At 45.1% G+C, this 143,836-nt stretch overlaps 3 protein-coding genes, 1 non-coding gene and 1 pseudogene across 16 annotated transcripts in view; 2 read left to right on the top strand and 3 right to left on the bottom strand.

Annotated features, from left to right (window-relative positions):
• Positions 1-22,447, bottom strand: part of Med15 (mediator complex subunit 15) — a 59,796-nt gene extending 37,349 nt beyond the window's left edge. For 3 of the 12 annotated variants that reach the window (XM_051191081.1, XM_051191082.1, XM_051191084.1), the window contains exons 1-2: positions 22,311-22,421; positions 1,083-1,170 (exon numbers count right to left, since the gene is read on the bottom strand). In XM_051191081.1, the coding sequence (XP_051047038.1) occupies positions 1,083-1,170; positions 22,311-22,378 (156 nt within the window). In that variant the 5' untranslated portion in view covers positions 22,379-22,421. Of the gene's footprint in view, positions 1-1,082; positions 1,171-5,868; positions 5,907-9,953; positions 10,075-18,145; positions 18,165-18,582; positions 18,650-21,911; positions 22,011-22,310 lie in introns of those variants that run through there. The other 9 variants (XM_051191074.1, XM_051191075.1, XM_051191079.1 and 6 more) reach the window with 8 other exon arrangements.
• A 14,045-nt stretch (positions 22,448-36,492) lies between these two features.
• Positions 36,493-37,565, bottom strand: LOC127227069 (histone H3.3C-like; annotated as a pseudogene).
• Positions 37,566-46,425: 8,860 nt separating this feature from the next.
• Positions 46,426-83,103, top strand: Klhl22 (kelch like family member 22). The gene is made up of 7 exons (XM_051191086.1): positions 46,426-46,511; positions 50,307-50,569; positions 60,249-60,414; positions 67,175-67,893; positions 75,941-76,133; positions 78,575-78,808; positions 82,161-83,103. Exons 2-7 carry the CDS (start codon positions 50,343-50,345, stop codon positions 82,524-82,526), a joined length of 1,905 nt encoding a protein of 634 aa, XP_051047043.1. The 5' UTR covers positions 46,426-46,511; positions 50,307-50,342; the 3' UTR covers positions 82,527-83,103.
• Positions 83,104-86,971: 3,868 nt separating this feature from the next.
• Scarf2 (scavenger receptor class F member 2) lies at positions 86,972-97,634 on the top strand. Of its 2 annotated transcripts, none has more exons than XM_051191071.1 (11): positions 86,972-87,317; positions 91,610-91,668; positions 91,760-91,861; positions 92,031-92,550; positions 92,632-92,850; positions 92,995-93,123; positions 93,586-93,689; positions 93,766-93,883; positions 94,079-94,209; positions 95,600-95,752; positions 96,257-97,634. In XM_051191071.1, the coding sequence occupies exons 1-11, from the start codon at positions 87,166-87,168 to the stop codon at positions 97,108-97,110; spliced, it is 2,541 nt and encodes an 846-aa protein (XP_051047028.1). In that variant the 5' UTR covers positions 86,972-87,165; the 3' UTR covers positions 97,111-97,634. The 2 variants fall into 2 exon arrangements, with proteins under 2 accessions (XP_051047028.1, XP_051047029.1); XM_051191072.1 differs by having other exon boundaries at positions 86,973-87,317; positions 94,094-94,209.
• Positions 97,635-101,397: 3,763 nt separating this feature from the next.
• LOC127227290 (small nucleolar RNA SNORA3/SNORA45 family) lies at positions 101,398-101,525 on the bottom strand. The gene has a single exon (XR_007834975.1). It is a non-coding gene; the product is annotated as a small nucleolar RNA SNORA3/SNORA45 family (small nucleolar RNA).
• Positions 101,526-143,836: the final 42,311 nt, after the last annotated feature.

The following is a 143,836-nucleotide window of genomic DNA, read 5'->3' as shown; positions in this document are numbered from 1 at the left end:
AATTTCACTTCATTTTTTAAGATTTTACTTATTTATCATGTATACTGTGTTCTGCCTGCATGCACACTTGCAGGCCAGAAGAGGGTGCTGGGAATTGAACTCAGGACCTCTGGAAGAGCAGCCAATGCTCTTAACCTCTGAGCCATCTCTCTGGCACTTGCATCACTTCTTAAAAATGGATTATTCACTTTATTTACTTATTATTCATTTCTTTGGTTGCTTACTCATTTATTTATTTGTTTGTTTGTAGATGGTCTCACTTGTAGCTCTGGCCAGTCTAACTTGATATGTTGACCAGGCTGGCCTCAAATCCACCTGCCTCTGCCTCCTAAGTGCTAAGATTAAAATCATGCATCGCCACGCCCAGCTTTAAATTGAAACTGTGTGGTGGTAGGGGTGGTGAGGGAGAAGGGCAGGATGGGTAAGTGATGTGCATGAAAGTGCAGGTGCCTGTGGAAGACAGAAGATCCCATGGAGCTGGAGTTATAGGCTGTTGTGAACCACCCTACATGGGTACTGGGAACTAAACAAGTCCTCGTCAAGAACAGCATAGTCCTTTAATTACTGAGTCATCTTTTCAGCCCCTTGTTTGACTTTTAACCTCCACTTCTGGGAACTAATACATTAGAAGAAGGTCACCTAAAGGCCAGGGTGCTGCACCAGCCTAAAAATTTTTCTTCCAATTCTACCTGGGAGGTTCCAATCTCAACTTTACCAAACATTGCCCACCTCTCTGAACTGAAGAATCAAAGAGGAATGGACCCTTGCGCATCAGGAATGTGTAAGCTCTGGGGGCATGAACACCAGCCTCTCCTTCATAGGAACAGTAGGACCCAAGGAGCCAACTACATACATATGACAGGGTCAATAATAAGATCAGGGTCAGACGCAGGGCCTATAGCCTCAGTGCCCATCTAGGAGTCTTGCCTATTCCACAGACATGGAGGTTCCAGACTGCTGTGTATCTGAGATCAGCATGCAAGCACTCCCCCTCTCCAGGATCCAAGGAGAATGGTCTCAGTTTCAGCAACACTCCCCTCTTGGAACTGCTCTGCTGGGGACTTTGGCCAGCAGGGTCTTACCCGGGTCTTGGCCTTCAGGAACACATGACTCTCCATATCCTTGCTAGATTTACTGTGGGCCACACCAGCTTTCCTCATGGCATCCTCACTGAAATACAAAAGAAGAGATATTTACATACACTAGCAGGTTTCCCCTGGTAGACAGGTGCTGTCTCCAGGAAGCCAACCTGGCTGAGTCCTGAAGAGGAATGAAGAGAGGGCATCCAGCAGGGCAATGGCCAAAGCAACCAGAGTAAGAACAGAGTCACAAGAAGGGGGAACAGGTAAGACAATGGAAATGTCCCAAAAGACTGCTCACAATCATCACTGAGATTGCTAATTAGGCTAGTGGATGTTCAACCAGCCCATTTCTAGGCCTCTGAATGACCTAAGCCCCTACCCAACTTTACATTTGAGTACAGTGGACTGCAGTTCTAGATTCCTCCTGTGTAAAATGAACAGTCCACACATGTCATAGCCCATTCCTCCTAAAGCAAGAGTCTGTATGGAACAATTCATGTTTTCCTAACAGAGCCAAAGAGACCAACTCAGAGTTCTAACTACTGAGAACAACAGGAAATAGTTCACACTAATATAAAACAATAACAAAACATCTAAAATACATTTTATACACAGATATAAAGGACTATCCTAGTAAATGTTCTACTTCACACTATGGGGGAAAGAGCTATGGACATGAATCAAACAAAGCTCTGAGAGCACATACTGCCTCCCTCTACCTGTACACACATAGAAAAAACAGGTATGGGGGGGGGGCTGGAGAGATAGCTCAGCGGTTAAGAGCACTTGCTGCTCTTTCAGAGGACCTGAGTTTGATTCTCAGCACCCACATGTGGCTCATCAACACCTCTAAGTCCTATTCCAGGAAATATAAGATTTTCTCTGGCCTCTGAAGGCACTGCATGCATATGCATACATACACACAAGCAACACACTCATACACATAAAAGAAAGTAAGAAGGGCTGGAGAGATGGCTCAGACAGGTACTGAGTTCAATTCCCAGTAACCTTATGGTGGCTCACAATCATCTATATTGGGATCTGGTGCCCTCTTCTGGCCTACAGGCACACATGCAGGCAGAACACTGTAAAATCTTTAAAAGAAAAGCACAGGAAGGGAGGGAGGGAGGGAGGGAGGGAGGAAGGAAGGAAGGCCAGGTATAAAAAGAAAAAAGGACATTAAGCTGGGGGTCAGGGGCCAGGGGCCAGGGGCCAGGGGCCTGGCTACTTGGGTCTGCTGGAAGCCTATCTTCTCTTCAACACTGGGCTTGCTGGTAAACAAATCAGTATGTTGGGGGCTCTGAGGTTTAACTCAGTGTGGGATAAAAGCCCAGTCCAGTTGGTACTCAAAAGCTTGCTGACCTCCCAAACACAAACCAACAGTCTACTTACTGGAAAGAGCAGAGGTGGGACTATCAATGGTGAAATGAACCCAACACAGCAAGCGCTGCACAAGCCTGCTGACCTGAGTTTGACTCCTAGGACCCATAATAGAAAGTAGGAGGAAAGAACTGGCACCATAAAGTTGTCCTCTCATCCCCCCAACATGTCATATAGCACATGTACACCCTCTCCACCCACAATAATTAATAAATTAAATTAAATATAAAGCATCACATTGTTAAATCCTTCATTAACAGGCACTCTGAAGTACTGGCCTCCCATATCTACTTCTGAAGCTCTGGCTCTGACAAGATGGCAGTAGCAGGTGCCTGCCTGCAAGGCATCCTGGTGAGGAGCAAATATATGAAGAGAAAGCCACAGGAGACACAATAGTAATGAAGTACTAAGAACCAGTCCACAGGAAGTGTGGGAACAGACACATGAAGGAGTAGGGCCAATGGAGACCTAGTGCAAAAGGCTAAGGCTGGAAGGCCTGCACATTGGAAATGGAAACATCACCTGGTAGGTAATAAAATCACTAAGATGAAGCCGACCTGTGTTCAGAAGATGTGTTATACCCTAAAGAACCTGTAAGACCCTCCAGCCCAAGGAGCAGGTAACTTCATTGAGTCCTGGGAGTTGTAGTTCTTGAAAAATAACAACAAAGCTTCATGGGAAGGTAAGGTGGCCTAGGGGTTTTGTCTATAAAAGCTGCAACAATGGGCTAAAGAGATGGTTCAGTGGTTAAGTGCCCTGACTGGGCTTCCAGAGAATCCATGTTCAATTCCAAGCCCCCACATGGCAGCTCACAACTGTCTGTAACTCCAGTTCCAGGGGATCAATACCTTCCCAACAATGCATATAAAATAAAAATTAAAAAAAAAATGCTGCAATAACCCAAATCTTGGGGCCACTAAGCTGGAAGTTCCTGATCAATTTCCATCTTGGTCAGTACTTATTACTTTAATAAAAGCTTGCTTTAACCTGACCCAAAAATTGTGGAGCTGGTTTTTCTCCAGAGAATCTCAGGATTAACACATGCCTCACCTGTGTGCCCAAAGCCCTACCTCTTCCTCTGTCTTCTGGTAAGTATGAAAAAGGAACTGAGAGGTAAACAGCCACTTAGTAAGAATTTAAAAGTATAGAACAATCTACCAACACCAAGGTCCCAAGGGAGGGCAGCAAGTCATAAACTTGCAGACGAGTAGCACAGACAGACATTCACGTGGTCCCAGAATGAGGGGATCAGGCACAGGAGCCTGAGATGATAGAGTTGGAAGCAGCTGTCACCTAAGGTCAAGCCAGACTCTTAAGATGGCTCTCCCAAGCTGCTACCAGTTACTTTCATCACATTGTACAGCCTATGTTCAGTAAGAACACCTGGCAGCCTCCTGCAGAGAACAGATTCAGAACATAGCAGACTGTGACAGCTTTGAAACAGTAGGACAACAAACCACCATCAGTGACCAGACAAAGAAATGTGCTTGGTGAGCAATAGGCAAAATGAACCAGTGACATTGAGTTAATGTGCCTTCTCAGTGAGAAATAACTTGGACTACTCAAAGTTAATAAAGGCAAAAAGAAAAGGCTTTCTTTAATAAAAGCACGTGACTGGGTCTGCCTAATGCACAAAAGGGAAAAAGAAACTTTACCTGCTTATACAGGCCTTGGACTTACACATTCCACATGTGCTGTCAACCCTAAATCTCCCTCAGAGAGAGCAGAATGCAAGTCTGGCCACTTGGGCAGATGGAGCAGTACACAGCAAATGACACTGGCAGACTCTTTCCTAAGTACATCAGTGCTGTTCTTTTCATAGTTGTCACCCAGGGTCAGAATCATAGCAGAAAACCTGTCAAATTAGGCCCCTCCTGAAAAAGAGCACAGAGATTTACTTAATTCGCTGAGACCCTTTGCTGTCCTTCAGCTGCCCTTTGAAGGTCTAAGGACCTATTGTAAATCAGGGCTGTCTCCTTTTGTTATGGGAATAGAACCTAATCCAGGTCAATCTTGACAAACAGCAGCCCTAACTTCATTTTCTTTCCTACAGTTTCTAACAAGCCTGGCCAAGGTCAGGTACCACTCAGCTTCCAGTAATATCAGAGACAAAGATCCTCAGCATCAGTTTTATTACTTTTAAGTTTCTTCTGCATCACCAGATGTCAAGGGACTTTGCTAAAGGGTGAGCTCTACCCTCCATCAAAGTCATGTCACATGATATATATGTTAGAGACCCAGAATTCAAGGTGCATCAACCTAGCTAGCTAGAGGCCAAAGAACCTAGCTAGAGGCCAAAGAAAATCCTATTCTGACATGCTTGAATATGGGGGGAGTAAGTGGTGATGACCACCACAGCACACCATACTACATGGACAGGGTACCAGCTCAACTGGAAGAAGCTAGATCTGCTGTGAGCTGTGCAAAACAGTATCGCGCTCTGTCATTCATGATGCCATTCACAATGTGTGCACAGCTTCTCTTCATATTTAATAAAGCCAGGTGCCCTGACCGCAAACTGTATTCTGAAATGTTTTTGCTTATTCCTAGTCAAGTAGAGTGAAAAGCAGCCAAGAATTCAGCCTTCCTCTACACTGCACTTTGTTCCAGACAAGCACCTTACCCTTGCAGGTCTTAGGTTTGGCCTGACTCAGGCTCTTACTAAGGTTCAGGTCCTCCCTTACTGTAAGACCACAGGCATTGTAAGAGGCTGTGATCAGGTCTAGTACTCCCTGGAATAAACCTAGCTGCTATCCAGCTCCTTCTGACCATCCTGAATAAGGCTTTGCCATCTTCCCACCTATCCATAGAACACTTTCCAAGCAGCCTCTTGTCTCCCTTGGGGCCTGGAGACTGATCAATCATTACAGGCCTAGATCTCCCTTCTCAAGGAGGACTGGAAGGTGCCCTAGTTTCCACAGCTGCCCTTGAAGCATGGTGTATCTGAAAGACACTGTCTAAGCAGCAATGAGTAAAACATTGAGAAACCCTGCTAGGACTGGGCATCTAGAGCACAACCCTTTAATCCAGTGGTTCTCAACCTGTGGGTCATGATCCCTTCAGGGGTCAAATGACCCTTTCACAGAGGTCACCTAAGACCATCCTGTATATCATATATATTTACATTATGAATCATAACAGTAGCAAATTTACAGTTATGAAGTAGCAATAAAATAATTTTGTGGCTGGGGTCACCACAACATGAGGAAATGTATTAAAGGGTCACAGCATTAGGAAGGTTGAGAGCCACTGCTTTAATCCCAGCACTTGGGAGGCAGTGGCAAATGGATCTCTGTGAGATCCCTGTGACTTTGAGGCCAGTCAGGTCCATATAGTTTCATGATAGCCAGAGCAACGCAAAGAGACCCTGTCAAAGAAAAAAAAATAAAAGTGTGAGAGAACCTACCTGTACAGTGAGACAGCATCCATCCTCTATAATCAAGTCCAGCACATAGTAATATTATTGTCTTCCCAGAGTAGGTACCTGTGAGGCCCTGCAGCTCCTTCAGACAAAGCTGTCCCCACCTGCATTGACTTATCTGGGGTACCCTCAACAGTGGGGTGCTCTACCACTCCAGCACAAAAGCCCTCCCATGGCTGTGCTAACAAGCACAGGCCAGTCTCTCCTACCCTTCTTCCCTGAGCCTTCCTGACCCTTTCTCATGCTCTGTTCTTAGGGCCCTGGTTATCTATTACCCAAGGACCTACTCAGCTCTGCTAGAGCTCTTTGACCCCACTCTCTTCATCTCTGCCCTCCACCCCAGTGATGGGAGATGTCATTCTGTATATGTTTCATACTGGTTAATAATAAAGCACTGTTGGCCAATAGGAAAGGAAGATAGGAGGGACTAGGAGACAAGGAGGAAATAGGAAGTAGGAAGGAGGGGTCAAGATGGAGAGTCAGGAGAGAGCAGTATGCGGCAGCCGGCTCCCGGTAAGAAGAACACGTGGACACACATAGATTAACACAAATGGGTTAATAACTAAGGCAGAGCTAGCCGATAAGAAACTAGTACCTGGCCAACAGTATAATATCAAATACAGAGTCTCTGTGTGTTATTTGGGGCTGGCGCAGCAGCGGGACAATACCAGGTGGCGGGCGGAAAAACCATACCCCTTACACCCCAGACCATGCCTGCTCCTTCCTTGGCTTGCCTTCTTTAACACTCAAGGAAAAGTACACCTCTCCTCTGGTCTTCTGCAGATATCTAGCAAAGATGTCTTTCCTCTTTGGGCGTCACCAACCAGCTCCCCCATTTTTAAGGGATATGTTTTTGTATGATCTTTTTTTTTTTGGGTGGTTTTTTGAGACAGGGTCTCTCTATGTAGTTCTAACTATCATGGATTGGCCTTGAACTCAGAAATTCTCCTTCCCTCTTCTTGAGTGCTGGTATTATCTGGCCTTGGTTTTTGTTGTTGTTCATTTTGATTTTGAGACAGGGTTCAAGTAGCCCAGGCTGGCTTTGAACTCATTATGTAGTTGAAGATGATCTTGAATTTCTGATCCTGCCTCCCTTGTCAAATGCAAGGAATTTCTGTCCACACCATCTTATCTAAGTGGACTTCTGTGTATACATTCTGTTCACCTACCTGGGACAGAAGCACACAGCTTACATGTCAGAATCCTCACCATGAATATTTAAAACCTAAACCACCGGTAAAGTAATAAAGTACTAGGAGATGACTGAGGAAGGGTTATATAGTATCTGGATGACAAAGGTTTTGGTAGGCTTGTCACCAGAAAAAATAACAAAGATGTGTGCCACCTTTTTACCACCATCTGTCAAGCAGAAAAGGAAAAGCATCCTTTCTGTTCCATGCATTCAGAGGGAGGCTATACCCACCATTCCTACCTCCCTTTTAACAATGAGAAACCACTATAGAAGGCAGGTTCTAAGAAAAAACTGTAACTGACAGAGAACCCAGAAGCAAGAAGCTCAAGGTTAATTGTGCTGAGACACAAGTAAAAAGACACTGGAAGAATTAGCAATAAATATACAGAAAAGCACCTCCCCACCTGCCCAAAGGCAAAACAACTACCAACAGCAGTATGCCTCTATGCACAGTGCATTATTTGTGTAGGCATAAAATGTAAACATTCATTACTGATTTACTCAGCCAAACACTGGGAGCACAAGCTCCCACAAGAGATAATAGGACATAGGGCTACAAAGCAAGTCTGCAATTCATTCATGTAACTCACAAGGAAGCAGCATTTGCAAGCTAATATGAGCTCAGGCACATACCAGAGGACAAGAGTCAAAGATGGGTGCTACCCCTGAGAAGAGTGCATAAGTAGAGGGCTAATAACTTTTGAAATTCATATGCATTCTAAATATTAAGGGGCTGGGGAGATGTCTCAGTGGGTAAGGCACTCGCTGCACAAACATGAGGACCCCCACACAATACACCACACATACACACAAACATACACACAAACCACAAACACATACACCCCCACACACACACCACACACACATACACCATACATACACAGCCTACACACACCACACATATACACACCATCACCCCCACACACACCACACACACATACCACACATTACCCCCCCCCACACACACATACACACACATCCCACAGGCACATACCACACTCTCCCACACACCCAAAACACACATAAGAATAATAGAGACAGTATCTCACTATGTAGCCTTGGCTAGCCTGGGATTGTATTTACTATGCTGACCAGGCTGGGCTCAAAGTCCTCTAGAGATCTGCCTTCATGCCTCTGACTCCCAAGCACTGGGATTAAAGGCATGTGCCACCATGCCCAGCCTAATACATTTATTTATTACTTTTTGTTTTTCAGAGTGTATGTCTCACCATGTAGCCCTGGCTATCCTTCGAGTCACTCCTGAGTGCTAGGGCTAAAAATGTGTACCACCAAGCCCAGCCACAAAATAAATTAAAAAAAAAAAAAACTTTTAGTCATTAAAAATTTAATTGTCTGCTGTATGGTTTGAATAAAAATGGCCCCTATAGCCAGGTGGTGGTGGCCCACACCTTTAATCCCAGCACTTGGGAGGCAGAGACCAGTAGATCTCTGAGTTTGAGGCCAGCCTGGTCTACAGAGAGAGTTCCAGTACAGCCAGGGTTGTAACAGAGAATCCTCGTCTTGGGGGGGGGGGGGTCATAAAGTTATTTGTGGGGGAAAAAAAGAATAAAATAACAAAGGCTGAATATGGTGGTTCACCCTTCTAATCTCACTTCTATGACTAATGGCTGAGGCTGGCAGATTTCCAGGAGTTTGAGGCCAGTCTACCTCACAGAGTGAGTTCCAGGTCCTTCTAGAGACTGAAATAATACTGTCATTAAACAATAATCACAAATTAGTGAGGTATAAGGGCTCAGACCTGTAATATAAGGCACTTGGGCACCTAAGGCAGGAAGATTAAAGCAAGTTTGAAATCAGCCTGGGTTATAGAATGAGACATTGTCCAAAAAGCAGGGACAGGGGCATTAGGCTAGCCTGGATATGGTGGTACACTACTCTAAAAACAACATTGAGGAAGTAGAAGTTTCAGAGTTCCAGATCTGTCAGGGCTGTAATATTCAGAATTTGTCTCAGAAGGAGTTAGTGGGTGGAGAAGGACTAGACAGATGACTCTGTCATTAAGAGCACTTCCTGCTCCTATAGGGGACCCGTGTTTATTTCCCAACACCTACAGTTCGGGGGTCTGATACCCTCTTCTGACCTCCATAAGCACTACAAGTGCACGTGGTGCATATACATACACATAGGTAAAACACTCATATACATAAAATATAAATAGTGATTTTTTTTTAAGACAAAATGCTCATAACGTATCACAAACAGAAAAATCCTGGAGCTGGAGAGATGGCTCAGAGGCTAAAACTCTATACTGCTCTTCCAGAAGACCAGAGCTTGATTCCCAGCACCGATGCCCAGCTAAAATAAATCTTAGAAGAAAAAACTTAAGGTTTAAAGCTAGTTCAAAAATTTGGAAACTTGCTTGCTCAGAGTATAAATTAAAATGCCTTTCTGTTCTTAAGAAGAACTACACAGCTGGACATTGGTGGCGCATGCCTTTAATGCCAGCACTCAGGAAGCAGAGGCAGGTGATCTCTGTGAGTTGGAGACCAGCCTGGTCTACAAGAGCTAATTCCAGGACAGGTTCCAAAGCCACAGAGAAAGCATGTCTCAAAAAACCAAAACCAAAACAAAGAAGGAAGGAAGGAACGAACGAACGAACGACACAATGAACATCAGCCACTGCTGAGGAGATGTGATTTAATTTTTCTGTGGTACATGAAATGGGGTCTGGGTTGTGCATACTGGGCAAGTATCTCCCTCTTGGCTCCATTCCCAGCTTACTCACATTCCTAACCCTTTCTGTGTCAGCTAAAAGACATGAAGCTTGTCTCCTAACAACAAACCTTACATTTTTCAGACCCCAGAATAAGAAGTTGGTAGGGGTGTTAATGTGGGCAAGGTCATCATGCCCACACACCTGAAAGGTGCCTTCTAGCTGCATCTTCAATGAGGCACTCCACCCCAGAGGAAAGGCCTCTGTCCTCCCCACACAGGCTTGGCTCTCATCTAGTCTTCTGCTTACTCACTGTCTTTAGAGTGGCAGCAACCCACATCATTGCTCAGCTTAAAAAAAAAAAAAAAAAAAAAAAAAAAAAGATTTATTATGTATACAGTGTTCTGACTGAGGGCCAGAAGGGGGCAGCAGATCTCATCACAGACAGTTGTGAGCCACCATGTGGGTGCCGGAAATTGAACTCAGGTCCTCGGCAGGAACAGCCAGTGCTCTTAATCTCTGAGCCATCTCTCCAGCCCCACTGCTCACTTTCTAACGCACAGCAACAATTCACTGCCCTGTATCTAGGTGGTCTCACCTTCAAGGAAGGAAATGGTGAGACATCAATTGTTTGGCCATCAAAGCAAATACCTGGGCTCTTAGGCATCACAGGCAGCTGAGGCACATCTGCCAAACTATAGTACATCTTCCTTTTATTAGTAGACATGCAGTTAACACATCTGCAGATTCCCTGACTTTACATTCATTCATTCATGTGCATGTAGGTGCACATCTGTGCACACACAGAGGCTAGAAAGAGTGCTGAATTCTTCAGAGCTGGAGTTACAGGTATGTTTGTAAAATACTCAGCTTGCTGCATGGGTGCTGGAATTGAAACTTCCATTCTCATAATTGAACAGGAGCACTCCTAACCATTAAGGCATCTCTCCAAGACAAATAATAGTATATTTCAGAATAACTATTTGCTCATATATAGGAATAGGTATTTTGGACTTGAAGAGCACATTTTTCTCTTCTCACTTCTCTCAGCTGCTCAGCTAAACTATCATCCTGTTCCCTCCAGGAAGGCCAGAGAGCAAAATCAATGAGGGCTAGCCTAAAGAACAGCCTGCCTTTCGCCCTTTAAACTCTAAGCTGGCTCAAATGACATGAGCTTCTGGTATTTCCAATCTTAAAATAACTAAGATGATGGGAGTGGTGGCGCATGTCATTAGTCATAGCACTCAGGCCAACCTCTGTGAGCTCATGGTCTACACAGTGAATTACTGGACAGCCAGAGCTAGATAGTGAGACCCTGACTCAAACACACAAACAAGAACCAAAAGCTGGAAAGACCCTTTGACCTCTGACCTGATGCCAGCCTGGGATCCAGAACATCTCAACTGCCAGCAAGCAATGACAGCACACTGTGCTAATATGACTTTGTGGTGGTGGGACAAGGAGCCCTATCTCTAGAGATATTAGCACTCAAGCTGAAATCACATGTGTCCTAGGTGGGAGGTAAAATAGCCTGGAAGAGAAGGTGAAAGAGCACTGGCCACACACTGCTACCTCTCAAAGGATCCGGGACATTTTTTTTCCTATTAGCTCTACTCCTGGGAATATTCAAAGATCTGTGGAAGAAGTATTTCCCTCAAAAAGCATTAAATCGTATGTTTATCTTAAACAGGTGGAGGGCTATGCATAGTCTATTCCTCTTGTGAATGAAAGCTGTGGGCATACAGTGGCCAGTTAGAACCAGCCTAGACAGAGAAAACAGCCTCAGGCTGGAAAAAAACTACAACTCAAAACTGGACTCAGTCTGTGTGTGCCTACCAACATAACACACATTCAGTCATATATATGTATGCCTACCAACATGACAGACATCCAGTCGTATGTGTGTGTGTGTGTGTGTGTGTGCGTGCGTGCGTGCGTGCGTGCATGCGCACGCACACACGCCTACCAACATGATAGACATTCAGTCACACTAGAAGCACATACAGGTCTAGGGAAATGTATCCCTATGTCAATATTGGTACAACTGGGCAGAAAGATTACAGAAACACTTTCCTGTTTTTCAATTCCCTATAATGTTATCTGGTAGAGAGTGAAGTGCTACACCCAAAATTCTGGCTATACTGACCAAAACAGGAGAGAAAGGAAGGGCTGAGGAGAGAGAGTGAAAGACAGGGCTGAGAAGAGAGGCAGGGCTGAGGCTGCTGCCACAGAGCCACTTCTTTGAGGCTAAGGGTCTGAAGTCTGTATCATGCAACAGCCCTTTCTCTGGGAAGATAAGCAGCGGGAAGCAGAGGTGAGCCTCTGAGGTACTCTATGGAGTAGTGGCTGAGAGGCCATTAAGCTTTGGCTCCTACTTCCTTCCCTTCTGTTCTCTAAACTACGTTTTTGTTTTGCTTACCAAACAGAACCACCTTAAGTGATCCCTTACTCTTTTCACAACGGTCTTTTTATTTTTCAAAAATTAAAAACAAAATTTTACCGTGTGTGTGGAGAAGAGATGGAGAGAGATAGACAGACAGACAGATGTGGGGTGTGGAGGTTAGACAGTAGCTTTGCAGAACCAAGGATCACAACTCAGGTAGTACCTGAACCATTCACCCCATTTTTAACAAAGACAGGTTCTAATTGTAGAGCAGGCTCATCCTATGCCCCTTTCAGAACACTGCTTCCAGACATGCTCTCTGCACCACTGCTGTTGGAAGCACTGGCACCCACAACCCAAATCACCTTGCACCCATCCATCCATGCAGTACCAAAGCTTTCTCTGCATGGTACAGACCTGACTTGTGCCTCCCTTCTATGCTCTACAAGTTCATGTATGCAATCACACTCACACATGTGTAAGTACATACACACACTCACCATAGCCAACCTTTCCTTCCTTCAGAGGCTTTCCCCTAAAACCATCCCTTCTGTCATATTGACACTGTACCTGAGAGGGTCTCAAATTTGAATGTGCATTCAAATTCAAAAAGGTTGTTTGCTATACAGGTAGATCCTGTGAAAACACCAGGTCCAAGAAGCATCAAGCAAGTAACACTCCCTGACACTGCTGTATTTATAAACTGGCACCACTTAAGAAAACCGCTCAGCCAGGTGGTAGTGGCCCACTCCTGTAGTCCCACCACTTGGGAGGCAGACACAGGTAGATCTCTGAGTTTGAAGTCAGCCTCGTCTACTCAGCAGATTCCAGGACAGCCACAGTTACATAGAGAAACTCTGTCTCGAAAAACTGAAAAGGAAAAAGAAAACTGCTCAGGACAATGTGGTAAATAAGGGCCATTTCCCAACACAGCCTGACTTCATTCTGACACCAACAGCCCCGAAAGTAAAGTGACCACATTCACCTTGATTAGGTTCCCAATAACCACATAGAAGCTTACAACCATAGCAGCCCCAGTTCTAGGGAACCTGGTATCCTCTTCAGGCTTCCGTAAGCACATGGCGCACGTGTATATAGGCAAAACCCTCATACACATAAAATAAATGTAAAACTAAAATTTTAAGAGCAGGACAGAAGCCCAGGCATGGTGGTAGATGCCTCAAAGCCCAACAGCACTCAGCAGACTGAAGCTGGGATATTCTAAGCTCAAAGTTAGCCTGGGCTATACAGTAAGACCCTGTTTCAAAAAGAAAAAAGAGAGGAGAGAGAGAGAGAGAGAGAGAGAGAGAGAGATCTGGGGATGCAGCTTTATTGGAGCATGCTTGCCTAGCACACTAAAGGCCTTAGGTTCAGTTCCCAGCATGCCAACTTGCCAAAGTAACAAAGTAAGTGTTTTGTTTGTCAAGACAGGGTTTCTCTGTGTAACAGCCCTGCCTGTCCTGGAACTCACTCTGTAGACCAGGCTGGCCTTGAACTCACAGAGATCTGCCTGCCTCCGCCTCCCAAGTGCTGAGATTAAAGGCATGTGCCACTACTGCCCAGCCAAAGTGAGTGTCTTGAAAAATAAAATCATAAATAAATAATTTTCAAAGAAGAGAGACATGTCTATTATGGGAGGAATCCTCAAAAGCAAAGTAATTTTAAGGGGAAAAATAGAAATTAGTTGGTACCTGAAGTGAGCCTCTCACTGGGGAACAGTGAATTCAATTCCTTTGGCTCTCTAGGATCAGGTAGATGTCTGTTTGCTGATCTATGGACTCCCCTTAATTATCACCTTTTAGTGGTAAGTGTAGCCCAAACTAGCCTTTACGTCCTGGAATTGCATGCAAGTACTAGAATTACAGGCACACATTTCTGAAAAGGTGTGGTGGGACACACTCATCAATGGGAAGATCTTGACTTATAGCCCTGGACTACTCATCAGGATCCAGTTTAAAATTAAAAAAAAAAAAAAATAGAGCCAGGCAGTGGTGGTGTATGACATTAATCCCAGCACTCGGGAGGCGGAGGCAGGTGGATCTCTGAGCTGAAGGCCAGCCTGGTCTACAGAGTTCTAGGACAGCAAGGGCTATATAGAGAAATCCTATCTTGAAAAACCAAAACAACAGCAACAAAAAACAAACAAACAAACCACAATGGGCTGGAGAAATGCTACTTGCAGAAGACCCAGGTTCAGTTTCTAGCACCCACATAATGCTTACAACTATCTGTTAATTCCAATGCCAACGGATCTGTCACACTCCCTCTGCTGGCCTTTGAGGGCACCAAGTACATACTTAATGTGCTTACCTACATGCAAGCAAGCACTCATACACATAAAAAAAAAAAAAAAAAAAAGTTTTTTTTTTTTTTTTAAAGTAAGTGTTAATGAGAACAGGGGACTAGTGAAATGACTCAGAAGTTATGAGCACTGGCTGCTCTTCCAAAAGGACCTGGGCAAATTCCCAACAGACACATGGTGGCTCACAACCATTGTAACTCCAATTCCAGGGACTCTGACTTCTTACTAGTCTCCAAAGAAATAAGGAGCACCAGGCAGTGGTGCACACCTTTGATCCCACCACTCAGGAGGCAGAGGCAGGCAGATCTCTTGAGTTCAGGGCCCAGGCCAGCCTGATCTACAGAGCAAGTTCCAGAACAGCCAGAACTATACAAAGAAACCCTGTTTGGGAAAGAAAAGGGAAAAAAAAAAAAAAAAAAAAAAAACACTTTAGGAACTGGAGAGATGGCTCAGAGGTTAAGAGAGCATATTACTCTTGTAGAGGACTAAATTTGATCCCCAGCACTTATAGCTCCAGCTCCAAGGGACTCTGGCCTCCAAGGGCACCTGTACCCAAGTGCATACGCATACACACACACACACACACACACACACACACACACACACCACAAAAATAATCTTAAAAAATAAAAAAATCTCCATTCCATGATGCAATATTGAGCATCCCATCTCACCAGAGTATGAACACTCTTGGATTATGTCTTGGGAAGAAATGGCTAAGGAAATGAACACTTGAAAATTACTAGAATAGAATATTGCTATCTGGTTCATCCTCATTTATGTATCCCAAGCTCATTTAACTGATTGACCAACATCTTCATGTGTCACTTCTGTCTTTACTCAAGCTAAGTACCCAACAGTGAACTCCAGCACCACATTTCAACAGGCCCACAAAAGTGCTCATGAAACCTGTGTCAGACATACTCAAGAATCCTGTGCATTCTAACACTCATGGCCAGATAGGAGTGGATGCTAATTCCAAAAGCATGCATGTTGTTCCTTCCCCATAGAGTTAAGACTAGTAGGAAACAAGCCTTCAAATAGTCACATACAAACTGCCTTGTCTTCACTGACTTGCAGGGACAAGGGACAGAAGGCCCACTGTCCTGGAAGAAGAGCTGCCCAGCTCAACCACAGAAAGGATGGGTCTTTCAGGCAGAACAAACAAGGCACACAGCAATCAAGGAAAGGGTTTGATTCATCTGAGGATTCACAGGCAGCCTGGTTGGATAGAATGTGGAATGAGGGTAGGGCACACAGGTGTAGGCCCTGGAGGCCCTGGAGGAAGGATGGACACTCAAGAATTGAGTCTACAGAATGGGCAGCCACTGAACACATCTTGGGTATCAGAACAGCTGAGAGGAAAAGGTAGAGTATAAAAAAATAGGACATGGGGTCTCTGAACTGTCCTGCTTAGTTTTTTATTTTAATTGCCCACTTGGAAGTTTAGAAAGTTCACTAGAATTCCTTTGAAATTTTCCCTTGGGTATCTAACTAAAACTAGCATAAGGAATGCTTTAAGGCAATGGCTGTGCCCCAGTTAGTGACTGCAGCAGGCAGATAATATTGTACCCACAGTCCCCAACCTCAGAATGTCCAACACCATCTTCAAGGAGCCACAGCCTTGGTCACCATCAGGCAACAGCTGAAAGATCTCTGATCAGAAAATTGATGTAAGTATGTTAGCTCTAGTAGGTTCATGGTAGGGCTCAGTCTGTGGCAAGAGGTCAAAGATCATCAGGAAATTAGGTGTGGTGACTGTAATCCCAACACCAGCAAGGTAGATGACCTGGAATTCAGGGCCAGCCTAGGCCATGTGAAACTCTCAACTTGACTCCCTATAGGGGAAAAAAGTATTAGGGGTTCATCCTCCAGTCTCTAAGGGCCTTTGGAGAATACCTAACATAAACTGGAGACTCAGTAGCAGCAGACTCCTTTCTAAAAGCTTCCACTGCACTTGGCTGGAATTAATTTTGAGCATCCCCTTACCCAGGTCCATGAAATGGACACAACCTTGCTCTCCCAGGTATTTATAAAAGTTATTTGCCTTTAATATCATAGTTCTGTCCAATCAGCATCCACCTGTAATATGAAGAGTAACTAACTACAACAGCAGTGAGCTCTTCTCTAGGCCTGCTTCCTCACCTTACAACAGGAACAAGTGCATACAGCTTTGAGAGCATGGTGACTGGCCCATGCCTACAATATTAGCATCTCCACACAAGTTCAAATTACCTAGTCTACCCAAGTGATATCCTATCTCAAACCAAACAAATAAAGAGGTACATGTGTTAACTCAACCCAGCTGGTATGGAATGATCAGTTCAGGGCCAACTTCTTGATACATAATGAGCTAAATGCTAGCTTGGGCTACATGAAACCCTTGTCTTTTTGTTTACTAGGTTTTTCAAGACAATAGCCCTGGCTGTCCTAGAACTAGCTCTGTAGACCAAGATGGCCTTGATCTCACAGAAATCCACCTGCCTCTGCCTCCCTAGGGCTGGTAGTGCTGGGATTAAAGACATGTATGTGCTACCATGAAAAGTGAGACTTTGGGGGTAGTGGACAAACAACAAAAATCACTGGCAAATGCCTGTCTGCCCTGGCCCCACAGCATGCTCTCCTTGGCCTTCTAACACTTTACCAGGACACTAATACAGACCTGCCTTTCCCCAGCTGCAGCTACTCCTTCCTGCATCTGTTTAGAAATGGCTGGGGGGGGGGGGCTTAATCTCAGCACTTGGAGGCAGAGGCAGGTGGATCTCTGTGAGTTTGAGGCCAGCCTGGTCTACAGAGCAAGTTCCAAGACAGTCTCCAAAGCTACACAGAGAAAGTCTACCTCAAAAAAACAAAAAAAAAAAAAAAAAAAAAAAAAAGAGAGAAATGTGCTACACTAAAGAGTATCAGAGCTAAAAAGCCTCAAAAGTAAGTTTCCCTTGACATAAAGTTTATGATCATTTTGCATATATTCTAACAGTTTTTATGTTATGTTATTCAATAACAGTGCTCAGTTTATTAAGGTTCTTACCTGCAGGGGGAGAGGGGAGTTGCATAGCAGGAAAATTAAGAGCAGAAAACAGCTGCCAGTTGTTGGTGGCGCATGCCTTTAGCCCCAGCACTTGGGAGGCAGAAGCAGGCAGATCTCGGAGTTTGAAGCCAGCATGGTCTACAGAGCTAGTTCCAGGACAGGCTCCAAAGGTTTTGAGAAACCCTAAGGACCCGAGTTTGAGATCTAGCACCTATATACAAAACTGGATGTACAAACATGTAATTCCAGAGCTGGAGAGGTAGAAAGAGGAGGATCCCTGGGGCTTACTGCTAACCTGTGTAGCTAAATCAGTGAGTTCCGGACTCTGGAGAGGTACTATTTCAAAACATGTGAGAGAGAGAAGTTGCAAACAATATCAATTTGTGGCTTACACATACACATAAAAACCCTGAGAAGTAGCTGATGATGCCCTGGCATTCACTAACTGCTCATGCATTTGCTGTGGACCTACTTGATGTTAGGCATAAACATGGCAGGACAGATGGCACAGTTGCTTTCCAAGAGCCTGAAGACCAGGGACATGTAAACATAAATCAAAAATCCCTCAAGGAAGCCCTACAAAGCCCTACTCAGGAGGATGTAAGAAGGGTCTCTCTTGGAGTTCTGCAGGGAGTATGGGTGCTTGATTAAGAGTCAATGCAAACCAATCAATTGTTTCCTACCTACTTTCCTCCTTTGGGTTTCTTCAGATGTCACTGCATCAAACTACCTAGGCTTAGAGATACCATCTTCATCAAGCCAAGTCATAGTATCTCCTATCACTTCAAGGTCACTGAAAGAGTTTTGTGCTCAGTGAGTCCCAGACCCTACAAAGCTTGCACAGAAGTCTCTCCAGTGTCCCTCCAAGCATCCTTATGAGACAAACTAGACTAGTATTTTACAGATAAGGGACCTGATTAGAAAGGTCAAGCAGTGTCAAGGTCACAAAGGCAATGAGTGGAGAGGAGTAAGATTCCAGCTTCACAACACCTAATACAATGGTCACTATAACATGAGAGATTGACCAGGTGGTCCCCAGGAAAACACTGCCTCCTGTACTCTTCATCTTGCAGAAGGCTGGAGTGCCCTGAGAAACTAAAAAGGGCTGAATTAAACTTACCAGAGGGTGACCCACTTTAGATGAGGGGACAGGGACAGATCCTAAGTATCTGACACCAAAGCAGACACTGAAAGGAAGAAGAGCAAGCAGCTCATGACAATAGAGATAATCTGCAGTCACAATCTTCTGAACACCCTAAATAAATACTTAGTAACAGCTATTTAAAAAGAGACAGTAGCTAGAGGTGCAGATCAATATCAGAGTATATGCTGAGCACACCCAAGACCCTGGGCTCAATCTCCAGCAAGTAAAATTAAAGACATAAAGGAAGAACTTTGAATGCTAAAATGGAAAGATCAACCAGAGTACAGGACAGTGAACTGCCTGATGATGGCATTGTGCTACACATTACTCTTATTTGTGCATTAAAGGCCAGAAAGATAGACACAGTGGAAGGCTAAGAAGACTAGACTGCCAGTTAGAACTGTCAAACTTGCTCAGTGAGAAGTGTTTCCTCTCCACAAAAGTTTCCAGAAACTTCCAGGTAGTTCCATGCTCCCCAACAACTGACAACAGAACCCAGGGAACTCTTGGCCTCCTTCTGAGCTACTCCCTACAACCTTTGATATGCTCACCCAAATGTGGTTGGCAAATGTTGCCCCCAGGCTTTCATTATTCCTTATCTATTATAAATCACTAGAGTTTGAAGTATTTCCTAAAATGGCCAAATTTAAACAACAGTATAAACACTGGAAGAAGTAAGAACAAAAGATGTGTAGGTTTGGCAGGCAGTGGTGGCACATGACTTTAATCCCCTCCTCTGGGAGGCAAAGGCAGGTAGATTTCTTTGAGTTCAAGGCCAACCTGGTGTACAAAGCCAGTTCCAGGACAGCTAAGGCTGTTACACAGAGACACCCTTTCTCCAAAAAAAAAAAAAAAAAAAAAAAAAAAAAAGTGTAGATTAGCCCAATATAAATCCTCTTAAACTCTCTGAACACAAAAATTGGAGTCACCAGGAAGGTAAACCCTGGAGAGAAAACAAGCAAGCCGAAAAAGTGAGAACACCCAATAAGCTTGCTTAGTTGTTTGTCAACCTGACACAGGCTACCGTCATCTGAGAAGAGTGAACCTAAACTTAAAAAAATGCCCCCATCAGACTGGCCTGCGAGCCTGTGGGGAATTTTGTTGATTAATGATTGATGTGGGAGGGCCCAGCCGGCTGTGGGCCGTGTCACCCCTGGCAGGAGCTCCTGAGCTATAAAGAAAGCAGGCAAACAGCCATGGAGAAGCCAGTAGTCAGCACTCCTCAAATCTTTGCTACTCTGCACATACATATGCTTTGTTGTTTTGAGACAGGATCTCTCTACAGTCCTGGCTGTCCAGGAACTCTATAGAACAGACTGGCCTCAAACTCAGAGATCTGCCTGTCTCTGCCTCCCAAATGTTGAGATTAAAAGGTGCTTGCCACCACAGCTCTCCAACTTTTATTTACTTTTTATGTGTACAAAAGTTTTGCCTGCATGTATGGAGATATGCCAGTTTATGCCTGGTGCCTGCTCAAGTCAGAAGAGGGCTTTGGATTCCTTGCACTGGAGTTATGGATGGCCGTGAGACACAATGAAGGTGCCTGAAATTAACCCTGGGGACTTTGCAAGAGTAACAAATGGTCTTAACTACTGAGTCATCTCTCTAGCCCCTCCTGCCCTGGTTGAGTTCCTGTCTTGGCTTTCCTTGATGGTGGGGAAAACATATAACACGAAATAAATTCTTTCCTTCCCAAGTTGCTCTTGGTCATGGTGTTTTTCACAGCAATAGAAAGCAAACTAAGACACCTGCTTGCTCTTAAAAGTCATCCTTTGATATGTTCACCTGAATGTGGTAGGCAAATGCTACCCACTTCCACAAAGATGCATAGGACTTACTCCCTTGAATCTGTGACTATCCTTCACCATACCTCAAAAGGGACTTACAGATGTGGTTAAGGAGACAGACAGTAAGATCATGTTCCATTATTCTAAACTGACCTGTGAAATTCAGAGAATGTTCTACAAGCTGGATTTGGATAAAAATCAGCCAATGTTAGAATAGGCCACAAAGAAAGCATAAAGTAAAAACTCCAGAAACAAATGACCCTGGCAAGTGGCCAGGAAGGAAAGAGGATAGCTTAGTCTTACAAGTGTAAGCAGCAGAATTTGGCCAGCAACTTAAATGGGGTTGGAAGCAGGTTATGGCCCCAAAGGTTCCATCAAGAAGTGTCCATCAGTTGCGCTGTGGTGGTGCACACCTATAATCCCAGCAACTTGGAGGCAGAGGCAGGTGAATCTCTGTGGGTTCCAGGTCAGCCTGACCTACAAAGTGAGTTCCAGGACAGCCATAACTGTCCAAAGAGCCAAAACAAAATAAAAACAAAAACACTTGTTTGCAAAACCGTCCAACAGTTATTGCGTGGTGGTACCAAGCCACTGATACAGTGCCAACTCTTCGGCTGTACTGATGTTTCCTGGATTTAGCCTAGCTTCCTTCCATATTGCTTTACCCCACCCCCTCCATCCAGTAAGTCACCAATACGTCCACATATTCCCCTTTCTCTGGATCTGTCTTCCTCTTTCAATTTCCATCATCTAATGTGGGCCTTTATGTTTGCCAGCTATGTCTTTTACAAACAATTCATATGATGGACAGTGATCTAGCAGAGGGAATGTGAGTGAAAAAAGAACCCCACCAACCCCTCCAGAGCAAAAACACTCCCAAAATGCCTACCTGTTCTCTCTTGGATCCTTTAATTCATCTTCAGGAACCCAGGGACCTTCCCAACACTCACGAAGGTCCACCTCAAGGCAGACCACATGTAAAACACGGGTACAAGATGCTTGCCTAGTTCCTTGACTAGTTTCTTCCAAGACCCAGAAGTCTCCACCTACAACAGTCCTTCATGATAATTTCCCAGTCATGTGCTGGGAATAGTGGCCTGTCACCCTCCTACTTTTCTTTCTAGAGCTCAATCTGTCACCAGGCTGCTCCAGTCCTACTCAATCTAACACTTTAGCACCCACAACATGATCGAGCATTGACACAACTGTACTGTCTGTTCCTTTACCAACAGTACCAACCCTCAGGGAAAAGGCTATGCCAAAAGCAATTTTCTAAACACATCCGCAAGCTCAGTAAAAGGGCTAAGTGAAACAAGCACTCAGCAGTTCTCCATGAGCAGAGGGCACCCCAGCCCCTTCATTCCCTGATCCTCCACAGCAGCTTCCTGCCACGCACAGTTGGGCCAAGTTCACACACCTTGTGGAAGAGAACACTATTCTCTGTCCCCATTGCCCATGGCCCAAACACTTGCTAATCTTCCAATTTTACCTTCCTTCCACCCTCAGAGTCCAACTCACTGATGTAGTTTTGTTTTGTTTCTCTTTTTCTTAAACAAGCCGCGTGGCAACCGGGTAAATCTTTGACTGCCTCTTTCTCTTTATGTATTCAGTGCGAATCTAAGCAGAGAAAAATTTGCATTCAAGCACACAAATGACGAGGCAGCTCAGGACGATGACTCACACTACCCAGGGCTGCTGGATTTGCAGAGTTCGACCCCAGGAAAACTAGCCAGCACTCCCTATCGGCCCAGACAAGCCAGGGAGACTGCAGAAGGACACCCCCCCCCCCCCCGCACGTCCCCGGCGCCCAGCGGACGCCGCAGGTTCCCGGCAGGGTCAACGGTGGGTTCAGCCCGGCCTCACCCTCCCGGCGGGGAAAGTCCGACCACCCGGTCCTCGCCCCCCAGTCACACTCACATTTGGCTGACCAGCTTCTGCCGAAAGGCGGCGCTACGCCAGTCGGTCTCCTGCCCCGAAACGTCCATGCCCGTAGCTAGCGTCCCTCGCCGCCACCGCCGCCGCCGCCTCTAACACAGAGCCAGGCCCGAACGCGGAAGCGGAGAGATCCCCCTGCCGGGCCACGCCGGAAGTACAGGGAGATTGTGGGAAATGTAGTTCCCCATGTTCTTATACGCATGCGCGCTGGGCTTGCATGCACTAACTATGAAATCTTACATTTTGTTGTCAGTGTTGAGGTCGGCTAATTTTGCTGTTAAAATGATTGCTAGTGGATAATACACTTTTTTTTCTAAATACTGTTATAATATTGGAATTTTAATATCTAATTTAACATATGTACATTCTACATATCAAGATAAAACTAGTACTGTCACTGAAAAGCAATGTTAGATTTAGAATCTCTGCTCATTGAATCATTAAGCTCAATATTTAACAAGAAAGCAAAAGCCAGTTTCTGTTCAAGCTTTCTCTGTAATCCATATTCGTTACTTCTTAGTGGTTCATCCCTTAATACAAGACATTTTGAGTATTTTGACCTGTTAAGTGGTTAAGTGTTGCTGTACTTGTGTCTTGAGTTCACCTTGCAGTGTTTACATGATATAACTTTAGAATAGCAATTACAAGGTAACTAACCAATTTTGCAAGTCTTCATCTTCCCAAACTATATGGAAGTCATCATAAGTCCTCTCTTTTTCCTAGCAATCTGGAGGCAGAGGCAGGCAGATCTCTGTGGAGTTCAAGGCAGCCTGGTTTACATAGTGAGTTCCAGGACAATCAGGGCCTATGTAGAAAGATGGTGTCTCAAAGAAGCATCCATTTGTTTATTGTTACAGAAGAAAGCACTTGTGATGGGTTGTTTATTTATTATTTTGTCTTTGGAAAAGTCTTAATTATATGTGGATTATAAACTAAATGTAATGAAGCTTAAGAAGAAAATTCAAAACTGCCAAGCATGGTGGTACATGGCTTTAATCCTAGCCTTTGGGAGGCAAAAGCAGGTAGCAGGTATGTTCAAGGCTAGTCTGGACAAAGTTCTTTATTCAAATATTAATGACTAATATTAACTCTCACATTATACAGCAGAGAGTTCCAAACCATCCTGGGATATGTAGAGAGATCCTGTCTCAAGAAACAAAGATCAAGGCAAGGAAAATGTCTGTTGCTAGAGCCAGAGCCTGCTGACATATGACACTCATGCCATACTGTGGGAGACCTTCAAGTAACGCCACATTATCAAAGAGTGGAAAATGTCCTGCACCCCTCCAAGATCTTGAAGGTAATTGATGGAAGAATAACAGGCAGCTGCTGGTCTTGGACCAGCAAGTTCCTGGTACTGTACCACAGTACCGAACCACGCAAACACGATTAAGTTCATCAAGACAATTAGAAGGCAATTACAATTCAACAATAATCAAGCCTTCTTCCTCCTGGTGAATTAAAACAACGTGGTGAGCATGTACGAGCCTATCTCCAAGGTGTATGAGAGTGAGAAGGATGAAGACCGCTTCCTTGTACATAGTGTTCACTTCCCAGGAGACATTCTTATCCACATTGTTGTATAAGACTAGAACAATGCCTAATGTTTGTTAAACACTGACCACTGGAGGAAAAGAGACTGCTCAGCTCACCACTTATAGATCAGAATGTAGGCTCACACCAAGGTGTTAGCACTGCTTTTCAGCCAGAAACTGAGCTCAGTGAAAACTTGTTCAGCTTGTAAATTCATCTAAACTGGGCCAGCTTGTGTTAGAAGGCTGAGAAGAAACTACTTCCGCCCTAAATTGCATCAACAGAAGGGGACCGAATGGAGGTGAAGCTCCATGAACAAGCAGGAGTGCTCTACCTTGATGCTACACAGGCTATCACATGCACAGTCCATGCTGGGTATTGCTGTCACCACTTCATAGAGTTCAAGTGAGGGACTTGTACCCTTTTGTTGGTTTGACATGCTCAATAAATTCTTGAGTCTGGTTTCTATAATATTATTTATAACCAAGTCCATTTAAATAAAAACAAACATTTATAAACAATATTTGGGCATTTGGGCATCTTTCTTTCCAAAATGCTTCCTGCTGGGAAGGGGCGCTGTCTTGAGGATCCTAAGAAGACACAGAAATCCTGGCTGTAATAGTCTGCAAGGCTGCCTTGTCCCAGGGACAATGCTGCAAGGGGTCTTGCTTGATCAAACCATGTTAGCCTGGAAGGAATCCACAGCTTTTTATTTTCTGTGGAAACAAAAATAGAAATCCTTTTCCCCGGTAACCTGTCCTTAGACTTAAATTTTGAAGTCAAAGCATTTTTTAAATATATAAATTGAATTAATCCAGCAGCATTTCTTTTAACAATTATTTCCTCAGCAGTCAAATGATATAAAGACAATATAATACTGTACAGTATCTAGAGTCTCTCTGTCCTTTCCATCTTTACATGGCTTTTTATTACTCTATTACTTCTACTTCTATTTTTTTCACTTTTTGAGACAAGGTTTCTCTGTGTAACTTTTATCTGTCCTGGAATTAACTCTGTATATCAGGTTTACTTTGAAATCACAGAGATCTGCTTGTCTCTTTCTCCTGAGTGCTGAAATTAAAGACAAATGCCACCACACCTGGCTACTCTTTCTTTTTATTATTCTTTTTTAAACCATTGTATCCCATTTCTTTTTCTCTCCCAAGCCTACACATTTTAAAACACACTGTAAACCTTTAGAGGTTTTTCTTAATCTGAATCTGTCTTTACTGTAAATCTTTATCTTTTTGTGTAAACAACATTGCTAAAATGCAAGCCACAGCTGTATCAGCCTCGATCTATCCAAGATGTCGGCAGGTATTTTACCACCAGAACTGAGAGCTGTGCTTGCTGCCTTGGTCTACGCTGCCATCTAGCAGCATGCTGCTGGCTTGGAGATATGGTCACTGCCATTGCCAGCTGCTCATACACACCGTTCAGTTGTTAGCAGAGTTCTTTAAAAGCCTTGCAGGGTTTTTTGTTTTGTTTTGGTTTGGTTTTGGTTTTGGTTTTTTTTTGTTGTTGTTTTTGTTTTTTTTTTTTTTTCCGGCTTAGGCTGAGTCAGGAAACCTCCCTTAAAGGAGCCGCACACACTTCTGCTTGTCTCTAGCAAAACAGAGTCCAATCAAGAAAAATGCTGCTACTAAGAAGCCTTGCTTGTCTTTATTCTTTTGTTTCTAAAACCCTTTCTGAAGCTTTTGTTAAGTTTTAAGTGGAAGTTCTTAGTAGCCACATTGCCCTGCCGTTTTGTTATGTGTATTTTTTTCTGCAGCCCTACCACCTTGCCTGCCCCAATAACACACACAGAGACACTGCATTAGCTATTAAGCTGTTAGCCTGTTACTAGTATTTATTATTGTCTAGCTCTGTCTTAAATATTAACCCATTTCTATTAATCTAAGTATTTCCATGTGGTCTCATCTTACTGGAGAGAGGGGGCAGAGTCCTGCTCTCTCCATCCTTCATGTTGAATCTCCTCTCTACTTCTTCCTCTCTCCTCCTTGTCTCCTAGTCCTACCTATCTTGCTTTTCTATTGGCCGACAGTGCTTTATTCATTAACCAATACGAGAAACATATTTACAGAATGACATCTCCTATTATTTCCTCTTTTCTGTCTAAAATAAAAAGAATGGTTTTATCCTTAACATAGCAAAATAAATAACAAAACAGTTATTAAATAAGAATCACAGTTAACAATAAAAATTTTCAATGATTTTGTTATGTAAGTGTATGTATGGTTTGCTTGCATGTGTGTCTGTGTACCATGTGTGTGCCTGATGCCTATGGAGGTCAGAAGAGGGTATTAGATCCTCTGGGACTGGGGATACTGACTTCTATGAGACCCCACGTGTGGGTTGTGGGAATTGAACCTGGATCCTCTGCAAGAACAAAATGTTCCCTTAACCACTGAGCCATCTCTCCAATCACTCTCTCTCACAAATTTAGGGAAGAGTGGTAGTAATACAATAGATTCCTGTTGTTTTTTTTTTTTTTTTAATATTTTGAGACTTTTTTTGAGACAGGGTTTCTTTGTGTAAAGTTCTGGCTGTCCTGGAACTTGCTCTGTAGACCAGGTTGGCTTGGGCACACCTATGAGGGAATCATGTTGATTGGGATAGCTAGCTTCTAGGCATGCCTGTGCATGACTATTGAAGTTTGTGTTTGTGTCTCCTTGGTTTGTTTTTTGTTTTTTGTTTTTTTGAGACAGGGCTTCCCTGGGTCACATTCCTTGCTTTGAGAGTTTGTTGCCTTGCTTGACTTCCTCTTCTCAGTCTCTTCTTCCTGGGCATGGATGAAGTGTGGTCAGCCTGCTTCTGTCCTGAGGCCACAACTTCCCTGACATGAAGACTATCCCAATACAGCCATAAAGTAAAAAGGAAGCTTTTCCTTTCTTTCTCAAATTGCTGTTGGTCATGGTATTTTATCTGAGTAACAGAAAAGGAATACACCACTGTTGGTGTAACATTCTAGTGTCCCTTCCATTGCTGTGATGAGCACTATAACCAAAGACAACTTGGGGAGGAAATGATTTTTTTGGCTTACACGTCCTGATAACAGTCCATCATTGAGAGAATTCAGGGCAGGAGCAGAGATAGGAAACATGGAGGAAAGCAGCAAATTTGTCTGTTATTTATGACTTTTTCTGCTTCCTTTCCCAGGACCATTTGTCCATGGGTGGCACTGCCCACAGTGAATTGGGCCCTCCCACTTCAGTAATTAGTCAATGAAATACCCAACAGATATGCCCACAGGCTAATCTGATGTAGGCAATTCCTCAACTAAGATTCTCCCTTCCCAAGAGACTCTAGTTTATGTCAAATTGACTAAAAAAGATGTAAATGTATTTTGTACATTCATTACTTACATTTTGAAAATTTTAAATGAATTTGTTATTATTCAGTGTGCATTGCATATGGATGGGTATGCATGTGAGGTCAGAGGACAATTTTGTGCAGTTGGTTCCCTCCTTCCAACTTTATGTGTGTTGAGAATAGATTGGCCTATGGTCTATTCCCTTCTTCTCTACTGTGTAAAATAGTGGTTTTCCAGACTGTGTCTTGTCCTGAGAGTTTCCATTTTATATGCAGTCTTTTAGTCTATTTTGAGGGTGGAGAATTGTTCTCCTGGGTGGATAAGTAAATAATATCTATCATGTAATATATAAGTAAACAATACCTATCATGTAATATGTAAGTAAATAATATCTATCAATCGTGTAATATATAAGTAAATAATGTCCATCTCAAAGAGCAGACAGATAAATTACTTATTGCTGTTAGTAGAAGGAGTGAATTCTATAAATTTATCCAGATGAATTGAGACTGCAGGGGCACATGGGAATATTAAAGTCATATTATAGAAACCAGACTCAAGAATTTATTGAACATGTCAAACCAAAAAATATGATATAGAAATATTTACTTTGTTTTGGAATTTTCATTTGTTGATACAAATTTAAGGTCAATTTGTGATATGTATATTTCTTCTCTTGTTTAGGTATTGTGTTTATATAGCTTATTTAAAAATGTATAATTTAGTACAGATTATAGATAATAACCTATGATAGTCAAAACTTAGAGTTAAGTTAGTTAAGTTTTCAAGATACACAGAGATGTATTTGAGATGGATAGGCATTCTTTAAACCTTTCAAAAACCTACAGAATATGGCATTTAAAATGGTTTAGTGTTTTTCTTAACAGTGAGGCACAACTGCTCCTGGCAACACCACCTGCATCAGAAAGGAAGATAGACACTGAAGAAATGCGCTATGGAGTTTGCTTTCAATATGGCAAGATTAGCTATTTGGGCAAGATACTGCTCTTGTCTAGACAGTTTAACTTTATGCTGTATAAACTAGACATGCGGGACCCACAGAAAAATGACTGCTGAAACAAGATGGACATTGCTACAGGATTCCTGCTTCTTGGAAGTCTGCCAGACAGTCTTCAGGACACAGCGAAAAGTGACTGACAAACTGCCAATACAGGTAGATAGTTTCCTGCTTTGCCGAGGAGTCTGCCAGACACACTATGGCCTATAGGCTGAAGATGGAACATTACAGAAGAACTTCAGGTGACTGATCAGGTAGCAAGATGTCTCTGTTATTTCTAGAGTTAATATATTATCCTTCTGTGATCAGATAGTTATGGTTATAGTTTTCCTTAGTTAGGATTAAAGATAAGTTACATATAAGACTTTAGACTCACAAAGATAGGATAGCTGATAGAATATTTTCTTTAAATCTCACTAAATGTTAATGGACTGAATAAACACCCCTCCCCACCCTTCCACTCTTTCTAGCTCTTCTTCCTCCATATTTCTTGTACCTGGACAGGTAGAGTGAGGGCTGCTTTCAGTGCAGTGATACCAAGAGCTGCTGTCTGAGGTTAAATCTTGACGGTCTGGCCGGGTGTTGGTGTGGCACACGCCTTTAGTCCCAGCATTTGGGAGGCAGAGGCAGGTGGATCTCTATGAGTTCAAGGCCAGCCTGGTCTACAGAGTTAGTTCCAGGAGAGGCTCCAAAGCAATACAGAGACACCCTATCTCGAAAAACAAAAAAAAAAAACAAAACAAAAATCTTGATGGTCTGCTTGGCAGGATTTGGACCCCTGGGTTTGTCTTTAAGGATTGTGGGTAGCACCATCCCCTAGGCTGTGTCTTGGACTAACTAACAGGGAAAACAGAGCTGAGTACCAGTGTTCACCTCTGTTTACCTTCTCTGACTACCTTCTAGCTACAGGTGCAATTGTCATAAGCCTCTTTGAGCTCTTGATACCAAGCCCTCCTCCCATAGTGGACTATATTCTTAAACCATGACCCAAAACAAATTCTTTCTTCTTTAATTTGATTTTGTTTTGTATCTTGTCATAGCAACAACGATAAATGTAGCTGGTGCATTGTAGAACCTAAGAATGGACATTCCTGGAAAGATGCTGTGCCTTTGGTAAATACTGTACAAGAACTGATTGACTAATTAGAACTTCAGTGTGTATAAAGAATTGGAATGTTGCAGTTCAAGAGGCAATTTCTCTTGGGCTATCTTGGCCCCTTGAGTAGCAATTTATTCTTCACTTTTATGTGTGACTTAACATCCTGTGATAATAAGGTAAATCCTTTGGAATGAATGGACAGACTGCTAACTTCTGACAACCCAAACACTGGGAACGATGCCATCAGATAACAACTGATGTTGGCAGCAGAGGTTTCCCTTTCTGCTGTAATCTGACTAACTGCAGTAACTAATGTGACCACTGGTATACTTAAAAAGTGTTTTGATTTCTGATTTTCTTCTTCTCTCACTATAAAAATATCATGATATTGTTACCTCATTAGATGTGGGATTTGCAGTAAACTATAAGTCTATGTGCCAAGGCAAAATCTGTCCTGTATTCCTGAAAAGTCTTGGAAAATAATTATTAGAGGGCTATAAGAAGAGAGGACTTGGCTATGGACTTAATTAGTCCTGCTGCACTACACTGAGCTAGCAGAAGTAGTGGGGAGCTAGCTACAGGGCATCGAAGGAGGGGATTAATGTAAAAGAGTGTGTCTGGCCTGGGGTGAAAGGATGAAGACCCTTTTTAGACAGAGTTTCTCCACAGCATCTAAAAGGTCCTTTAAAAAAAAACCAGATATATCAAGACCAAGTAGAGGCTGTTGTAAGATGAAAACTATTTGGGAGAGCTTGTGTGGAAATTTTGTTCTGGTACAGAGTAAAGTTAAGTAAGTAAAACATTTAGAAGACAGGATAAAAAAAAATAGGTATGATGGGTGGCCTGCACTGCGACCTGGGGCCATGGTGACCTTTAGGCCTGGCTGTAGCAAGGGCTATGTCTGGGTCTATGGTCCTACTGAGGCTGGAGTCGGTGTTAATATCCATGGCCCATGCTGCCACCATAGGGATGCCTGGGTCTGGGCTGTCACCCATGGCCATATGGGTGTCTAAGGGCTCTGTTGCCACTAGGGCCATCTGGGTGTCCTGCATTGCCACCCATGGCCATGATGATGTCCAGCCTGAGCTGCTGCCAAGGGCCGTGTCTGAGTCTGTGGTCCTGCAACAGCCAGGGTCTTTATTGATATCCATGGCTTTAGCTGCCACTGAAGTCCTTGTGGATGCCCAAAGTCATGTCAGCCATCTGAGTCCATGTTGGTATCTGAGGGCCATGCTGCCACTGGAGCCATGCCAATCTGGATGGCCTGTGCTGCCACCCAGGGCCATGGTGACATCAGGACCCCAAACTGCATCTGAGGGCCATGTCTAAGTCTGTGACCTTACTGCAGCAAGGATCTGTGGCTCTTGTTACCATCAGAGGCCATACAGATGCCCAGGGTCTGGGTCATCTTCTAGGTCCATGTTGGTGTTCAGGGACCATGCAGCTGCTGGGGTCATGCCAATCTAAGTGACCTGCGTTGCCACCAGGGGCCTTGATGACATCCATACCTGGATGCTGCTGAGGACTGTGTCTGGATCTGTGTCCCTACAGCAGTCAGGGTTTGAATTGACTGACATCTGTGGCTCCTGTTACCACCAAGTACTGTGTAGATGCCTACGTTCTAGTTGACCACCTGGGACTATGTTGTCTGAGAGCCATGCTGCTGCTGGGCCATACTTGTCTGGGTGGCCTATGCTGCCACCCATAGCCATGGTGACATCCAGGCCAGAGCTGCTGAGGGCCATGTCTGGGTCCATGGTCCTGCTGCAGCTAGAGTCTGTGTTGATGTCAGTGACCATAGAAAACACAGAGGAACATAGGAACCATGCAAGATGAAATCCAAGGGCCTGCTGAGCTGGCCCTGCCCCTCATTGGACACTTTGATAAGAGAGCTGGCCCCCCTGTACTCTGGCACTGGCCCCATCCGTTAGCTCGGGTGTGGGAGAGCTGGCTGGGCCCCTCACCTGAGAGGGGCAGCTCCAGCAGCCAGGACTGACCAGCTCAGCTACCACCCAGGCCCACATCCAGAGCCTGGGGCGGCCCACTCTAACATCCACCCCATCCATGACCTGCTGGAGCATGTGAAGGGACTGGTTCTGAAAATACGCGCAGGACATCCATGACTCAGGCGGTTGTAGAATATCCAAGAGGAGTTTCAGTGAGGGTCCAGTGATGATGGTGTGACAGAAGCCAGAGGCTTTGAACCAGACAGGTGACTCATTGAAATGAACATTTTAAGTAAAGCTAATAGGACAAGGGGTATACTATGTGACTCACCTTGAGTCCCAGTGCCACTATGACTAATAAAGAGGTGTTGGAGAGGCAGGTAAGACTGAGGAGCGAAGTAGATTATTGTTTAGTTTGGTTTGGATTGGTTTGGTTTGTTCTGGTTTTAATTTTTTTAAATTTTCTTTTTTGGGAGGGCCACTGCATGGGTGAAGGGCAGATATGGAGGGACTGGGAAATGAGTGAAGCTGGGGTACATGATGTGAAATTCCCAAAGAATCAACAAAGAAATTATGTTATAAAAGCATATATAGGTATGAGGATAATAAGAAGGAAAGAGAGGTCAAGGAGAGGAACCAACGTGGGAGAAAAACAGAGGAATTTTGTCTGGTCCCTGTATCTTTAGGCTACATTATAAACCAGTTAGAATTTGTTGGTGTAGAAGCAATGTTGTTCAAAGAGGGCACAGATCCCATCCTTAACAGCAGCTGGATATGCTCCTTCTTAAGCTTGGAGTACTGCAGCAGGCACAGAGTCAGCTGACCCTGAAGGGTGCTAAGCTGATGTGAGCTGGTGAGACAGAGGGTAACAGACAGAAGGGAGGCTTTGCTTCACTGTCCATTCTGAGTCCTAACATCAGTGTCTACAGTGAGAAGGAGAGGGATGGGTTGGATGCCCGTGGCTCATTAGTCCCTTTTTAGAGATCACCCTGTTTGGAAGTTTGGGCTCATCAATCTCTCAGGAGCTACTTCAAGGCTGACAGGGGTGACAAGGACAGTGGCAGTGAGAGTGCCTCAAAGGAGGGTCCATGATAAAGCTTACCAGATGGCAGAGATCCAGAACATAAGCCAAGAGGTAGTAACTGAACAACCTCATGGGGAACGTCAAGAGACAAGGCTAAGGAGGAAAACTTTCACATCAAGATTAACATGAGTCAAAAAAAAAAAAAAAAAAAAAAAAAAAAAGGAAAAGAAAAAAAGAAAAAAATTTAAATTGGGACTATTACCTATTACTTTAAATGGACATATCTAGTATTTGAAAACATGACAATACTTATTTTTGTTAACATCATATTGTTATACCTATATTTGAAGAGTATATAATGATTATAATCTAATTTATATTGTCAGACTACATAAAGAGACAATTTAATTCTAACTTGTATTCCTCCGAAAGAAATGATTTTTAATTTCTTGCCTTGTCAAGGAGAAAATGATTTACTTTACAATGTTTTCTAAAAATTAACCTTATTAGCAAAATCCTTTAAAAATTCTCTACAGCCCTTTCATTCCAGATGAAAGATGAAAGCAATCAGTCATGTCAAATCTATACCAAATAATTTACAGTTAACATGGACTGAACTAACAATGAGGGCTAAAGCCACCATGTGCTGACAGCAATAAACGTGTTTCTAACATCAAACATTAGAGGCATAATTTACACAGCAATATAAGCAAATTAAAGGAGCTTTTGCCTTTGGGGTTTCTCAGAAAATATCCACAAGCAGCCGTGCCCAAGCCTGCATACTCCTGTGGGCTTCAAGGCAAGAGTACTGCCAATGCCAGCCCCAGAGCTCTGTGTCTGGGTAGGGGGCTAGACTATATTCTCAGAGCACCACAGGTGAATCCAGGTTGGAGAGAACCTCCTTTATCTAAGTCAGTGGTTCACCTTCCAAATGCTGAAACCCTTTAATACAGTTCCTCATGTTGTGGTGACCCCAACCATAAAATCATTTTTGTTGCTACTGCATAACTGTAATTTTGTTTTTGTAAGAATCATAATGTAAAGATCTGATATGTAGGCTATCTGATAAAAGATCCCTGTGAAAGAGTCATTCAACCCTAAAGGGTTGTGACCCACAGGTTGAGAACTGCTGGTCTAAGTCATCTACTGAGGAATCTAAAGGCTTGGGATAAAATTTAACAGAATCATTTGTTGACAATACATATATAAAACAAACTTCCAAAGATACAGCTTGGATATTCTGAATAACTTTACAAAGCTGTAAGTTTGATAACAGAGTGTCTGACATACTCCTTTAATCAGGGGACATGGGTGGTTGGGGTGTGAACCCTGCAATTAGCTTTCTCTAAGAAGAATTGAATGTCAGGGCAAAGGGCATGACCAATTGAACTAGCATGCAGGTCCTCTAATAGTCTAGTGGTAGGCTTAGGTTTAAGGTTCCCTGTTCAGCATCCTCATATGTCAGTTATGGAGACATTAAGGGCAGAGTCATTGTTATTTGCCTCTCTATTGTTTGAGATATTTAGGATGTGGGCACAGACTCTGAGATTCCACTGGGCAAGATAATCCATGCCCCTGTGTGATGGCTATTCTTGGTTTTCAACTTGAATATAACTGGAATGAACTACAAACCAGAAATGGAGGGCACGATTGTAATGTGGATCTTGAAGCAAGACAACATGCCTTTGATCTGGATTTTGAGGCTGGAAGGCGCACCTTTAATGTAGGCCAAATCTTCTACTGGAAGCTCATATAAGGACAATGGAAGAAGGAAGGGTTTCTTCTTCACCTGCTTGCCCTTGCCTTGCCAGCACATCCATCCTTCACTAGTATTGTAGTCTACTTCTTCAGGATTCCAGCACATGCAGAAGACTAGCTGAGACACCCAGCCTCATGGGGCTGGACAACTACTAGATTCTTGGGCTTTTTATTCACAGCTAGGCATTGTTTGACTGCATCCTGTAAATCGTTCCAATAAATTTCCTTTCTTTCTGTCTGTGCTATAAAATATATATATATAGACGTTCATTCCATAAGTTCTGTGACTCTAGAGGAGCCTGACTAATATACCCTATCATATGAGACACGAAAAGTAATTTAACTTTTCTGTAGATAACAAGGAGATTATTTTTTGGTTTAGCCTACATGGCTGAAGCTAGCCAAGCCTATGCAGCCAGAGTCAGTACCAGCATACTTCTGGTAGGTCTTATTTTCTGTGTATCCTTGTATTAGTCAGGATTCTCTAGAATAATGGAACTTTTAGAATGAATGAATGAATGCACACACACACACACACACACACACACACACACACACACACACACACAGAGGACAGAAATTGTTAGAAAGAGTTACAGGCTGCAGCACAGCTAATCCAGCAATGATTGGTTATGAACAGAAAGTCTAAGAATCCAGTACCTGCTCAGTACACAAGGCAGGATGACTTGGTTAATTTTCAATATATGCTGTAGCCCTGACGAAGTGGGCTCTAATGCCAGTGAAGGAATGGACTTCCTGGCAAGGCAAGAGCAAGCAGCAAAGAACATGCCCTTATATAGGCTTCCAGCAGAAGGCATGGCCCAGATTAGATGTGGATTTAGAGATCTGTGTCTTCCTACCTCAAATATCTAGATTAGATGTAGATCTTTCTACTTCAAATTAAACAGAAAGCTCTCATGGGTGTGCCCTCCATTTTTGGGTTTTGGTTGGTTCCTGATGTAGTCAAGTTGACAACCAAAATGAAACATCACAATATTTGACTTGAAATGGGGCTAGTATGTGATTTTGCTGAGATTGTGCCCTGTTCAAGAGAACCCTAGTTCAAAGGTAACTATTTGAGTTGGGTTTTTCTGCCATGCAAGTATACTGTAAATTTAACCCATTTTTACTAATTCAGTCATTTTTTTTTTGTTTGTTTTGCTTTTTTGAGACAGTTTTACTATGTATCCCTGGCTGTCCTAGAACTGACTCTGTAGACAAGACTGGTTTTGAACTCAAAGATCTACCTGCCTCTGCCTCTCAAGTACTGAGATTAAAGATATATGCACTTGCCAAACATTCAGTCTTTTATAACCAATTTTTTGTACCTGATTTTGAATATTACTTTACATTAAACAAACTTCAAGTTTGCTTTAAACTTTTTAAAAATGTGTTTAGGCTTTTTTTTTTTTTTTTGACAATACATTGCACAATACTATATGATAGAATAAAAGAAGGCTACACAGGACATAAAATATTGGTCTCTCCCTCCACCTTGTTTCTGTAAATAAGTTGAATTTGTATTGAGAATGACCATATGATAGATTATTTAAAGGTATATAAAAGCTGCAGACAGATGGCAGAAAGAGAGACCAAAGTGCCTACAGAAGATGAGATGAAGTCCCTTATGGGCTCACACAACTTCCATAGTCCACAAGGGAAACTGGGAAGTATCATTCCTCAGGGAACTATCAATTTCCTTGGTGCAGCATTTGGGAATGCATCTTGGTACCAAAGATCATATATGTTAAATATTACACATTTTACATATAATTTTAATTCCTCATCCCCTCTAATACAGGATTTCACTATGTAGCCCTGGCTGATCTGGAACCCACTATGTAGATTAGGCTGGCTTTGAATTCACAGAGAGAGATCTACCTGGTTCTACATCCCAAATACTGACGTTAAAGATATGAATCATCACATGCAGCTATAATTTCAGCTTTCAAATTTTGATAAAACTGTCGGGAGTGGTTTTTGTGGGGCTGTAATTGGAGCCAGCCAAGCGGCCCCAAGTCCATACCTGAGTTGTGGAGTGTGGATGAGGGAAATGCTAGCTATAGACAATAAAGAAAGACAGAGAGACAGAATAAAGGTCAGGAAGGCAGATCAATCAATACTGAAATGCCACGAGTTTATTTTTCACCACTCTTGTATACCTTATCCAAAAAGGGGGACACAGTATCATGCATACAGAACAAACAGACTTTTCTTCCTCACTTATTCTAAGGGTTCACATTTTAGCTCCAACATTTTAGTTTAATGTATTTTAATAGCAAACTTACAGGAACAGCACAGAAGACAGACAACATTAAAAACATGTACTTGCGTGTAGGACAACTCAGTTAGAAAAGTATAGTGAATGGATGGAGTCTACTGTATGATAAAAGTGCTACAAACACCATTTAGTTGCCGTCAATAAGAAATTTACTTATTTTTAAAAAATCCAAATGCTGGCATTGTCCAGAAGATTTTAACAGGTTTATTTATAATTGTTATAAAGTTGAACTGTTGAAAGTGTTCACTGAAACATTTTCAGTGTAAAGCTTGCATTAATGCTTTACATCTTGCATTTATATTAAAAATTCACACACAAATGAAAACGGAAAAACTGTCAATACCTGATTTCTGTCCCCTATTTTTCCACTCGCAATCATATACTTAGGTACCTTTTGACCCCCCATAGAAAAAATATCTAACATTCAGAACTACGGATAACAGGAAGAAGAGGAAAAAAATTTTTGAGAATGAAATGTTTCCCCTCATAGTGGACTCTTAAGCACGTTCTCCGCGAATGCGGCATGCTAGCTGGGTATCTTTTGGCATAATTGTTACACGTTTGTCATGGATAGCACACAGGTTGGTATCTTCAAATGGCCAACCAGATAGGCCTCACTTGCCTCCTGCAAAGCACCAATAGCTGCACTCTGGAAGCGCAGATCTGTTTTGAAGTCCTGAGCAATTTCTCGCACCAGACGCTGGAAGGGGAGCTTGCGAATCAGAAGTTCAGTGGATTTCTGATAGCGTCTGATTTCACGGAATGCCACAGTACCAGGATTGTAACGATGAGGTTTCTTCAGCTCTCCAGTAGAGGGCGCACTCTTGCGATCGGCTTTTGTAGCCAGTTGTTTCCTGGGTACTTTACCACCGGTGGATTTCCGGGCAGTCTGCTTTGTACAAGCCACGGTATAAGCACCTCCTTCCTTAATCCCCTTCTCCTTCGGAGCTCGGCAAGCGAGAGGCAGCGCTGGCGTTAGAGAGCAGCGGCGGCGCAGTCACGGCTGCAAACACCTAGCTCCAACTTCTTGTTCCCTAGCCGTGAGGTCAGGAATAGCCACACCTTTGACCTTTAGGTCTTATGACTTGCTGACAGCTTTGAACTCTCTGCCCTTGTGCCAAGATGCAGTGCAGCCATCTTTATGGGCACCCATATAAAACTATAACTCTTGTACACATATTAATTCAGGTTAAAAAATAAAAGTTTACCTGGGCTCGGTGGCTGATGACTATAATCCCAATACTTGGAAAGTTGGCAGAAGGCATTATCACAAATTTGAAGCCACCACATTGGATTACATGTCACCATAAGCTGAAGAGTGGGACCCTGCCTCAAAGCAACCAGGGAGAAAAGAAAGAAACTAAGAAGCAGACTTACGATGGAGTACAGCTAGACCATGATCACAAGTACTTGCTAACCATGCACAAAGCCCCGGGGTTTAACCCCTACCACTGCAAAAACAAAAGAAACAAGTTAAAAAAAAAAAAAAAAAAAAGAATTATTGTGGATTTTGTGAGAAAGAAAATGAATGAAATTGTATAAAGGAGAATCAGTTTCAAAGACAGGATGTTTAGGAGATTTTCAGAGTAGTTTTTTCAATGTCAAGCATGAGAAATTTGGATAAAGCCTCTGGGATCATGGTCAGGGGTGGCAGTAGATCCAGGTGTGGGCCAGAGCCCTTGTGAGGCTCTCAGTTCTTTCCCAGCCCTGAAGAAAGAAAGCAATATGGAATAAGAAGCCAGTCTTGAAAGGTCACAGCAGAGATGGGAGTCTTCCTGAGAGTCTCCAATTGTTCCCTGACGCCACAAGATTCATTCAGCATCATGGGCAGCATGGCAGGGCCTCTGCACCAGAGACAGACAGTATGGTGGGTAAATGTAACTGAGGATATGACTATCCTAGGTATGGTAGGTATGGCTGAGGAAAAGGTTCATTGTAGATATAAGGGAGAGCACAGACAGGCATTTGGAAGAGTCTAGTCTGAACACTGCTAGCAGAACAGACTGGGCCATAAAAAAAAGCGTGTGTGCTGTGGGGGTGCAAGAGAGGAAGAGAAAAGACGGGGAGCCAAGGGGACCAAGGGAGTGTGTAGCCAAATGGCTGAATTTATATAGAAAAGAGAATCTGAAGGGAGTGAAGTTAAGTTCAACCTCTGGGATGGAGAGGTTTAGGCTAAGGAGCAGAGTGAGTAGTACTGGGAAGAGCCACAGTTATTGAATGAGACTTTTCCTGATTTCTTTGGGACCTAACACTGGGGGCTCTGAAGAGAGGAAATCAGAGTCCTCTGGCACAAATGGGAGTTTTCCCCAACACCTTTCTGAAGAGGGGGAGGAAGTACCCTCCACAGCACAAGCAGGAGTCAGGGAAGAGGATGGGGAACAGATATTACAGCCACCAGTACCCCATTTATTACAAGCTCTCCTCTAAGAGCCCTTGGTACCTGGTTACCTGTGAGCCAGGGACTCACAGTGCGTAGAGAGGTCTTTGGGATGGGGCAGGAGGGCTGCTGCAGCAGGTATTGTAGCTTGGTAACAGCTGGATCTAACCAGGGCTACTTGAGCAGCTCTTGTGCAGATAAATGAATTCTCAGGGAGTTTCTAGAGAAAATACTACAGTTCCTTGTGATCTCATTTCCCCTAGTAATTCTATTCTGTTCACTAAGTGAAGCTTAAGTCTTCCAATAGTGATGGGATCTGATACCTGCAGAAGTTCTTGGTTGTCATTCCTGAAATCACAGGTTCTTTTTTTACAGAAATGGTATGACTAGGTGCCTGCCATATGTTGAATAGCACTCAGGAGGCAGAAGCAGATGGATCTCTGTGAGTTCAAGACCAGCCTGGTCTACAAAGCTACACAGAAACCCTGTCTTGAAAAACAAACAAAATACCCAGAACCAGAACAAGACTACAACTCACCAGGAGGCCTCCGAAGATGCTTGCTGCTTTTCTCAGTATGAACGGTCACCCTGATAGTCCATGAAGTGAAAGCAGCCCGGAGAATTTGGGTGGGTGGTCTGAATCTTGCTGGGAGGCTCTCCAGAAAATTTTAATCCCAACGTGAGAATAGGATCACTAGCATAATTTGAGAGAAACTTGAAGGAAGCTTGATTTTTTTAAACATTTATTTACTTATTATGTATAGTATTTTGTGTGCCTTCACACCAGAAGAGGGCACCAGATCTCATCATAGAGTTGTGAGCCACTGTGTGTTTGCAGGAGTTGAATTCTGGACCTCTGGAAGAACACTCAGTACTCTTAACCTCTGAGCCATCTCTCCAACCCCACAAGCTTTCTTTTTATTGGGGTGAACCCAAGAGCTGGTCAGTGCAAGTCAGGTTGAAGAGAGCAAGCCCAAATTCTCCTCTTCCCCCCACCCCTTGGCACTCTTTTTTAATTAATTTATTTTTTACATTCCAATCCTAGTTCCTCCTCCCACTCCGCTCACTCCGCCCATTCCCAGCTTCAACCCCACCCCCATCTTGGGCCCCTTTTAAGGAGTAAAATCACGAGTGGTTTTACAGAAGGGAGACAATGGGGCAATAAGGAAATAAAAAAAAAAATCTTGAAAAAAAATCATGTGATTGAACAGCCTAGGCCCTCACCCAGCCCCCTGTTTTGGCAGCCATGACAGGCTGTAGAAGGTCACTAAATCAGCAGGGTGTGCTGAGCCTAAGACCTTGCCTGATACCTCCTTGTGGCAGTAAACCAATCAGAAGTTAGTGGGCGGGCTCTGGATGTGCTTTACTGATAATTGTGGAATGCAGAGCAAAGCAACTGCCCTGGGATGGCCTCTAGGCATAGCAACATTTCTGCAGCTACAGCTGACCAATCAACTCAGGACAAGTTGCCCACACCTGGAGGTGCACCAATCCTGACACTGTTACTATGTAACTAGCGGACCCCCAGGCACCCTCCTTGCTCTACTCCAATGTTTGCCCTGCCCCACTGCTGCTTGGGGTCCTCCTGTTTCACCTGCTGTGTTGGGTGGATGGGGAACTGGAGTTAACTCGTAAAATTAAAGACTCTTTGCTTTTGCATTGGATCAGGTCTCTTGGTGATTTTGGCAGATTCAGAGCCTGGGCACAACAGTGATCATCCACCACGTGATTAAGGAGGGGTCTGGAAGGGTAAGGTTATTCTCAAAAACAAATCAAGGTCATGGTTTGGGGGAAGGTCAGGTTCTAGAAAACGGAGATCAACTCAACTGTCACACTAAATAGAAACATTTTTTTAAAAATACAGAATAATGGCTCCTGCCTTCAAAATGGAGTCAGGCAGGTTTCTCATATGGTGGAGGAGACGGTTTATTGTAGATAAAAGGGAGAGCACAGCCAGAGGCAGGGACATCTGGGAGAGTCCAGAGTGGATATCACCAGACTGAGGAATGCTGGGAGAACCTGGTGGTCAGGTCTGCTTCGATATGTTAAATAGGCACCTCCGTCAGTCAGCCAGTCAGCCCTTTGTTGAGTTTTGAGACCAAACAAGTTCCTCAAGACCTGAGACTATTATCCAAAAGAGATGAGAGGTGGTCTGAGAAAAAAAAAAAAAAAAAAAAAAAGACTTATTAGTGTTGGGAACCAGCAGTCGCTGACCCCGCCCCCGACGATGGGCGGGACACTCATGGCCATGTCATACTCTCTTTGGCTCTTGCTCCTTCGCTCCTCTCTCTCTCTCTCTCTCTCTCTCTCTCTCTCTCTCTCTCTCTCTCTCTCTCTCTCCTGCTTTCGGTTGGCCACCAGCTACCCCCCTTTCTCTCCCCTCTATCAATAAACTCCACATGGGGCTTTTAGCAAACTGAGTTCTGTTCTTACAGGTTTCTAAGGGAGGAGTGATGTTCCTTTCAACAGGCTGTGGTCAGGTCGTCTGCGATTCCTGTGGCAGAGTGGGGGCACAAGGGAGGTCGGAGGGTAAAGAGCCAGCATTTTGTGAGAGCTTTGAAAAGAGGAATGTTCAGGGTCCCAGCAGGTGACCTGTCACACATTTGCTGGAGAGAAAGGTCTCAGGGGTGTATGTGGCCTGGTTTGTGAGGCTACAGCACCTGTGAACTAAGAGAGGATGTTCCAGGGAGGATTCTAGTTCCCTCTGCTGTCTACCCCAGCAGCAGACTCAGTTTGTATGTTCACAAAACAGAATAACTTCAATGCCATGCAGTAGTAGAGCAAACAGTCAAGAGTTTATAGTGTGAGGGAGCAAGTAAGCAATAGTACACTCTAGAAAATGTGGGCCTGGCCAAGCCCCTCAGCAACAGTATCCATCTCAATGTTAGGGCTTGGAGGTCATGCTACCTGTTAACTTTAGTAACAAACAAGAGACAGAGGTCCATGGAGTAGATAGTTTTATTGAAGTTCAGACTTGCTACACTGGATTAAAGACAATGCACCTCAGAGAGCACTCCTCCTCAGGGGAAGTAGTCCTGGAGTTTTTATGGGGCAATGGGTAGGAGAATCCTGTGCTTACAGGCATTGTTTGCTCTCTCATTTAAGTTCCTGAAGACAGAGCCTTGCTCTAACCTTTCTGAGAAAGGTTAGACTTCCAGTGTCTCTTATTGACGATCAAAATGTTAAAGATTTGTTATTTTTTCAGTTGTATGTATGTATCTGTGTGCTTGCACATGAGTGTGAGAGAGTCCTCAGCAAGAATAGTGTGAGCTTTTAACCATCAAACCATCTCTCCAGCCCAAACATACAAAACTTTCTAGTGGAAAACAGCAATAAGAAAAGGAAGGTGTCTCCCAGGATCTTAGATGGGATGAAAGGTTGGTTTTGCAAGTGAGTAAGGATCATAGGCAAAGGTAAGTGAATTTGTGGGCTTTGTTTATGTTGTGCATCAATGCCCAACTAAGGAAAGCTTATTCTTTCCTACAAGACATGGTTCCTTCTTTGTAAGTTTATTATTACTGTTGTTGTTATATTCGTTTTTATGTGAACTCAATATGTAAAGCAGGTTGGCCTCAAACTCAGAGATCTCTCTGCATCCAGATATGTTGGGATTAAAGGCCTGCCATAAATTTATTTTTATTTTCTCCCTTTAATCTATTTTGTTATATTGTCAGTACTCTCTCCTGTTATTCCTTCCCAGGTTAGATTAGGAAAGAGGCAAGATTGTTTTTAGCCCTCTTTCCTCTGCCTTTTAAATGAGGACTTCAATCTATTATAATCAGATATACAAAATTGTAGTAGTTTGAATGAGGTGTCCCCTGCATTTTTGGGATTTTGGATACCTAGTTTGCAGTTGGTGATGCTGTTTGGGGAGGTTTAGGTCTTATTTGTGGTCTTGTTGGAGAAAATACATTGTGTGGGCAGGCTTTGGGTTTCAAAAGCTACTTGCTTCCCATTTCACTCTGTTTCCTGTTTGTGGTTTGAGATGTTCCTCTCAGATGTCTTGCTGCCATACCTGGTACTTGCTGCCACATTTCCCTGCCATGATAGACTCTTATCCTTCTGGAACCAGAGGCAAAACCAACCCTTCCTTCTCTAAGTTGCCTCAGTCATGCTGTTTTATCCCAGCAATAGAAAAATAACTAAGACAAAGATGCATGAATATACCCTGTCTTGAAAAACCAAATTTAAAAAAAAGGAGGGGGGGGGACATGAACACTTATAGAAGTGTTTAAGTGCCCTAAAGTTGAGAAGCTCTCTAAGGGTAACAGCACTCTGTATATGCTTTCATTGGAGAGGGAGTCTTGAGTTTGCTTTATCTGACTTAGCTAGCATGGACCATTAATAGCTATTTGTACCTTTTATCTTGTTTTTTGGGGTCCTAAGCTGGCCTACCTAGAGTACTCCTGTTATCCTCCTCATATCATGACCACTACAGTTATCTTTATACCTGTTTCAGGACCTTTGATTTTTATGTCTTATTTTTGAGGGACTGTTAATCAGTTCCTCCCAGAACCAACCTCCATCCTAACAATAAGACCAAGTAACCTCTTGCACTTGGGAGGCAGATGCAGGTGGGTCTCTGTGAGTTCCAGGCCAGCCTGGTCTACAGAGCAAGTTCCAGGATCGGTTCCAAAACAATAGAGAAACCCTGTCTCGAAAAATAAAAAGCAAAACAAAACAAACAAAAAAACACATTCAACAATATGGCACCACCTAGAAACTATTGTTGATACAACAGCAAGACCTGAACATCCTAACATAGATGAAATAGAAGAAAATGACCTTAAAAATAACTTTATGAGGATGATTGAGACCCTTAAAGAGGAAATGAAAATGGAGGAAAAGACAAATTTCTTAAAGACCAAGAAAAAAACAATCAAAAAAGTGAAGGAAATTATTCAAGACTTGAAATCTGAAATAGGGGCAATAAAGAAAATACAAGCCAAGGGAATTCTGGAAATGGAAAATCTGGGTAAACAATCAGGAATCACAAATGCAAGCATAAATAACAGAATACAACAGATGGAAGAGAGAATTTCAGGTATTGAAGATACGACAGAGGAAATAGATTAATCAGTCAAAGAAAATGTTAAATCCGACAGATTCTTAACACAAAATATCCATGAAATCTGGGACACCATGAGAAGACTGAACCTAAGAATAATAGGGATAGAAGAAGTCCAACTCAAGGGCACAGAAAATATATTCAACAAAATTATAGAAGAAAATTCCTAACCTAAAGAAGATGACATGCCTATGAAAGTACAAGAAGCTTACAGAATACCAAATAGACTGGACCAAAAAGGAAAACAAAGTCCCTTTGCCACATAATAATCAAAACAACATACAGAATAAAGAAAGAATATTAAGGCCAGGTAACATATAAAGGCAGACCTATCAGAATTACACCTGACTTTTAAATGGAAACGATGAAAGCCAGATGATCCTGGATAGACATTATGCAGATACTAAGGGACCACAGATACCAGCTCAGACTACTATACACAGCAAAGCTTTCAATAACCATAGAGGGAGAAAACAAGATATTCCATAATAAAACCAGATTTAAACAATACCTTTCCACAAACCCAGCCCTACAGAAAGTACTAAAAGGAAAACGCCAACCCAAGGAAGTCAGCTACATCCACAAGAACACAGGCAACAGGTGAGCATACAGCAGCAAATCCCAAAGAAGGGAATTGAACACACAATGCCATCACCACCAACAAAAACAAAAGTAATAGGGTCTAGCAATTACTGGTCATTAATATCCATTAATATAAATGGTTTCAATTCACCTATAAAAAGACACAGGCTAATAGATTAGATATGAAAAGAGAATCCATCCTTCTTCTGCATATAAGAGACATACCTCAACCTCAAAGACAGACATTACCTCAGAGTTAAGGGTTTGGAAAAATTTTTTTCCAATCAAATGGACCTAAGAAACAAGTTGATGTAGCTATCCTACATGGACTTCAAACCAAAACAAACCAAAAGAGATAAAGAAGAACATTTCATATTCATCACAGGAAAAATCCAGCAAGAGGAAATCTCAATTCTGAACATCTATGCCCCACATTTGTAAAAGAAACATTACTAAAGCTTAAATCACAAATCAAGCCCCACAAACTAATAGTGAGAGACTTCAACACCCAACTCTCACCACTGGACAGATCTACCAGACAAAAGCTTAACAGAGAAATGGACTTAACAGAAATCTATAGAACTGAAAGACCCACAGAGCAGAGACGTTCACACTCCCACTCAGGAAAGGCGACACCCCAAATCACTCAAGAGAAGCAGTCTTGATGTAAAAGCATGAGGTCTTTTATATTCCAAGTGCACTGGGGTCCACAGTCATGCGCCACACAGGGGCAGAGGGCTAAGTACCACGAGGGCAGAAGCTTTTATAGGATTACAACAAAGCCCACGCATCTTAAACCAATCATCTCATAGTATCCAGAGCCTGAGCAGTGCAGAACAATCAATTTAAACCATCCAAGCCCGTGCTTTATAGACCAATCAGTTTCCTATAGCCCTGGAGGTTTCTGGGTGGGGCGACAAAGCTCACATACTCACAGGTCCTGTGAGTACAGCAAAGAATGTGACCTTTCCCCTATTTACTGGCTGAGAGCAGGGTCTGGAATTTAAGGTTTAAATTTCTAGCTTCCTGGGGTCATTGGCTGTATTTTTCATTCTTACAGAACATTTCACCCAAACACAAAAGAATATATCACCTTCTTAGCAGCACATGGAACCTTCTCAAAAACTGCCTAACTCAGTAACAAAGCAAACCTCAACAGATACAAAAACAAAACAAAACAAACAAACAAACAAAGAAAAAACCTGGAATAACCCCATGTTTCTTATTATATCACCATGGTTTAAAGTTAGAATTTGACAGTAACATTAACTTCAGAAAGCCCACAAACACATGGAAATTTAACTGAATCACCACTGGGTCAAGGAAAAATAAATAAATAAATTAAAGACTTCCTAAAATTTAATGAAAATGACTGTATAACATACCCAAACTTATGGGACACAATGAAAGCAGTGCTAAAAGGAAAGTTCATAGCCCCAAAGCCCACATAAAGGAACTGGAAAAATCCCACACTAGTGAATTAACAGAACAACTGAAAGTTCTAGAACATAAAGAAGCAAACTCATCCAGGAGGAGTAGATGGCAATAGTCAAATTGAGGGCTAATCAATAAAATAGAAACAAAGAAAACAATGCAAAGAATCAGTGAGACAAAGAATTGGTTCTTTGAGAAATTCAACAAAATAGAGAAACCTTTATCCAAACTAACCAAAAGGCAGAAACTAACAAAACCAGAAATGAAAAGGGGAACTTAACAACTGACACTGAGGAAACCCAGAGAATCATCAGGTCAAGGGAAAGGAAGACAATTAATGAGGGTGAGAGCTACTGAGAGAGGAAGGCCTGGAATGAGGAGGGAACTAGTGAAGCAATGAATGAAGTAATAGAGGGAGAAACGAAGAAATGAATGAAAGGAGGCGGAATGAGTGAGATGGTAAATGAATGGCTGTGAACAGAAAAGCTATGAACGAGAGAATGAGTGAGGATAAGACTGAGGCAAGGAGAAAGGGAAAGGAGGACGCAGATTTGCACCTCCAAAGGGAACCTCATGGCTGGCGCTTGCAAGACCAGCAATCCCAACCTGGAAGCCCATTTCAGGCCCTTCGGCCTAGCCCCGCCCCTGCCAATGTGCGCCTGCGCGGTGTCCCGCGTGACGGTGAGGCTCCGCCCTCGCCTCCGGCCTCCCGCCTGCTGCGAGAGCGGCCTCAGCTTGCGGCAGCACCAGGTCAGCTGCGAGGCGTGTGTCGTGTGGGTCCGGCCGCCCTGCGTCGCCGAGCTCGCGCTGCACGCGGGGAAGGGAGCGGGAGCGGGGACGGCGGCGGCGGGAGTGGGGACGGGGCCAAGAGCCGCGGGCGCTTAGGGCGGGCGCAGTGATTGCCTGACGTGGCGAGGGCTCGGTGGGGGGCGACCCCCGGGCGTACGGCACGGGCCTGGCGCCGTGGTGGGGGCGGCCGAGGCTTTCGCGCGGATGAGACGGCCCGTGGCTGTCTCAGCTGGATCGGCCAGGCTCTGTTGCTAGCCGCAGGTCCGAGTGTGGCCTCCGGCCAGTCCCCGACCCTCGAGGCTACGTGAACAGTGATTGCAACAGGCGCCGGGGCGGGCCTGGCTGCCGCGCCTGGAGTGACCTCAGACTCTAAAGCCACTGCTGCGGTTGTCCAGAAGCGGGAGAGTTCGCGTTGTCAGTGCAAAATCCTCGGGTTGTACTAGTTTGGATCATTTTAGATCCTGTCGGGCCAAACGAATCGAGCGAGCAGGGCGCAACGGGGCCACCTTTTGCCCAAGACTGCTTTCTAGGGTCAGGCCGAGCTCCGAGATGCTCCCTGGGAAACAAGCCACTGAGCACGTCAGCACCCCTTGAAGATTTCCTCCTTTGAAGTAAGGACCCACTCCCTCCTCTGCTCTTTCCAAGCTGCTGGTTTTTCTTTTGTTGCTTATCTTCTGTGGTACTGCTGAGGATTGGGGTGCATTGTGGACGTATACTGAATAGGAGCCCTACAGAGGGTTGAGGATGCCTTTTCAATACACGCTAAGTTGAAGATTGCTCTAAAGTAATTTTCAGTGCACAACTGCAGCAGCAAACGATGGGAGGAAAATAAGATGTTTTGACAGGATCAAATAGGATCCCTTAAGTCAAACATGTTTGTTTATACAATGGACTGTGGGAGGAGCCTGAAGTTACAAGCAGAAGCTAATGGAAAGCGGGAGTAATATTGTAGATTTGCAGTCTGTCTTTTTAAAAGTATCTGTATGTGTGCCTTCGTCAAGGAGTGAAGTTGCACTGGAGGCCTGCAGAGGTCATCGGGACCCCTGGAACAGAGCCACCGGATGTGGGTGCTGGGAACCAAACTCTAGTTCTCTGCAAGAATAGTTTTTCTGAGCCTTATCTCTAGTCCTACCTCTTTCTTCTTTATTTATTTAATTATGACAAATCTACATATTCCGGGCTGGCTTCAAACTTGTCCTCTTATATCAGTACTTCTGAGTTTGGCTTGTTTTACTCGTTCTTGTGGCTGTTTAGAAAGTGGATGGCATCCCCCTTTCCAAGAGGACAGACAGGCTGCTCAGCTGACGATTGTGCCTCCTCCCACTCATGGGGTTAGGGTCAGTGTCTGTTAAGGCAATTAGTCCTCATAGTCACCTACAGGTGAGGAAGCTCTTCTGACCAAATATTTGTGGTGGTGATGAGGAAGCTGAGGTTTGGAGCTAGCAGACAAGTACCCAGAATTTATGGTTATCAGATGTGGCTATAAGAACTAATCCTGAGTTGCTTGTGCAACAGGCTTTCAAGTGTAGAGATAGACAGGTTCACCACCAGCGCATGTTTGTTGGGATTGTATAAAGGTGCCAGGTAGATGTGATCAGCTACATCATGGCCAGAATGGGATTATGAGAAACAGACCTGGTCCTGTTCAGAGGATGGCGGCTGTCATAGAGCATTTCTGGTTTCCTGTCCATCCTGAACAGAAGAGCCTGGAGAGAATGAAGTGAGAGAAAAATCTGTTAGTACAACATTCCTATGCTCTGACTCCAAACTGACTGGAAAAATAAGAGAATGGCTATGCAAGATCCTGAAGAGTCAAGACCAAAGGATCTCACAAAACACAAGCTTAAAAAGGAAAAGAGAAGCTGGGCAGGGCATGGTGGGCACACCTTTAGTCCCAGCACTTGGGAGGCAGAGGCAGGTGGATCTCTGTGAGTTTGAGGCCAGCCTGGTCTACGGAGCTAGTTCCAGGACTACACAGAAATCCTATCTGGAAGGGGGTGGGGTTTGTCATTGAGGCTATGAGGTTTCACATAGAAAATGTGGTATACAATTGACAAAGCCAAACCACCAGTTGAAAGGAATTCTTTCTGGAGAGCCATTGGGAATTTATGTCCTGGGGAAATGGATGGATTGAAGGAGAGGAAGAGGTCAGGAGAGGAGGCCTTATTATAAAGCAGAGTTTCTAAGCTAGAAAGATCTTAACTCAGAGATAGATGGTGGGACAGCTCTAACCATCTCTAGGGTCTTGTGAGAAAGCAACCAGGTCAGGTTAGAAGGAAAATGTGGGTAAGCCCACAGGTCTTACACCCAGGAGACAAGGAGAGATGACATGTGTGATGGGAGGCCGCAGAGGCTTGAGGGTGTAAAGGTCCAGCAGAGAAGGTTTGTGGTAGGGAGAGGTGTCCCCCTGCAGTAGTAAGAAGGCTTTTTTGTCTAGTTTTGTGTTAACATTTGTTTTTTCATTTTAAAATGTACATATTTGGAGTTCAGTAGTGGAAGTACTTACTGCTCTTTCAAAGGACCTGGGTTCTGTTCCCAGCTCCTCAGCTGATGGCTCACAACTGCATTCCAGAGGATCTAACACCTTCTTCTTACCTCTGAGGGCGTGCATACACACACACACACACACACACACACACACCACAAAAATAAATCTGTAAACTTCACTTACTTATTGCCATTGTGTGTGTGCACATGCAAAACAGTGTATGTGTGGAGTCAAGTCTTTCCTTCCATCTTTGTGTGGGTTCCAGGCATTGAACTCAGGTTGCCAGACTCACAGGGCTAATATCTTTGCCCACTGACCCACTGCACTGACCCTTGTTTTCATTTTATTATTAAAGATACACTAGGGAACTGGAGATGGTAAGTAAGTTGGCATGAGGTAGAGAAGGCTCTTGGCCTAAATGACTGACCTGTGCTAAAAGAACATAAAGTTGGTCACAGGCCCTATCTTAACCTCCAGGCTGGTTGCTTCCTGACCCCTAGTAGCTGACTGCACAGTTGTTTCTGATCTCTCTCTCTCTCTCTCTCTCTCTCTCTCTCTCTCTGTGTGTGTGTGTGTGTGTGTGTGTGTTGGCAAAAGGATATTTGTAGTAGGCAAGGTCTTTTCTACATAGCCCTAGCTGTCCTGGAACTTACTATATAGATCAGGCTGGTCTTGAACTCACAGAGATCCATCTGCCTCTGCCGCCCTAGGGCTGGGATTAAAGGTCTGAGCCACCATACCCAGCTTTAGAAGGTAATATTTATTGCTTTTTTTTCGCCCCGTTTGGTCTATAGAGGGAGTTCCAGGACAGCCAGTTACAGAGAAATCCTGTCTTGGAAAAAAACAACAAAAATCTTTGGGGAGGTGGGTAGGACTAGAGGATGGCTCAAAGGTTAAGAGCATGTACTGTGAGTTCTGTAACTGGCTGTCCTGGAACTCCCTCTATAGACCAGGCTGGACTTGAACTCACAGAACTTCACCTGGTTTTGTCTCCCAAGTGCCAGGATTGCAGGCATGTGCCATGACATTCAGCAAAAGATTTTTTTTTTTTATTTTATTTTATGTACATGGGTGTTTTGCCTATATGTATGTCTGTGCACCACATTCATGCCTGTTGCCTGTGGAAGCCAGAAGAGGGCATTGGATCCCCTTAGAGGCTTTGGGATCACAGGGCAGTCACTGTAGCAGGTGCTATAGACTCAGTACCATCAGCCTGAGGCATTGTGCCGCTTCCTATGTGCTCACTCCTTGTCCCCTCTGTCTTGCAGCTGACTACACTGGTGAGGGCTGCTGTGGCTGTCAGGATGGCAGAGGAGCAGGAATTTGCCCAGCTGTGCAAGCTGCCAACACAGCCCTCCCACTCACACTGTGTCAGCAGTACCTATCGAAGCACACAGCACTCCCAGGCCCTGCTCCGGGGCCTGCTTGCTCTGAGAGACAGTGGGATCCTCTTTGATGTTGTCCTGGTGGTAGAAGGGAGACACATTGAGGCTCATCGAATTTTGCTGGCTGCATCATGTGATTACTTCAGGTAAGCCATGTTTATTTTTTTAGTTGTTTTTATTAATGGGTTTCATTATGATACTCTCATACATGTAAATAATGTGTTTTGATCATAGTCATTTTGACCTTTCTAATACGCTTCTTGCATGACCCCATGTCAGTATTTGGCACATTGGGAAGAACTAGGAGCTAGAGTCCCTCATCCTTCCTGTTAGTTCCTGACTTGTATTGTCAGTCAGCATTCTCCATACAGGCAGAATCAACATGATGTAGCTGTGTCGGTGAAGAGTGGGAAAACTGACTTGTTATTGTAGAGACTGACAAACTCTATGACAGGCAGTCTAACCCTGAAAAATCATGGCATTCCAATAGTGTGGCTCAAGGCAATCTGAGTGCTTCAAACAGGAAGGTTGTGTAATTTGCAGTATGAAGCTCATGTCTTGAGAACCTCAAGGAGTTTGATGTAAAGGCAAAGGCCAGAGTTCCTATGTCCAAAGTCAAGAGATGAGATTGGATCTGCCCCATTTAGTCCATTTAGTTCATTCATGTCAGTCTCTGCTAGAAAAGGTATCCTTAATCTAGTTACATTGATGACTAAAAGGAGCTACCGCAGGCTGAGCTTGGTGGCACACTCCTTTAGTCCAGTACTCAGGAGAGAGTACATGAGGGTAAGAAGTGATAGTGGGCTCTGCCCCCATCACTGGTCTCAGCAGCACCAGCTCAGCTGCAGGAGTCCTGTACCTGTTGGACTGCTTCTGCCCCCGAGTGCTGAGATTAAAGGTGTAGGCCACTGCTGCTTGGCTCTTTGAAGTGTCTTATGTGGCAAGTTGGTTGGTTGGTTTTTTTGTTTGTTTGTTTGTTTGTTTGGTTGGTTTTTCTTTATCATGCTAGAGAACCATGCATGCTAGGCCAACATTATACCTCTGAATTCTATCTCTAGCTTCTTTTAAGTGTATATTTTTACCATAAATTGAGTTATAAGAAAGTGGTAAATCATATAAATAAAGAATTAAATGAACCTACTATGGTGGTATTTGTTTGTAATCTTAGCATTCAGGAGGCTGAGGCAGGAGGATTATGAATTTGAGGCCACCCTGGGCTACAGAGGGAGATGCTTCACAAAAAAAAAAAAAAAAAAAAAAAACCAGGCATTTTTTTTGGGGGGGGGGAGTTCAACACAGGATTCTGTGTAGTAGCTCTGGCTGTCCTGGAACTGTTTGTAGACCAGGCTGGACTCAGACTCACAGAGATCCACCTGCCTCTGCTTCCTGAGTTTTGGGATTAAAGGCATGTACCACCATGCCTGGCAAACATCATTTTTTTCATTGTTACGTTTTGCTAGAAGTAAAAATAAAACAAAAAAGATATATATGTGTATTATTTTTCTTTGGGGATTTTTTTTTTCCTATTGGTTTTTATTTTTGAAATATGTTGATTCTGCATAACGGCTAAAAGACAAAGTGCTTTGCCATCAGCCTGGGTCATCATTTGTGAACATTGTTTAAGATTTATCTCAGAGGAAAGGCCAGATAGCAAGACTTTTCTGTTTTTGTTTTTTGAGGCAGAATTTTACTATGTAGCTTTGGATGGCCTGGATCTTGCTCTATAGACCAGACTGGCCTTCAACTCACAGAAACATAGCTCTTGAGTTCTGGGTTTAAAGCTGTGCACCATTACACCTGGCTTGATCCTCACATTTTATCCCTAAATACTCTGATTTGTCTAAGGGTGTTCTCGTACATCTCTGATATCATTTTCTGCCTCAGAACTTAGCTGGGCTGAGGATATAACTTGGTGGAATGTTTGCCTAGCATGTGTGAAGCTCTTGATCTTCATTAAGTACCATGCAAATGGGGCATGCTGGTACTTGGGTGAGTAGTGGAGGCAGGAAGATCAGGTCATCCTCAGTTACATATTGGGTTCTGGGCCAACCTGCGTTACCTGAGACCCTTTTCCAAAAGGGAGGCGGGAAAGGAAAATTTATGCTGAATTGTATGATTTCACCTGATACTGTTCTTTTTTTTTTTTTTTTTTTTTTAAGATTTGTTTATTTATTATACACAGTGTTCTGCCTACACGTATGTTCTGCCTGCCTGCCAGAAGAGGGCACCAATCAGATCTCATTACAGGTTGTTGTGAGCCACTATGTGGTTGCTGGGAATTGAATTTAGGACCTCTGGAAGAGCCGCCAGTGCTCTTAACCTGAGTCATTTCTCCAGAACCCCCTCACCCATACTGAGTTTTAATAGCTTTCAAATGTCTCAGAGTCTCCTCCCACAACCCTCATTCCCATGTGGTAGCTTCTTCTATTACTATTACTACTGCTTTCTTTTTTTTTGCAGCCCAGTCTGGTTTTGAACTCCTTAATTATGCCTCCATTATAATCTTGGATTATAAGCCTGCAGTACCATGTCTGGTTTTAAGTTTTTGTTTTTTGGTGATAGGGTCTTAGGTTTTTTAGCTCAAGATGACCTACTTGGTATGTAGCTCCAGCTATTCTCAGACTTGTGCTGAGATAACAAATGTGAACTACCACATCTGCTGCTGCTTTTTGTTTTGTTTTTTAGATTTGAGTGTCACTATTTAGCCCAGGCTGGCCTGTGTCTTTGAGGGGTAGGATTAAAAGTCTGTACCATCATTAATGGCCCTGGCCCTGTTTTTAAATTTGATTTAATTTTGTTTGTTTGTTTGTTTGTTTTGGGACAAAAGGCCTTTTTATGTAGTCTTGGTTAGCTAGAACTCTGTATATGGACTAGGCTAGCTTAAAACTGGAAGCATTTCTCCAGCTTCTGTTTCTGGAAAGATAGGCTTAGGAGTATGTGAGCCATGCCCACAACTGCTCAGGGACAGTGCTCAGGGCACTGCTATCAGCACCTTGGAGGTCTAGGCAGAGAAGTCAACAAGGGAAGTAAGTCTACGCTGCTGTAGTTCTGAAAAGTTCAAACTACAAAGCAAAGAGAAATGGCAAGAGGCTGGCTACATGTGGAGAATCTGGAAATGAGTTTAACTTGGGCTTAGTATGTAGGACTTTGGAAGTACGCCAGGCCTCTGAAAGAGAACCCAAGCATAACTAGACATAGAAAAGGGCCATTGTGTTCCTTGCAAAGAGCTAGTTCTCTGCATTAATCTGAATGTTCACTATGTTCCCAAGAGGGTTTATTGGGGATAATTGCACAAACTTTTTATAAACTTGAAAAGAAAAAGCAAGCAATGGTCAGGATATTGTTGATGCAACAGTAATGAAAGGAGATTAGCCCTGTCCTATGAATGTGTAGGATTTGAAACTTTTTTTTTTTTTGATGAAAGAGAAGGAAATATAGAAAAAGCCAGGAGGTTCAGAAATATTACAAATATAACAGGAACTTTGCACATCACAAAAATTACTATAAATCAAGGGAGAGACAATAGATATCACCATTGTGACTGGAAGAACACAGTTGGACCCTTGTTTGTTGCTTGCTTATACAAATGTTAGTGCCAAGTGATCAATAGTTTTGTTTTACAGTGCTAAGGATCATACCCAGCAGTCTTGGCACATGCTAGATGCTAGACAGGTGCTCTCTTAGGGCTACACCATCAATCTGATGTATGTGAGGGTGTCTGGTGTCTACCCATGTAGAGGAAAAAGGTTAACCTCTTAGACTTCTTTCTTGTCTCTTCATCTTGTTCCAGTTTTTGAAGTGGTCTCTTGTTGCAGTACCCAACTTTTTTTGTTGAGTTGGGAATCTGATCATTACCACTATACCATCTCTCCAGCCCTCAAGCCTGAATTTAAGTGTTTAACATTAAATAGCAAACTAGAGGGAGATACAGAGAAGTATTTGCTAATATAATCTCAGAGGGAAAAGTCATTCTAAGTTTGACAGAAACATAGTGACAAGAATTGAAACATATATATTTGATTACACTTAAAATAAATAGCTAGACATGGTACTGTACAACATGGACTACATAGTTTTGAATTATCTTAAAAAATAAAATTAAGCCTGGCGTTGGTGGCGCACACCCTTAATCCCAGCACCCGGGAAGCAGAGGCAGGCAGATTTCTGTGAGTTTGAGGCCAGCCTGGTCTACAGAGCAAGTTCCAGGACAGGCTCCAAAGCAAAACAGAGAAACCCTGTCTCGAAAAAAACCACATAAATAAATAAATAAATAAGTAACAAAAAAATAACCTAAAACCAAATTTCTTAGCCAAGCATGGTAGTGCACACCTTTAAACCCAGCACTTACTTAGGAGGAAGAGGCAGGCAGATCTCTGAGTTCAAGGTGAGCCTGGTCTACATAGCAAGTTCCAACATAGCTGGAGCTATATAGAGAGAGCTGGACTTAAAACAAAAACATAAAAAATCAGAAAAAAAAAAAAAAACAAAAATAAAAATCCATCTAAACCAAAACCTGCCAAATTTCTACAGGTCAGAAATCTTCAGGAGAGGAGGGAAGAAAATTGACTTCACCCTTGAAAAGACCTCTCGTCCAATAGAGGTTATAGCAGAAAACTAGCAGAATTCTAGATTGTTCAGAGAGACTATTGGAATGACTTTTAACAATGTGATAAGATTTTTAAAATTCTATTTATGATAATATTCTCATGGTGGCAGAGTTAGAGCCTGTATTTTCTGGCTCTTAGCATGTTTGTAGATGGCTTGGGGGTCAGGTTCCTAGCTCCAGTGTGGGGAATGATGGAAGATCAGGTGGATAGGACTGTTGAATTAAGAATGCATGTCAACTTTTTGGTCCAGCATTCACATTTGTGAAAATTAATTTTACTAGTTATGATATGATGTGGGGGTAGAGCCATATTCATTATGTGAAATAACCCTAAATGTACTTTAGTTGGAGTTGGCAAAGTGACTGATGACTTCGAAGAGTGAGGATGACTCAAAAACAGTTACATCATTGAAAAGCCTGCCCTAGCATGGATGATCACTTCCAAAAGCAGCAACCCCATACTCTGCACAACTTGAGGCTACTCCACTGGTCCAGCCTGTAAGAATCTCCTCCTCTTCAGCACAAGTTTACTGCTTCTAAAAGCTGGGGGATGGGCCTTGAAGAATCTTGTAAGCGCCGCCTCTTCTTTCTGGAGGCGATGTTTCTGTTCTGTTAGAGCAGAGGTCTCAACCTGTGGAAGACTCCTTTTCAAGGGGTGAAGGACCCAAAAGGGTCACTGAAGACCATTGGAAAGCACAGATATTTACATTACAATTCATAACAGTAGCAAAATTACAGTTAAGAAGTAGCAATGAAAATAATTTTTGGGGTTTTTTTTTTTGTTTCTATTTATTTGAAAATAATTTTATAGTTGGGGGGATCACCATAATGTGAAGAACTGTACTAAAGGGTAACAGGATTAGGAAAGTTGAGAATCACTGTACTAGATAATGATATGTAAGAAATGGTTTTCTGATATCTGAAGTAAAAACAAAGTAAAGCTGGGCGGTTTTTTGTGTATGCCTTTAATCCCAGCTCTCTGGAGGCAGATGCAGGTGGATCTCTGTGAGTTTGAGGCCAAGCTGTTTTACATACAGAGCAAACTCCAGGATAGGATCCAAAGCTACACATAGTAAAATGCAGAGTCGGGGTGACCCTGGAGGGTTGGGTTGCGAAGCAACCTTAGGAGACAAGTTTTAGAGGGATTTCACCACAACTCACTGAGATCTGTCTGTCTCTACCTCCCAAGTGCTAGGACTAAACGCGTGTGCCACCACTGCCTGTCTGGATTAGTTTAATAAAGAGCCGAATGGCCAATAGCTAGGCAGGAGAGGATAGATACAGGGAGAGATAGGAACTCCAGGGAAAGAATTAAGAGGCTAAGGATGTTTGTCAGACACAGAGGAAGTTAGATATGCAGTATTAAGGAGAGGTAATGACCCATGTGACAAGACATAGATTAATATAAGTGGGTTATAAGTTTTAAGACCTAGTTAGGAACAAGTCTAATCTAAGGTCAAGCTTTCATAATAAAAAAAAAAAAAAAAAAACTATGACATTATTCAGAAGCTGGTGGTCCAAAGAAAAACCAGTTGTATCTCTGCTCAAATGTCTTACATTGACATGGTAGCCCCCCCCCCCCCAATTATTTTGTTTAAACCAGTTCTTCCTGAATTTTTCTCCATCTACCCAGCTGCTTTGCCCCACAAAGGGCTTTATGTCCCCCAGGTACTCCTGGAATCAGTTTGTTAGCAGGCTCTTAGCTGTACCCTGGCATTTCAGCTGCAGTTCAATAACAGTGTCCTTGCCAGGCCCAAGAAGAGCCTTCTATGTAACTGGTTTTCAGCCTCTCCTTTCTAGGCTACTTTATATAAAAATTCCTCTACAGTAGCATCTTGACTTACTGAGATTCAAGTACACATTCAGTTCTGCCCTGGAGATACATCTGGGCTCTGCCTGCTGGTCTGGCCCCATCTTACCTCCTCCTTACTTCTTGTGTTGGCTGTATAGAACAGAAAGCTCTTTAAAAACCCTGAATCTGTGTGTCTGTCTCCTCATCTGGGAAGCCGTGTTCTACTTTAGATGTGCTGCACTCAGCTCTTTTTGTGGGTCTCACTTCCCGAGAGTGTCCCAGTCCAAACAGCTACCATCTTCCCAATTTTCCTTTTTCCTTCCCACCTCTGTGCTGGAAATGGCACCTAAGGCTTTGTGCATTCCAATTCTAGATAAGCATTCTGCTACTAAACCTGTCTTCCTCCTTTGTCATCATTAAATATGTATGTCAGGAGGCAGGAGAGATGGCTCAGCAATTAAGAAGCTGCTCTTCCAGAGGACCCAGGTTCAATTCTCTACAGCTCATAACTGTCTGTAACTAAAGTCTCAGGGGATCAGACTCCCTCTTCTGATCCCAGAGGACACTGGACCGTATAGTTCAGAGATGTACATTCAGCCAATATTTACATAAAAATTAATACAATTTTTCCAGGTGGTGGTTACACACACCTTTAATCCCAGGACTTGGGAGACAAAGGCAGGCATCGATATCTATGAGTTCAAGGTCAGCCTGATCTGCTGAGAGAGGTCCAGGACAGGCCAAACTACATAGTAAGACCCTGTCTCAAAAAAATAAAAAATAAGTAAATAAATAAATAGAATCTCAAGAAAAAAATTTAATGTATAATGTATATGCCAGAACTTTAGTAGTTTACTTCAAAGATACTGTCAGTGGTAGCCAGGGGCCAAGCCTAGCACTGCCGTCAGCAGCTTGAAGAGTTCCTTTTCTCCTTTGGGTCTGGCTTCCAGTTATAACTGTACTATAGGAAAGAATTTGAGGAGTCAAAGTGAAATCAAGCTAGTGAGTTTATAAAGATAAGGGAGAATACATACATTAGGCTGAATCATGGAAATTGAGGGAAAGAAGAGAATAGTGCACAAGACAAGGTTTTTTGGTTGTTGTTGTTTTGTTTTGCCTCTTGAGTGCTGGGATTAAAGGCATGTGCCATCATGTAGGCAAGACAAGGATTTCTTAAGGTATAGTCATGCTGAAGTGTCAGGGTTTTTTTTTTTCTTTTTGTTTTTTGAGACGGGTTTCTCTGTATAGCTTTGGAGCCTGTTCTGGAACTAGCTCTGTAGACCAGGCTGGCCTCAAACTTATGTGTCATTTTTTTATGGTCACTGTATTTGATTTTTTTGTGGCTAAGTGATGTAGCTCAAAAGATATAATTTACTATAATAGTTTAAGAATAAATAAAACTTAAATTTTAAGTAAAGCTTAAAAGTTAAATAAAATTCAGGCCAGAGAGATAGTTCTGCAGGCAGTGGCCCTTGCCACTCAAGCCCACATCATGAATCCCCCAGAGACCACCAGCAGTCCGAGTTCATATGCAAAAACAAAGAGCCTTTATTACAAGCTCAAGTTTGGACTTTGTATCTGTTCCAACACAGTGTTTGGATCAGGGAGAGCATTGAATTCAACTGTGGCAGGGTTTTAAGGAGTAAAGAATGGGGGTTGAGTGGTAGGGGAATTCTGGATTCAGATGGGGGTTGAACTCCTGATTGGATAGGAGTGGGAAGAGGGATTGGTACTGGGGTTGCTGCAAGGAAACTGGCAACCTATGTACCAGTTAGGTAAGCTATTCTTAATGTTCTTGAGCATTTAGTCCTTGTTTGTCTCAATTCTGATTGATCAGTTGCAGGGTACAGTCTGGTTTTTCCTGGTTATTGTAAGGGTGAGGCCTAGTCCCAGTATTGTTAGGCAGCCTGTCATGGCTGCACTGATGTTAAGTTAGGCTTCTTCAGCCACAAAGCCTGAAGGCCTGAATTCAGTCCTGGGACTCACATGGTGGAAGGAGAGAACTGACTCCTGCAAATTGTACTCTACGTGTGCACTATAACATGCATGCACATGCACTCTCTCACATAAAGTAAGTAAAGAAGTAAAACACATGGCCTGGCTTACTGTCTACTTCTCTTTGAATTTCCTTTTGTAAATAGAGTTATAAAATGATTTTATGAGGGGCTGGAGAGATGGCTCAGAGGTTAAGAGCACTGACTGCTCTTCCAAAGGTCCTGAGTTCAATTCCTAGCAACCACATGGTGGCTCACAACCATCTGTAATGAGTTCTGATGCCCTCTTCTGGCTGGCTGGCATACATGCAGACAGAACACTGCATACATAATAAATAAATAAATCTTTAAAAAAATGATTTTATGAGGTACATTGTTTTTTGGGAGAGAGGTGCTAATATAGTTAAACTGAAGGTTTCAAACAGTTTGGCCCTAAGTAAGCATAATTCATTTATTGTTGGGTTTAGTTTGTTTGTTTGTTTGTTTGTTTTTTTGTTTGTTTTTGGGACAGACTTCTATGTAGCCCTGACTGTCCTAGAACTCATTATGTAGAGCAGGCTGGCCTATAACTCACAGAGATTCATCTGCCTGTGTCTCCCTAGCACTGGGATTAAAGGTGTGTGCCACTACACCAGGCTTCTTTGCTGTTGTTTAATATTTTTCAATGGTTTATTTGTTTTTACTCTGTATGCATTGATGTTTTGCCTGCATGTTTGTGTGAAGGTGTTAGATCTTCTGGAACTGGAACTACAGACAATTGTGAGCTGCCATGTGAGTGCTGGGAATTAACTCAGGTTCTCTAGAAAGAGCAGCCAGTGCTCTTAACTGCTGAGCTGTCCAGCCCCTCTTGGTTGTTTTTAATGTCTTTGTTTGAGATGTCTTTAGGAAAACATTTAATAGCTCTGTAGACAAGTTTGCCTTACTAGTTTGTATTGAAGCTTCTTGACTCTCTGTCAACAAGAAAGGCAAAATACATTCCATGTGAAGGGCTCCTTACCCTTTTTATATCCCCTTAATTTTCTCTTTCTATTCTGCCTCAGTACTCAACATGTGATAAGCACTCATTAAATATATAGAATGCAGTGACTCTGTTATTACTTATTTGCCATTAGCACATTCTTTCCATACTTTAACTATTGCTGTCTGACCTGAGAACTGTACTGGTAGATGATACAGCAGGCAAAGTAGGCATGGCCTGCTCCCAGAAAGTGCATATAGGGTTCCTGGGACCATGGACAGGGAGCCAAGTGATTCCAGGATGGCTGGATCAGGGTCCTTCCATATACTGACTCCCCTTTGCTTACTGTTTATTCAGAGCAATCAGTGTTTGGCATGCAGACTGTTAAGTTCTTGGTCCCTTCTGAATGCTTTTTGTGGCCTACCCTGAAGTCCTGAGTGAGTAACTCTCAAAGTGTTGTCTCTTTGCCTTACAGAGGAATGTTTGCTGGGGGATTGAAGGAGATGGAGCAGGAAGAGGTCCTGATCCATGGTGTGTCTTACAGTGCCATGTGCCAAATCCTGCATTTCATATACACTTCTGAACTAGAGCTCAGCCTGAGCAATGTGCAGGAGACCCTGGTTGCTGCCTGTCAACTTCAGGTGAGAGTTGCCTTGTTGAATAAATAAGAAGACTCATACCTGAGGGGGCTCTCATGTGATGACTGCTGGTATGAGGTAGGTCAAGAAGGCAAGAATACCAAGTAATGAGGCACAATATGGAACAGGGAGGGTACCTTGGTGTTGAGCCTTGGGAAATGAAGCAGAGTCTCTCCAAATGCCCTGGCCTGCCCTCCTCTTCTGTCCTTGACTCTTTTTTTTTCTACTTAAAGAAGAAAGATTTGTTTATTCTATGTGTACAAGCATTTTGTCTGCATATATGTATGTGTATCACATGTGTACCTGGTACCTGAGGATATGAGAAGAGGGCATTGGTTCCCCTGGAGCTGCAGTTATGAATGATGTGGACCATGTTGGTGTGGGGATTTGAACCAGGTTCTCTGCAGAAGCAACAAGTGGTTTTGATTGCTGAGCCATTTCTCCAGCCCCTTTTTCTTTTTCAGTTTTTTTCTTTTTAAAATTTTATGAGTATAGGCGCTTTTCCTGTATACCTATATTTCCATGTGTCACATATGTACAGTGCCTGTGGAGGCCAGAAGAGGGTGTTGGGTCCCCTAAAACTGAAGTTGCAGATAGTTGTGATCTGCTATGTAGCTGATGGAAATCAAACTTGGATTTTTTTTTACCCCTTTGGTTTTTTGAGACAGGGTTTCTCTGTGGTTTTGGAGGCTGTCCTGGAACTAGCTCTGTAGACTAGGCTGGTCTCGAACTCACAGAGATCCACCTGCGTCTGCCTCCTGAGTGGTGGGATTAAGGTGTGAACCACCAACACCCAGCCTGAAAAAAGTTTTTTTTTATTGTTTTTTCCTTTTTATTTATGCTTTGTGCACCTGGATAATTTTTTGTAGCAGCCAGTGTTCTTAACTACTGAGCTATCTCTCCAGTCCCTTCTTTTTTCCCCCATTTTTTGAAACAGTCTCACTATAGTCCAGTCTAGCCTAGGATGGCTAATCTCTCGGTAGTCCTGCTTTGGCCCTCAGAGTGCTGGGATTATAGGCATAAACCAATATATCCTCCTTGCCTTCTCTTCTTTGCTGCTTCCTTCTTCTGGCCTGATTTCCCTGCTAGGAAAAACATCACAGTTGGGCAACCCCGAGGCATGTGTTTGTGATGGCCTATGTTATGTGATGTCTAGTGACTTTGAGAATCCTCTGCCCTGCAGCACAATGTAAGTTTTTCTGTCCACCAGCTATGTTTGTCCACCCCTTCCTCCCTTCATTCCTCCCTCTCTTTCTCCCTCTCTCCCTCCCTCTCTCTCTCCCTCCCTCCCTCTCTCCCTCCCTCCCTCTTTCTCTCTCACCTTAAATTTGCAATCTTGCCTTTAGTGCATGATTCCTTCTCTTACTTCCTTATTAAAGCCCCAAACTAACTTTCAGGTAAAGCAGCTGGAAAGGAGTGGGAAAAGACTAGGAGGAAGAGCACTGGAGTTTCCCTCCAACTAAAGAGCCCTGGGAGATCCATAGGAACAGCAAAGCAGGGCAGGCAACCCCAGTAGCCTGTCTACTTCATAGGCCCAGCTCCTCCAGAGCTGAGGGGGCAGAGGTGAGGCAGGGTCCATTGGGTAAGCTGATATCAAGCCAAGCTGGTGAGGGATGGCATCCTTTACCATCAAGGATTGGGAAGGTGGGGGAGAGCAAGCCAGCTTATTTCTGTAGCAGGAATAATATATAAACCAAGAGACAGATATGGGGGTTAAAGCTGAAGACCAGAGAAGCAAAGCAGTCAGCCATTAGACAATTCTCACCTCCACCAATACTCAGACCGAAGGGGCAGTCGTGTCCTCAGATTGCATCTCCAGACTGCTCTGCTCCTCAGACTCACTGAGACTGCCCTGAGTTCCTTATATTCTCTCTAGTGCTGGGATTAAAGGTATGAGCCCTGTTTCTCTTTTAGACTGATTCACTCTCATGTAGCCCAGGTTGGCCTTGAACTCAGAGATCCACCTGCCTCTGTCTTCTGAGTCCTGGCATTAAAGGTGTGTGCTACCTGCCTAGCTTCTATGACTGTGGCTAGCTTTGCATTCTGATTCCCAGACAAGCTTTATTAGATCATAAACAATATGTCACCACAATTCCTTGTTTTTTGTCTAATACAAAAAAGAAGGCTATAACTAATATAAAAAAAGCCATGTACAATAAGTATAACTGTATACTATATATATATATATATATATATATATATATATATGCAATCAATACATCAACAATGTCTACTCCATTTGCATTTGACAAATTCAGAGAAATCATTCTATTATCTATCCTATCTTGGTGAGTCCAAAAGGTTGTGCCTAATTCACTTTCTATTCTAATTTTCATTATCAAATTATCTTTAAATGTCTCTCAACTTTTTATACTTTATATCTTTTTAGTGAGTTTATTTTTTGAGTCTGGTAAACAAGGAAAACTATAACTGTAACTATCTAGCCTTCAACTCCTTCAGAGACCAGAGAAGGAAATAATATTAACTGAATAAGCAGGAAATGTGAGCAAGTGACTTCCAAAAAATATAAGATTTATAATGACAAAAACAGCTGCCTACTTGGATAGTCATGCAAGGTTCCTCTGCAACATCGGGACATCCATCTTTGGCCTATAGGCCTACCATATCTGACAGATTTTCTGTGAAGTGGGATTTTCTGAAGTACTATCACACTCTGTCTTGGCAAGGTTTGGCAATCATTCTCTTTTGTGTCTGTCCAGTTTGTACAGCATACTGTCAACAGTTGTGGCAAGGGCATTTTCTTGCCCAATGGCTTCTTTTGCCACAAAGAAAGTAAATTCCATGTGGAGTTTCTTTGATGCCTATCATCTTCTCTGAAGTAAATTGGTGCTGCCAGGAGCAGACATAGGTCATTATCATAAAAAAAGAACCTATGTTAGTTATTAAAACATCTTACATGCCATATTCTGTATATCTGAAATGTTTGAAGAGACTACCTGTCTTTTTAAAATATACCTGTTTGACCTTGAAAACATACCTTATATGACTACAAATTTGATTTTAATAGGAGACCAATTACTAACCTGCCTTTCCTTATTATCCTACATAGTTGGTAATAATAACTTTGAAGGACTAGAAGCATTGCATTGTTAAATGAGCTGTACAGGTACAATTCCTTGAACAAGATTAGAAATGTATGTACAATATGTTTTAATCAAATCTCAAATTATTATACAAAATTTGTATATAATATACAAAAGTCTAATCCAGTGTAAAATATTTCAAACTAGTAGTTGCTTTTTAAAGTAATTCAGTAATCTACCCTTTTGATAGGATAATCATATCTGTATCCCCCTTTTTTCTTTTCAAAACAAGAACTCTACATCTAATCCCCTTGTTCAACTTTCTTCCTGACTTTAACCAATAACAACTTGTAACCAAATCCCTAAACTGCAACAGATACCTATAACCCAATGAAAGACCAAAACCTACCCACCCCACCTCTCAGGAATGTGGGCATCATGTTCCTGCTATGTGGAGGTGACAGCATCTTTAGAGGACCCTGAAAAGAATAATTTGGGTTAGTTGTCAAGCTGTATCATTTGTTGTCCAGTCTCTGTCTAATGGGAAAGTGGAGGGCTTGTCCTGGCTGGAGTAGTCTGAGGCTGGTCCATCTCAGCTAGCTGTCTTGAAATTGTTTTGAGCAGTTTGTAGCCCAAAGCTGATGATTTTTAGTTGATGTTTTTCAGTTTAGTCTTTGTGGAATTGTCATTATGGTGCCCCATCCTCCTTTTGGAGACTTCAAAGGTCACTGTTAGGCGTTTTCATGGTTCACTACAGAAAACTGATGGAAACCCAAATCCGAAATCATGTACAGAGAGGTAGATGAAAACTTTTTCTAGAATTAAGTTACTCTGTATGACCATTAATATAATGACAAATACATATATATTAACCTTATAAATTTTTAGATGATGTACCTTAATAAATTCTTCAATGAGTCAAAATAAAACCAAAGGATTATGAGATGAGTGCCAATACAAAAGTCCTTAAATACTTGTTTTTCTTCTGTCCGATATTAGGTGATTCTTCTGACATGAGACAGAGATTTTGGATTTTCCTTTTAACAAGCATGCTTGGGTTTAGAGAAGGAGAGAGCTACATTCCAACTCCAAAGCCAGCTTTAATCTTTTAATTGGACTGGGACTACTAAAAGACCATTTGCATTATGTGTCTGTAGAGAAAAGCAAAAACAAACATTTGAGAAGATTTATGAAATTATATCCTGTTGGAAGGGGAAATACACCAATAGGCCAGTTTACTCCTTTTCTTGGAATTTTTTTTTTTTTTTCTGTAGCAATTTGAACATGCAACATGTGACAGCAAGTTTTATTTGATAGAAAGTCATAGAGTCTGCAAATCAAGTTTGGGTGTTGCAGCTGTTGGTTTGCCCCCATTTGATGTGTCTTGCACTGGACCTGGTGACTCTTCAATGTCTCTGGAGTCTTGGATTTGAATCCAAGCAAAATTGGTCTTGTTAAACTTGCTCTAGGCAAGTTTTTCCATTCTGAATCTGTCTGGTTGGAGATCCTGTACTAGATGGGCTTCAGCTGTGTCTGTGTAGGATTCCACCCAATAGAGGCACACTGCTTTGAAAACAGACCACAGAACCAAGGATAGAGAAATGAAGTCTTGGTGCAAGGGGATGGGTTATTTCCAGGATGGCATTGCTTATTCCTACTTGCTCAGACCCAGGACAGTAGTATTTTAGGGAAAAGAGGACTAGAAGAACTGGCTAGGGAATTAAACATGGCAAGTGAAGATGTTCAGGAACTATAGAGCACCCTAAAGAATCAAACATGGCTATGTATTTCTCTGATCATTTGTAGGTGTCTATTTAGCTCTTAGCATATCACCTAGCAAGAAGCATGAGTTGTCTTTTTAATTTAAGATATTCTAAACATTTATTGATAGGCTTTAAATATTAGCAGAATTTCTCTGTATACTGTAATTTGTTGGTGATTCTAATTGAGTCAGGGATAGTTGTCTTGTACTCTTAGAAAACTGCTTCCAGGACTAGCTGTGGATACCAAAGTCTGGAGTGTCATTGGCATGTAACTTTCCTATATGCTTCTTGTATACCTTAGATTACCTCGAGATTGCTATAATACCGTATCAGTTAAATACTACACAAATAGTTGTTATACTATAAGCACACATGGTAAAGGTGGGCATAATGTTTAATCCCAGCACTCAGGAGGCAGAGGTCAACCTAGTCTGCAGAGTGAGTTCCAGGACAGGCCACACCACATAGTGAGATCCTCTCTCAAAAAATCAAAAACAAGTCTGGCGGTAATGGCACATGTCTTTAATCACAATATCTGTAGAGGTAGGCAGATATCTGTGAGTTTGAGGCCAACCTGGTCTATAAAAATGAGTTCCGGGATAGCCAGAGATATTACATAAAGAACCTTAGTCTTGAAAAACTTAAAAAAAAAAAAAAAAAAAAGGAAGGAAGGAAGGAAGAAACAAAGAAAAGAAAGCAACAAAAAACCTTGTGTGGTAATGTACACTTGTAATTCAAGCACTCCAGAGTTGGGGGGGGGTGTTCCATGGTCATTTGCATAGTTAGTCTGGGGCTAGGCTGGTATAGTGAGTCTGAGGACGATGAACCCTATACAGCCAGAATGTATATGTATAATCTATGAGCACTTTGACCTCTGAGGTAGGACCTGTAGGTAAAGGGAGCTGCTTCCTGTTTCTATTTTCAGGGAGACTCCAAAATCTTGTTTTTCTAAAGAATATGTTACATGTAGTATTGTATTTAATCCCCACACTTGGGAGATGGAGACAAGCAACTGTGGGTTTGACATAAAGACTTTATCTGTACCTGGTTTGTTATTCAGGAAGGGTTCCTTTTCTCTTTGTTTTGTTCTGCTTTGCCTGTCAAATTCCAAGGTGTCCTTGAACAGCCTTCAGGGTTTGGTTGTCTAATTCTTAGCTTCTAACTTCCTCAGTGGCTCTTTGGCCTGCCTTCCCTCTCTCCAGTGCAGCTTGGTACAAGGATAGGTTATACTGCCACCTGGGAATCCTGCACCCACTGGAACTGAGTGAGTCTCAGCTCAGGCAAAGACCCTAGGATGGTTTGACAGCATTTCAAAAATTGTGGCTCTGGGTCATGGCTTGTGAGTACCTGGAGATGCCTTGCTGACAGTTCTAAGTGTGGTGTGCATGGGCCTGATGGGGCTGCTCTGCAGCTTCTGCTCCTCTGGCTCTGGCTCCCGCTGCTGAGGTTGTTCAGGGAAGAGAGCCAGCTGTAGTTTTGGTCCTAGCACCTTGGCTCTTCGAGAGAGTACCCATGGTAGGGAATGGCCACAGGCTCCTTTCAAACACTGTGTCTGTGACGTATCCTTCTTCTTTCCCTCATGCACTTTTGATTTAAAAGCAGGTGATATATATCAATCCTGTCTGTGCCAGGTGATGTTTGTGCTGTCCTCCTCAGGCTGTTTCTCCCTACATTATCCTTGTTTTATAAACGAAGATTGGGTTCTACAAAGTTAAGAACATGCACTGTGTTCCCATGGCAGGTTTTAAACTAAGCCTGCAGGAAATCCCTGCAGTTTTCTGACAGAAAAGGTTGGGGACAGTTAAGGGAAGATTCCACTTTGCAGTTCCCAACCTCAGAAGGCCAGCTACAGGGATGGCCAGCTCCATAATAAGCCTTTTTCTGCTGTCATACTGTCTCCCATACCCAGATGTAGTTCTCCAGCTCAGTCTTGAGTGGGTGTCCTTCTTTTTACAGATCCCAGAAATTATCCATTTCTGCTGTGACTTCCTCATGTCCTGGGTGGATGAGGAGAACATCCTTGATGTCTACCGGCTGGCAGAGCTCTTTGACCTGAACCGTCTGACCCAACAACTGGATACCTACATCCTCAAAAATTTTGTGGCCTTCTCAAGAACTGACAAGTACCGCCAGCTTCCCTTGGAGAAGGTCTACTCCCTCCTCAGCAGCAATCGTCTGGAGGTTTCCTGTGAGACTGAGGTGTATGAAGGGGCCCTGCTCTACCATTACTCCCTGGAGCAGGTGCAGGCTGACCAGATCTCACTGAATGAGCCTCCCAAGCTCCTAGAGACTGTGCGTTTTCCCTTGATGGAAGCTGAGGTCCTTCAGCGGCTGCATGACAAGCTTGGTCCTAGCCCACTGAGGGACACAGTGGCCAGTGCCCTTATGTACCATCGGAATGAGAGCCTGCAGCCCAGCCTTCAGGGCCCACAGACAGAGCTTCGCTCTGACTTCCAGTGTGTTGTGGGCTTTGGGGGCATTCATTCCACACCATCTACAATCCTCAGTGACCAGGCCAAGTACCTGAATCCCTTATTGGGAGAGTGGAAACACTTCACTGCTTCTCTGGCTCCCCGGATGTCCAATCAGGGCATTGCGGTGCTCAACAACTTCGTGTACTTGATTGGAGGGGATAATAATGTCCAAGGATTCCGAGCTGAGTCCCGATGCTGGAGGTAGGAAAGAGCACTTATCATCATTGCCTTTGTCATTAGACAACTCCATGGTGCAGGTTTGTGGGTTATGTGGGCTGCTCAGGGGACACATTATCAAGGGCACATCACTGCAGGCCTGGTTCCTGCATCTGCCTTTTACATGAGTGTTGCAATTTCTCTGGTGTATACCTGTTTCATGTATTGAAGTCCAGATGAATTCAGAGAAAGTGGACCACGGTGAGATAACAGAAAAGGACATTAGAGTTGCTTTCTTGCCCCTGTGTCTCTGCTATCCTGAAGCCCAGCTGTTTGCATCAGGTTGCCTTGGCTACCTGTGCTCAGGGAGCATGCTGGGGAGTGCTGTGTGGGCTGGAGTCCACGTCTTAAGTACAGAGGAGTAGGAAGAACCAATAAGCATCACTGAGACAGATGAGAATGTACTCAATAGATTCTGTAAGGAGGCAGTTTTCCTTGAGGGAGTTTTGTGGACTGCCTTGATGTGCAGGATGCTTCTAGCTATGATCCGAGAGATCCATTTCATTGGACAGAACAAGACACATTATTAGTTTATACCTTAGTGCGTGTGGGAACTCTTGCCACCCCTGGTCCCTACCACAAGTTAAGAGATGTTGTAGAGAGCTCAAGGCTGGATGCTATTGCAGTTCATTTTGATATTCATGGTCTATCTTTGGCTGTAAGGGTGAGGTTGGACTCTGACCTGGCCCTGCCAGACAAATAAGCAAGCACAGTGATACTGACCAAGAGGAAAACAGCCAATTCTTGGTCATTTCTGGATTCTGACCCTAGGAAACAGTCACCTTTGTTAAACTAGTGAGACTTAACCCTGTCTATAACACATTGTGATTAGATAGTTGGAATGACAGGGTTCAGAAAGAAGGAAATGACTCACTTCCTTTGTAACTGGATACTGTCTTCAATGTGCATGGTTGAATTTGGCTCTTCAGATCAAGCCTGGAGGCTTCTTACAGGGCTCTGCTTACAGCTGTGGGGCTAAGGCCAGACTGCCCTCCTACCTCAGCAGTTCAGAGCTGCAAAGCAGATCTCTGTAGAGCAGTGACAGCTGAGAGCTGAACTTGGATCATGGCAGGTGGGATCAAAGACAAAGAAATTTATGGGGGAGGGGTATGGCAAGTAGAGTTAAGGCCTGCCTGCCAGCTAAGGGTGTCTGTCGTCTACAGAATGAAAATTTCATTTACTTCCTAGCCATTGCAAAACTTGCAAAACTGAGGGTGCTTCCCTAGCACGTATAATGCCCAGGGTCCTGCCAATCACTTTTTTGTATTTGGTGTTTGGTTGAACTTGCTAGCACTAGCACTGAGTAGCTGAGGATGACCTTGAATTCATGATTATTCTGCCTTCATCTCCCAATTGCTGAGATATCACAGTAGCTGAAACCATAAAATTGGTTTTCCTGAGTTTCTTTTTCCTATTCATAGTTTACCAGCTTTAAAACTATAAACTCTTGGAATATCAGAAAGCAATATCTTACAATCTGAGGAGACAGTGCTTAGCAGGTATGTCCTAGAGCTCTGATGTAGAAACTGTAAGAAATTGTCTCGAGAAACAAATTAATTCTTTGTTTCTACTACTTCTTTTGGTGGGAGCACTGAGGTGCTAGTCATATCTTGGTCCAGGACAGAGAAAGTAGTAACCAGAGATGCAGAGTTACACAGTATTGTGTGATTTCTAAAGACAAGGTGTTACTCTCTGCCTCCCCCCCCCCCCCCACCAAATGTCTTCTTGGACATTGAACCTCCTGCCTCTGCTTCCCTAGTTCTAGGACAAGAAGTATGTGCCACTATAACAAGCTTCACTCTCTCCTTGAGTCCATTTCCCCTTGAGTGACCATAATACCTCCCAAAACTGCCACTCTAAGGACCAGGTTTTAGGGCTATTATGCTGGGATGAAACACTGTTACCAAAAGTGTCTTGGAAAGGGTATTTTACTCATAGTTCCTTTAACAGTTCATCATCCAGTGATGGCAGTGAGGGCAGGAATCTGGAGGCAGGAACTGATGCAGAAACTATGGAGGAGCGCTGCTTTCTGGTTTGCTTCCTATGGCTTGCTCAGCCAGTCCAGGGGTGGCCTCACCACAATGGGTTGGGTCCTCCATCAATTATTAACTAGAAAAATGTCCTACAGGTTTGCCTACAGCCTGATCTTAATGGAGGCAGTTTCTAAGTTGAGATATCCCCTCTGATGATTCTAGCTTATGTCTAGTTGACATAAAATTAGACACCACAAGGCTTTTATATATGGACCTTTGGAGGGCATTGTCCAAATCATAGGAGTTAGCCACAACATTTTTTTGTACATTTTTCATAGCTATAGCCAGATAAAGTTATTGAGCACTTTCTTGTGTGCTGTGCCTAGTAGTGTCTAGTCCATGTTACATGTGGTCTGACCCTGCCTATATAAAATAGTATTTTGTTTCTTAAGCATCTCCATGTGCATTTAAAGTTTTAATAGCCTTTAAAATAGTTGGACCTAGTGATGAACCTATAATCCCAACTGCTTAAGAGGCTGAGGCAGGAGGATTGCCAGTTTAAAAATCTGCCTGGACTATTGAATGAGTTCAGATCCAGCCCAGACAAGTTAGTGAAACACTGTTACAGAATAGTGGAAAGAGGGCCAGGAACACTGAAGAAAAAAAACAATTTGTCAAATTTATGACAGAGACCTTTGATACATTTTTTTGAACCTAGATTTTACCTCTCAATAGTTTGGCAGTTCAAATATGTAACTTAAAATTATTATCTTGGAAAATTTTGGCTGCTATAACAAATACCACAGAATAGGTGGTTTAAATATCAACACTTGCTTTTTATAATCTTGGTTCTGGAATGTCAGCTGATTGAGTCTGGTGAGGAACCTTTCTTGCTGTACCCTCACATAATAAACAGACTGAGTTCCATCTCTTCCTCTTTGCAATAGTTTGAATGTAATTGACCCTCATAAACTCATAGGGAGTAAACTATTAATATGTGTGCTTTGTTGGAGGAAGTGTGTCACTGGGGGTGGACCTTGAGGTTTCCTGTGCTCAAGATACCTCCTAGTGTTTCAAGTCCACTTCCTGTTGCCTTCTGGTCAAGATGTAGCCAGCTCCATGTCACCATGCCGTGATGATAATGGATTGAACCAATAAAAGTATAAGCTAGCCACCCCAATTAAATATTTTCCTTTCTAGAGTTGTGGGACTGGATTGAGATGGCTCAGTGGTTAAGAGCACTGATTACTCTTTCAGAGGACCCGGGTTCAATTCCCAGCACCCACATGGCAGCTTACTAACTCTAAGACCTGACACCTTCACACAGACACAGGCAAAACACAATGTACATTTAAAAAAAAAAAAAAAACTTGCCGTGGTCATGGTGTGTCTTCACAGCAATAGAAACCCTAACTAACAGAAGTGGTACCGGGGACTGGGTACCGTACGGCTGTGATAGACTGACCAGACCATGTTTTTATTTGGAGTAATTTGGACTTTGATACTTTGTTAGGAAAGCAGTGGAATGTTTTAAACACTGCTTAATGGCCCATACTAGTAGGAGCCTAGAAGACAGTAGTGCTTTGAACTGTAAGGACATGGCTCAAAAGTTGCAGAGAAGGATTTTAGTATGTTGCCTAGAGATCATCCTTGTAGCATTTTGGTAAAGAATGTGGCTGCTTTTGCCCTTGTCTGAAAAGTCTGCCTGTGGCCAAAGTGAAGAGTTTTGGATTAATTCCATTGGCAGAGGATCTCAAAACATCCTAATATAGACTCTGTCATGTGATTATTAGTGGTAACTCTTATGAAGATTTATAATGGAAAGGAGCAAGCTGAACCATTAAAAATATAAAATGTACAGATTGAAAAAAGGAGCACCAGGAAGTGGAATGGAGCTAAATCCTGTGTCCAAGGAGGTAAATGGATTAAGAAATAGAATAAAGGGAATGGTGACCTCAGGGCAAGATTCTACCCAACTAAGTTTCCCATCTAAAGAAAACCTTAGAGTTGGGTGTAGTAGTGGGTATCTTTAATCCCAGCACTGGGAAGGCAGAGTCAGGCAGATCTCTGAGTTTGAACCCAGCCTGGTCTTTAGATTTCAGGGGAGCCTAGCTTAGGCAGTGAAGGACAGAAAGCTGGTAAAGATGTAATGAAGGAGGGTGCCAGTTTCCAGTCCCAGTCAGCAGCAGAATTTGGCAGCTTTGGCCACATGGTTCTGGAGTTAAGGATAGAAGAAACAGGCTATGGAATTTGCTCTTGAGATTAAAAGCTGCTCAGGCCAGGCAGGTGTCAGGGCTGTTCCTGAGTGGAGGCCTAGAGAGGCTATTTCGTGAAACTGAAGTTGAAGCCTAATTTGCTTGGGAGAACCTAAGATGTTGGAGATGCCAGAGCCTCAAGATACCAACTGGAGAAAGCTACCACCAGTCCAAGAGAAAGAAGTGTGTTGCAGTCTACAGAACTGAAAGGAGTTGGAGATCTGAAGAGTGTTTTGACACCAGACATGGAGATGCAGAGTTTGGAGTTTGCCAGCTGGGTCTTCCTTCAGTCCAGTCTTTCTTCACTATGCTCCCTTCCCTATGTTTTGGAATGGAAATGTATATTCTGTGCCATTATATATGTTGGAAGTATGTGGTCTGTTTTTATTTTGATTGTGCAGGGGATTACAGTTAATAGATTGCATAAATATCAGAAGAAACTTTGGACTTTTAAACATTGTTGAGATTGTGATAGACTATGGGGACTTTTTGAGGTTGGACTCAATACATTTGCATTATGATATTGTTACATGCTTATGTGGTAGTTTGGATGTATTTGGCTCTCATAAGCTAATAGGGAGTGACACTATTAGGTGTAGTCAGACTTTTTTTGGACCACCAGCTCCCAAATAATGATATAGAGACTTCTTATAAGTATGGAAGCTTGGCCTTAGCTTAGGCTTGTTCCAAACTAGTTCTTAAACTTAAATTACTCCATTTATATTGATTTATGCTCTGCCATGTAGTTCGTTACCTATGGCCAGTACTGTGTATCCCACTCCCTCCATATCTGGCTGGCAAATTCCCAGCTGATTCTTCCTAGAGTTCCTATCTCTGCCCAGAAGTCCTGCCTGTTCTCTCCTGCCTAGCGATTGGCCGTTCAATCAGAAGGTACCTTAGGCAGATAAGGTAAAACAGAAACACATCTTCACAGTGTACAAAAAGATTATCCTACAATTAGGAACTGTAGCCTTGTTGGAGTAGGTAAGGCCTTGCTAGTGGAAGTGTGTCCCTATGGGGTTGTGCTTTGAAGTTTCCTATGGTCAAGGCACCTCCCAGGATCACAGTTCACTCCCTGTTGCCTTCTGATGAAGATGTAGCCAGCACTATGTCTGCCTACACACAGCCATACTCTCTGCCATGATAATGAACTAAACCTCTGAAAGTGTAAGGGACCCACCCCAATTAAATGTTTTCCTTACAAGAGTTGCCATGGTCATTGTATCTCTTCACAGCAATAGAAACCCAAACTTAGACACTCTCCCCCCCACCCCCCCAGGTAGGGTTTCTCTGTGTAACCCTTCCAGTCCTGGAACTCACTCTGTAGATCAGGCTGGCCTCAAACTCAGAGATCCATTTGCCTCTGTCCCCTGAGTGCTGGGGTTAAGGGTGTGTGCCACCACTGTCCAACTTTCATCTCTTCTTAATTGGAACTAATCCTATCCTGGGATCTTATCCTTAAGCCCTGATTAAGCCCCAGAATATTGCCAAAGTAGATTTCACACAGATGTTTTTTGGAACACAGCATTCAGTCCCTAGTAGTGTTAGACCAATTTCTACTCTTACATGTAATATTGAAGTTTGTACTGAAGAGATGGCTTAGTCTGTAAAGAGCTTGCTTCACAACTATGAGAACCTTTACTCAGAGCCTGGGTGCCCACAGAAAAGGCCAGGTGTGGTGCTCATTTGTAACTCCAATGTGTGGCAGGGGTAGGAACGGGAAGACCCTGAGGCTCACTGGCCAGCCAGTGAAGCCCACAATGAGCTCCAGAGACCATTTCAAAATATAAAGTGGAAGAAAACACTCATCATTGACCTTTGTCCTCTCTACAGGCACATACAAAATTTAGTGTGTGCATGTGCACATGCCATAGGACATGAATGGAGATCAGAGGATACCTTGTAGAGGTTTGTTCTCTCCTTTCACCATGATGGTCCCAGGGACGGATGTTAATCAGGCTTGGCAGCAAGCACCCTTATTCACTGAACCTTTTTGCCAGCTCCTGAAGCTTATTTTTAGTTAGAAAAAAATGTTATTTAATAATCTATTCTAAGAACAAAATTGAAACCAGGTGTGGTGGAACACACCTGTAATCCCAATATTTGAGCTAGAGACAGGAGGGTCAGGCTACTTAGAGAATGCAAGACCAGCTTGTGTTTCATGAGGCCTTGTATAAAAACAAACAAACAAACACCCCAAAAGCCTTAGGAAGTAAAAGTACTTGCCGCATAATACTGGTGACTTGTATTCAATCCCTGGATCTCATAAAAGGTGAAAAGAACAGATTTCACAAGGCTGTGGTGTGTCCTTCACATACATGCCATGTCATGTCAGTCCCCCCCCATCATAAACACACATAATACAAACAGAAACAAAATAGAAAATGAATCCAATAAAGAAGAGCTTGGTCATCTGAACATAGTCATGGACACCTGTAATGCTAGTGCTCAGGAGACTAAGGCAGGAAAATTTCGAGTGAAAGGCCTGCTTGGTCTGTGTAGCAAGTTCAAGGCTGGGAATGTAGCCTGGTAGTAGAGCACTTGCCTAGAATCCAGTGGCTGTTGATTCAGTCACTAGTGTGTCAAAAGAAGACAGGAAATGAGGATGGATTTAGGCTATAGAATGCCTTAGGCATGGGTGTCAGTATAGAAGCATGGGTTTTGCTGGTATTGATGAGGGATACAGGGCTCTATTGAGGATGTTTAAGTGAAGAGTCAGGTTCTAAATACAGAATCTAAAATACAGTAGAGACCATTGGGTGACACTTGACACTGCCCGGTAGGTAGCTGAGAGTACCCTGGGGGAATTGGAAGCCTCATTTAGGCAGTAGTGGGTAAGAGACATAGCAAAAAGGAGGGAGAGGCATCCTAGGCTGGCCAGCATTGAGCAGCAGCGACAGGACTGGCTTTGTACAAGGTTGGATGATGTTGCTTGAGGGTTAGACTTTTTTTGTTTTGTTTTGTTTTACAGTTAGTTGTCAGGGAAGGAAAGCTGTGACTTGGGGACACTGTGTTTTCTCTGAAAGTGACACAATGTGACCTGGTAATGGGAAATTATTCTGTAGTAACTCTCAGCAAGGGGTTAGCAAGTGTGTTTCTCCTTTCCTCCCTCACACCCTTCTCTTTCCTATGTACCTCTTGCCTGAACTGTTCATTGCAGATTGCCCCAGGGTAGCCTCAGCCCCAGCGTCCTTCCTGGTCCTGCAGGATCATCCTCTGGCTCCATGTAGTCAGCCTCATCTTTTTCCTTTATGGGGTCCCTGGAATTTCACATCATCCTGCTCTTCTGACCACAGTTCAAAGTGAGAGTTGATAAACCCACTTTAGCAAGAAGGATGTCCTGGGGAAGCCACCAGTCGGAGACCAGTATAGTTTTTTTTTTTTTTTTTTTTTTTTTTTTTTTCAGGTGTATGAAGGGGGTGAAGGGAGCCTATGACTATCTAAGAACAAGGGTATGATAGTACTAAGGATGGCCTTTGCAGACCTTACTCAGTAGAATGTTGGAGAAGGTGTACCTAGTCTGGAGTATAGGTTAGAGGAAGGTGGCCACAGCCTGTGATGGGCATTTGGGTGGATACAAACCCTAGAGTTGTTCCTATAATGGGCACACCTCATGGGCAGAAACTCAGGAGGTTCCTGGCTATATTCCTCTGTCATGTCTCTGGATCAGCAGGGCTTATCCAGGGCCCAGATGGAAGGTGTTCAGACCAGGCTGCAGTAAAGAAGTGAGGGAGTAGAAAGTGTAGGCCTGAAAGGCACGTTTCTCTTCTAGTCAGTGATGTACTGTCCTCATGTCCTCCAAAGGTATGACCCGAGGCACAATCGCTGGTTCCAGATCCAGTCCTTGCAGCAGGAACATGCAGATTTGTGTGTGTGTGTCGTGGGCAAGTACATCTATGCTGTGGCAGGCCGTGACTACCACAATGACCTAAATGCTGTGGAACGCTATGATCCTGCTACCAACTCCTGGGATTATGTGGCCCCACTCAAGAAGGAGGTAAGGAAGCCCTCCCAACAGGAGTTTTCCCAGTTTCCTTCCATGGGCTGTACTCAGAGGCCCAGGTGTCAAGTCTGGTCCTGGTCCCACGTCAGGGAGTCAAGCCTGGTAATCAGAAGCTATGTCTATCCCAGGATTCTGTATGGAGAATGTTGGTGGGCTTGTCAGACCAGTGCCCCTTAAAAGTTTCATGTGGTAAGATTGTCAGTCCCCTTGTCCCTATACTTCTGTATAGATGGAAATTTTCCCCTTATCTGTTCTTGCTGACACAAGCTCGAAGATTTCCAAATGTGTCAAAACTTCCAGAGACTGGAGGGCACTGATTCACAGGTTGTCCTCAAACTCCTTCCCTACAGGAAAACAGTCACAGGACCTTCCAGAGGCCACACAATGCTTTGGAAGTTTTATTTATAAAGACAATAATAATCATGTACATACAGCATAGCACCTTGGTTTAGTCCAGTTTGGAGATGCTTAAAATTATGTATGTGATGTGAAAGTAATGCTTTATGGGGTGCATCTTATTCTTTTTCTGGTTCTGGAATACTTTGGCATAGCCCCAGACCACTGTGGGATCCCAAGGCAAAGGTTGGGTCTTGTTGGCGTCACTTCTAAAACCTTGGCCTCTGAGGAAAGGTGTTGGGACTGTTACGTACTTTCCCCAGGCTGACACCTTAGGCACTCCAGAATCAAGATGATGTAATGGTCACACATTAAAAATTGCCCCACGGGGCTGGATTGATGGCTCAGTAGTTAAGAACACTAGCTCTTCCAGAGGGTCTGAGTTCAATTCCCAGCAACCAGTTGGTGGCTCACAACCATCTGAAACAAGATATGATGCCCTCTTCTGGCACACATGCAGAAAGGACCCTATATATATAATAAATAAATCTTTTGAAAAACAAAAAATCTGCCCCAATCAGGGGCCTGGGCAGAACTACTCTGGCTTTGGAGTTCTTTCTACTACCTGCCATTTTTTTTTTTTTTTTTTTTTTCCTCTCACCTTTCCTCAGACCTGTGGGGATTAAGACTTTGACCTCATTGGCTTGAGATCAAGGTCTCTTGACCAAGTCACAGACAGAGCAGGCCTGGTTCCTGTCATCCTTTCTACAGGCTCCAGCCATGCCAGATCCTTGCTATTTGGCTTCTTTGCAGGGAAGGAAGCCCTTCCCTAGTTTTAAAAAAGGAGCAGATTTTGCATGGAAAATGGCTGGGGCTATTGAGAGCTGGTAGCTCCTATTCCAGGGGTTTGGGAAAGGTTTGTGGTAATGGCTTCTGTGGGCAAAGCGGCAGTTCTTCCTCTTGGCCAGAGGAGTAGTCTTGAACTTCACTCCACTTATTCAGCAGCTAGTCACCGTCGTTTTCATGCACGTGGTCATCTCTTCCGTACTGTGTACTAAGTCACGGAGATCCAGTGGTGACAAATGACAAACTGTCCTTCACCAGCTGGATTGCAGAAGAGACTTATTAGCCATCCCAAGCACCACTGAAGTAGTTACAGTGACAGAAATGAAGAAGGCTGAGATGTTCTAGAGGGCTCAGACTCTTGAATGACTAAGTGGAGACATATTGTCTGGGGAATGTCTATCTGAGTAAGTGCTAGAGTAAGGCCTAAAAATAAATTAGCCGTTTTCAGTGGCAAAGGACCTCCCAGGGCAGGGAGAGACAAGCATGAAGCGCCTTATGAAGAACACAAAGCCTGAAGAGTAAAGAAAAAGAGGAAGGAGGGCAGTGTTGGGACTGTGTTGGTCTAGGTCAGGCCTGGGAGGACCAAAGAGTGGTATGGAACCACTCCAAGTGGTTCATAGACTTAAATGTAAAACTAGACCCTTTAGATGAAGGAACCAGAACAGGACCAGATATATGACAGTGCCTGTGATCTCACTGCTGGGAAATAATCAGGAGGGTCACAACGAATCTGAAATCAACCTGATCTACATGGTGAATTCCAGGGCTATGTAGCAAGATCCTATCATTTTTTTGTTCTTTGTTTTTCAAGACAGGGTTCCTCTATAGCTCTGTAGACCAGGCTGGCCACGAACTCAAAGAGATCTGCCTGTCTCTGCCTCCTGAGTGCTGGGGTCACACCACTACCCTATCTTAACCAAAAGTACAAAACGAAAACAGAAGAGAATGTTCAGGAAATGAATTAATTGAGTTTGTAGACTTGATGTCAAACATATGAGCCATGAAAAGAAAAACTGATAAATTGAATCTTTTTAAAATTAAAAACTCTTGCTGGCAATGACCTTTCTAAAAAGTGCACTTATTTGTGTGTGGCAGGGGACCTGGCAGTGTCAGAGAACAGCTTCTAGGAGTTAGCTTTCTAATTCCACCACGTGGATCCTAGGGATCCAACTAGGGTCCTTGGAGTGGACAGCAAGTGCTCATGGGAAGTGAGCCATCTCACTGTCTTCTTGCACACTCTCTGCTCCAAACAGGTATACGCCCATGCAGGCACCACACTGCAGGGGAAGATGTACATCACCTGTGGTCGCAGAGGAGAGGACTATCTGAAAGAGACGCACTGCTACGACCCAGGAAGCAACACATGGCACACTCTGGCTGATGGGCCTGCGCGACGTGCCTGGCATGGCATGGCTGCCCTCCTTGACAAGCTGTTTGTGATTGGAGGCAGCAACAATGATGCTGGCTACAGGAGGGATGTGCACCAGGTGAGCTGGGCCCAGGCCACCAACCTCAATTGAGCAGAAGGTCCAGGGAGTTCCCATTGCACCCTCACTACTATGTATGTGTGTCCTTCACCAGAAGGGCACGCGTTAGACTTGTGGAACTCCTGTCACTCCAAGCCCACAGCTTACATGAAGGCTCATACTTAACTGCTGCACATTCTGTGTAATGCATACATATGATCACCATAGTGGTTTCACTTGTGTATTTGGTTACTATGTGTCATCAAAAGTTAACATATCCAGCTGGGCAGTGGTGATGCACACCTTTAATCCCAGTACTTGGGAGGCAGAGGCAGTTCCAGGCCAGGCAGGGCTACATAAAGAAATTCTGTAAGTTAACATGCCCACATTGCTGGCCCTCTAACAAAGACTAGAGAAAAACGAGAAACACTTATCCCTGCCACCTGTACTATTCGTTCTCAGTCTGTGTCTTGCTTGCTTCTAGTTGTTCATAGTTAAAGAGCATCTGAAACCAAGTGTGGTAGTCCATTCCTGTAGCCCCAGCACTCCAGTCTGAGGCTAGAGGATTGCAAGTTTGGGACCAGCCTGGGCTGTGCAGTGAAATGAAATTAAAGACACAAAATCTACTTTTCTCACCAGCATTGTCCCTAGCATTCTCCAGTTTAACGTTGGTGTGTGGGTGTGTAAATGAATTAAACCCAGTATCTCACATGTGCTAGAGAAACTACCACAGAGTTAATCTACAGGCATCTTTTTACTTTTTATTTTGAGGTAGAATTTCACTGAGTTGCCCAAGCTGGTCATGAACTGATTTTGTAACCTTGTTAGAATTCTTAACTTGGGCAATCTTCCCTTATTCTTTTTAGCTGGAAATACAGGCCTGTGCCAGTGGGCTAGCTTTGTAACTGCTGCCTGCCCCCACTCCGGTAGCTGGCAGCATTTTGTTAGATCAGTGCATCATTTGGGTTAGTCTAAGCTTTACTCCACATTACATTATGGATAATACTGGCATTGAAGAGCTGGTCAGGTGTTTTGGATTCTCTCAGGTTCATGAATCTTAGCCCCTATCCCAGACCATTGATTTTGAAGCTTGGAGTGGAGCTTCACTACCTGAATTAACATTTCCTCACAAGGTAGAACCTGCCATAGTGTGTAAGTTTCTATCAGAAATCGCCAGAAACCTTAATAACATGAATTTATTATCACAGCCATAAATCCAGCAGGCTGACATCAAGGTGTCAGTGGGGTATCTTTCCCGGTTGGCAGTATTTAGTCTGGGGTGATTGCAGGACCGACATGCCAGTTTTCTGGCTAGCTGTAGAAAGCCTTTCTTGGTTGCCTTCCCTCATGGCAATCACTTTGTCTTTTAAGCCAGGAAGAACAGGTGGAGCCCTCCTTCCTATCCCTTCTGTCTGGCTTTCTCTTCTTCTTTTGAGTACTTAAGTAATTAAAGATTCATGATAGGATTGGATAACTATAGTCATACAACAAACTAAAAAATATCCTAGCTCAGATGCACATTTACCAAGGCTAGGAAAATAGCTTAGTCAATAAAGTGCTTTCCATACAAGCACGAGGGCTAGAGTCTGTTTCTCCCACAACACAAAAAACTGGGCATGGTGGTGCCTGCTTGTAACCCCAGTGCTGGGACTTGAAGACAGGCTGGAGCTTGCTGGCCAACCTAACTTGATCGTTGAGCCTAGGTCGCAGTGAGAGATCCTGTCTCAAAAAGCAAGATGGTGACTCCTGAGGAACGTTACATGAGGTTGATCTCTGACCTCCACACACATACAAATGCATTTAGTATCCTAACCTATGGACTGCCGTCACTTAGCCACATGAGATGTTTCCCTTTAAGATGGAGTAGCTGACACAGGCTGCAGCTCAACCTCTCAACCAATATCACACAGGATTTGTACTGGGTTAAGTAACTCATGAAAAAGCCAAATCCAAACTGAACCATGGATTCTGCCAAAATTTGCAGTAATATAAAGCTGAAATTTTTTAAGTGAAGCATTAAGTCAAAACTGTCTATAGACTGGCCACAGTGACTCACTGCTGAGTCAACTGATCTCAACAAGTTAAAGACAGCCTGCTCTACATAGAGAATTACAGGTCAGAGAGTGTTATGTATCTAGATCTTGTCTCCAAACCAAACCAAAAAAGCTCTATGTAGATGGGTCTACCCAGAACCTCCCCCCCCCAAAAAAAAAAATCCACCTACAACCCTTAATACCATCTATAAAGTTAGTTTTGCCATGTAACATAACACATTTGTGGATTCCAAAGATTAGGATGAGGACATTTTGGGGTGAGGAGGCATTATTTTGCCTATTGTACCTAGGACCACAGTTTGATTACTTAGTGAAGCAGATAAGATTTTGAGCCATGGGGCTGGAGAGGTTACTCAGAACCACTGGCTGCTTTTCCAGAGTTCTGAGTTTAATTCTCAGCAACCACATAGTGGCTCACAGCCAACTCTAGTGGGATCTGATGTCCTTTTCTGGCATAAAGGTATGCATGCAGACAGAGCACACATACATAAAATAGATAAATAAATCTTAAAAAAAAAAAAAGAAAAATGAAAAAAAAAGGTTTTGAGCCATTGTTACCCGGGCCTGTAGCCCCAGCACTTGGGAGTAAATGAGAAGAACTGCCACAGGTTCCAGATCTGTATCATCCATGGACCAGAGTCCAGCCTGCCAGAACTGCATGGCAGTATTTATTCATTTGTTTGTGAAACAGGGTTTGAATGTGCACCCCAACTTGCTGTATACACCACACTGGCCTAGAACTCCCAGGAGCTGGCTACCTCTGCCTCCAAATGCTGGGACTAAAGGTGTTCCCCACCACAGCCCAGCTTGATTTAAGTGCCTCTTAAATACGTATGACTAAATTCCTTCCTGACATGTGAGACAGGTGCAAACCAGCTTTGCTACTCCTTCATCAGCATTGGGTTTTTTGATTTCCTTCCTTCCATGGTTGCTGGTTCCAGGTGACATTTTGGTATTACTTTTCTTGGATTACCAGTAGATTGTTTTTTTCCAACAATCTATGAGAAGGGTGGTGGTCATGATTGGTAAGCAAATAACTGCTTCCACACACACACACAGGAGTATGAATAGGGATGCTATGGAGGAAAAGATGTTGGGTGGGGTCCTTGGGGCTGGAAGACAAATAGGACTGGGTATGGAGACAATGAGAGAGAGAGAGAGAGAGAGACACTGCTGCATTCTTAGCTGAAGGCTAGGGAAGTAAGATGTTGGCCTTCAGTCAAGGGAGGCTGGGAGTAGCAGATGACAAAAGTGACCTGGGCTGGGCTGGCAACCTGTCCCAGAAGCTGCCTGTGTTGACCCTGACCTTGGCTTTGCAGGTGGCTTGCTACAGCTGCACATCTCGGCAGTGGTCAACAGTCTGCCCACTTCCAGCTGGGCATGGTGAACCTGGTATTGCTGTACTAGACAACAGGATATATGTGTTGGGTGGCCGTTCTCACAACCGAGGCAGCCGTACAGGCTATGTGCACATCTACGACATAGAGAAAGACTGCTGGGAAGAAGGGCCTCAGCTGAACAATTCCATCTCAGGCCTTGCAGCCTGTGTGCTCACCCTGCCCCGCTCCCTGCTCTGTGAGCCATCCCGAGAGACCCCCAGCCGTAGCCAGACAGATGCAGACTTTGCTTCTGAAGTGATGAGCGTGTCGGACTGGGAGGAGTTTGACAACTCTAGTGAGGACTAGGGATCTAATGCCTAGTGTTTGGGAGGGGGTAACTGGGACAGTAAAGGCCATAGGGCCTGGGTTAAAATACCAGGCTCCAGAGTAGGGCCCTTCCCAAGCCCTCCTGGTTCACCAGCTGCCCTTTTCCGCTCTGTTTCTTCAACCAGCCTGCTACCAGCATTTGCAAACTCTCTGGCTGTGAATTATATTACAAGGAAAAGTTCTTCAGAAAGGCTGCTATCATCTGAGGGAATGATCAGGTCCATCCTCTGTGAACTCTGAAGGGCTGGTATCTCTATTTGGCCTCTTCATCCCCTTAGTCTTGTTTCTGATGGGTTAAGTAAGGTCCCTCCTGCAAGAGGTCCTGGGGGCTAGCAGTTGTAGCCATGGCCAAACTCATGAGTCCCCTTTTCCTGTGATCCACATGGTCTGGGGAGCAGCTCCAGCTGCCTGCAGCCAGGGCCTTGAGCAGCTAGCAAGCTCTCAAGAGACAGGAAATCATATACCCAGAACTGGTCCTAGGGATGAGGACATGCCCCCATAGCTGTGTGTTTCTGACCCAATATTGTTGAAAATGAAATAAAACATTATGCAAAAAGTGTTGTGTCTTCTGTGGCCACAGTCTGGGTTTCTTTCCTCCCCAGTCAGTGCATCTCTGAGTGGCATCCAGAGAGGCACAGTTTTTAAGTCAGCGGGAGATGGGCTTGGAACTGATAGATCGCGAAGTCACTACCCTGCTTCAGACATATGATGAACCCCAATCTGAAAGAATGTTGACCACTGAGATCAGGACTTGCCCCAACAGAGGTGGCAAGTAGCTGCCTTTCTCCTAGTCAGGACATCTAGGATGTCTGCCCTGTGGCTCACCAGCTCTAGTTGCCCTATATACAACTCTAGTTCCCGGGCAGCCTGCCTCTGGCTGGTGCAGACTGGCTGTGGTGCTGAAGGGGTAACCTAATCTCATCCTTCTTGAAAAGCCCAGGATGATTCAGTTCACTGGATTCTTAAAGTAGAAAGCTCTGAGGGCTGGGGTGCCACTCAAGGCTGGAGCGCTTGCCTAGAATATGGTTCATTGCTGAAAATGGAAAGGTAGTGTGGGACAGAACAATAATGTCCTGATCTGTCAGGACATAGACCTAAGGTACAAGACGAGGGGTGGCACAGGCCCAATTGAGGGTGCCTATATAGGCCTTTCCCACCTGACTTGCCAAAAGCTTGTCAGATGACCCTTGGGTAAAATCATCTTGGAGGCTGCATTAGCATAGCAGGTGAGAGTTATACCCACCTTTACCAGAACCTCCTACCCCTTTGGGAGCTGTCCAGCATGGCCTATCTATGCCCAGCATGGATGCACTCGGGTAAACATCAGGCTTGCTTCCAGAACACCTTGCTGCTGTTTGTACAAGGTCTTCAATTGCAGATTCCTATCACAGGCCACAGGCCTCCTGCCCATAATGACCAGCTGGGTAGAGGGAACACCCAGTCTTCCCACCACTGCCCTTTCAAGGAAGGGGAGAATACAGAGGGGGTTGTGGTGGAGGGATGAGCTAAGAAAGGGTAGTCGGTCACTCTGGACCCCTGAAGGCAGTGGGTTGGAGACCTGGAGTTGGTATCTCCCAGCAAGCTGCACCTGTAACCTTACTATCTTAGGATCTTGGGCCCTTAGAGAAGCATAATATCACACAGATACCTCTGGGTGACAAACTCCCACTCAAATGTTGACACCTGCATGAAGAGAACCGTTTCCTCTGGTGTCATCTCTCCAGTTTTAAGTAGGAACATTGTTTAGCAGGTGTCAGTAATTTGTGCATCAATCTCCTAACACTATTGTCACCCAAGCCAGTGTGACCAAGGTTTACAGAGGGATCTGGTTGCCCAAAGGGTAGGGGGAGCCCTCTGAACTCATATGGGTCTTTCTGGCCATATATTCTGGCTCTGTCTGCATTGCACTCTCAAGATAAGAGCTATCTTTGGCTTCACTTCAGTCTATGTCCCCTGCCTGCAAACACAGGAGGGTGTGGTCTCTGATGTCCCCCAGCCCGATGTCACCACTCCCAACCTCAAACTGAACCAATGTAAACCTCTTTCCCTTTTTATTTTTAATCTCATTTGTTTATTTTTTGAGACAGTATCTGTGTGTATACACCCTGGGTGTATTAGAACTTGGTATGTAGGTAGAAGAGGATGGCCTCAAACTCATAAAGGCCCTGTCTCCCAAGTGCTGAGATTCAAGGCATGCCACCACCAACACCCAGATAAAGTTTTCTTTTAGTTGCTTTTGTTAACGTATTTTGTCACAGCTACAGAGAAAGTAAGACAACATCGAAAGTCATCATCCACAATCGTCTCAAGAGTTAGACCTCCAAGGCTAAGATGTGGGCCAGGTACCCAGGCAGGAGCCCACCCTGGCTTAGAAAGGTGACATGCAAGTTGTGCCTTCACAGACTTCAAGCTTGGGGATTGGTTCATGGGAGAGTGTAAGTTGATACCATTGCAACTTGGCCCAGCCCAGGTTTCCCCTCAGGTCCAGTGAGGTCAGTATAAACCCTGGAGTGAATCTTGCAACTAGAGGAACCTCTGCCAGTGGCAGCCATGGGAGCTTCCTTGGGGAGGGCACCGCTTAGGATAAGGCTCAGGCTCAGCTTCCCAGAAGTGGTTGGCTTATTGACTTGGGCTGAGAAGTGTTTACATTTGTGACCACATGGGGAGACTTCCTTTTAACCTCCTCACCACCTCCCTGCACCACCTGCCTAGCCAGGCTGAGGGCTGAGTAGACCTGAGGTCCCTCACCCCACCCCCAGCCTGCTAACGCCTATGGCCTTGGCCAGTCTATTACTCTGATTCCCTTTCTACACCTGCCCCTGATACTCAAGGTGCCTTCTGCTTGCTACCCAAGAGGATATTGTCTGATTGACCCCTCAAGCAGAAAGACAAACTCCTCCTTGATGGGACCTGGCTGCCAATGAGGTGCAACCTGCCTCCTGAGCTCTTCTGCTTTGTCTTTTTGGACCTGTCCAGCTCCAACCCTCTCCTCTCTGACCTGGGTTGTGGTATTGTGTTCTGCTATCCCTGGGTGAAGCCAGTGATTCAAGGTAGAGATGAAACTAGAGCTTTGCTGATAGCATTAAAGTGCCAACAGAGGGATCCTGTCCTAAGTCTCTGCCTTGCCTAGGGGTATCATTGCTAAGTGGGAGACTTGGGAGGCTAGCCTTAGTCATGGCCAAGTTGGCACTAGGATGGTCACTGATTCTTCAACTCCTTTTACAGGTGTGCTGATGTCATACTAAGGTCATTGGAGGTTCCTGGTGACAAGAGTCTCAGATACTTCTTCCCCTTACCTGATAGAGCCTGAAAAGCAGGTTTGGTAGAGACAGCTCAATCTACTTAGTAGCCTCCCTGTGGCCCTGCTTGTCCTGATGTAAGAGGGGTCTCTGGAAAAAGGTCCTGGTAGCTGGAAGCCAAGTAATCCCATGAAGTCACCATAAACATACAGCCCTGCTCCAGGGAAAGGTTTCCCCAGTGTAACAACGGCTCAGGCAGGGGAGGGCTTTCCCAGCGAAGTTGTTACAGTTTTGCTCTGCTCTATTCTAGCCAAAGAAAGTCTCACCAAAACCTCTTTCAAGAGATTTATTGAGAGGGAAGAACCCAGGAGGGTGCCTGCCTCTGCTAGGGTAGAAGAAGACAGCAGCAAACAGACCTAGGGCTTATATAGGGCTTCTTAAGAGGCGGAGTTTTCCCAGGATGGGAATTGGTCAGATTTCAAACCCTAAACTTGGACAAGCTCAGAGATTGGCTAGATTTTATGCTCAGGGATTGGTTGGGTTTTTACTGAGTTAGTCAGGAGCAGAGTGTTTCTTTGGCTCTGTGTTTCACAGACTTTGGGTTCAGGGCCATGGTGTGTTTCTTTGGCTGGCCCTTTTACCCTACAGTCTCCATTCTTAAGTCTTGATTCCACTTTTCCCTCTTGGGAGCCTGTAGCCTTCTTGAACTGAATTCATGTCCTGGGCACCCCAGTTCCTCTCTACCCCTTACTGGACTTCTGGGTTTCAGTTTCCATCTCCAGTGTCCCCCTTCCCTGTCTTTGCCTCCACATCATATCAGACACCTTGGCTGATTCCTTTGCTCCCACCTCTCCAGTATTTTCTGCAGTGAGCTCTTTTCCGTGCATTTCCACGGATCTTTGCCTATATCTTGTTTAGTCTCTTGCGTGCTGCAGGAGATGTTGATCACACACCACAGGACAACTGGAGGTTCTTGGCCTGAGGCCAGTGTGTGCCCCAGGGACTTTGCTGGGGCCCCTCATTCCGGGCCCTGGCGGGGAGGGGCACGGAGCAGGACTCCTTCGTGGACTCCCGCAGCTCTTTCCTCTCAAAGCGCTGCACGGCCCTCACCAAGTTCGCCCGGAGTTCGTGCGTGGCCAGGTGGGGGCGGGGGCCAAGCAAAGGGGCGGAGGCGCGGCCGGAGGGTGGGGTCTGGTGCGCAGGGCGGGCGCTGCCGCCTGGCCGGCCGCGCTGGCCCAGGATCAGGGAGCCGATGTGGAATTTCCTGCCCGGCCCGGCGCCCCTCCTGCCGCCCCCCGCCCGGCCTCGCACTCCGCTTCCGGCCGCCCTTGCTGTGGCCGCACCCGCGCCCGCGCCCACCCGCGCCTGACCCGCGCCTCATGGAGGGCGCAGGGTCCCGGGGGGCCGGGCCGGCGCGGTGCCAGGGAGCCCGAGGGCCGCCGCCGCCACTGTTGCTGCTCTGGCTGCTGCCTGCTCTCGCGTCGCCCCAGGAGTTGAACCCTCGAGGCCGCAACGTGTGCCGCGCGCCCGGGTAGGAGCTGGGCCTGTCCGAGGCGTGGGGCGCGAAGAGGGCTGGGGGTAGTGGCGCCCCGTTTCGGTCCGGGATATCCAGGACCTGGCTAAACTGGTAACACGAGCTCCTCGGGCCTCCCCTCGCGACTTGGGCTTGGTTCCAGGCCGAGCCTGGGCCTCGGGGTGCATCAGAGGGCCAACTGGACCAGAAATTACCTGAGGGGATAACGGAGTGCAATGGCCCCCCAGAAGTTGTACTATGTGGTGTCCAGAAATGTCAGGAAAGACCAGAAAAGAGTTACTCTCAAAGCCAAGGAAGGGCATTCCGAGGGAGGGAAGAGCATATGCACAGGCTCCAGGAGTCAGTGACTCACCCACGGGGTGAGAATTGCGAAGGGGCAACCCTCGGGTGAGCTGGGCACTGGGAAAGTCTTGAGACTTGGAAGGACGGGGTGGGAGGAGGATGGTGGTGGAAATGAGCACGAAAAAGCCAGTGCTCACGTTGGACCAGAAACAAGAGTGCTGAGGACAATGATGGACGCGCGATGGGGAGGACGTGGAAACAGAAGGACACTGGGTGGGCGGAGGTGGGTGTCTAAGCGGATCTTGCTGGGGAAGCTGGTGTGGGACAGGCCCAGGCAGAAGGCGATGGAGCCCGGAGGGTGAAGAACTCCTCGGAGTAGGTGCAGAACCCCCGGGACCTGTCCAATGGTCCGATACACGACACACTCAAGTCATCTCTGCGTAGAGGCAAAGAACCCGCGGTGGGGCGCCTCTGCGGACGCTGGGGAGACTGTTTTGGCACTCCAGGCTGGGGCCCCCGGAGGCACCTGGGTCCAAGAACTCCCTCCCCCCGCCCCGAGGTGCGAACCTTCAGCCAGTGTTTCGTAGGGCTAAAGTAGACAAGGGGCTTCTAGCTAACCGCGCGGTTTCCGAAATCGGTTCGAGATGCCGCAGACCACTCCCGGCAGTGAGCCCCGCCTCGGAGGCGGGGGCCCGCCTGGCTAGCCATCTGCTTCGCATCGCCGCTGCCGCCTGGTCCCGGGCCTCCCCGGCCCCAGGAATGCAGCGACAAGGCAGGCGGGGCGGTGCCTGGGGAGGGCGGTCAGACCGCACCAGACCTTCTCTGGCTGGCCAAGGGATGGGGCTCGGGTGGTGGATCAAGCTGGAGTGGGGGAGCCCTTGACCTCCAAACTTTCCTAACTACGGACCTCGGCAGGAGGTCTCTGTAACCCACAGCCGCGAAGCATTTGCCTTCTTACCCTGGCAGCAGACTATCCTGGCTGTCTGGATCTGAACAAATACTTGCATTTTCTGGATCTGTCTCCATCTCTATAAAATGGGGTTGGAAGGGCCTGAGCTCCTGGGTGCTGGAGGTGGGGGTAGATTGCCATGACAGTGTGTGGAGCGTTTGTGGGAAGAACAGTTTCTGGACTGTGCCCACCAGAGGTCTGGGCCATCCTTGTGGTTACGATGAATGAGGTCCAGAAGGGAAAGGAGCGAGCTCAACCAGCACATCATGCTGTACAGCTTACGGGGCCTTTTAGTGCAAGGATTCTGCTGCAGAGACCAGTTCCCTGGCCAGCAAGTGGTTATTTGAGTTAGCATAATTAGGGGAGACCTGCCATGATGAGCAGGAGAGAAGGAGGCAGGGTATTTGGGACACATCTCACCCAATACCCCTTCCCCTTCTAGAAGGTTCCTTGGAAGCTCTGCATCTGCCGGGCACGGGGGGGGGGGGGGCCGGGAGGCATGTGTGTTGAAGATATACCAAGCACACAAGAGGTTTGTCAAGTGCTTTGAGAATGAGACTGTGAGGCACCAGGGCAGATGGGCTACCTGGGGGGTGAAAGGTGGCTCTCTGGAGGCCAGAGGCCAACTTCGATAGAATCTGGAGAGGAATGAGGCTTATTTCTCAGTAGATCTGGTGTGGGCATGGTCTCAGCTTCCCAGCATGGAAGAGGCAGGGGTGACCTGAGAAGGAAGAGACAGAGGACAGGGGAGATTGTTTTTTTTTTTTTTTTGACACCCCTGAGCTCTCTAGGTTGTCATGTCATCCAGTGGGCAGTTGCATTAACAAGACAGGGGGCAGGCCACACTGGAGCAGGTCTCTTGGCATGACTCTTACCTGACTTGGTGGGGCCTGGTGGAGCTCCCTGGAGAAGCTACCATGGATAGGACACAGAAGAGCCCTGTCTGTAGGCAAGAGGAGAGCCAGACATGGGAACCCAGAGAACCAAAACCGGGTAGGGACAGAAGCTTTCTTGGTTGGATCTGTGAATGACCAGGGACAGACATACTAATGAGTGACCTCTAAGGTGGGGAAATGAGCTAGTTGCCACACAGCTGTGATAGTGGCCTCCATAGCATCAACCTGTAGCACCACACACTGGCTCCAGGAGCAAGTACTTGGCTTTGTAAGCTATTGGATGAGTTCACCAGGCCATCCTTGTCTGCAGTGATGATCCTAGACTTGTTCTTCGTGAACCCAGATGGGCTTTGGCTCTGCTGAGTGTTGCCAGCTGTGTGCAAGTCTTCCTGTGACCTGCTCCCATTACTGTGAATCGTCCTGTGCAGGCAAGGCACTTCTCTGAGCTGCAGGTTCTTTAGCTAAAGAGTGGGACCTGAGGCTGCTGAGCTGTGGGTAAAGGAACATTGTGCCACCACCAAGCCTGATCTGAGTTCAATTGGTAGAAAACTGACCCCCACAAGTCATCCTCCACACACACACACAGTGATTTATTCACACACACACACACACATTGGGGGGAGGGGGAGGATAAACGGTTGTCCGTTTTAAAGAACAGGACCCATAGGTCTGGCAGGAAGAAAGAGCTAAGATATGCACAGTTTTCTGGTTACTGCAATCTGCTCTCCAACTTACTATAAACACAATTGAGTGTCCTAGACCCAGACTCCTGACTACAGAACCATACTAGGCCAGCCAAGAAAGACGGTGTTTCTGGGGTTCCTAGCAGGCCACTTGGTAACTGTGAAGGGGCACTGTCTGGACAGCCTGGTCTAGAACCAGGCAGAAGTGAGAGGAGATGGGGCTTATGAACTTGGGTCTCTCTGAGAAGGGGTCCTTGGCATCACTGGGGCAAAGTGGATGGGCTAATGGGGGCAGCAAAAACAGGTCTGTTTCATTTTTTTTCTGTGGGTTCCACTTTTATTTGTGGAAAATATGCAAAGCCTGTTCTCTTAGTTTTATGTCCTCTGTCCATCAGGCCCCAACTTTGATCTGAAGTAAAACAGAACTCTTTGGCTGGGCAGGGGGCTTTTTGAGGCAGCTGGATCCTATCTACAGTATGACCCTTACCCCAAAATGGTGGGGACATCGTGAAGCTTAATCCACAAGCCCCAGAGGAAGCACACTCATTTTCTGTAAAATGTAAACTAATGCTACATTTCAGTAGGACTGGGGCAAAAATCTGGATTTGTGAGATTCTGGGAAGCTGTGGTTTCAGTGATTGTCCCTTTTACCTTAATGGGGACACCTAAACTCAACTCTGAGGCATCCTCCCTGTTTCCCTGACAGAGCCTTCACACCCAAGGCCTCTCCAGGCTGTGCCACCCTGAAATGCTGCACTCAGACATTTGGCCTCTGGAGTGTAACTCAAGGTTTCATCTCCACAGAGTCCCCTGGAAAACTGACATAGTGTGTACTTTGTAAGGTCAAATAACTCGAGTAAAACATTAAATGCAAGTAGATACTCCAGCCCTTCTGCTTCTGGAAGCACTGGGCCTCAGTTTACTTTGACTTTCATGTATGGTTCCCCTGGCCTACAGCAAGGTGGCTTCTGAAGGAACTCTGCAGGGGTCTACACTTGGCTCCACCCCCCTCCACAGATACTTCTCCACCCTGAGTTTTAGCCTCATGTGCCCTCGAGCCCATCTGGCAGTGGTGTCATTACGGTCATGTCACATGCCATATTTGGATCCCTAACATCTGTCTGGCTAGGCCCCTAACCCTCAGCAACGTGTCAGATCTTCAAAGGATGGTGAGAGGGAGGTGGCTCCCTACTCCTACTCTGTATTCACTACAGCCCCTTCTTGGCCTCGCTGCTTCCCAATGGGATGGTGGAGTCCCTGTAGATGGCATTTCTTAAGATGAGATTTGGGGGGCTTGCTCTTTGCCCCTTTGGTATGCACTTTCTGGCGGCTGAGATGTGTTATTCCCCTGCTTACCACTGTCTGGCAAGCATCAGGCTTAGATATCCAACCACCTTCCCAAGGCAGGACACCCTGAAGGCTGGGGAAGGAGTATAGAGGGAAGGGCATCAGGCTCAGATGTCCCTCCTCTGCTTGAAGTTCCCAGGTGCTCACGTGCTGCGCTGGCTGGAAGCAGTTGGGGGATGAGTGTGGGATTGGTGAGTGGGGCTTTGTGGGGTCCTGGGCAGGTGGGTACAGGGTGGAGGTTTGAAAGAGCGCATAAGACAGCTCAGCCTTTCTTGTTTGCAGCGGTATGCGAAGGCAATTCTACATGCTCAGAAAACGAGGTGTGCGTGCGGCCAGGCGAGTGCCGCTGCCGACATGGCTACTTCGGTGCCAACTGCGACACTAGTGAGCGCGGGGCGAGGTGGGGTTGTGTATTGGGCAGCTTGGCGAGAAACTAGGGAAATTAGGCAGGGAGGCAGATTGGGATAGGTTGGCTTTGGGAGCTGACTATGGTGGAGCTGAGGGTGAGGTGTATGCAGGCTAACAACTCAACCTACCCCCCTGGTTCTTGCAGAGTGCCCACGCCAGTTCTGGGGGCCAGACTGCAAGGAGAGGTGCAGTTGCCACCCGCACGGACAGTGCGAGGACGTGACCGGACAGTGTACGTGTCACGCGCGCCGCTGGGGTGTGCGCTGCGAGCATGCGTGCCAGTGCCAGCATGGCACGTGCCACCCGCGGAGCGGCGCGTGCCGCTGCGAGCCGGGCTGGTGGGGTGCACAATGCGCTAGCGCGTGCTACTGCAGCACTACATCGCGATGCGATCCACAGACCGGCGCCTGCCTGTGCCACGCAGGCTGGTGGGGCCGCAGCTGCAACAACCAGTGTGCCTGCAACTCATCGCCCTGCGAGCAGCAAAGCGGCCGCTGCCAGTGTCGCGAGCACACGTTCGGCGCACGGTGCGATCGCTATTGCCAATGCTTTCACGGTCGGTGCCACCCGGTAGACGGCACGTGCGCCTGCGATCCGGGCTACCGGGGCAAGTATTGTCGCGAGCCATGCCCTGCTGGCTTCTATGGCCTGGGCTGTCGCCGTCGGTAAGCATGGGGGCCCGGTGGCGGGAAGGCTGAGGGGTGAAGCGGAGCTCCATCCAGCCCAGCTTCCTGACCCTTTCCTAGGTGTGGCCAGTGCAAGGGTCAGCAGCCGTGCACTGTAGCTGATGGCCGTTGTGTGACGTGCGAACCCGGCTGGAACGGAACCAAATGTGACCAACCCTGTGCCACCGGTTTCTATGGTGAGGGTTGTGGCCACCGCTGCCCGCCCTGCCGCGATGGGCACGCCTGCAACCATGTCACTGGCAAGTGTACACGCTGCAATGCGGGCTGGATCGGCGACCGGTGAGCAGCCCATGCCTGCTTCAGCCCAGACAAGCAGCTCCCTAGTCCTGGCTCCCATGTAGTCCCTCCCTGCACGGTGGGCTCTGTAGGCCTTGTGGCCTCTGGCTTGACATTTCAGCTCACACCTCCTCTCTTGATACTAAGGTGCGAGACCAAGTGCAGTAATGGCACTTACGGTGAGGACTGTGCCTTCGTGTGCTCTGACTGCGGCAGCGGCCACTGTGACTTCCAGTCTGGGCGCTGCCTTTGCAGCCCTGGTGTTCACGGACCTCAGTGAGTGGGAGGGAACCTGGAGAGGGATAGGGAATATGTACCTGACACTTAGACCTCAGGGGCTGGTGCTTCAGGAAGTGGCAGCAAGCACTTTGGGGCAGTATCTGATTTGAAGCTTGCTCTCAGACTGAAATCTGGCAAAGTGGCATCCTGATGTGACACAGATAGGTGTAGAGCCAGTCCGTGGTCTGGACTGGGATCTCCATTTTCCACTCACACAGTAGCCAGTCCCTGGTAACCACGCCTCATCCTTCAGACTCCCTCCCGCAGATAGCACACACATTTCCAAACTGGTTATCAAGTGAGTGCCCGCCCTCAGGTGAGGGTGAGCTTCAGCCTCTAGAGAATGGAGTCAGGAGCTTGGATAGGGCACCGGAGACCAGCCAGTAATGATGGCCGGTGCAGGGGAAGGAGGCGTTCTGGGGAGCCACCACGGCCCTACTTGACCCCAAAACTTTGCAGCTGTAATGTAACATGCCCTGCCGGGCTCCACGGCGTGGACTGCGCCCAGGCCTGCAGCTGTCACGAGGAATCATGCGACCCGGTCACCGGTGCCTGCCACCTGGGTGAGTGGGTGAAGAACGTCGGGCCAGGGAATGACGTGGGGTGCGTGATCCTGCGCTGAGCCGCTGCTCCCCACAGAGACCAATCAGCGCAAAGGTGTGATGGGCGCGGGCGCACTGCTCACGCTGCTCCTGGGCCTGCTTCTCTCGCTGCTCGGCTGCTGCTGCGCCTGCCGAGGCAAGGACCCGGCACGCCGGTGAGGCCCCAAACCCGCCCCGCCCCCCCCCCACCGCTTGGTTTAGATCGCTCAGTCTCGGCGACTGGGTGTGTTTCTTGAATATAGAACCCACCCCTGGGCAGGGCCCAACCCTCTCTTTCATCCGGCCCTCCCCTTTCTGTTCCCACCGAGATTGAACCGCCCCTCCCAGTCCCGCCCTGCCCCTTCGCTCAGGCCCCGCCCCCGCAGGGATCTCACGCTTGGAAGGAAGAAGGCACCTCAGCGCCTTTGCGGGAGCTTCAGCCGCATCAGCATGAAGCTTCCCCGAATCCCGCTTCGCAGACAGAAGCTACCCAAAGTCGTAGGTGAGAATGTAGGCTCTGGGACTCAGGGGTAACCCACTACAGGAGGTTTCTAAGAAACGATGTAAAGGGGTACAAGACTCAGTGTAGAAATGGGGGGCCCTTGAATTTCGATGTGTGTGGGAGTGGAGAGGTGCGACTGGAGGAAAGGAAGTGAGGATGTTTTTATGGGCGAGGCTGTAGGGGAAGGAAGGAGTGCAAGATGTGTGGGCAAATATTGGAGGGTATGCAGGAGGCATGGGAATCCATGATTGTGTGGCAGGTCACCTGATCCGTAGGTCTCTACCCTACATTGATATGCAGAGCTGCAGGGGAACTAGTGCACACATGTGTGTATAAGGTGAACCCCATGCTAAAGCACACCCAACAGTTTGGTTTCCAACAGTTACTGGAGTCCTTTTTGGAAAAGGGCAGGCTGGTCCCCTACAGTCTACAGCAGATGTTCAATGTTGATGGCACAAAAGTCGGTGGCCCCTTCCTTTAGGCGACTTGTTTCTGAAGATTGGTGGGACCATTCAGCCTCTTAGGAGGTAAAGGGGACAGCTGGACAGTGCTTTGGTTCGTTCTAGCAGAGGTATCAGGGCTGAGCCTGTGTGCGAAGGCTGCTGGGAAGCCGGAGCCCAGCAGCTGTCTTGCCTCTGCACATTTGGACTCTGAAGTACTCCAGGTTTCCCCAAGTCCACCAGGCAGAGTCCGGAGTTGGTGGGAGAGCCTGGGGAGGGGGGGGTTCCGGGCCACGTGTACTCGTCTCTGTGCTTCTTTACTCTTGTCTACTCTTCCAGATGACAGCATTTGGCTCACGTCTTTTCCTGCTTCTTTTATTTTTTTTTTTAACTATCTTTTAAAAGTATACTCATTTTATGTGTAAGGTGTTTTGCCTTCTTGTAGGTGTGCACCACTTGTGTACCTGGTGCCTGTGGAGGCCAGAAGAGGGCATCAGACCCTCTGGAACTGGAGTTACAGATGCTTATGAACTACCGGGAGGGTTTGGAGGAGCAGCCAGTGCTCTCAGTCACTTCTCCAGCCCGTTTCTTTTTCTTTCTTTCTTTTTGATTTTGAGTCAGGGTCTAATACCATAGGCCAGGCTGTGCTGGAACTCAGCTGTGTGCCTTAGGCTAGTGTCAAGCTCACAATGATCCTCTGTCCTCAGACTTTCCCATGCTGGGATTACAGCATGCACTACCATACCCAGCTTCTTTGTTCCTCTCTACTGGGTTTGCCTGCTACCCATTCTTCAGCCCCGACCTAATGTGACTCAGTTGAACTTCATGTCCAACCTGTAGCTTTCTGGAGGGGCTGGTCATGACCATTCCATTCACATTTAGCTAATTAAAGGCACAGATGGGGAAAAGGCAAGACCCTTGGCAACTGTGCCTCACTCCCTTTTTTTCAGTGGCCCATCATGACCTGGAGAACACACTCAACTGCAGTTTCCTGGAACCACCTTCAGGTCTGGAGCAGCCCTCACCATCATGGTCCTCAAGGGCTTCTTTCTCATCCTTTGACACCACAGATGAAGGCCCTGTGTACTGCGTGCCCCATGAGGGTGAGTTTGGCCCTGCATGGGCATCCCTCTGGCGCAGCAGAAGGCCTTGCTGTGCTGGAAGTGGAGACGTGAGAATCCGGCACTAAGGGGCCAAGATCTAGAAGTTGTTGGCCACAGGCCTGCAGCTACAAAGCTATCTCTTGTACCCAACCAATCATTCACTTCTGGGGCTGGACCCGGATAGGGAGTGGCAGAAGAGACAAAGTAGGTAGTCGGAAGGAACTGGCAAGTGACTATCCCCACATCAGAAATCTTACTTTTTAAAGTTAATGACTGGGGCCTCTGAGACTTGGGTGTGGTGGGGGGGGGCACGAAGTCTGAATCCTGAATCCTGAAAAAGTATTTATTCCTCATTCTCCAGCAGTCAGCCCACACCCTAGGGATTCCCACTAAGTTTGTGGTAATGCAATGGAAGCACCACACAAAGACAGCTGGGCCTCGGTAGAGGAGGGAGGGATCCACGCACTATTGGATATTGTGACTCCCTTGTCCTTCCCTTGTTAGAGGCGACTACTGAGAGCCGAGACCCGGAAGTTCCTGCCGCTCCGGCTGAGGTGCCTGCGGCGTCGCTAATGCCCATGAGCACCCCGGCGCCCGTGGAGGAGGCGGCGGCCCTCCCTGCATCTTCAGACAGCGAGCGCTCAGCGTCCAGCGTAGAGGGTCCCGGGGGAGCGCTGTACGCGCGTGTGACCCGGCGCGAGGCCCGGCCGGCCCGGTCCCGAGGTGAGGCTGGGGGCTTGTCATTGTCTCCGTCGCCAGAACGCAAGAAACCGCCGCCACCCGACCCTGCCACCAAACCTAAAGTGTCCTGGATCCACGGCAAGCAGGGCTCCGCGACTGCTGCCCCTTCACCGCCGCCCGCAGGCCGCATAGCTGCGCCGAGCCCTAGCGGGAAGAAACGGACCCCCAGCAACACGTCGGTGCAGTCCCCGGGCCTGACCGAGGAGATCCCCGCCCCGACCGCACCCTCGCCGCCCCGGGCCCGAGCGCGCGGCCGCGGCCCGGGTCTCTCGGAGTCCACGGACGCGGGTGGTCCCCCGCGCAGCGCGCCCGAGGCTGCCTCTATGCTGGCAGCGGAGCTGCGCGACAAGACTCGCAGCCTGGGCCGCGCCGAGGGGCCGCCGGGGCCGCGGGAGAAGCCGCCGCCGCCGCAGAAGGCTAAGCGCTCCGTGCTCCCGGCCTCGACGGCCCTCGCGTCCGCGGCGTTGGAGGCCATGGCGCCCGAGAAGGCAGCGGCCGGTACATCCGCGCCAGAGACCCCTCGGAAGAAGACCCCCATCCAGAAACCGCCGCGGAAGAAGAGCAGAGAGGCGGCGGGGGAGCTGGGCAGGGCGGGCGCGCCACCCGCAGCCTCCTAGGCTCTCAGCTGGCTACTCGCCCCGGCTAGCAGTGTTATGGAGCTTTTCTAGCAATCCGCGTCTGGCCATGGCTGGGAGAGCCTACAGACTTCTTAATGGCCAAGAGTGTGCTTGCCTGACGCCAGGAGCGCGGCTGCCTCTGTTGCCAGGGCCTGGTGCCTATGGCTGTAGGGTCTTTTTTCTTAAAGATAGCCAGAGGCTGCTTCCATTGACTGGGCTTCTGAGTGTCCGGTTGACCCTAACCTGGGGAGGAGAGCTGGTCTCTGCCCCTCAGGGGGCTCGGCGCATTTTGGCTTGTCCCTTCGCAACCCCGACATCAGCCCTGGTCCCTCAGCTATCAAGCTGGTTTTGATGGCCTGCCACCACCCCACAATTGTGGGACCCCCCCAAGGGGCGACTCTGGTGACCTTAAATGTATTTATAGGTCCCAGGCAGGGCTGCTCCCATCCCATCTGGGACCTCCAGAATGGGTTCCTCCTAGCAGGGCCAAACCAAAGCTCTTTTTAATAAAATGCTTCTCCCCACTTTCTGTGCTCTGATTACTTCTTGCCTGAGGTCATGGGCAAAGATGCCCATCTTATGGAACCTTGGAGTCCCCACTGTGGGTGTCCACGAACTATGAAAAACCCACCAATCCTGAGCTGTCACTTGGGAAGAAGGGTGGATGGATCCAGAGGACAGAACTGTTTCTGGTGAGACAGAGGTGGGGACAATGGGCAGCCAGGTCTCACAGTCTGCAACTGCACAGAGCCTGTGGTCTGCCTCAATGGGTGCCTTGTCCCCAATGGGAACCTTTCTACCCTGTCTCCATACGCTTCAAGAAATACAGCCTGCTGGGCCTTCTCTTGAACCATTTGTGTCTGTCCCCAGCTCATCCTAGTACCTTCATCTCCCCTGGCAGACTCCTACCTGGACTTTCTGAGCCTCGGACCTGTGCTCCTCCAGGGGTTCCACTGACCATTAGTTTTGGAAAGCTGTTTGGGTTCCTCTCATGGTCCTGCCTGTAGCAGACTCTTCCATCTCCCATCTTTTTTATTGTTGGGACAGGGTCACAGTATGACCTTGAACTTCTGCCTCAGCTTCCCAAGTACCAAGATTATAGGTGTGGCTTCTCCATGTTTTTGTTTTTTAATTTTAAAATATTTATTCGTTTAGGTATGCGTCTCCATGTATGTATGTGTACCATGTATATGCCTGGTGCCACAGAGGTCAAAAGAGGATGTAAGATCTTATGGGACTGGGTGCTGGGAATCAAATGTGGGTCCTTTGTAAGAGCAAACTATGCTCTTGGCTGCAGAGCCAGGTCTCCAGCACTTCCTCCCATCTCTTGATGCCCAGCTCAAAATCTGCCAGCATCTTCCTGCTTCACGTGTCTCCAATGCTGGCAGCTCAGGACCCTTGTTCCCTGGGCAGCTGACTACCACTTTGAAGTCAGTCTTGGTCCCACACCTGAATGGAAATGACATCCAGAGCAGCTGATGGACACAACGCCTCAGGCTGGCCTGACTGGGTAACTCATGATGGCAATCCCGCTGTCTCTGTGCCAGATGTCTTCCTTTGGCCAGCAAGGCACCCTTCCTGCTGTGGTCTTGTGGCTTGAATGGCACCAAGCCATACTAGCTGCTGGGGCTTCAGCTGGCCTCAGCATCAGCCAGAAGGGGGCAGAGGCCAGGGCAGGACAGTCAGTGTAGTGTGGGACACTTGGCAAACACCACTCTTGTCCACTTTGTGCCCCTAACAAGTCGTCCTGCCACAGTGGCCTTTCCCTTACTTCTCAGTTCCTTATTCTAGCCCTCAGTTCCCCTAGTCTGAACTCTTACGATCTGGACAGTGCAAGAATGTCTCAGTCCTGGCCTGGGGCTTCTTCCACTGTCAGGAAGCCTGGCCTGCAGGAACCTCTCTGTGGGCACATCCCAGAGCAAAGAGCCTTTCTTTCCTTCAGCCAGTCTTGCTGCCTGCACCCTCACCAAGAGTTCCCCTTAAATGTCTTTCACCAGCCGGTATTCCCCACCCCCTCTGGGCTTGCAGTAGTGCCAGCTCCCAGGGCAGGCGCCACAAAAGGGAACCACAACTGCTGGAACCTCTGTTGCCATGGGGATGGGGACCACAGAGCTCACATCTGGTAGTGATTGAGGAGGAAAAATTATGAGTCGTGGAAAACGCCATTTTTTTTATTTATTTTTTTTTTTAGCACAGAGCACAATGGAATGTCGGGACCGGAGAGGAGCCTGGGCTCCGTCTGGTTTCCAGCAGGATGCAGCACATATCACTCAGATAGGTTAGGCTGTGCCAGGCACCGCCCACATGCACACACACCAGCAGTTGTTTGTCTTGTGGCACAATACATTTGCCACTGTGCACAGAAATACTAACACACTCAATGCAACACACACACACACACACACACACACACACAAGTGTGTGTGACAAACCAGTGCATCCAAAGAAGGTGAAACATACTCATCAAGGCTCCAGAACTCCCTGAGACACACAGAGGCAACTAGACAGAAACAAACCTCCATGTCCAACACACACTGCAGCACTTCACATACACACCAAAGGACATATGCCCTGCCACACACACGTCCAGCCAGCCCACCGCAATGCAGAGGACTATTAGCCCTCAAAACACACAAAGCACAGGGACACTGCAAATCCAGTGGACATAGGAATGCAAGACATTCTGCAACATACACACTTCAGGCATGGTGAAAGAATTGGAGCATATCATATGAACACATGGGCTACCTGCCCCACAGAGACTGAATTCCTTGCAGCACACACACACAATTCATAATGTCATGAAAAAGAGGCCAGTGCTGACCTCACACACATAACCACCACACACAGAAACATAAGGCAAAAATTCAACACACCCACTAAACATGTACTCTGTAATATATACCATTGTACTAGACAGAATATCAACACATACTCAGGAGAGTACATGTAAACTTGCAACATATACACCACTGTCATTTGACAGAAACATCAAGGGACATTCCTCTGTCACCATCTACAGCCTCCATTAGTGGTACAGAGACACAGTGACGTAACCTGTAACATGTATATATTCTACCAAAGCTGCTGGATACTAAGACATTAACTACAACACACACACACACACACACCATTACCTGATATGTAGACACACAGAAAAGTACACTCAGTCCATGGGTAGACAGACACTTAGACCATCGATAGCATGGTCACACAGTTCCCAACACAGCCTGGTGGTGTTCATACCCCTGAAGCACACCCAGATGGGTCAAGACGGTTCTGGAAGTCATTTGAGTTCAGAGTACTGTGATCCAGAAAAACAGGAGGTACAGCACGTACAACATCTGGTCAATCTGCAGCATCACCCCTAACAAGCAACAACAAAAGCAAGGGGGGAGAGGGACAGAAAGGAGCTTTTTGGGGTAAGGAAATGGCCTCCCTATGTTTGAGAAGACTTAGGCCAAATCATAGACTTCTTAGGTACAGAGTCTTAGAACTTCTGTCTAGTTATGTGGCTGCTGGGAAGGGTACAGAGTGTCCTTGAGTACAGCACCCCTCCCCCAGGTGCTTGTTGCACATAGCAACATGGGAAATACTCCAGGGGTTTTCCCTTTTTCTTTTCAGGCAGTTTCTTGTAGCCCAGGCTGGCCTCAAACTAGCTTCATAAGCCTCTGATACCCTGTCCCCCGAGCTCTGTATGAATTACCATGTCTGAGATCTTACAGCACCATGCCTGATTCGTACAGTGCTGGGATCCAACTCAGGGCTTTGTTCATGCTAGGTAAGCACTCTACCAACCAAGCTATGTTCCTAACATCTCCAGTGGCTTTACAATTCTTTTTCTTTTCTTTTCTTTCCTTTTCTTTCTTTCTTTCTTTCTTCCTTTCTTTTTTGAAAATGGTAACACCTAATTAACCTCCCTGGGCAGTTCAAGCCACCAGGACACAGGTACCTCTCTTTAGCTCTTCTGCTGAAAAAACGTGGTTTTCATGATGACAGGCTGCTTATGGAGCTTTTCCTTCCCCCAGAACTTTGGAGTAGCCTGATTGCACAACATCAATGATGGGAGCAGCTCCAGTCTTGATCCTGGCAGCATTGACGTGGGTCTGCTAACTGACCAGTGTCCACAACTTATCCAGGTTGACAGTCAGGAAGAAGTTCTGGTTCCTCTTTAAGTGGTAATGCCTCATACCAACTTTCCCAAAATAACTTGGATGGTAGCATCCCCTTTTAAAGATGTTCCTTAAACACCAGCTGGATAAAAGCCAACCTAACTTCAAATCTGATGCAAGTCACTAACCTGGTGATTGGCTGCCAGGAAGTCCACAGCCAGTGAATGCAACCAGCAGTTATTCTTCAAGGACTCTAGCACACTAAGGCAACAACCAATAACTCAGTGTGACTCTAGCCTTGGAGGCTTTTCAGTTCTTATGAGTGTTTGCCTGCTTCCAGAAGAGTGTTGGATCCCTTGGAGTTGTGGATGGCTGTGAGCTACCGTGTGGGTGCAGGGACTCAAATTCAGATCCTCTGCAAGAGCAGCTGGAGCTCTTAACTTTTGACTCTTCTCTCCAGAGCAACTCCCACCTTTTTTTTTTTTTTTTTTTAAGACACTGTCTGTATAGACCAGGCTGGCCTTGAACTTGCAGAGATGCATCACCCCATCCAGCTTCCAGGGGCTTTCATTACTGATTTATATGTATACTTTGAGAAGCAAGTGTGAAAGCATTTGTTCTAGAGGCAAGGCACTGGCATTTCAATTACACTCTGTCTGTGTGTGGCAGGACACCTTGTTATTTTAAGACCAATGATGGGAAGGACCTCTTTGAACACTTTGAAGGCCATTGTTGGTAAGGTAGAAATATTCTTCTGGTGCCATCTAGTGGTCAAGTGCCACAACATCTGGAGCCCAAACCAGAGTGGTCCTAGAGGAAAAAGAGCCCAGCTGTTTGTACTGCTAGGATCAGCACTGGGGTGGGGGCCCAGACACAGGCTTTTCATGGGCATATGCAGCTACAGGATCAGCTTGAAGAACACTATACCATGAGCCTAGGCTTGGCTGGTGGGGTAGCAGTGGCAAGGACGGGAAGGCACAGGGAGGCGGAGCAAGAGGGTTAGCCAGTGTGAGGGCTTCACCGCCCTTTGAGGGCACCTGCCAGACTCACAGGCCTTCCACTAGGCACAATTTTTGAAGTTAAAGACAATCCTTGTGTGTATGTGTATGTGATGTGGGTGCACATCTCAGTGCATGCACAAAAAGCCACAGTGTGCCTGTGGAGGTCGGAGGACAGCTTTGGAGAATGTGGTTCAGCGACAGATCTGTCTGGGTTTGTGAAGTGTGCACTTTTACCTAGTTAGTCAAAGGGGCTGCTCTCTGTTGGAGCCCAGTCGCTGTCCACCCCTCACCCTACCCACTTCCACATCCCTCAAGGTTTTCTTTTCTTATTCTTTATTTGAGACACTCTGTAGCCCTGGCTATCCTGGAGCTCACTATGTAGACCAGGCTGACTGCAAATTCACAAAGATATGTCTGCATGCACACTATTCCTGGCTCTTCAAGGTTTTCATTTCTGGGAAGTTGAGAGCAATTTCTGTAAGAACCTGGGGCTCCTGACAGTGACCTGGAAACTAAAGGCCCTCCAAGGACCTTTCTGGAACTCTTCCCAGCACCCAAATCTGGGTTTGGGATAGTTTCTTGGATTCATGTGAATTTCCAAATGCCTATTCCTGAGAACTGGGACCAGGACTCACATTAAAGTAAGAAGTTAAAAATGAGGAAATCCAAGCAGCGGGTTGGCTATCAGCCCTCTGTTTCATTCCTCCTCTTGTTTATACAGCTTTAGGGGCTGGGGGGGGATAGGCCAGGTGGTAGTGCTTGCTGCACAAACATGAGGTTCCATGCTTCGTGCTCAGTGCTCAGAGAAAAGATATGCTTGTAACAGGCATGCTTGAACCTCGGCACTGACAAGGTGGGGACAGGAAGACCCCTGGGATTTACCAGTCAGCATAGTCTCATCATTGAAACCTAGGTCCTGGTGAAAAATGCTGTCTTAAAAAACAAGGCAAATGGCTCTTGAGGAAAGATACCAGAGCTTCCCAATTCTGCTAGACCAGCAAGCCCTAAGGGTCATTTTTTTCTCTGCTTTCCTAACCTTGGGATTGCAAGCATGCTACCAAGCCCAGCTTTCTACACAGATGCCTCTAACTCCAACTTCTAGTTGGTTTTCAGTGAGCCTGTGTTTAGGGTGTGTGTGTACCCATGTGTTCATTTGCAGAGGCTAGAGGACATACATATACATATAGGTCTCTCTCTCTCTCTCTCTCTCTCTCTCTCTCTCTCACACACACACACACACACACACAAAGCTAAAATTGATTGAAAAAATATGACGGTCTTACCAATTCAGCTAGATGATGGCCAGAAAGCTTCATGGGTCTGCTTGTCCCTGTCTCCTCTGTACTGAGGTTACATGTGTTTACTATATTTGGCTTTTACATGGGTTCTGGAATATACAAACTCAGGCCATCATACTTACATGGCCAGAAGCACTTTGCCCATTGACCCATCTTCATAGCCCTTATTATGTTTGAGAAGATAATGCCTAGGTAGAGCTACAGAGAAAAAAAGCTGAGAGGAAATGTATGTTGGTGCTCACGGCCCCAAGTCTTTAGGCAATTATCCAGGGATGGATGCTGAATACTATTTTGGGGGGGGGGGTTCAAGGCAGGGTTTCTTTGTGGTTTTTTAGTATGTCCTGGGACCAACTCCCCGCTCTATTTTTGTTCTTCAGTATACAAATGTTTTTTTCTTTGATGTGGACAGGGGACTGGTTATCAACAGATTTAAGAATACAGGAAAGCTGGACTGGAAAGAGGAGGAAGAGGCATATCTAACAAATTTCAAAGAACTATGATAAAAAATAAACCCGAGGCTGGGGAGATGGTTCAGTGGTTAAGAATGCTTGCTGCTCTTCAGAAGGGCCCCCAAGGTCACTTCCCAGCATCCACACTGGGTGGTTCACAACCCAAGTTCCTGGGGACCCAACATCCTCTTATGACTGCTGCAGCTGCCTGTACTCACAGCCCCGGCACAGCATTAACCAGGCATGGTGGCTCACACATGCTTGTAGAGACAAGAGGACTGAATAGGATCTTTAAGGGCACTCTCAGCTACACAGACCAGCCGTACCCTCATTAGTGACCTCTGGCCCCACTAAGGAAAGCACAGTGGTGGAGTGACTTGGATCTCTTCTGCAGCTTGTCCCTTCCCTGGGAGTGACTGTATCTAGTAAGAGGAAATGCTTCTGAGACAACTTCAAGACCAGGCCAGCCTTATCACTTGGAGGGACAGCAGCCTGGGGTTGAGAGCCTAGCAAGCTCATGACACACATTGCTTGGGAAATTGTGGGAGTAGCCAATTGGTTGACAGGTTTGTGATCCAGGCTTGTAATAAGTGAAAGTTTGTTCTCACAGTGCATGCTCTGAGTGTGGGCTCCCACTGAGAGAGAGCGCCCCATACTCAATGAATTTAGAAGCCTTCTCTTTGGAGTGAACCTTCTGGTGTTTGGTAAGACAGTGATTTTGGTGGTGACATTTGTAGGGCTTCTCTCCGGCCAGGCCAGTGGATGCTGGAAGCGGAGGTGAGGTACAGGTGCCTGAGCTGGTTGAAGGCCTTGCTGCACTCTCTGCGGTGTTCAGCCTCTCCCGGTGTGCACTCTGCAGTGCTGAGCAGTGAGCTGCAGCTGAAGTTGCGATGATGCACGTTGAGAGATGAGTGGCAGCTGAAGGCCTTGCCACACTCACCACAGAAAAAGGGCTTCTCGCTGGTGTGACTGTGCTGGGGCTTTGCAGCCTGTCCTTAGTTACAATACATATCTTAGGTGGAATGTTTCATTTTTCCAGGGCTAAATGTTACAAAGGTAAAACCTTGAAAGGGAATCTGGGAATGGCTTAGTTGCTTAGGAGCACTGGCTGTGCTTTCAGAGGGCTTGAATTCAGTTGCCAGCACCCATGTTGGGTGGCTCACAACTGACAGTAACTCCAGCTCTTAAGGAATCAGAGGGCCTCTCTGGCCTCCATGTATCCCCCCATACACATAAATATAAATAAATTATTTTTCTAAAAAAAGATTTATTATGTATATAGGATTCTGCCTGCATGTATTCCTGCAGGCCAGAAGAGCCATCTTTCCAGTCCCCACATAAATCCTTTAAAAAAAAGAATACCTTGAATGGCCCGGAGAGGTGGCACATGTTTTTGATCACAGTACTTTTGTGAGTTTGAGGCCAGCCTGGTCTCAAAAACTCAAACCAAACTGAACAAAACCTTGAATATGTGGTACAAAGAATGCAACAACTTTATTGAAAATTTATCACTGCAGGAAAATTCAACTCCAGGCTAAAAATGATTATTCTGAGGAAGGAAACAACGTTTCAGCAAATTCTGTGCCCCAAGGTGATAGGAGTTGTTCTTCTGTATATATGTTTCTTTTATTGGTTGATGAATAAAACACTGATTAGCCAAGCAGAAGTATAGGCAGGGCTAGGAGAGGAGGAGAATTCTGGGAAATGTAGGCAGACAAAGTCGCCATGTGAGCCACCAGAGTAACAGGTTCAGACCCTTCTCTGGTAAGATAAACCACATGGAAATACATAGGTTAACAGAAATGGGTTGATAATTAAGACAGAGCTAGCCAAGAAGAAGCCTGATCCACCAGCCAACACTTTTGTAACTAATATAACGTCTGTGTGTTTATTTGGGGCTGAGGAGGAGGTGGGATTCTTCTGGGCCAGAAAACTCATCAGCACCAAGACACTCCCAACCTGGGGCTTGCTGGACAGAGAGGCAATGCTTCTTGGTGAGCTCCGGGCCAATGAGGCATTCTGTATCAAAACACAATGTGAACTGCTCGTGAGGAAGGTCCCCCAAGGTTGTCCTCTGGCCTCCATACACATGCACACCCATGTGTATCTTCATGTACACCCACAGGATCCCCAAAAGGGGAGATCTCCAGGTAGACCAGATAACTTGAATCATGAGTGAGATAGTGTCAAAGGTAGAAGCCCTCAAAAGGGAGGGCACAGTGAGCGGGGTAGCACAGGCCTGTGATCCAAGCTGCTTGGGAGGAGGCGACAGAAGAACAGCAAGACTGAGATGAACCTGGGCAACTTAGTGAGATCCTTTGCTAAAATAAAAAAGGTAGTAGAATGAGGCCCTGAGCTAAGCTTCAGTAGTGTGTGAGTTTCCATGTGCATTCTCTAGGGGGAGGTTGATTTTGATTGGTGGATTGAATCATTCCCAGATGCAACAAGTTGTTAATACATCTGTATAAGAAGTAGACTACTACATTGAGGTAGCCCCCCCCACATATACACACATATACGCAGGCATTTCTTATATAAACAATTTGGTAAACCCTTACCTTCTTTTTTTATCTTTTTATACAATCAAATATCACACTCAAGAAACCTAGTATTGGTACTATAGTATTAAATATATAACTCACTTGCAAATTTTCTCAATTGTTCTAAATTGTCTTTTATCATCTGTTTTGGATCTATGCTCCAATTGAGGACCACATGCTATGCTTGGTTGTCATATCTTGAATCTATCATACAAGCTGAGCATGTTCTAACACATCTCACAACATGTGGACTCATTTATTCATGAACAGCTGTGTCTTTTTGTTTTGGTTTTTTGAGACAGGGTTTCTCTGTATAACAGTCCTGGCTGGTCTCGAACTCACAGAAATCCACCTGCCTCTGCCTCCCGAGTGCTGGGATTAAAAGTGTGCACCACCACAGCCTGGCTGAACAGTTGGGTCTTTTTATGTAGCATAAACCTATGATTGGACTGAAGGGCCTTCCACTTCAGCCCCTGAATACACACCACTGTGTCTACCTGCATGTTCCACAGCTTTTGATAAAATCCATGATATTTTGTCTGTAATCATATTTCACCTTGAATCACAACATTGTTAAAAGGAAAAATACAAAGGACCCCCAGCGTGGTGTGCCCCCATATTCTCCTTGTTAACTGTGCCTCTGTAAATACCTTGGGGAGGAGTGGTTTCAGTGAGATAACAAATTCTAACAGCTATAAAGGGGGAATCAATGTCCTACTTTGTTAGACAAGTGGATGTAGGGCCAATTCTTGAGCCTACATATTCTCTATCTACAGGCTTTCCACGTAAACACTATGCCAAGGCCTGATTCCAAGGAATACACACAGCGATTCACTCCTACCACCCCCACCCCACCCCCACCTTTGAGATAGGGTTTCCCTATGTAGCCTTAGCTGTCCTGGAGCTCACTCTGTAGACTAGGCTGGCCTTGAACTCAGAGAGACCCACCTGCCCCTGCCTCCTGAGTGCTGGTACTAAAGGCATGTGCCACTGCTAACTGGCCCTATTGGCTTTTTAAATAAAGTAAATATTTAATTTATGTGTATGAGTGTCTGCATGATGTGGATGCCTACTGTTTGAGGAGGCCAGAGGAGGGCACTGAATTCCCTGGAATTGGAATTGGAGGTGGTGTGAGCCACCACATTGATGCTGGGGACTGAACCTGGGTTTTTTTGCAAGAAGAGCAAGTGCCCTTAACCACTGAACCATCTCATAGGCCCTTCTACTATCATTCTCATTTGAGGACTCTCATCTATCCCTGACAGATCCACTCCAGTAAACTCCCCAAAATGTTCCCTGAGGTCTCCCCAGTCCTGGCCAGCATGTGGAGGTAAGCACATGCTACCAGCAATTTCCTGTAGCAGAGCCACCCACTAGACTGAGCCTGGCTGGAAGGGACTCAGGCATCATCTGGACTCTAACTGGCACTCTTCCCACTCTCCAGAGCTCTGTTAGGACTGGAAAGCAGGTGCCCAATCACAGGCCCATGGCTGACTGCCGATCCAGGGTTGGGCAAGAAATGTGGCCATCTTCTTTGTAAATAAAGGAAAGACAGCCACTCATCTCAGATCTGACTTCCAGAGGTCCCCAGTCTGACTTATCCTGGGGAGTCTCTTTAGGAGAAAGAGCAGAGGGTGGAGAAATGAATCAAGAATTGAATCAAGTTTACCCACACCCACCAGGCTGACAGCTGCAGGGAAGCCCTCTTAGCGTCCGGACAGTCAGAAGTCGGGGAGACAGGTATAGCATGGGGAGGGCCACGATCTGGCACAATCTAATACAGTCTCGGGGTCAACATTGCCTCTCAGTGTCCCAAACACTCCAGTTTAAGGAGGAAAGACATGGCCATTGCTCTCCTATCATCAGCATGTTTGAAACCAGCCCGCTCAACAGACAAGCAGGCCAGATCTGATTGCTGTTTCGGGTAGTCTGGCCTGGCCTCTCAGAGCCATTTTCCTTCTGTGCAAATCCACCACTCTTTGAGCAAAGGTTACCTGTCTGCTCTGGCTCCAGGGCCAAGGTCTCCATGGCGACCCTTGGAGCATCACTGAAGGATTGAGCGTTCCATAGCCACCTGATCAGGTCCTGCAGCCAGGATCCAGGAACAGCAGCCTGCAGGGCAGCCTCTCAGTGGTCCCGTTCCAGGGAGCTCAGGTTCAGGGGGCTCGAGTCTCCCCCACACTTGCCCGCCCACGGACACATAGGCAGGATCTGCTCTCTCCCTGTTGCGGTCACAGACCAGTCCTGCTTCCATCTCACTCTTGGGGACAGGGTTAGGACTCTGTCGCCAGGGGCCAGAGGAAGCAGAGCACAACTGGCAGACAAATTCCAGGACACACATAAGGACTGGCTGATGAATGCTCAGATGGCCCTAGAGTCAGAGAACCTGAACACAAGGACAGATCTCCACAAAGAGCAGTTTCCTTGGGTAAATGCACCTGAGGAGAGCGGGTCTGGACTACATTTCCCAGTGCACAGGTACTGACTCCATTCTCGGGAAACCCGAGAGCCCCGCATGAATGCCTCCTCCCTTCTGCCTCCCCAACAAGCTATCAGAACATTTGACTGACTTGTGAGTAGCATAGGCTTCTGGGACATGTAATGTCAAGGTGTCAGCACTGCGCCTCCCGAGGCGTAGGAAAATTTAGTGTGAAAGTGTATCCGGTCAGCTATTGGGTCCTAGGGTTAGGGTTAGGGCTTGGGTTATGATTAGGGATCAAGTTAGTTAAAAAAACAAACAAACAACCAAAAAAACCCAAACATATTGTTTTACTAAACAAGCCATTTTACATGACAATTAGATTTTTCTTAATGCTATTTGTATGTTTCCCCATTGGCCAAAGCCTTTACTTGCTAGATACCCACTGCCTTAACACAGGGTAAATGTGTTCTCTCTGGAGGATGCTACTGAATTATATAATAACCATAGGACTTACATTAACTTCAAATACTTAAATAGGTTTTCAAAATAGGTTGTCTATTATTAAAAGATTTCACCGTTTCCATCCCCTGCAGTCTTTTACATCAGTGATTACATGGATAATAGGCAAACATAAATTGTCTAGATTAACTATAGGTTCTTTCTTGCTTGATAGGATTTCTGTGTACCCTTGGCTACTGTGGAACTTGCTTTGTAGACCACGTTGGCCACGGACTCAGAGATCTACCTGCCTCTGCCTCCAACTGCTGGATCAAAGGCGTGCGCCACCACCTCTTAACTCCTCTTAACTGCTAAGCCATCTCTCTAGTCCTTTTCATTTCTAATTTAAAATGTATATATGAACATTTTGCCTGTACATATAAGTGCACTGTGGCATGTGTGGTGTTTGTGGCCAGAAGAGGGTACCAGATCTCCTAGAACTGGAGTTAAGTAAGGTTGAGAAGTCCTATGTGGGAAGTGAGAACCAACCAATTATAGAAGTTACAGCCCTGAGGGAAAGGCTTTCCCAATGGAAGTGTTGCAGCTCTGTTCCAGTGTTGGGGGACACTCTCTCCACCACAAGTGTGACAGCTCTTCTCTGGTGGGAAAAGGTTTCCCCAAAGTGTTACAGCTCTGAAGGGGAGGATATCCTGGTAACCAGGAGCCAAGTAATACCACAAAGTAACACCACACAACAAACGTTACACAAGAGATTTATTGGGAGGGAAGAACCCAGGATGGTAGCTGCCTTTGCCCTGGAGAAAAGCAACAGAGAACTAAGCAGAAATCAGGGTTTATATAGTGTTTCTTGGAAGATGAGCTTTCCAGGGTGGGGATTGGTGGGATTTCAAGTGCTGAGCTTGGGGCAAGCCCAGGATGGGTAGAATTTCAAACTCAGGGATTGGTGAGTTACCAAGTCCAGAGCTTGACTGTATGTATCTGGAGGGGCTGGGTCTAGCCTTTATGGCAGGCAGAGTGTTCTGTGGGTAAAGCCTGGTGGCTGGAGGTCCTCGGGTGTGAGCTTGGCCACTGGTGCACCTTGAGGGGATTACACCTGAGTCCTCTGCAGGAGTAGTAAGTACTCTTGTAAACTTAAGTGTCTTAGACCTTAGCTTTGACACAGTGTCTGCGTTAGTTTAGGTTTTAATTGCTGTGCAGAGACACCGTCACTGTAGCAATCTTATAAAGAAAATGTGTAATTGAGGAGGCAGCCTACAGTTTCAGAGGTTCAGTCCATCATCATCATGGCACTGAGCATGGAGTGGTGTGCTGAGCATATGAAACCCCAAAGCCTGCCTCCACAGTGACACACTTCCTCCAACAAAGCCACACTTCCTAATAGTGCCACTCCCTGTGAGATTATGGGATTATGGGGGCCAGTTACATTCAAACTATCACCATGTCACAGACACCATTCTGACCATCTTTATCATTGGCTGTCTGGAAGGAAGGGAGCTGGGATTGGAAGGTGAGTGAGCAGTCCCAAGGCACTATTGAAATGTATGTTAAAACACTTCAAGGAAGGTTTGCTGTGGAGGTATGTTCTCCATCTCTGGCCCAGGAAACGCTGGATCTTCTGTGAAGTAGATAAGCCCTCTTTTGGAGTGCAGTGGACAATGAGAGATGATCTCTGGACTCTAGGTGGTTCAGCCCAGCTGGAAAATGGTGACTGGAGGCACAGGCCACCCTAACCAATTTCCTTATGTTGTGGATTATGCTCATTGTTAATTAAAAAAAAAAACCCAAATAACAAAAAACAAAACTGATTGGCCAAAAGCAGGGCAAGAAGAGAGTGGGCAAGACAGCCTGACACAGAGAGAATGATGGGAGGAGGGATAGCAGGGTCAGGAGAGTCATGAGAGACTCCAATCAGCTGCCAAGCAAGGAGGACACATAGAAAATGAGGGAGCAAGCCATGGTCTGCATGGCAAAGCATAGATAGAAATATGGATTAACTTAAATGTAAGAGTTAGCTAGAAAAAAAAGAGTTAGCTAGTAACACTCCTGAACTATTGGCTAAACATTTTAAAAAATACTAAGTCTCTGTGTGATAATTTGGAAGAGGCTGCTGGGACAGAGAGCAGGAGGTTGTGGTAGAAAATTTTCCATCTACATCCTTGGATTGACCAATGATTTTTCTCTGGTACAAGACCCACCCCCTTGGCTTAAGATTTATGCTATATCTGTGGGGTCCTGAATTCTTTTGGCCAGATTGACTACAGAAACTCAAACCTCTATCTGTTCTCTCTACCCCATGGAAGGATGCTGACTGTCCCCCTGTATGGTCCCTGGAAGGGACAAACAGGACCCTGGGTGTGTGTGTGGGGGGTATAGTTTTTACTACCTTGGTCCTTTCCTCTGCACAGATGCAGTGACTCTGAGAGGAATTTCCCTGGGGCAGAGGTAGTCCCATTGTCTCTTAAGGGAGGAATGCTTCGGATAGAACAGGAAGTTCTGGTCCTTCTCCTTGCACCTATTAAAGGTGTGTGCTACCACTGCCCAGATTCTCTGGCTGTGGCTAGCTTTGCATTCTGATCCCCAGGCAAGCTTTATTAAATCATAAACAATCTATCACCACATACCTGGGCTGTACTAATAGTAATCCTCTGCCTGGCCTAAAGCAAGCTTTGCCACTCTCAATCCAAATTCTGTCCCAAGGGACCTGCGTTGCCAGGAGCTTCAGAGGCCCGAGCAGGGATATCACAGGCTCAAGTCACTGGAAACATCACAGGCCCAAGCCACCAGGGCTGCCAGGATTGTTGGAGAGAAGGTAACAGTGGCTTCCAGGAGCTATGGCAAGAAGTTCCTCTTGAAGAACACACCTGTGCTCCAGCCAGCATCCACTGACATTTCATGGTAAGCAATACCCAGCTGCTTCAGTGACCAACCACTAGAACCTCAACCCCACATTTACCTAGAGGAGTGATCACTAGAACTGTGACTCCACCTCCACCTGGAGGAGCAAACACTGAATCACAGCCTCCAATTATACCAATTGGAGGAGGAAGAGGGCTCCCCTAAAGGACAGGCTTCACATACACTGATGGAGGAAGAGATGGGTAGACAAGGTAAGACTACACTCAACAACATAAAAGAAGAGTACAGCAGCACCAGAAACTAGTGGCACTACAACAGGACCTGAACATCCCAACACAGATGAAGCAGAAAGAAACGACCTTAAAAATAACTTTATGAAGATGATTGAGGCTCTTAAAGAGGAAATGAAAAATTCCCTTAGAAATGGCGGAAAATGCAAATAAAAAATTGGGAGAAATCAATAAACCCCTCAAAGAAAGTGCCACCCCCCCAAAAAAACCCAATCAAATAAGTCCAAAACTTGAAAATTGAAATAGAAGCAATAAATAAAACACAAAATGAGGGAATTCTGGAAATGGAAAAATTGAGTAAATAATCAGGAACAATAAATTCAAGCATAAACAACAGAATACAAGAGATGGAAGCGAGAATCTCAAGCATGGAATACAAAATAGAGGAAACAGATTCATGGGTCAAAGAAAATGTTAAATCCAACAAATTCTTAACATTATCCAGGAAATCTGGGATACCATGAAAAGACCAAACCTAAGAATAACAGAGACAGAAGAAGAATTCTTCCAACTCAAAGGCACATTGAAGAAAACTTTGCCAACCTAAAGAAGGAAATGCCTATGAAGAAACAAGAAGTCTACAGAACACCAAATAGAATGGACCTCCCAAGAAAGTCCTCCCGCTATATAATAATCAAAACACAAAATACACAGAATAAAGAAAGAGCTGCAAAGGAAAGGACCAAGTAACATACAAAGGCAGACCCATCAGAACCTCAGACTGTATCTCCAGACTACATTGCTCTCCACCAAGCCTCAGATTCCAGGAGCACTGAGCTCCTTATATACTTTCAGTGCTGGGGTTAAAGATGTGAGCTCTGTTAATCTTTTAGACTGATTCACTCTCATGAGCACCTTTAATCCCAGGACTCAGGAGTCTGAGGATCAGTGGATCACCCCTTTGGTCTGAGCATTGGTAGAGTTAAGAACTCTCTAGTGACTGGCTGCTTTGGTTCTCTGATATCCAGTGACTTTATTAGATCATAAACAATACATCACCGCACAGATAGAGCAGTTTTTCCCCCTTCCTGACCTGATTGGGACCCCAACACTGACCAAGGTAAAGATACTCTGGACAGTTTTGCCAGGCCCTTTTAGGAGTATTGAAGGCAGCAGCTAGAAAAACCTGCCAATTTGTGTAAGGTAAGTGAGATAATACAAAAGCCCCCCAAATCACCCTCTAATTCCTGGAGCACCTCTGAAAACTTACTGGATGTTTACCCCATAGAACCAAAGGCACCAAAAAACTATCAAGCAACAAATATTGCTTTTGTTATGCAGTTGTCCCCACATATTTAAAAAAAACTTCAAAGCTAGAAAGGGTTGAGGATATGAATAATTCCCAATTATTGGAGATTGTGCAAAAGGTTTATAATAACCATGACTCTATAAAAAAACTGAATAAAAGATTGGCTTGAGTAATATTGGCAACACTTGGACAGACCACTATGAGCAGACCCAGAGGAGAAAGCCAGAGACACTAGGAAAAGGAGAGGGGAGGAAGAGCCAATGTACATATTGCAAGCAAAAAGGACACTGGAAAATTAATGTCCATATCGGTAGCAGGAAGAAGGGCCCTATTCTTCATTTTTAAGAACTGACAGGGTCAGGGAGGGATCCATTCCAAAGAGCCTCTAGGAACCCAAGGTAACATTAAAGGTAGGGGCCAAATTCTTGACTGTCACAGGAGTGGCCCATTCAGTCCTGACAGAGTCTCTTGGATCAATGATGTCTCAACAGGTGGCCATCTTAGGAGCTGTGGGACAGACTGCTCAATTTCCATGGATGACCTTCTGGATGGTGTACTTAAGACAAGGTACTGTGTCCCACTCCTTTTTAGTCATTCCAGACTGCCCTATCCCATAATTGGAAGACTTATTATAAAAACTATGAGCAACCATGTCTTTTGGGGAGGCTGTCACACATTGTACTTTGAATCCTACTTAGCCCTCAACTTGTGTCTTTGTGACCTGCTCCACATTGGAGGAACACCTCCTCCAGCCAAGTCCAGCACCTAAAAATGATACTCAAACTTCAGGATGCCTGCAGGACTTTTTACAGAAGTACCCTAGGGTTAGAGCTGAGAATACAGCCATGCAGCAAACATCAATTGTCATCCAGTTACTACATACTGCTACTTCAGTATGTATGGACCAAACAGTCTCCTAAGATTGGGATTGCTAAACATATTAACACGCTATTGAAAGCAGGGATCCTTGTCCTTTGCCATTCCCCTTGGAACACCTGTCTGCTCCTGGCCCCTAAAGCAGGGAACCCAGCACTACTGACCAGTGCAGGATCTCAGAGAGGTCAACAAGTAGGTAACGATTATCCATCCAATGATTCCTACCCCTCTTCCTCCTGAGCATCCTGCCACTAGAGAAATAAGTATTAATAGTTCTGGACTGAAAGGATGTCTTCTTTCACCCCCTGTTGGTGCTTATAGGCCAGTTGAATAGTTGGATCCTACGGGAAGATTTGTGGGCCAAGACTTTGATGAGGCCTTGATTGGTAATCTTCTGACTTCCTGGCAAAGGAGAGCACCCTGTCACAGAATATGGATGAATATCTCACAGCTTCAGGAACAGGAATGTAAGAAGGTCACTGAGAGCCTGTTAGAGGTACTACTACAGGGCCTAGGACATCAGGTCTTAGTCCAGAAGAACCAACAGGTATCCTATGTCACCTGCCCGGGGCACAACTTGGAAGGCTGTTCCAGAGCCATATCTCAGTGCTCCTATGGGTCCCCATGCCTAAGACAAAGAAATAGGTTTGGAAATTTCTGGGGATGGTTGGGTTTGCAGCTCTGGGTAAGCCACTGATTGCTAGGACCAGTGGCACTAAGTCATTACAATGGATTGACTCAGAAAACAGAAAGCTTTTGAAGCCTAGAGGAAGGATCTCATTTCTGCACCAATCCTAGCCCTCCCAGATGTCTCTAAAACCTTTGAGTTTTTTTTTTTCTGGTTTTTCAAGAGCAGGTTTCTCTGTGTAGTCCTGGAACTAGCTCTGTAGACTAGCCTCGAACTCACAGAGATCTACCTGCCTCTGCCTCTGCCTCCAGAGTGTTGGGATTAAAGGCGTGCATCACCAATGCCCGGTTTACCCTTCGACTTTTTTGTGAGTGAAGCTCAGAGTATTGAAAAAGGGGTCTGTCTGTTGTAATATTTTGTGTTCTGACGAAGCTTGTCTGGAGATAAGAGGGCAGAGCTAGTCAATAGTTAACCATAAAGGTCTGGAGGTCTGTACAGAGAGGAGACAGAAAGTAACAACATGGGACATAAACAGGAAGTGATAAGGTGGGGCATAGACAGGATTTGGAGAAGTAATGTAAGGATGGAAAATACAGCCTAACTCTCCAATGACCCCAGGAAGCTATACCTTTAAAAATACTAAATACCTTAAATTCCAGACCCTGCCCTCAGCCAGTAAATAGGCGAAAGGTCACAGACCTTGCCCATTATCTGACTTTGTAAACTGCTTGTGAAGTCCCCGCCCCAGTGACCAAACCTAACTGCCATTTGTCACCCCACTTAGGAGCCCGCACAAATGCAGACCTCCAGGGCTATAGGAAACTAATTGGTCTATAAAGTGCGGGTTTGGATGGTTTAAATTGATTGGTCCATACCTTGCACGCTCTGGATACTATGAGATGATTGGTTTACGATGTAGAGCAAAGGATCACCAGCCTATAATTCACACCAGAGGAACTAGGATACAAGGTGTATTCTAAGAGATTCATGTAAAGTCCCTCACAGAAGGGGGAAGGGACAAGTCCCCCAGAGCACAGGGGAAGTAGGGGGGCAGTGAATGGAGAGAGAAGTAGGAGAAAGAGAGGGGGAAGAGAGGAAAGCACGTGCGACTAGGAAGATTGAGTCAGGGTAGGAATAGAAGACAGGAGAGAGAGAGAGAGAACATAAAAGAGGGAGCCATTATTGGTTTGAAGAGAAAACTGAACCTAAAGAAAGGTCTAGACACCTACAAGACTGACTCCAACTAACAATTTGAGCAACCATGGAAAGGCTACCATAAATGCTCTTCCCAGATAATGAGATCAACAACTAATTTATCCATGGAGCCCTTATCTAATACCTGTTGGAAACAGAAGCAAACACCCATACCTAAACACTGAGTCGAACTAGAATCCAGATGCAGACAGAGAGGACAAGACCAGGTTTCAGAAACACTTAGAGACAGCTGACAGGAGCTAACCGGCCCCAGACTGATAGCTGGGAATCCAGCATGGGACTGACTCAGGCCCCCTTGAATATGGGTCTCAGCCAGAAGGCCTGAGCAGTCTAAGGGACCTCAGACAGTGGAGCCAGGATGTATCCCTGGTGCACAAAAGGACCTTGCGAACACATCCCCCATGGAGGGATACTGCCTTTGTAAGACCCTCAGAATGAGGAGTCTCCCAGTTTCAGTCGGTACCCCCAAAAACTCAATGTCCAGTCCAGTTGCTGCAACATGCAAGAGGCTTTAATGAACAGGAAACATTTGTGCAAACGGGCTCCCTCAGCACGCAGGCTTGAGAGAAGCCTCATTCTCCGGGCACAGGCATTTTTAAAGGCAAAACCCACAAGCTTAGGGAGGGGTTGTGACCCTCTGTCTGTTGAGTATGTGACCCTTTGAGGCCGGATGGTCTTGCTGTTAGGGTCAGCAGACTTTAGGGCCTCGGGGTGTGTTAATTAATCTTGTCTGGGCAAACCAGAGTTTCAGCTATCTTTTTGTTTCTTAAAGACCCTATTTACCACCTACTGATTCACTGAAAGGAGGGGCAATGTGAATTCTTGGTATCCTGCTATCTCAGGGCCAGTGGTTAGCAATTTCTGCCCAGCATTCCAATTATTTGGGCTTCATTTCATTTCTTTGCTAGTTTAAGTCTTTCACCTTAACCTAGAGACAGGAGAGAAGTCCTAGTCCCTACTTCAAATGACCTGGAAGATCTACATGAGCCTACCTGGATGGCATTGCCCTACATGTGGAACTGGGGTGGGGGGATGGGAGGTGAGGGTGGTCAGGGTGCATGTGAGGGGGCAGAGAGGGTAAAAGGGAGGGAAAGAGGGAGGGAGAGGGAACTGGGATCGACATGTAAAATAATAAATTAAAAAAAAAGATGCACGGGCTTTGTTGTAACCCTATAAAAACTGTCTCAATTCTGTACTCAGGGTCCTCAGTCCTCTACACTGAGTGGCACATGACTGTGGACCCCAGTGCACTTGGAATATAAAGACCTCATGCTTTTACATCAACCACTTCTCGTGAGTGATTTGGGGTGTCGGCTTTCCTGAGTGGAAGCGTGAAGGTCCACGCTCTGCGGGTCTTTCAGTAAGAGGTGACTATGGCTGCTCCTTTGCTTGTCTGATCTTTCCACATTTACCCCAATATCTCACTCCATATTTTTATTGATAAGATTAATTAGATTCATGCTTCAGGGGTCCTTGCCCACACTGGGCACTGGAAGAGGCCAGTGGCCTATGTATCCAAGACTTGATTCTGTTTCTCCTGGCTTGTTTGTGGACAGTTGTTGTTACGGACATGCTAGTAAAAGATGTTAACAAACTGACTTTGAACTAAAAACCACTCCTCCCCCAGCAACACACTCTGTAGAGACCTCCTGAGAGAGACCAGTACCTGAATAACTCATGATCAAGCACTTCTCCTAGGCCAGCCCCATATCTGATTCTATAAAGCTTCAACTATCAAGCCAGGCAGCCAACTGCCAGACCCAGTAGTGCCCCTCTCTGCCTGCCTGGAAGTGACTGATGTCCAATCCATCACACCTGACCTAATATGTCTTTCAGCAAAAATCAGGAGAAGTACTGTATACTGATGGAAGCAATTTTGCTCAAGATGGAACTAGGAATACTGGGGCTGCAGTTGTCACCCTGTGCAGTTGTCAAGGCTGAGCACCTGGAGAAGTCACATACTTACCTGTGTCTGAGAATGCCCATAAGTTCCAGCCTGGCAACTTTATATGGGTAAAGAGGCTCCCAACCCAGAGCCTGAAGCCAACACAGAAAAGCCTATACTGTGTGGTCCTCACTATCCCTATAGCTATGAAGGTCACCAGTGTTGTCCCAGCTGAAAGAGGCTGCTAAAGATAACAGATGAGTCACAACAGGTGCTCTGACCCACTAAGGATAGACTGATATGGGCACCATGACTGTAGTTGTCCTGTTTTGTCTTCTTTGTCTCCATGTGGGAAAGGCCAAAACCTCCATATGCCAGGATCCTGGGTATGAACAATTTATAAGAAAAAACTGGGGAGCTTATCACTAATTTATTCACTGAGATCCAACACATCTTCCAAGTGGACTTCTGTAAAATATTATATCCAGCAACTACGAAGGAAAGAGGCCACAGCTTCTCCAAAGGCTGTGGGTCCAGTATGGAAGAATCAGGGCTCCCCTCTAAAACTATATCTGCCCTTCTGACAACTCCCAGAACTGCCAAGAGTCATGCAAATGCCACTGTGCTCAGTGGGGCTGCAAAAGTGATCCCTCCTGAGACACACTAACCCTTCATAGTCCTAGATATGAAAGCCACCAGAATCTACCTGTTATTTTGATAGTGTCAGGCAATGAAATCTCATACCCATAAAGGGTAGGGCCTGGCAAGAAACTTAAGGTCTTTATTTGGAAACCTAGGGAGTCAGGGCCCAAAGAACCCAGAGAACCCAGGCAGCTAGTTTACTATCCAAAGGAAGTCTCCATGTACAGTCATCTGGCCCATCTTAGTACCCAGGAATATGAGCCCATTAAGGTGCCAAGCCCCTGCCTTAGTGTCCTACAGAAAGCTCTTTGTTTCATGAACAGATAGTCCAGACCTCTTAATTTCTGAAGAGCAACATCTGCTAGGGAGGCCAACTGGGTTTCCAGATGAGAAGTAGAATTTCCTCGATGGTCCAGGCCCATGTCTAATTGAACACTTAGTTCCTTGAAGTTTTTATTCCCCACAATTAGGGCTGAAGTTCCAATGACAGCAGAGCCTGCAAGAGGAATGAGGATGAGGATGGCTCACTGGGCATGGGGAAACCCAGGATCTAGATTTAGGTGGGATCTGTCCTCTTCTCCATCACAGATGAACACTTGTGGAATAACATGCATAAGGAAATAAAGGAGGGGGTCTCCTCCAGTGCAAACAATTCAGAAAATGCACACTTGGTGTGCATAGTGCAAGCAAGCTTGGTGGTCTCTGGGACCTGGGAATATACTTGAGTGCCATTCCTGGAATTAATTTGCTGTATATGGTCACAATAATCTGCATAGGGGGAATTTATGGGGTATGTCCTTCTGTATATGTTTCTTTTATTGGTTGATGGATAAAATACTGTTTGGATGATAGAGGCAGGAAGATAGGCAGGGCTAGAAGAATGCTGTGGAGAGAGGCAGAGGGTTCGCAGAGGGACACCATGTAGCTGCCAAAGGAGAAATAGGTCCGGACCATGTGAAAATAATTAAATTAATAGAAATGGGTTAATAATTAAGACAGAGCTAGTCAATAAGAAGCCCAAGCCACCAGCCAACAGTTTTATAATTAATATAGTGTGCATGTGTTTATTTGGGGCTGAAGTGGCTGTGGGACCTGGTGGGACAAGAACCTCAGCCTACAGGGAACTATCTATGGGGTGTTTTGGTGACGTTAAATATGATAGTTAAAGAAGCTCCATTTTATGCTGGGCATCCATCTTGGTACTCACTAGCCATTTGTCTATGACTCTGGTCCTTGGAAGACAAGTCCTCAGTAACCTGACTCAGTGGCTCCACTCCCCCCAAAATATAGAGTTGTAGCCACCTACTTGTTATGACGTGACCAACTGCTTTTCAGCTTCTGTAACCTGATTGTGCAGACATTCAGGTCACCTGGAGTACCAAATCATGGCAGAACAGCTTTTGGCTTGTGCAGATACTCAAGGTGCGCTTATGGTTTTTGACCTTAACAACCCTCCAGTGTCCCTTTCTCATGACAATCTCAAGTCTGGCTCAGAGACTGTTATCCTGCTAGCAGCTTATCAATAAATCTTTTAATCATAATTGGATTGAGCCTATGGTCTTTTCTCAGGGGTCACAGACTCCAGAACAAAACAGGTACGGGGAGCCTTGGTTGGTCCCCTTTATAGCTCTTAGTGTTGGAAGTGAAATAAAATGACTCACAGGGAGTGCCACTGTTAGAAGGTGTGGCCTTGCTGAAGTAGATATGGCTTTGTAGGGAGAAGTACCTCACTAGGGAGTGGGCTTTGATGTCTTGAATGTTCAAGCCAGTCCTAGAGTGACATTTATTTCCTGCTGCCTGCAGATCCAGATATATAGAACTCTCAGCTACCTCTCCAGCACCGAGTCTTCCTGTATGCCACCATCCTTTTTGCTTTGATGATAATGGACTAAACCTCTGAACTGTAAGCCAGCCCGAGTTAAATATTTTCCTTTATAAGAGCTGGGCGGTGGTGGCACACGCCTTTAATCCCAGCACTCTTGAGGCAGAGGCATCTCTTGGATCTCTTTGAGTTCAAGACCAGCCTGGTCTACAAGAGCTAGTTCCAGGACAGCCTCTAAAACCAGAGAAACCCTGTCTTGAAAAACAAAACAAAAACCAACCAAACAAAGAGTTGCTATGGTCATGGTGTCTCTGAACAGCAATAGAACCCAAACCAAGATACCAGCTGACTTTTGATTCTGTTCCCTTTTGGGGTAGAGATGTCAGATTCTCCAAGGCATTATTAATCCCACTGATCAAAAATAAGACCACTACCACAGTTTAAAGCCAAACTTGAAGCCAGGTGGATGGGCTCTAGCCAGGTCCATCTCTGGTTCTCCAGAAAAATAGCCCTGAATCAAGTTTCCCATTAGGTTCAATCAGTGGCAAGCACACAAGTAACTCCAGCCTGTGAACCTCCCACACACTGAAAGACCTTCAGAGCGAGGACCTTCATACTCCGACTCAGGAAAGGCGACACCCCAAATCACTCACAAGAAGTGGTCTTGATGCAAATAGAATGAGGACTTTTTTATTCCAAGTGCACTGGGGTCTACAGTCATACACCATACAGGGGTAAAGGACTGAAGACCCCGAGTGCAGAATACAGACAGCTTTTATAGGGTTTACAACAAAGCCCATGCATCGTAAACCAATCATCTCATAGCATCTAGAGCTCACGCTGTGTGGGCCAATTAACTTAAACCATTTTATAGTTTTTAGATCAATCATTTAATATCATCCAAGCCCACGCTTTATAGACAAATCAGTTTTCCATCGCCCCGGAGGTCTGTATTTGCTCAGGCTCCTAGGTGGGGTGACAAATGGCAGTTAGGATAGGTCACTGTGGGGCAGGGGTTTCACAAGCAGTTTACTGAAGGCAGATAAGCAGTTAGTCAGCTCATTTCCTGTTTTCTTACTAGACCAGGATCTAGAAAGATTTTAGTTTGCAGAGCAAGGATGTAGGAAAGGGGCAGGAGAATAAATTGTTCTTGCAAGCGGAATATAGAAAATCACAGAATGGACATTGACATGGGTGGAAAGATCAGGAATTATGAGAACAAGAAAGGTTACTTTGGTGATGGGACTAATGGTTATATGCTAGGCTGATCTTGTTAAATAGGGCTAGTTACTGAATCATCAAACCTTTGTGGAATAACTGAAGGCTCTAAATATACAGCCAAGAGAAAGCCAGAATATGAAAAACTTCAGTTTGAAAAAAAAAGGGGGGGTGGATAAGGAGTTTCTCACAGGTCTTGTCCCACAACAAGGAAATAGGCTCCCAACCCTGGAACAAATGGTTCCAGTTGAATGGTCCTGTCTGAGTCATACCTGGCCAACGGACAGTCTGGGGTCTTTCCAAGGTACATTCTGAAAGACCCCCGTAGGGAGACCCTCGCTCAAATCTCGGGAATAGCGCGCACCCAGTGAGACACTGAGACCGAACTTGCTGCAATCACACGAGGAAGTTTATTGAAAACGGGATTGAATGAGATCTCAGGCCAGCATGCTGGGGTCGAGACTCATACATCACGCAGGGGTAGAGGAGTTTGACCCCGACCCAAACTTGTGACAAGCTTATAAAGGCAAAAACCACAAAAGAAAGGAGGGGGACTGGGGAGGAAATAGGGGAATTACAAAGTTACACATTTACTAATCAGTTAAACTATGTGTTAGATTAAGCAACACACCTGGGGCGTTGGAACATTCCACAGAGGTCATTGGGACATCCTGTGGTCACTCCGGGAACTGTCTTTCTCAAGAGAGTTCTGGGAGCGGCCACCTGCGGGGGACAGGGGCCCCAGGGTGACGAGTCTATGCCCTTACAGACAGCTAGTAATTTTTTTTTTACTCTTCAGTTCTATGGTTTTTCCTTTTTCCTTTGAAGAAGAACAGGTCATACCTGGGTGATCTCTCAAACATGAGATCATACTTTTTAACCAGTCACCTTCTGCCCCATGCATGTATGCTGATTTGCAGTCTTCTCTATAAAAAGAGCCTGAACCCTTTGAGGGGTGTGCAACTTTCCCCGAGATTGCTGTCACCTGAGTGCACTCGTTCAATAAACACCTCTTGCTTGATGCATCTCCTGGTTTTGGTGTTTGTGTCACGGGGCTCTCCCACCGGCCCATCAGGACCCCAGAAATAGGATCTTACAACTCAAGGACCTGCCATAAGCAGTAAAAAATGAGACCATTCGCCTATTTACTGGCAGAGGACAGGATCTAGAATTTGAGGTATTTAGGGCTTTTTAGATAGTATTTCTAAACTTCTAGCTTCCTGGGGTCATTGGAGAGTTAGGCTGTATTTTCCATCCTTTCAACACATATGATCAAGCACATCTGGTGCAGATGGGTCAACAAACTTGTTTAGGGGAGTGAAAAACATGTGGCTTGTTACCTTCCCTAGACAATAGTCTATGGAGATATTTTGTTTGTGATCTAACAAATAAAGCTTGCCTGAAGATCAGAGTGTGGAGCTAGCCACACTAGTTAGCCATAGACACCAGGCAGTGGTAGTACATACCTTTAATCTCAGAACTCAGGAGGCAGAGGCTGGCAGATTTCTGTGAGTTCAAGGCCACCCGGGGCTACACAAGATTGATCCAGTCTAAGTGAAACAGTGGCACACACCTTCAATCCCAGCACTTAGGAATTATTGGGGCCCATAAAGATGGCTCTGCTTCATCTTGGCTCAAGGTCACAGAGTTCAAAACTGTTCCTAGTAAATCATAAGACCTAAATAAATGTCTAAGGTGTGGCTATAGTACAATGTTTGATCTTGGCCTTGGGTCTTATCTAAATAACAGATTTGGTACTATCCTCAAGGTCAGATAACTAGAAACTGAATCTAAGGTGTGGTTACTGAATCCTTGGAGAATTGAGGAAGAATGTCTATTCTGTATACATGATACCATGTTCCCCTTTTTGGTTAAGGTATTTGAGAGTGGTGAAGAATAAACTCGGGGTGTTCAGTATTGACTCATCTGCCCTTCTGACAGAGACCCTGTGTCTCTGTCTTCCTCTTAAAGTCTTTACCTAGCCTTTCTCAAGCTACACTCCCCCTCTCAGGTGTGAACCTGGGGAAAGTAATCTGATTCTGACTGTAGCCCCACAAAGCCAGGTTCCCACATATCACCCAGCAATGTGGGGCTAATACAGGTGCCTGCGACAGAGAGTCACATGCCTTTAATTCTAGCACTATGCAGGTGAAGACAGGAGTGATATGGCTGGGTGGAGAGAGGACTATAAGGCAGGAGGAGACAGGAGCTCATGACATTCAGTCTGAGCATTCCTAGGGACAGGATCGTCCCTTTGAGGATTCAGTAGAGGTAAAAGGTCTCTTTTGTGGCTGGCTTATCTAATCTTTCAGCATTTACCCCAATATCTGACTCTGGGTCTTCTTGTAGATCAGAGGCATTTTTGTTTCATGAGTCTCAATACATAGTAATTAAAATGTAAAATGGAACTTTCTCCTTGAGTTACCAAATCCCTGATAATTGTGTCAAATCCTCAACTCTGTGATGGGGACATGTTTACATTGGGATCTAATAACCATCAGCTTAATGTTACCCAGATAGGAATTATCATTTACTTAAGGCATCAATGATGTAAGAGCCAACAGCAATTAACAGAGGCAGAAAGGTCAAAGGCTCTGTGCTGGCTGGCATCAGAGTTGCTATCTAGAAGGAACCTGGAAATGAGAATAGGGACCAATTTTTTCATCTCAGGTCCCCGTTATTACAGTGATTGTTTTGAGTACAGCTAGATTATTTCTAGTGATTTCTGGTGCTTCCTGGGTGGTTTGTATAAAAACCACAATTTTCTATTAAGTTTATATAATAACCTGTTTTACATAGACCAGATCGAGTGCCCTATGGTATTATAGAACTATTTCAGCTAATTAGCCTACCTGTTGATAGATCTGGGTCTATTTGCTTTTAGCGAGTACCTTTCCTGGTGTGCCAATAGGCACAATAGGTCGCTATTTGCCCCCTATTCCAGGGAGTTTCCTTTTTATCAACATTCCAGCCTGTTGGGGGACAAGGGCGATGTACTCTTCTTTAACTACTTCCTGCGGAAACTAAGACGTTGTTGTCAGGGCCAGGAGAGCTGGAATGATGGTCAAAGACAAGGAGGGAATTCAAGCAGTGGGGCACTCATCAGAATCACCTGCTTCGATGACCCAGCTGAAGACATGGGCTGGACTGGTCCATATCAGCTTTCAGCAAGTCCAGGGCTGGCAGTCATTTGGAGATGGTTGTAGTCAGATGATGCTTAGATGCTGTCTGTCAGCCAAGGGGAATCTGTGAGACATGGAGACTTGGGACAGAAGTTAAAATTGAGGAACTTAAAAATCTTATATTTGGAACTTTCAGGCCCACAATCCTAATAGCTGGGGGAGGCAGAGAAAGAGAGAGAGAGGGAGAGGAAAAAGGAAGGAGGGAGGGAAGGAGGGAGGGAGGGAGAGAGGGAGAGAGAGAGACTCTTCAGGAATAGACAGGTAGACAGGTGGGAAAACTTAGGCTGTACTTACCTGGAGTCTTTTGATCTGTGAAATGTGGATCCAAGTTTTAGATTCTCTGATCCATCTCTGCCTCAGCTCCATGCTTGCAACAAAACTTACAGACACAGCAGAAAGCACAGACAGACAAAACCTTCCAAAAAAGCAAGCAGACACAACTTTCATGAAACATAGACAAAGAAAACTTTCCAACAAGACAAACAAAACTTCTGTGGGAAAGACAAAATTTTTCAACCAGAACCAGGTGGCAGGCGATGTCTCACTCTATGTCCTGGACAGGAGAATATTGGGTGTCATTCAACCCCTTCTGTGTTCCAGATAGGGATCTTACAGAACATAACCAGACTATGACGCATCAAGGCCTCTGTAGATGCTGCTTTTCTCAGCATGATGGTTCATTCTGATAGTCTGAAAACTGAAGGCAGTGGCAGAATGTTTAAGGCATGTGCCTCCTGAAGTGGCTCCTCAGTCCTGGAGTTCTGAGGGTCCAGCTTTAAAATTTGGATGGGTGATCTGAATAGCACTGAGACCTCCAGAAAATGTTAATTGCACTGATTGAGAATAAAACCACTACCACAGTTTAAAGCCAAATTTGAAGCAAGGTGGATGGGCTCTGGTCAGGTCCATATCCAGCTTCTCAGGAAAATGGCCCTGCATCAAGTTTTGTAGCTACTTAAGTATTTCCCATCAGGTCCAATCAGGCACAAGCGTAAATCCTGATGTATTTCCTGCTCCCATACCTCCTGCCCACATGTGATCAAGCACATCTGGTGCAGATGGTTAAATAGAAGTTATTTAAGGGGAGTGAAAACATGTGACTTGTTATCCTCCATAAAACAACAGCCTCCAACATTTCAGGAACTATCTGTCCTTGGACTAGGGGCTTGTAGATCAGACACATTTTTTGTTTAATGGATCTCTTAGGCATTGTGATTTAAACTTAAAATGTAACTTTGGCTCTCACAGCATTAGGCAGCAATCAAGAGAGGGAGTCCCAGGACCCTGGAACATTTCGGGTTGCCTATCTGTAAGGATGGAAAAATTTAGCCCAATTTTCCCTAGATTCTGCCCCCTAGCAGTGAGTAGGCAAAAGGTCATTCTTGACTATTTTATGACAGGGTGGGTTACTGACAGCACCTGTGAGTGAATAGAACAGGAAATGAGCCCTGCCACACTTCCCAGGAGCCCCAGCGAATGCGGACTTCCTGGGCAAAGTGTGGGCTTGGATAGTTCAAATTGATTTGTCCACACTGGATGCTATTGAGATGATTGGTTTGTAATGCACGGGCTTTGTTGTAACCCTATAAAAGCTGTCTGAACCCTGTACCAAGGGTTCCCAGTCCTGTACCCCACGTGGAGTATGGCTGCGGACCCCAGTGCACTGGAATATAAAAGACCTCATGCTTTTGCATCAAGACCGCTTCTCGTGAGTGATTTGGGGGGCCGCATTTCCTGAGTCAGGGCGTGAGGGTCCACGCCCTCCGCGGGTCTTACAGCCTATCCTCTCATAGTTTTTTTGACTGCTGCACTTTGGGGGGGGGTCTCACTGGGGCCTCCAGAAATGCTGTGAGGTGTCCATCAGAGAAGACTGTGGGTACACGGGCTCAAGTGGTCTTCTTGGTGTTCAGGACCCCAGTTCAGTCCCAAGTGTTTTAATCCATATCCTGGTTGAAGCATCTCAGTTAGCAAGACATGGAACTACAGAAGCCAAGAAGCTGGGTAGTAGATTTAATAGACTTGGAGAGATCAGGTCTTGTTCTCATTTTGACAGGCAGTATGACTTACATGCTGGGTTCCAAGGCCCAAACATTATTTCCAACATGGAGTCAGCTGTACTAATGTCTGGGGCCTGTTACATTTGGATTAGAAAAAAGGTCAAATACTGCTATTTTTTTTAAAGATTTATTTTGTCTTCAATTATGTGTATGTGTGTCTCTGTGTGGGCATGTGCTCTCGAGTGTAGATGCCTGCTGTGAGAAGTGTAGGGATTTTTCTCTATCAAATGTGGCAAGACACCAGAAGCCAAGATTTCATAAATCTCTCCCACCTTGTAAAACTTTTATGCAAAATTTTTAACTTCCCCTACCTGGAAAATCTGCTCATACATAGACCCTGCTGAGTTTCCAGAATTGGATGATCAGGAGCAGCTGACTTCTCCCCATTTCCTTCACTGCCTCTCTGCTAATCCTTTTCAAAACCAGCCAGTCCTGGGGATGGACAGATGGCTCAGCAGTTAAGAGAATATACTGTTCTTCCAGAAATAAAATCTCAAAAACAAACAAAATAAAAACTAGGCAGTTTCAAAAGGATCCCAGCCAATGGAGAAAAGAAAGTTAGCACCTAGAATACAGCCAAGTGCACTTCAAAAAGAAATTGTCTTGCAGGGTTCCTTTAGTTTGTCTGACTGTTTCTTTGTGCAACAATGAGAATATCTGTATATAATATTCCAGAGGCCAGAGGCATCAATTGCTCCTGAAATTAGAGGGTGTGAAATGTCTGAGGTAAGAACTGTAATCACACTCAGATCCTCTGCAAAGAGTAGTAGGTGCTGTTAACTGTTGAGAGCTCTCTCCAATCCCCAGCTACTACAGTCATTGGAAACACATACACTTCACTAGTAAGGCTGTAGTGCCCGTGCTACAATCTGTTCTGCGAATCGGGCAAAGGCCTAGAGGTTGAAACAAAGAGACAAGAGACAGCTGGTCATTTGTTCAATAGCAATATCGGGACACCGAATGCCGTTTATTGAGGGGATGGAACGGGCTTAAATACTGACTTACAGCACAGTGGAAAAATTACAGGAATTTTAGGCTTAGCTCCTCCCTATGAGGTGTATCCTTGTCACAAGGTGTGTGTTATCAAACGGGAAGAGTACCAACAACAGCCTTGGGGCAAGGAGTTCCAGCCAGCAGCTTCAGGCTTGCTCAAGGCGCCTGGGGAGGGGGATCCGTACAGGGCCCTACATGTTGGGGTAGGGTTTTTATCATAGCAGAGATTGGGGTAAGAGGATTTTTAAGGTTCAAGGCTCCTGATTGTCTGACATTCTGCTAGGGGTGTCTTGGTGTAAGGGGATAGGTGTGTGCTGGGCTAAGGGACATCTAGTGATATGTATAATGGTATTTCATTTGGAACGGAAGATATTTTCCCTTGGATGTTAATTGGTCCATTCCTAGGTGGTACCAGTTTTTTGTTGTTATTGTGTTTTGTTTTGTTTTTTTTTTTAATTGCCTGCTAGTAAACCAAAACTCAGGCCTACTCCATGGCTGGTTTTTATTAAGCCTGTCATGTCAATATTTTGTAAAACAGCCATTAGAACTAATTTGTAAGCAGTTTAACAGGATAACAACTCAAAAATTAAGTAATTTATCTCAAACTTACAAGGTGATAAGGACTGAAATAGTCCAAGAAAATAGTGAGCAGAGGCTGAGAGAGTTGGCCTTGGTAGAAGAGGTACTGCAGGGTGCACACGTGGGTCGCTTGGGTCCAGAGCTGGATTGTGTTCTGGTTATTTTGCCATCTACTCATTCTCCCACAGGAATTCTGATGCAAAGACAGAATCATATCTTAGAATGGATATGTTTACCACACAAGCAGAGTAAAAATTAAAGACCTATATAGAAAGTTTCTGAATTGATTCTTTAAGGAAAATTGAGACTTTATCAATTAATGGGAATAGACCCAGCAGAAATCATACCTTTCACTAATGCTGAAACTGACTATGGGCAGAAAATGAACATTGGCAAAGAGCTTGTAGTAATTTTGGTGGGGAGATAAGTAACAAATCTCTCAAAAGCAAGAGATCAGTTAATAAAAAGAACTACCTGTATTTATGTTCTTCAGTTTCTAGAGCCCCTACATTCTATACTTATGCAAACAAACCAGGAAAGGCAGGTTATAAGTCAGAAAATTTAAGTGGCTCAAAGCCCTTATAATTTTGTTCAAAAGTCAGAATTATATGCTATGCTCTGGTATTATTAATTTTTTAGAACCTCTTAATATAATTGCTGACTCTCAATATGCAGAAGGAATTGTTTTACATATTGAAACTGCTGAACTTATTATTCCACATGGTACAGAATTGACCTGGTTATTTATTCAGTTACAAGAAATAATAAGAAATAGAAACCATCCCTTGTATATAACACATATTAGATCCCATACAGATCTACCAGTCCCTCTAGCACAAGGTAATGATGAAATTAATCAACTATTGGTAGGAAATATGATAGAAGCTTCAGAATTTCTTAAGAAACACCATGTCAATAGCAATGGTTTGAAAAAAGATTTCTCTATCACTTCGCAGCAAGCCAAGAAAATTATACGGAAGTGTCTTACTTGTTCTTTGTATAAGCAAACTCCACTATCTGTAGGAAGTAACCAGAAGGGCACTCAAAGGTATGTAATTTGGCAAATGGGACATGTTTCATTTTGCAGAGTTTGGAAAATTAAAACATGTATACCATACCATAGATAAATATCCAGGATTTCAATGGGCAACTGCTTTAAGTTCTGAAAAGGCTGATTCTGTAATCACGTATTTGTTAGAAGTTATGGCCATAATGGGAATACCTGTACAAATTAAGACTGACAATGGTCCAGCATATGTCTCTAGCAAAAGAAACAGTTTTTTCCATATTACAACATAAAGCATATTATAGGTATACCACACAATCCTACAGGACAAGCAATTATAGAAGGATCTAATTGTACTTTAAAAGAAAAGCTTAATAATCAGAAAGGAGTAATAAGGACTCCTAGAGACAGAATGCATAATGCTTTATTAACTTTACATTTTCTAAATGCTAATGAGAAAGGAACAACAGCTGCAGAGACACAATGGATAATAGAAAAAAAAAAAAAACCCACTGAGTTAAATTAGCCAGTGTACTTTAAAGATGTGTTGACCTCAGAATGGAAACCAGGATATGTGCTACGTTGGGAAAGGGATTTTGCTTTTGTTTCCATAGGAGAAGAAAAGCTATGGATACCATCAAAATTGATAAAGATTTGAGAAGTGATAGTCCATCAACTGGGATTCAACCAAATGAGGGTCAGGGAAGTAATGCGGTTAAATAAGGATCAGGATAAACAAATAGGCCGAATAGATGTTTATTCAGGGAGAAGTAACTTACAACCTAGACAGATGAACACCAGGAAATTCAACCCGGTCCTCTCCTGTCCGAGTCATGCCAGAAAGAGAGCGCCTTCCTGGCCCCCTCCGACCTCCTTCCACAGGTCACTCTGCCCATGGCTCCACCCCCCAATGGGCATGGTCAGTGCCACAGAACTATCTCACTACAATTCCCCTTTTAGTCTAAAGAAAAGATTTAGGCTTAATACAAAACTATATACAAAACAGTGAATAACAAGTGTGCTCTAAGAAAAGGAAAATCGAGAACAAAATGACCTACATATCTAGTCCTAGGGTGAGGGCATAATGGAGTTTACAATAGAGTTGTCCTAAGCTGGAAAACGTAAGTCTAGTACCTAATATATCTAACTAGGAAGAGAGAATAATAGTTGTGATAGTTTAATCTTCAACCTCATCAAGACCTGAGAAGGATATTAACAATACTACAGTAGACAGGAAATGCGGATGGACAACTTCCAAAAGGTGCAGCAAACACAGAAACAGCAAGCCATCTGAACAGTCACCCTAGGTCTCACAGCAACATTGGTACACCCAGATTTGGCTAAGGCCAAGAGAACTTGACAGACCACAACAACAGCAGGGAGGTAGAAAGGCTGTCTTACCCTGACTTGGAAAGGTCCAGCAGTCTTCTACATTTGTCTCCTGCAAGCACATAGGACTGCATGTCCAAATCAGTGGTCAAGGTGGGGGTAATTCTATGCCCAACAGGCCATTAGCTGAGGCGAGATTGAACTCCAGCAGGAGCAACAACAGTGTCCAACATATTTTCGGGAAATATGCACGGTGCTGTCAGGAGCAACAGTGTCTCATGTCAATGGAGTACTGATATTAAAACATTTAAATGCCATGTTCTGCATGTCTATGAAGTGGTTGAAGATTAAGCATCTATATCTGACTAATCTCATAGGTACAGGAAATATGAGTGAAGATAATCTGTAATACTCGGGAACTTAGCTAAAAAGACTGATTAAAACTTCCCTGAGTAAAGCAGGAACAAATACTTAAACAATATAACTATTACATATACATACATGTAAATCCCTAAAATAGAGGTAGAGTATAAGTGTCAAGACAAGAGGTAGAACTATGAAGGGCAGCAAGATAAATATCCCAAATTGTATCATTATACAAAATGTCTTGAATACAAGAAAAGTATACATACATAGAATATGGTAAAAAAATAATGCGCATAAAACATTGTAAGTGGAAAGATTTAACACAATATAACAAAATATAAACTTAATTTTACATAGCTTACCACATAAGAATACATAACAATGTAAGCTGTAAATTACTATCTCATTCTTACTCAAATTCTCAAGAAAATAGGCTAATCTACCTATATCCCATCTAAACCATACCTTTCCCAAACATTCCCTATTCCTGTCTAAAAGATAAACCCGAGTGTAAGCATCACCCAATCCCAAATAACTAAAACCAACCCAAAGATGATGACTATTATCCCAAAATTCCAAGGGTAGGGAAAGGGGGCGTCATTATCTTAAGGTTACTTCCTGCTGAAATGGGACGATGATTGCTCCAATGGATCCTGTAGGAAGAAAATTTTTAGTAACCAAATTTTTCAACAGAACTGGCTGTGACATATGTAGCTAGTCACTGTGTGGCAGAAAATTCTTGACTGTAGTTCTATTTGAAACTCTGGCCAGGGTGTAATAAAAAGGTGCACCATTACAGCTAGCTAGTCATGAGTTGTCTTGAGCAAAACAGTCTCAAACCGGTTTTAGGGTGATGTTTGTAGTTCAGATGCATCAGGTTGAGTCAAGTGGAAACGATGATGTGGGGCCCCATCTTCTTTTCAGAGAGTTTAAAGACTGCTGTTAGGAATCATTATTATTCCTTGTGGAAAAGTTACACATCAATATTAAAGTAAAATTTTCAAGTTTTAAGGTATGCATTAGGGAAAGACAACAATAAGCATTAAAAGTATGTGAGAAAATTAGGATTTTAGAGAGAAAATTGCATATAAGAAATGAGTCCCCAGATTTTGTTTTCTTCTGCCTTACACCAATTGGTTTCTTGATTTAAGGCAGAAACCATTAATTTAATATTAACAACATGTTTGAATTTAGAGAAGGAAAGCCAAATCCAATTCCAAATCCAGCATTGGTTTACATAAATTGGGACTTCAGGAATACTAGATAGTAGAGAGAAATAGATTTCTATATAGAAATAGTTTACTACAATTAAATGTTTTTTTTTTTTTTTTTTTTTTTTTTTTACCATATATCAGATTCTGCTTCCTTAAGTGATTGTTTCTGAAGAGTTGTCTTCTCTTCTGTAGGCACCTACATGTTTAGTGCCTTTTGGCTGTTTGATGATAGGTTTTCTCTGTTTTCCTGTAAGAACAAGAACAGAACATTTTCCCTACCTTTGAGAGGCCTCTGCACACCTCATGGGACCTAATTTGTTGGATGACTTGTCATTTTTCTTTATTAAGATGTTTTTCTTCATTAAGATTTTTTTTTTTTTTGTTTAACTCGGATCTTGATTAACTTAGATGGTATCCATAGTTTTTTTTCTCCTGTAGATACAAATGCAAAACCCCTATCCCAACGTAACACATATCCTGTTTTTCATTCTGAGGTCAGTACATCCTTGAAGTACACTGGCTGATTTAGTTTAGAAGTTTTTTCTATTGTCCAGTGTCTTTTTGTAGCTGTTTTTTCTTTTTTATCAGCATTAAGGAAGTTTAATGTTAATAAAGCATTATGTAATCTGTGTTTGGGTGTTTTGGTTCCTCCTGCCTGGTTTTGTCTTTACAGGAAAATAAAAATATCTATCTTGAAGAAGTCAAACACCTTTGGACATATAGACATCTAAAGAAGAAGGGAGAACTATCCAGAAAAAAATTACCAAGAAATAATCTGGCCTAATGGTACAATTATTTCTACAGAGCAAAATCTCATTACATCTCAAAATGTTGGTTATAGTTAAAATTGAAGCAGGATTCAGGGTTGTAGTGTGGCTCTCTCCTTCTCTAAACCCAAGCATGTTATTAAAGAAAAATTCAGAGACTCTGTCTCATATCAGAAGAGCCACTTGGTATGGGACAGAAGAAAACTAAAATATAGGGACTATTTGTAAGAAACAAGCCAAGCTAAGGCTAGGCATTTATAAGTAATAATAGGTCTCTCTGGATGTGATTTATTCTAGAGCTGGGTGGTGGCCCCCAAAAGGACAAAAAAGAAAAAAGAGCAAAAGAGCTAAAAGAAGAAAGAGTAAAGAGTGAAAAGCAGCTCACAATAAGTACTTGCTGAGATGCTGAGAGATGTTGGAGACCAGTGCACACTTTGATATGTTAATAGTCACCTGAGTTAGCCATTGGTCCTGAGTTTCTTTGAGACCTTAACAGTGTGTACACACCACATTTTACTCATCTGTTGGTGCCCTGAACATATTAATATCTATCACTCTAAGACTATTTTCAATTTCATTCTTCCTTCCTTCCTCCCTTTCTTCCTTTCTTTTTTCCTTTCTCTCTCTGACAGGGATTTTAGGCTATCTTTCAACTTGTGATCTCTTGCCTCCATATCATATTAGAGGGCTGAAATTATTGCATTTGTTTGCCATTATGTCTGGCTCCATGCTTCTAGTTCTTTTGGGGATATGATTATTTTGTACTCAATTTTAGAGAAACTATCATAGTGTTTTATAATGTTTACAGAACTTTGCATTCCTATTAGCAGTGTATAATGATGGAGATTTCTCCACTCCTCCCCAACACATGCTAATTTTTTTTGTTTGTTTGTTTTTATTTTTGTTTTGTTTTTGCTTGTTTTGAGATAGGATCTCAAATCCAGACTGGCCTCAAACTCCCTACACAGTTGAGGATTACCTTGAACTTCAGAACCTCCCAAGTACCAGGCTTGGGCCAACACACTAGATTTATGTAGTGCCAGATTATACTAGGGCTTCCCACATGGGCTCTACCAACTGACAACATAGGCCAGGGATCTGCCTGTCTCTGCCCCCAGCCCTTCGGCATTCATGTTGCAGATCCATACTCCTCTGACTCTGGCCTGACCCTGGCCCACCCAACTTATTCTTGAATATTGGGAATCTTTTAAACAGCAAACACTTTCCAGAATCAGCACTGCCCCTTTTTTGTTTGTTTGTTGTTTGAAAGGTGGGGTTTCCTGTATTCCAGGCTGGCCTCCAGCTTACTAAGTAGCTAAGGATGACCTTGAACTCCTTACCCTCCTGCCTCTATCTCCCAAGTGCTGAGATCAGATGTGTAACTATTTTCTGTTTTGAACATGAGGCATTTTAGTGGGCACAAGATTATCCTCACATTGTGTGTGTGTATATGTGTGTATGTGTGTGTGGTGTGTATGTGCGTGTGCGTGAGTGTGTGGTGTATATGTGTGTGGAGTATATGTATGTGTGTGTGAGTGTATGTGCTTGAGTGTGTATTTATGTGTGTGTGTGTGTGGTTCTGGGAATGGAACCACCCAGGCCATTGATAGGCATGCACTTACACATTGCTCTAAAGTCCCCTGTCCCCCGTCCCCCGCCCCCCCCCCGTCCTTACATGATTCTGTGATGACATATACATACAGGAGGGCACAAGAATATTACCTAGATAGTTATAAAAAGAATATCCAGCTGCTGGTGGTGCACACCTCTAATCCCAGCACTTGGGAGGCAGAGGCATGTGGATCTCTGTGAGTCTGAAGCCAGCCTGGTCTACAGATCAAGTTCCAGGATAGCGAGGGCTACACAGAGAAACCCTGTTTGGGGAAAAAAAGAGAACATTCACAGAATCCCTAGACAGGCCAATGAGGGATTATCACTGGCGCCCACACATTTACCCACTCCAGATCTTTCCAGTTGTAATCCCTCTGTGGGGCTTTGTAGTTTGTTTGGGATTATTGCCCAAGGTGACCTTGAATTTGGCCAATATTTTTAGCCCTGTGTTGCTGGGATTTTCAGGTGTGAGCCTCTATTCCTGGCCTTTCTTGGACTTTTGCAGTACTAATTCTGCATGTTTATTACACTTCAAATCTGTAAATTAAAGCATTTGGTTTTGCTAGTTAAATGTACTTTATATAAATGGCTCATTTCTGGATATTAGCCTTGAATCTTCAGATATATGCATTTGGAATATCCACAGAAACCAGGAATTTAGTAAGGGACTGAGGTGGTTTGGATAGGCACGGCCCCATAGACTCAAGTGTTTGAATGCTTGGCCCATAAGGTGTGGCTTGTTGGATGAAGTGTGTCACTGTGGGGTTGGGCTTGGAGGTCTACTGTGCCAAGCTATGACCAGTGTGGCACACAGTCTCCTTCTGCTGCCTGTGGGCCAAGATGCAGAACTTGCAGCTCCTTCTCCAGCACCATGTCTGCTTGCATGCCACCATGCTTCCCTTCAACAGAGACTGCCAAAAAGTCCAGTTCTGCATTCCTGGTGGTTGTGGCAGCTCCTCCCCTGAAGCTGCCAGTGGCCCAAAACCCTGCCTAACAGCATACCATACTTGGGCACAAATCCAGCTTGGGGTGGACATGTCACCACCCCATGTCTATAGTACCCTGCCATAGATGAGTCATGTGACTTTCTCTTGCCCCTTCCCCTACCCTGATCTCTGAGGCTGGAGGACTCACCTGGGAGTTGCTTTGCTCAGAATATAAGTTGGTAGCAAGAGTGAGGTATTGCTGTGATAGGTTTAACCATGCTTTTGTTTGGAGGAATTTGGACTTTGGAAGTTTGAATTAGGAGAGCAGTGGAATGTTTTAAGCCTGGTCAAAGTAAGGTTAGTCCCCCAGGTTCTTCCTCTACTGGAAAATCTCTCAGAGCTTCTGAAGATTAAATGTTGTCCTGTATGACATCCAAAGATAGACCACTGCTCCCATGGAGACCACGGGAGCGTAGGGTACCCGTGTAGGTAGTGGGTAAGTCTCTGTCATCTTAATTGAGACATAGGCCATTTGGGCTATACTTTGTGCTATAATTTATGCTTTTCATCTCTGATGATACTAATTCTGTTAGCATGCAGGTGCATCTGGCCTGCCCCTAGAAACCTGGCAGAGTGCATCACCCCTACGCACATGACTTGCCAGTCATCAGGCAGTACTCTGGCCTGCTCCGGGTCCTGACAACATCTTAAGCTTCGCTACAGCAATGCATGCTCCCTTTAAAAGGGCAGAACTCTGCCTACTCTTCCTCCCCCTCCACCTCTTTCCCTCTCCCTAGCTCTTTGCCTTTCTGTACCTTCTCCCTCTTCCCATGAGGCCACCCTGCCCTCTCTTTCTCCCCTCCGCCTATAAACTCTTCACATGAGCTCTGTCTGCATGATTGTCTGTCTCTCACACGTGGTTTGGACCCAACCTGCCAAGTTTCCCTTGCACAGAATCATAACAAACTGTAGCTTGTTAATTTAACAGCAGCAAGCATACCAGCCTTCTTCTTGTATGTAAAAAATCAGGCCCTTTCCTGGAGTTATGAGAGCTATGCTGAGGAAGACCAGCAGTTAACCCTGCTGCCAGATTTTGCAAGGGACAAACTTACAGGTGCTTTTAACCCTGAAAGACCTGCAGAGGGCGTGGACCCTCATGCCCTGACTCAGGAAAGGCGCCCCCCCCCCCAAATCACTCACGAGAAGTGATCTTGATGCAAAAGCATGAGGTCTTTTATATTCCAGTGCACTGGGGTCCACAGCCATACTCCGTGTGGGGTAGAGGACTGGGTACCAGGTTCAGATAGCTTTGTTACAACAAAGCCCGCACATCACAAACCAATTATCTCATAGCATCCAGTGTGGACCAATCAATTTGAACTATCCAAGCTCGCGCTTAGCCCAGGAAGTCTGCTTTTGCTAGGGCTTCTGGGTAGTGTGGCAGGGCTCATTTCCTGTTCACATTCACTCACAGGTGCTGTCCATAAACCGCCCTGTCCTTAACAGTCAAGAATGACCTTTTGCCTACTCACTGCTAGGGGGCAGAGTCTAGGGAGAATTAGGCTAAATTTTTCCATCCTTACACCCTAAGTCATTTTTTGGGTACCCAAGCTTTTACTGTGACTCAAAGACATGAGTCTACTGTTCCCTCTACAGTGTGGATGCCAGTACAGCCTACAAACAGAAACACTAACATATCTAAAAGTTTTTTCTGTTTGTAAACTTTAAAAAAAAATCTTGTAAACTTCAGGGAGTTGCTTGGATCACCTCTTACAGGTCAAATGGACTCCAGATAAGTACTCTTTTCAATCAATCGCCTGTCTCCCTTCCTATTCCCTTCCTGAATTCCTGAGGGTGGGTTCTTCACCTTTCCCTGGTCTTGGGATTCCCCTATCTCAACAATCAGGACCATAGACCTAGCAATTTCAAATGTATAAAAATGTTCCTTTTACAGGGGAGGGCCTAGGCCCTACCCCCAATGACTTAATAGACCTTGATGATCCCTCATGGAAGGCCTCACTCTCTTTGTAGAGAGGGTGGGGGATGGGACAGGGGGGATCTGTAAAATATGTAAAATTAAAAAAAAAATTCCCTAAACTTCTTACCTTCACCTCTGTCTCTAATCTGTGTCTGTTCCAGCTGATTCTCTCTCTCTCTCTCTCTCTCTCTCTCTCTCTCTCTCTCTCTCTCTTTCTCTCTCTCTCTCTCTCCTTCTTTTTCTTCTTCTCTCCCTCCCTCTCTCCCTTTCTCCCTCTCTCCCTCTCACTCTCCCTCTCTCCCTCTCCCTCCCTTTCTCCATCCCTCCCTTCCTTCCTTCTGTATGCCTACAGGCCAGAAGAGGGTACCAGATCTCCTTAGCGGTGGTTGTATGTGGGTGCTGGGAATTGAACTCAGAACCTCTGGAAGAGCAACCAGTGCTCTTAATGGCTGAGCCATCTCTCCAGCCCTTCCACTTGATTTTCAGTTAACTAAAGACTGCAGACTCCTCTGAACATGCCAGCCTTAGGTGCTTCTAATGGAATTTCCAACTAGCCAGAGCCTCTGAATTCTAGATGGTCCAAAGTGGCCCCAGGTGGTCCAGCCTCACAAACTGCTTCAAAGGCCTGTACTTCCTTGGCCTCATATGGTCCTACAGAATCTGGACAGCAAGTGAAACTGTGTAGTCCAGCAGACTTGTCCAGTCCATGCTTGAAAGGAGGAGTGAGGACTGAGGAAAGAAATAGAAGATAGAGTCAGGAGGGCATCAAGTGAATACTGTGATCAGCCCCAAGTTTATTGCTCCAAGTTTTTATATACTCCAATCAAAAAGGGGATGGCAAAAGACGTCTTTACCATGATACAAAGACCAAACAAATGCAATTACCTCCTTAATGCCCAAAATATCAAGTAATCACACCCTAAACTAAATATCCTGTTGCTTAGGTAAGACATCCATTAGCCACACCTTAGGCCAACCATCCTGTGGTTTAACCTTGAAGGAGCAATAAAGATGGAGCACAGCCACTTCTGTGGGCCTCTGTATGAAGCAACCTGTATCGTGCCCACCCCCCTTAGCCTGGGGCAGCAATGCAGCATTCTTGGATCCCCAACATTGATGATGCCCCAGCATCAACAGGAAGTAGTCACAGAAAAGATTATGTTGCCCCTTATTATTATCAACAAAAAGACATGGATGTTCGGTTTCAAGCCCAGGACAAATAAATGGCCGATATGCCTATTTAACATATCAAAGTAGACCTGGACACCAGGTTCATCCCTCAGTTACTACCTGTTACAGAATATGGCTGGCATACCCTGCCCTTACCTTGAATTCCATATATAACCCAGACATTTTAGCTACTCCAGCCCGTTTTTATCCTATCTCCTTTCCCCTCCTGATCTCCTGGCTCTCCCTTCCCAGCTCATTCTGGTCATATCCACTCTGGAATCTCCCAAATGTCCCTGACTCTGGCTATAATCTCCCTTTTATCTGCAATAAACCTTCTCTTCTACAGTAAGGATGGAAAAATACAGCCTAACTCTCCAATGACCCCAGGAAGCTAGAAGTTTAAACCTTAAATTCCAGACTCTGCCCTCAGTCAGTAAATTGGCAAAAGGTCACATTCTTTGCTGTTTATGACAGGGCCCGTGGGTACATGAGTACAGGAAATGAGCTTTGTCACCCCACCCAAGAGCCCGGAGCCCGCGCATGAGGCTATAGAAAACTGATTGGTCTAGAAAGTGGGGGGGGGGGCTTGAGATGGTTTAAATGAATTGGTCTGCACCTCGCGGGCTCTGGATGCTATGAGATGATTGGTTTATGATGCACGGGCTTTGTTGTAACCCTATAAAAGCTGTCTCAATCCTGCCCTCAGGTTCTCAGTCCTCTACACTGAGTGGCGCATGACTGTGGACCCCAGTGCACTTGGAATATAAAAGCCCTCATTCTTTTACATCAAGACCGCTTCTCATGAGTGTTTTGGGGGGCCGCATTTCAAGTCGGGGCGTGCTAGTCCACACTCTGCGGGTCTTTCACTACCATACCTAGGACCTAGGAGCAGTCGTGTTCTTGGGTTTTGTTTGTTTGCTTTTTGGGTTTTTTTGTTTTGTTTTTAGGTATAGGATTTTTCTGTGTAGCTTTGTAGACCAGGCTGGCCTCAAACTCACACAACTCTGCCTGCCTCTGCCTCCTTAGTGCTGAAATCAACAGTATGGGCCACCACTGCCTGGCTATGTCCTTTGTTTTTGTTGTTGTTATATTCCAAGTGTTCATCCCTAACTCAGACATTCAGGAATGGTTGTAGAAGAGGGAGTAGAAAGATTATAAGAGACAGAGGCAATGGCTAACTCCATGGGAACTGTTTTCCAGACAAAACAGAGCAGACACACTTATGATCTCACAGCAATTTTGACAGCATGCACAGGTCTGCAGAGGCCCCAGCCACACACAATCCTAGCAGAGTTGGTAGACAGCATCTGAGAAACTATTAGCATCTGATAGCTCTTGGAAGAGAGAGCTGGGTTTTTGTTTTGTCTTGTTGTTGCTTGTAGCTTTGGCTGTCCTAGAACTCGATCTGTAGACCAGGTTATTTTCAAACTCAAAGAATTGTCTGGCTCTGCCTCCTAAGTGCTGGGGTTAAAGAGATGTGCCACCATCGCCAGGCTCTTGTTTTTAATGATGTGGTAGGTTGGTGCCCCGGTAGGCTAACCACACATGAGAGCAGGATCCGAACCCAAGACTTGCTGAACAATACAAACTCGACTTGGTGGGTAAAGAAAAGAGTGATTTCAAAGTTGGGTGGAAAGTGATGGGAGGTTTGGTAAGTATGGAGCAGGGTTGTGGGGTTCAATAAAGTGCATTTAAAATAATTTGTATGAAATTCTCAATAAAATATTTTTATTAAATTAAATGTATATAAATGGAATCATTCTTTGCAGGCTTCTGGTTTTGCCCATCACGTAGGGAAGCTTCTTCAGGTTTGTGTAGCTCTTGGTGGCGGCAATTTCTTCCTTCTTCTTCTTTTTTTTTTTTTTTTCTTTAGAGACAGGAAGACAGGATTTTTTTCTTTTGGAGGCTGGCCTCGAACTCACAGAGATCTGCCTGCCTCTGCCTCCCGAATGCTGGAATTGAAGGTGTGTGCCTCCACCACCCGGTTTAACAGATTTCACATCAGCATATTTTCATTCAGGTTTCTGCAAATGGGTATCTACTGGATGGATGAAACTGTGCAGCTCCGCTCTGGTTGCTGCACCTCGGCTCAATCACGCCTCTTGCCCGAGGACTAGCGGTTAACTCGACCTTAGCCCCATGCTAGCCTTTTCACATCAGCATATTTTCATTCAGGTTTCTGCAAATGGGTATCTACTGGATGGATGAAACTGTGCAGCTCCGCTCTGGTTGCTGCACCTCAGCTCAATCACGCCTCTTGCCCGAGGACTAGCGGTTAACTCGACCTTAGTCCCATGCTAGCTTTGCATGACACCCTATTCTCCAGGTGGGGTCCATCCTGAGCCCCACCCTGAGGTCGGGTGGGCTCAGTCGCGTTCCACCACATTCACTGGAGGACACTTTCCAAGGAGAACCAACGGGTTGCTCAAATGAGGGACTCGGCCACCTACAGCAGACGGTACTGAGGCCAAGTGCAACGACTACTAATCAGCCTGCGACGGTGCGACCCACTAAAAGCCGACTACAAACTACACTTCCCAGGAGGCTTTGCACAGGTCAGAATCTCTCCCCCCCCCCGCTGGGCCTGGACTGCTCTGGCGCAGGCTTCTGGGTAATGTAGTTCTGGGAACCGCATTGTTAGCGGCATCCAGGTTCCTGGAGAAATCTGGCTTTGTGCATTTTCAGAGAAGTAATTGTGGCATCTGCACGGATGTGGAATTGAGAGAGTGGGAAGAGATCCACGTCCAGGAAGTGGAATTATCTGGCCCGCCATCGGACTGGAGAGGTGACACTGAACAATGTCCTGAAAGAAGGTCTTGGTGGCATCCTAAGCTTGGTCTAGACTCTAGAGCTCTGATACTCCCACCTTATCCCACTGGATCCAGGGCATGCTTAGCTTTCATGTCTATACAGCTAGTGTCACTGTAAGACCTGTAGAAAATATGGATCTCCACTCTCCAGCTCAGGAAAGGCGCCCCTCCCCCCCCCAAAATCACTCACGAGAAGCAGTCTTGATGCAAAAGCATGAGGTATTTTATATTCAGTGCACTGGGGCCCCACGGCCTTCCTCCACTCTCCACGTGGGATGAGAAGGCTGGGAACCCTGAGTACCGGGTTCAGACAGCTTTTATAGGATTACAACAAAGCCCGCGCGCAATACAAACCAATCATTTCAATAGCATCCAGTATGGACCAATCAGTTTGAACTATCCAAGCCCGCGCTTTGCCCAGGAAGTCTGCTTTCGCTAGGGCTCCTGGGTATGGTGGCACAGCTCATTTCCTGTTCCCATTCACTCACAGGTGCTGTCAGTAACCCACACTGTCAAGAATGTCCTTTTTCCTACTCACTGCTAGGGGGCAGAGTTTGGGGTGATTTAGGCTAAATTTTCCATCCTTACATCACCACTATTACCTGGGAGGCCACCAGTGCCCAGGCCTCTCCTGCTGTGATGCTAGCCTCCTGTACAGCTCCAATAATTTTGATTTACTCATTTTACAACTAGTGTAATAATATCTGCCATGATTATGTAGGCCTCTGAAACAACATATTGTGAAAATGCTGCTGTGTGCATCATTAAGCTAAGCCACAAAGGCTGCATTTCTTGCCTTACTCCCTTGGGCTACTCCCTCTAGGAGAGCCAACACCATGTCTTAACGACATTAAATCTTAATGGCAAGAAACTGGTTTGTTGCCTACACCCTTCACAGATTCACTACTCACAAGTGGAACTGATCTTGGAGGTCCATCTCATGAGATGCCCTGTATTAGAACATCACAGGTAGACATAGCAAAAGATAACTAAATAATGAATACAAATTCCAGTATTTAGAGTATTTAACTGTTTTTTCTTTTTTATCTAAGTTGCTCTATTTACCAATAAAGACTTGAGAGTCAGATGTTGGTGTGAGAATCTGCTAGATCACAGAAGCTGAGAAGCATCCAGCTGACCTTCCTTTTTGACCAGAGACCCAGCAAGATAGTGTTTCTCCTGCCATCCCAAACCAAAAAGAACTTGGAAAACTTCAAGTCCCTCCCTACTCCTTCCTGTGGGGCTCTCTATCTGTCTTCCCAGGCCTCTGTACTGGCTATGGCTAATTCTTGTCAACTAGTGGCTGGCTCCATCCTCTGATCTAAAGTTTATTTTATTCATATGCTGTAAGATCTTAACAACATGCCTTTTTCAAGTTCTTTCTGCTTACCTCTCTTTGCACCTGAGTAATAGTTACATGACCCTGGCTTTGTAGATGTGTAGAATAGGTGTGCAAATCAAATATAGTTGATAATGAATCAAAGCAACTTTATTTTGGTTGAGTATGATAGCACAAACCTTTAATCCCAGCAATCACAATGCAGAGGCAGGAGGGTCTCCATGAGTTTAAGGCCTATGTAATGAGAACATGTCTCAATTTAAAAACAAAAGTAACCATCTTACAACTTCTGGTACACATTTAATTTTACTGTTTATTGCTTTTTGTTTATTTGTTTGTTTTGAGACAGGGTCTCTCTATGAATCCCTGGATGTCCTGGAATTGTTTATGTGGGCCAGACTGGCCTTGAATTCACTGAAATCCTCCTGCCTCTGCTT

This window comes from Phodopus roborovskii, unplaced genomic scaffold, assembly GCF_943737965.1.
Source record: "Phodopus roborovskii unplaced genomic scaffold, PHOROB, whole genome shotgun sequence".
NCBI classification, from domain to species: Eukaryota; Metazoa; Chordata; class Mammalia; order Rodentia; family Cricetidae; genus Phodopus; species Phodopus roborovskii.
Note: the sequence above shows the minus strand (reverse complement) of the source record. Positions and strands in the feature narration are given on the sequence as shown.

Coding starts and splice junctions, on each gene's coding strand:
- Klhl22 (XM_051191086.1), top strand. CDS start 50,343: ATGGCAGAGGAGCAGGAATTTGCCCAGCTGTGCAAGCTGCCAACACAG. Junction 50,570..60,248: donor GCATCATGTGATTACTTCAG/GTAAGCCATGTT, acceptor TTTGCCTTACAG/AGGAATGTTTGCTGGGGGAT. Junction 60,415..67,174: donor TTGCTGCCTGTCAACTTCAG/GTGAGAGTTGCC, acceptor TTCTTTTTACAG/ATCCCAGAAATTATCCATTT.
- Scarf2 (XM_051191071.1), top strand. CDS start 87,166: ATGGAGGGCGCAGGGTCCCGGGGGGCCGGGCCGGCGCGGTGCCAGGGA. Junction 92,551..92,631: donor GGCCTGGGCTGTCGCCGTCG/GTAAGCATGGGG, acceptor ACCCTTTCCTAG/GTGTGGCCAGTGCAAGGGTC. Junction 93,690..93,765: donor CACCGGTGCCTGCCACCTGG/GTGAGTGGGTGA, acceptor TGCTCCCCACAG/AGACCAATCAGCGCAAAGGT.